We start from the raw sequence: 144,179 nt of genomic DNA on the forward strand, positions 1-144,179 counted from the left end.
TTCTTTTTAGGATAATAAAAATTGATTGTGGTGATAGTTGCAAAACTCTGTGAATAGTCTAAAAACCACTGAATCTGTACAGTTTAATGGAGTGAACTGTATGTTATGTGAATTATTATCTCAATAAAGCTGTTATCAAAAATTTAATGGCAAATATGATTTCACTCATATGTGGAATCTAATGAACAAACTAAACCAACAAGCAAAATAGATACAGATTCATAGATAGAGAGCAGGGTGACAGTCTGGGGTAGGGAGGCTGGAGGGGTGGAGAAAATGAGAAAAAAAAAGAAAAAAAAAGAAAAAAAATATATATATATGAAAGAGAAAGAGGGAAGAAAGAGAGAAAGAACTCATGGACACAGATAATAGTGTGGTGATTGCCACGGGAGGGGGTGGGTGGAGATGTACGAGGGCATAGTGGGGATAAATAGTGATGGAAAAAAATAAAATAAAATAAAAATAAACAAATCATACAATACACGAATATTTTAAAATTTAATGGCAAATAACCAGCTGGGAGAAATATTTGTAACACATTTGGGCAAATATTAATAACCTTGATATATAAGGAACACTTGATAAGTAGAACACTGACACTCTACTGCAAAACTGGGCAAAATCTAAGAAATGACTAAGAAATGACTAATAGTGTTTATCGTATCCAGTTAGCAGAGATTTAAGAAGAAGGTGTCAGACAAGACAGTCTGATCTACTCTGGTCAAGCCTTCATCTGGGGACCTTGGGAATAAACATTGAGATCTGTGACTAAATACACACCCCTTTATTTCACATCTAGGAATCTGTCCCCAAGAAATAGGGACATAGTGCCTAAGGATCTGTTATATGTATGAGAATGTCCATAGCATCATTGTTTATGGATATTTATAATATGCACAAATTAGGATGAGCGTAAGTGCTCAAAAAGTGAAAAATGGTTACATAAATTATGAATCAGCCACAAGAATGAATATTATGCAGCCATTAAAAATGATGTTCTCAAATAAATGTAATGACAGGGAAAATGATCACAATGTAATATTCAATGGTTGAAGGATATAAAATTGCTCACAATATGTTCCCATACACACAAAATGCTAAAATGAAATACACCAAAGGATTGACAAAAATGATCTCTAGATGGTGGCATTCCGGGTGATTCCAATTTTTTTCTTTAAATTCCCCGTATCTTCTATGTTTTCTACAATAGGCATATTTAATTTCTGTAATTGTAAAATCAAAAAATTATTATTTTTGGAATGTTCTTCTACAGACAAGTCTTTGGCCAGAAGAGATGAATAACTGCAATGCAGTTCCTTTAAAAGCTGGTGTCTGCTTTGCACACATAGCCCCCTTTCCTTGCCCCAGAGGACTGGGTTGGAGGCAGTTTTAAAGCCCACCCACCTTCCCCAAGGCAGCCCTGCCCTGTTGGACCAGCCTGGTTATTAAAGTTTGTGCCGGCTGCTATAGCAAAACACCAACACTGGATGGCTTATAAACAACAGAAATTTATTTCTCACTGTTCTGTATAAGAAAAGTCTGATGTCAGGGGGCCAGCATGGTCCGGGAAGGCCCTTTTCTGGACTGCAAACTTCTCATTGTGTCCACACATGACATGACCCAAGGGGCATGGGAGCTCCCTGGACCCTACCTTCTAAGCACACTAATCCCATTTGTGACGGCTCTGCCCTCCTGACTGAATCACTTCCCAAAGGCCCACCCTCTAATGTCATCACCTTAAGGAACAGGATTTCAACATACACATTTTGGGGGTCACAAGTACTTAGACCACAGCACTAAGGGCACTCCACCCCTGTCCTCCAGCTCATTTAGGCTTCTTTCTCTGTGGGGCTGAGTCTCTCAAAGATTAAGCTGACAACATCGGTAAGTCTGAAAGTCTTTTTGTCCAAAGTGGTATTTATTCTATCAAGGAACACATTAAAGTCTAAAGAACTTTTAGAATCCAAGGCAAAGAATGTCTCATGATTAAAGAAAATGTTATATAGATCTACTCATAGTAACAGGGAATGATAATTACCAGAGGCCGGGGCATGGAGAACATGGGGAGAAAAAAGTAGAATCGTGGTTACCAAGAGCTCGGGGAGGGAGTTATGGGGAGTTATACTCTACTGGGTATAGAGTTTCTGTTTTGCAAGATAAAGTGTTCTAGGGGTGGAGGGTGGTTGTACAACAATGTGCATGTACTTAGTACCATTGCACTGTGCACTTAAAAAGTGGTTAAGATAGTTATGTGTATTTTATCACAAAAAAAAATAAAAATAAAAACAAACATCTAACAGTGGAATTTCAGGCCTCTGGGAGAGGTGGAAGGAGTCCCACTCAGCCCCCAAGCCCACTGCTGTGGGTCAGCCCCCTCCCATGCTGGAGCTGAGGGTTGGGGCATAGGGCACACAATATGGGACCTCTAGGTATTCTGCAGCACTACATGCAGAGTTCTGCATCACAGCCTGTGATGGTGACACCTTGGTAGAAAGGCAAGATCACTCTGAACATACAGGTGTTCTGGCCCCTATGCCTCAGTCTTTCCAAAGTAGAGCTCCAGCCTGAAATTTCCATCTCTCAGTCCCTACTAGCTGGTAAGGTTCACTCCTGTCCAGTGTTGAGGAGGAAACAAGATATTCACTTAAAGCCCATGTACCATCCTTGTCACACAGTATGACTCAGAAAGTGTTAGGATATTGGTCTACAAAGGATATAAGCTCTGGATTTATTCAGCAGCTACTAGGCTAGCTGATTGAGATGCTCTTCATGTCCTGTGCAGCTAGCAGACCAGCAGGTCATAGGAAAGAATGAATCAGGTATAACCATGACACAGGGCAGAGAGGTTTCAAGAATATGCTAAGGGGAGGAAGGCAACAACCTGATCATTGAAGAAGGGAGGAAGACCATTACAGAAGGAACTCACAGCATCCATAAGGTGCCCTTGGAAGGTGGAGTGTCAGATAAGCTGTGTAGACTATGCCCCTCAGAAAGGTTCCCTAGGATGTGGTCCTTGCTCAGAACACCCACCCTAGTAGCTAAAAGGCCTTGCTGGCCACTCTCGAGCACTGTCTTCCAGAGGATCTTCATCTCCATGGGTCTAAGTTGGGCAAAGTGTGGGAAGGATGGGGGTAACTGCTGCTCACTTCCAAGGGCAAGTGCCCCTCACAAAGCCCACCCACCTGTCCTGGCCCACTATTCAGAAGGCCTATACCTCAATGCTCTCCTCCCTTCCTTGCCCTCCCTCCAGGTTCCCCTCACATTCCAGACACACAGATGCACCTCACAAAGACGGCAGTGGGATGACTTTACTGTGTCTGAATGCATAAGGGTCCCTCCTGTTGCCATTCAGGTATTTATTCATTTAACCAAAACATATTGAGTGGCCACAGTAGGCCAGGCCTTGTGGTGGAATGCCACAATAAAAGACATAGTCCTTGACCTCAATGTATTCGGCCTTTAGCAGATGAGAGAGCAAAAGAAAGGCCCAGCACTGAGGCCCCTAAGCACGGGCAGGGACGGTCACTTGTGCAGGGAGGTGAGAGTGGAAGGCTGCAAACTGAGAGTGGGTGGTGGTGCGTGCAGCAGCGGCACGGAGGCCCTCTAGATGCCCCTGCCTCCCAAGTGCTGTGGCAGCTGCCGGAAGCTGACAATGGTCTGCACAGGTGCCCGGGACACCTGAGCATTTAGCTGCAGCCACACAAAGCCCACATTTGGCTTCCCTGTCAATTCCACCTCATAGGCACCTGAATTTAAGATTCATCAGAGGGCTCTGGCTGCTGGGAAATAATGATTTATTCTCTGTTTCACTCACACACGCACTATTTGCACTGCTTTGTTCTCGGTTTCCTACACATTTAATTACCTCAGGATAAATCTGATTTCCCCTCTTGGAAAAACCTCTCTTTTGTTTTCTTTTAATTTCCATTTCTTTCACGTTACATTTGACAAAGTTGGGAGAGACAACTAAGACGGATGCGCACGGAGGGTGGGAGAAGCAGGAAGCCAGTGTGGCCGCGCAGGCAGCGCCCGCATGATGCAGGGCACCCAGCTCCCCGACCGGAGCAACAAATTACAAGTGCCTGTACTTATATTTAATTCAATAACAAATACTCACACAAAAATAACTAATTTTTATTCTGGGAGGGTAATGCCTAATTTAAACAATCTTTCCTGGCCTGCCTGAAGAAAAAGTCTGCCAATTCTGCCTCCTCCATCTCCTCTACCTCCTCCTCTAGCTCGAGGCCTCAGAGACGAGGGACAAGAGTCATCAATAACTAAAGCCCAGGCCAGTGGGGAGAATTGTCTGGAAATCTCTGGAGTCAAAATATGCTCCTGGCCAAAGTCCTGAGAAATAAACATAACAAATACTTTTAAGGGAAAGACATCCAATGAATGGGATGGAAGCCCTGCTTATCTAGTGAAATTCCAATTCTGACCTTGAAAGAAGATGGGGGGGCAGGAAAGCTATTGATTTCCCTGGCAAGTGGGAGGAGCCTGAGCCCCAGGAGGGAGGCTGCTGCCAGGATTTTGGGGCCTGGGTCTGAGTGAGGGGGCATTGTCTTGCCTGGCTTGTTGGGCCCTGGGCAGGACAGGACTCTGGCTTTGGTCCTGTCTGTCACTCATGTGCTGAATAGCCACGGGAGGAACAAGATGCCCTCTAGCCTCAGTCCCCTCACAGACTCCCCTTCTATTCTGACTGCACTGCACCCAGCTCTCCAGATACACTGGCCATGATGGGGTTGTCATGGTTATTACATTATTTCACTTAATTCAGATCATTTGTTCCTCTCTGCCAGACTCTCCAAAGGCTTCCTTCATACTTAGAAGGGGGATACACTTCATCTCCAGTTTGTGTCTCTGCAAAGGCTGTTTTATCAGCAAATGGTGAGCCAGGAGAACATCTGAAACCACCAAACCCACTGACTCAGCTCCTTGGGTGAAAAAAGCCACATGTATCCATCATGCCATGTGCTATATGTGCATAGCTGTGCTTTATTAGAAAGCAGGGACTATTGGCTAGAAGTACTTCAGGATGTCCCAAACCTCTCTTCTTCAGTAAACTTTCAAGCCATGACATCATGGTAGATGTGGCAATTGACCATCTCAGAGTAAAGGAGCACCTGGCCCTTGCCTACTTCTCAGACTTCTTCTCAAGGGCATTCCTCTTCACTCTATATTAGAACCCCACACTGCTGGTCCTTGACCTTGACAAGATCTTCTGACCTCAGGGCCTTTGTACTTGTTGGGTTCTCTGCCTGGATTACTCTTCCCACATACTGATGCATGACTGGCTTCTCATTTTTCTGCCCTCAGCCCTCTAAAGCATCCCCAGTCCCAGGCCCTTTCTCTCCCATCTTCCTTTCCAGCCCTTGTCCCAAGCTGAAATCCTTTTGACCTGTTGCTGAGCCTCATACCCCCACCAGAGAAGGGGTGTGCTACAGGGCGATGAGGCTGAGACTAAAAGGGCCTGTTCCCCCTGCTCTTTTCTCCAGGGATATGGCCAAAGGGCAGATCCTAAAAGCAAACAAACAAATAAGAAATGCTTATGTGATTCTTGTGGTAGACATATATTAAGACATATATTAGGCCTGAGAGTGCAGCCCTACTCCTAGGCCCTCAATTTGGCCACAGAAATACCAGCCAAGCCCAATGCCTCACCTTTTTTTGGTTTCCTCTTGATGGGTTATCCCATGAGAAAAGGACCTCAGAACAGCGCTTCTTAACTCTGGCAGCTCATGGGAATCACTTGAGAAGATTCTTAAACTACTACTGTCCACACTCGTGATGGCCGATTCAGACAGCATGGCAGAGGAAGAGGGGGGCTGGCATCAGTGTTTGTTGGAAAGCTCCCCAGACTCTACTCAAGTTCTCCAGGTTAAGAAACCCTGGGTCAGTGCTTTATGCATGTATGCTACCTTTTCATTGGGAAAGGTCCCTGCCGGGTCTCAGGGGAATGCCAAAGGCCGCTGGGTCAGTGTGAGCAGCCAAGGGGTCTAAGGCTCCAGCTGGTGGGCACTAGGATGCGCAGGGACTTTAGGAATGGAGACACAAGCACTGGACGGTGGCAAGAACAGCACAGAGGCTGGAAGGAGGGAGATACAGCCCTGCGCACAAAGGGACACAGTCAGGCTCTGGGTCAAAACGGGATGGCCACACAAAGGAGAAGTCAGGAACAGAGTCTGTGTGCCACTTGGGGGGGTCCTAACAGTCCACACACATTTGCAATCATTTATTTGTAAAGGTTTTGTTTGCAGGACCTGGCAGCCCAATGTCCTTTTTACCCTAAAGACAAGGAGTAAATCTGTGATTGGCTGTGACCAGCAATTCTCTCCCTCTTGAGGTCTATTAAATAAGAAGAAAAGAAAAGAAAACCAGAAAGCAAAAACTAAAAGAAATAGCTATAACAGCCCATGAAAGAGTTCCTCCATGAAAGCTGGGCTCTAGGTGAGTTCCCATTGTTGACCGCCTGGGCCTTGCTCTCCACTCCATAAAGACCTGCTGGGTGCCCGCTCTGTGAATGACAGGCACATGCTCCCACCAGACAGGTGGCTATCTGGAACAGTAATCTGGAAGTTGGACAGGCATGTCCCCTCCACCAGGGCACGAGTTCCATGAAGGCACATGTTTTCTAGTGTGCAGCACAGTGCCTGCCACCAGCACACACTCAACAGCCATTTAGTGGGTTATGAATGGGCATGTCTCAGTCTACTCAATGGGTATAGTCTTCCTGCTAGAAGCAACCTGCCCCTAAGAAACTACCAGCTAACTCAAAACTCAGCACCTTTCTTGTATGAGTGAGGAGCCCTGGCCACAAACAACAGAAATGGATGGTGATTAAATGAAAACAAACAAACCAAACAGAAGAGGAAGGCTGCCTTTTGGAAAGCTATGGGGCAGTGTTCAGAACCACTGGGGCAGGAGGCAAGGTGGGCAGGGCCCCAGAGCCTGAGCTGTATCTCAGGGAGGCTCTGGACATGGCTAGCCATTCCCAAAGGCCCCTCTGCCCTGCCTGTCCTCCAAGCACAGGATGCAGATGTGGTGAAATATCCCAGCTCTCTCAGATCTTTAAGTTGATCCCTCAAAAGTCAAAGCTTCTGTCAGGAGCATCTAGATAGCCAGGCTGAGGTTGGATACCCATGCCCTCATTTCCCGGAGGTGGGCAGAAGCACCACCAGGCCCTTCAGTTCTCCTGGCACTCTCCAGGTGGACACCCTCTCCCCACACTTCAAGCAGAAAAAAGTGTTCAGATCCTGGGTAGTGCCCCCATTCTACCACCAGGCATACATCCACTACAACACAGAATCCCATTTTCATCTTCCAGAATGGCTTTATTCCGTCAGACTTTTTTAAAGTCGCTGAATCTAAGTAGGAAGTGCTCCTGCTTGATGTGTAATTGAGTCGGTTTTATAAGCCAGTGTTTACAATGTGCTAAATCTACAGCCAAGAGGAAATACTCCTGCAGCTGTGACTTTTAGCCTCTGGTTACCAAGGGAGGCTGGGGACTCTGTTTTGGGGTAGATGTTTGTAAATATACGCACCCTTAGAGAGATAGGTTGTTTCCAGATGTGGGCTGGGTGTGAGGGAGGGGTGTTGCAATCTTGGCTGGAGGCAGGGGCCTGGACAAGATGACTGTTCTTTCCTGGTAGAGCTTAGCCCCCTCCATGATTCTCAGTCCAATGGCTGACACCTCCTCCTTTTCCCCTCCTGCTCTTCCCCAGAGTCTGTCTAGTCTGCCGCCAGCTCTCCCAGATGTGTCCTCTGCCATAGGAACGCTGAGGTATGCAGTGGTGATCCAGTGTCGGGCTGCTGCCCTCCAGTGCCTGCAATCTGCTCATCTCCCACCCCCGACAGGCAGGCACTGCGTCCACAGCTGTCCCGATAAGAAAGCAAGCATCGCTGGGTGGGCACCACAGGGACAGAGCACACGTGAGCTTGCAAACGCATGAGTCTGCATCAGGCCAAACCTCCGTGTCTTCCTCAGTCCCCTGATATCTGTTACTAAGGTCTGAGGCAGTGGGGTGCCCATTGTCTATTTCATGCCTTTAGATAAAAACAAGGTGGATCAGTGATTCCCACTTCTGAGCTCTCAACTTTTCTTCCTCACACGTGGAGATGACCCCCTTCTTCTTTGGCACAATCCTAAAGGGGTAAAGGTGAGGACAATTTTGGAGATTGCAGAGCCTTTTCCCTCTGAGATGGTCAAGTGCCTCATCTATGATGCTGTTATGGCTTCAGACTGTACTGAAGAAAGGAGGTTTGGGTCATCATGAAGTACTTCCAGACAACAGTCTCTGTTTTCTATAAAGCATAGCGAGGCAAATACAGCCCATGTCATAATGGGTGCACGTGGCTTTCATTCAGGGAGCTGGGTCAGAGGGTTCAGTGGTTTTAGACTTTCTCCTGGTTTACAACAACCTTTGCAGAAAAACAAGCCGAGAGGCTTGGACTGCAGTTTATGGACTGCAGTTTATGTCCCCACTCCACCCCGCCACCAGAGGAAGTCAGGTTTGGGGAGCCTCCCAGGACTGACCTACAGCTGCAGGAGCTGAGATGTTGGCGACAGAGTGCCAGGCACCTGTTAGTCATGTGTGTCCCCATTAACCATCTTGATTGGGGAGAAGGGAGAAGAAATAAGCCAATAGAATGTGTACCAAGTTGAGCCACATCCTGGCCTCCATCAAGACAGAAAGGTAGAAGAAAGTCACGCTGTTTCTGAGACCCTCTATCTCCTCCCACGAATCTCTAACCAAATGCACAAAGGACAAAGGACATTTCTTACAGGAAGAGAAAAAAGATCAAGTTCATTAAAATAAAGAAACAGCTATGGCTACAAGCCACATGCTAGAAAATGCAGCGGCACTTAGAAGAATATTGAAGGCTGACACAAACCTCCTCAGACCTGGGCCAGATCTAGATTTCCCTAAAGGCAAATATTACATCCTGTTCAGCCCCCCAGGGACACGAGAGTCAAGAGGTGCAGAAGGAGGTGTGAGAACGTATGGACCAACTCAGAGGCTAGTCTTCACTCCACTTCTGCCTCTGCCTCATCCCACTCCCATCTGCAGAGCCCTCGGGGCAAGGGATCCTGGCTGAGAGAACCTTCCAGAAGAGAGTGTGGAAGAGGCAGGGAAACAGCCTCAGGGGATGACAGCCCACAGCACCTGCCACAAAAGGGGGCACCCTGTGCACACACCATACATGCTGCAGTAGTGCTCTATGGAAGAGACCCCAGAGGTGGACCACAAACTGTACAGAGCACATAGGAGAAAGGTTTCCTGAATGGAAGGCTTGAGCCTGCCACTTCAGAATGTTCAAATGCATCAAGTCAAGACACATCCTGGTGAATCACTAAGACTCAGGGATAAGGAAACAATACTCTGGACATCCAGGTGGGAAAAAGCAAATCACTTAAAAAAGGTGAAAATCAGGCTCACCCTAACCTGGCCATAGCAATGTTCGGTACCAGGAGAATATCCACAATTCTAAGCAAAGGAATGTATGTAACTATATATTTTAAACCCAGGGGCATTGCTCCCTACCCTATGCACACAGACAAGAAAATCTGGGCATTCTCAAGAATGCCACATGCAGTGGTGCAGTAGCACCACTGAGCTATGGGAGGATGGAATCGGGAAAACCAGGAAATAAACAAAATAGCTTAAAACTTCTCCATCAAGTGTGGTTCTTGCAGCCGCTGCACCGAGACCATAAGGAAACCTGTTAAAAAAACAAACCCCTGGGCCCCACCTCAGACCTGCTGCACCAGAATCTGCATTTTAACCAAACATCCAAGGAATTCATCTGCACTTTAAGGTTTGAGAATCACTGCCCTGGAATAAAGCAGTCCCAGTGGAAGGACAGGCAGGTGATTGGGGAGAAGCAAGGTGAAGCCCCTGGGCATGGCAGCACCGAACAGAATGCGGAATGCAAAGGTTACAAACCTCATCAGTGTAAAAACAGTAGCATAAGAAATCCAGACTTGGAGGGAGGGGGAGAGGTGGCAGGACATCAATAGACACCATGAAATTTTAAAACTGGGAATAAATCTCATCTTCCCCCTACTGAAGAAATAAGTTTATAGAAAATTCTTTCAGAAACTGAAGGAACTTATAATGGAGAAAAATATTTCTGAACTTCAGTAATTTTCACAGTTCATTTTAATTTTTTTGTCTATTAGATTCAAATCAAACTAAACATATTGCTTTTAATTTTAAAATATGTACAGTAAGAGTCTATTTTTGTAAAAGTGCTTCAATTTACCTAATTAGCTATCTTTCTATCAGTGAGAGAAAAAGAGCTATGATAGTTACCAAATGTTAATGATTTCTCCATGGCGGAATTTGAAGTAATTTTTTTCTTGGTGTTTTTGTACATTACTTGATTTTAAAAAAATAATGAGATTGTATCATTTTCACAAAAGAGATTTTTTAAAAGCATAATCAGAAAGGTCTGTTCTAAATAACAGATTTGAATGATGTTCTAATTAGTGCTTAAATTTTATAAATCTCAAGGAAAAATAATTGCAATGAGGTTAAAAGAAGTCAAACTGAGAGATAAGCTGGTTAAAAACTTAACTGTTTTAGACCCACAAAACACTTTTTCATTATAAGAGTGTTAGTAAGACCTTGCAATATTTTCCCCTAAGAAGTTTCTCTGGTAATTTGCTGACTCTGACTCTCTCCAGGGCTCTGATCCCCTGCCACACTCCCCACCCTAGTCCAGTGCCTACGGCCCTGGGGGTGGCACATCCTCCGTGAAGCCACCCCTGACTGAGCTCACCAAGGCCCCCCTCTGCTTCTCTGTTCTCTGCAGCTCTCTGCACCTGGAACAGCAACGCACAGAAGAGCCAAAGGTTGCATTACCTTAGCTGCACAATATAACACCCCAAGCTTTAAAAAATGACTCTTTAAGCCACACCCCAGACCACTGGTTCTCAAATTTTGATGGTTATCAGAATCACCCTGGGAAAACTTGGTAAAAGTGCCACAGCTCAGACACTGTCCTCCTCCCAGCACCTTGGGGAGCCTGTGTGCTTTAGCATCTCTCCAGATGATCCTAGTCCCCACCAAAGCGGGAGGACCGAGTCAGACTGCAGGAGGGCCAGGGCACGGGCAAACATCCTGCAGCACAGCTGAGTACCACAGCCCTCACGTCTGCTCCTGGATCTAATGAAGGATGTGGGTTTGTGCAGATCTTCTCCCCCCCCCCCCAGGGCTCTGTGATTTCGCAACAGAGAATGGAAGATAGGTAAGTCCATGTCCTTGTTGACCACACCTGTCCAGTGAAGGGCCTGTCCCCATTGACTGCATTTACGTACCTTGCTGACACCCGGAGAGGTGACTTATGTTTCCCAATCTCAAGACACACTGAACTTCTGCCTAAGGAAATAACTACACTGAAGCTGCCTTTTAGATCAGCCTCAGCTTTACACAAATGAAGCAACTGGAGACCAAGGTATCAGATGCTGACAAAGCTCTCCTTCTCCTGCTGGCCCCATGGCACTCCCACCCAGCCAGAAAATGCCACCATGTATCTGGAGCATGAGGAGTCACCTTTTGAGATCAATTATATAAGACCTCCTCATCGCAGTCACTTCGCCTCTCCCACTTTGCTGAGAGAAGATTCCACAAGGGACTGCTGGCTCTGGAGATATTGCCCTGAAGTCTGGAGTGTTAGAGGTCCTCTTTCTAGATACTGAATATGCCTATGCATTCTTTGACATTCATTCAATAATATGATGAAGGCTGACCTTCCCAAGGCCACAGAGTGAAGTGGTTGAGAGCAGACACTCTAGAGCCAATCTCGTAGACTTGAACACTAGAGGAATGACTCACGATAAATTATTAATCCTTCCTCTGTGCCTCAGTATCCTCATATCTAAAATGGGGATAATAATTATGCCTGCCCCATAGGATGCATGAGAATAAATGAGTTCACTTATGTGAGTATGCATAGGATAGTGTCTGGCACATAGACAGCACTATGTATGTATATGTTTGCTATTATTTTTCTCGAATTGTACCTATGAGTCGGAATACAATTGGCCTTTTCTACCCTTTAGTTCCATGTACCAAGCCAATGCTTTGCCTGAGTGCACACCATCTACTTCTTTCTTGATAGTTAGAACTCAGGAACTAATAGCAGCTTTTTAGTTTTACCCTCCACCTCTTCACACAGTCCCAGTCATCCTGACTTCAGCAGAGTGTCTGAGCCCCTCATGGCTTTGCCATGGACCTTAGCCATCTCATTAGTAATAATTCTGCTGAATAATTGTATCCCGTCAGCCTTGAGAAATGGGATATCATCACCTACTGCTGCCCTTAGTCCTGACCTAATCAACACTTTCTCCATAAAGTGAAGGAAAAATGTGTAACTGAATGTATAGCAAATCAAGAAATGACAGAAAGCTGGAAGAAATGGCTAAATTGCTGGGGAGTGAATTAAGATTCACTCAGATTGCTCATGGGGGGTTTGGGATTCTGGACTGAAGCCAAGAGAAGGTGATCTTTAGACAGGACAAGTGTACATTATAAATCAAGGAGCCTGGGCTGTGAAGCACACTATGTGAAGAAGACCTAGGCATGACAAGCGACAACACGCTTCCTACACTGATGCAGGGCAGGGCTGCATGTGATGAATTCAAGGGGTCCCGTCCAAAGGATTCTGTCCTTCTATGGAAGCCATAGGGTTGTAAAAACATTAGTGAAGAAAGTTTGCAGATAATTCATTTATTGATGGATCCACTCACCATCATTTATTTCATTTATCTTTGCAAGTAACTGGCTGCTAAAAGAACTACATTCACTTCATTTGACAGAGCATAACCTTTCTAACCATCAGGAAGGCTGAGCTTCCAGTCACTAGCTGTGTACAGAGGCTCTCAAGCCTGAGTAGGGAGCATATCTAGGACTCCTACTGCCTTAGGAGTCCTCTTCCAAGGTGCCATTCCATTGTTCTATGAATCACATGGTAAAGTTGAAGCAACAAGTAGAGGGAGACAGCAGAAGAGGTAAACTGGGTCAGAAATCCTTCTTTCAAACCCAAGCCAGCCAGCCCTCCCTTGTGCCTCCAGGCTGCTCTTGATCTATTTCTGTCTTGACCTAGGACCAAGGTGACCTCTGATGTCTGGAGTCTCTGACACTGGCACACACATGGCATAAACCCCTAGGAGAAATGCAAATTCAGTCTGCAAGAGGCACCGTATTTCAGCTGTTAGGGTGGCAAAGATTAAAATGTTTGATATCACACTGTGGTTGGCATCAAATCAACCTCATATCTTATGGGTCATATGTGCATTACTTAGCACAATCTTTTGAAACAAAATTTGGCATCATATATCAAAATTTTAAATGCACATACTTTTGCACTCTGTAACCCCATTTCTGGGACTCTATCATGCAGACATCCTTGCATTCCTCCAGAGCTCTCTATGGTACAAGGATGTTCACCGCAGCATCCTTTTTTTATTAAGGCTTCAACAGCAAATTCCTATCTTTCCATTGTTATTTTTTTTCTTATATTAAAATACATGTAACATGATAATTATTGCTTTAAATATTTGCAAGCACATAATTTAGTGATATGAAATGCACTCACAACATTGCCTAACCATCACCACTATCTATACCCAAAATATTTTCATCATCCCCAGCATAAAACTCTGTACCCGTTAAATAATAATGGCCCAGTCCTCTTTCCCCCTTATGCCTAGTATCCTCTGTTCTATTTTTGTCTGTATGAATCTGCCTAATATAAGTATCTCATACAGATGGAAACATAAATACTTGTCCTTCTGTGACTGGCTTCTATCACTTAGCAATGTTTTCACGGCCCATTCATATTGCAGTATGAATCAACATTTCATCCCTTTCTATAGCTGAATAATATTCTATTGTATGTACATACCACATTTTGTTTATGCTTTCACCTCCTGATGGACACTTGGGGTGTTTCTGTCTTTTGGCTATTGTGGATAATGCTGCTGTAAACATTTTTGTTCTAACTCCTGTTTGAGCTCCTGCTTTCAATTCTTTTGTGCAGTATTCCTTTTTTTTTTTATCCTTACCTGAGGATATGTTTATTGATTTTTGAAAGAGAGGAGGGGAAAGAGAGAGAGAGAAACATCAATCTGTTGCCTCCCATATGTGCCCTGATTGGGGATCAAAACTGCAGCCTAGGTATGTGCCCTGTCCAGGTATTGAACCTGCAACAGTTTGGTGTACAGGATAGCACTCCAACCAATTGTGCTACAAGGCCAGGGCTGCATTATTCTTTTTAATGGCAAAAATATTGGAGACAACCAAAAATACTATTAATAGGGGATTAGTTAAATAAGTTACTGTACATCTACACATTAGAATACTACGCAATCCTATAGAGCAAGGCAGGTTTATGAGTCTTAGTATGGAACGATCTATAAGATATTTATTGTGTAAACAAACCAGAAGGAGGAGTAGCAGCAGAGCACAGAGGAGTGTGGAGGCAGGAGGGCTACAGGTAAGCCTGGGGCACAGACTGTCAGGAAGGCTCCACAGGAGCCAGTGCGATCAGATCAGCATAGGGAGGGGCCCAGGGTCAGCCCTGAGGGAAGACCTACTCTTCACTGTATGCCCTTTGTACAGTTGGAAAAATTTTAATGAACATAATGTTTTGCCTTCTAAAAATTAATCGATATGTTTTTTAATTGGCATGTGATTGCTTAAAGATCCTGAGTTTGGTCATGGGTCCAGCAGCAAATGGGGATGCAGAGCAGCCCACGGAAATAGAAGCAAAGGAAAAATGAAACAAACAAAAGTCTGACATTTATCCTTCAAGCCCACAAATATCACCACGGCTGCCCCTGTCTTCAAACACTGAGCTCACTGTCAAAAGCTTCCCCGATGTCTTGTAGCCTCTTAATTCCAAATACCCTGTTTCTTCTTTTCTTCCCCTCCCCCTAGAAAAGTAATTTAGAGAGCTGCAAGGTGATGGGTGTGGACTCACCCTGCCTGGTTGCTCATGCCTCGGACTCCTGGGAAGGGAGGTCGGGAGGGAGGCTTCAACACCACAGGCTATCCTGCTCTGAGGAGGCTCACGCTCCCTCGGGGGAGGCCTCTGTGGTCCTCTTCCAGGCCAGAGATGTTGAAGAGGTACCTGCTCACAGCCAGCGGAACAGACCTCATGGGATGATAATCAAATCATATTTGAAAATGAGATGAGGAGGGGAGTCAGAACAAAAGCCCAAGAAAAGGAAAATAAGGTGGAAGTTGCAGAAATTGGTGCTCTGTATTCTAAGGGCTTCCTGGCTCCTAGCAGGGTTTGAGATTAGTGTTGATAATAGCTTCACCATAGGACCACAGAAAAATCAATGGAACTGGGACTGAGGCAGGATCCATTTATCTTCTTGGGGTGAAATAGAAGGTGTGATTTTAAAAAGACAAATTATACCAAATGCGTGTAATTGATGTGCATACACAGAACCATGCAAGGAAGGCCAACCGCACACAATTGCACAATATCAGGCATTATTCTCATCAAGAGGTCCTGTAATAATGCCAGCCCCAGGGCACAGTTCAAGTACTTAGGAGAATAGTGCTAGGCATTGAGTTCTAGAATATGGTCATTATTTTTTCATGGTTAATTATTTGTTTGAAAGGGCCATGAAGAATACAAAAGAAAAAAGAAAAAAGCCAACTGGTAAGTCCTGCTTTATAATGAAACTACTTGGTTGAGAGACGACTCCAGACATCACTTACTCCATCTCTCTGCCTTTCATTTGAATGGACTTTGTACCCCTCAAATAAATGCTTGCCCTTAGCTTAAAGCTTTTACATATGTGAGTTTCTCTTACTGAGTTATAGATACACTCTCATGGGTAGGGATGCTGGCCTCGTCACCCTTACGGTGTCAGTACCAGACACATAGAAGGGTCTTAATGATGTTTTATTGATTAATTGATTAATTAACTAATTAATTAATTAATTACATCAGATCTTGTTTTTCAATGCAAAGAGGACTTCATAAGCAGAAGTGCAGAGCTGGACATTTCACAGCCAGCTTTCTTCAGCTGACAGTGCTGAACCAGTACGGTTGAGGGGTTCAAGTAGTCCTGGGAGAGGTAAACTACCAGAGAGGGGTAGGCAAGATGCAGAGGGCTGAGGGGAAGTGCTGTTGGGTGTCTGGGGAACAGGGGACCCAGTACAAGGCCCATCTCCACAGAGGTTTATGGCTGATGTACTTCACACCTCTTTGCCCTGGCTGGTTTGGCTCAGTGGATTGAGCGTCGGCCTGCGAGCTAAGTGTCGCTGGTTCGATCTTCCAGTCAGGGTACATCAGAGAAGGAAAACTCTGACTCCAAAAAACCTCCGCTGCCTTGCGGCATACCTCTTCAGGGGAAAGGCTAAGGGAGTAAACCCCGACAGAAAATCCGGAGCCGGAGTCCCTAAGGCGGTTTGACGTTGTAGTCAACACCGGCAACTCCTGCGGCGCACCTGAAGCCAAGCTGTATCGACTCCGTCTTTCCCTTGGACCCTTCAGCTGCGAAGAGAGGGGGGGTCTGCTGCATGGGCAACAGCAGACCCTCCATATTACCCTGCCCAGGCTCTGTAGCTTCAGCGTCATTCCCGAGTCGGACTGCACAGCCATTCTTGGCGGTGCAGATAGACTCTGAAGAAGCTACACCATCGTCTCTCGAGACGGACGGCTGCCGACGACTTCACACCTCTAGAGATAGGTACAGAGCAATACCCCACAATACCTGGAAGGTGAGAAAAAGAGGGTTTTGGTCCAGGAAGAGCCTCCCTCCTGGCTCAATAAAAGCCACCTCCTGAAAGCATTTTTCAAGCCTTCTAGAAAGGGCCAAAGGTCACCTGAGGCAAGGTGCTTTTTCCTGTGGTTCCACCCAACATCATGTCCAGAGGCTTCTTCTGTCCTGAGGCTCTGCCTGAGGGCTATGAGGCTACCCTTCCATTCTTTTCTTTTCTCCACACAAAGCCTGGCTGTGCCTGGCCCCTCCGGTTCTCCTGCCGAGGACCCCTCTTCTTTCCCATGAGGTTGGAGAAAAGTGGGTGCCTCCCCGTCTCTCCTGACCACCTTAAGGTGTCTCTACGGTCATCTTTTCCCCATCCAAAAGTGCTCTGCTCTTCCCTGGCCCAGGAACCTTGCTGGTCACAGAGAGGCAGCCCTTTCCCTCAAGAAGCTCTCAGACAAACCTCTTCTCTCCATCTATCTGATTTCACCCTCTTTGCTCAGACTCAGATGGCTTTTTCAAATATTCCTGCTGTATCTTGCAAATTGCTGTTTCTAGTCACAATCTCCTTCCCTTAGGATATAAAGCTGATCAAATCTCCCTGCTTCCAACAACAGCAACAACAGTAAGCAAAACAAAAAACCTTCTGGCACGCTGATTTCCCCTCAAGCCCTCTTGTCTCTTTTCTTTACTCTTCCTTTAAAATCTGTATTGAACAGCTTCCACTTCCTCAGTCCACTCAGCCTTTCAACTCGGGAAGGGATTGTCTCTATTTTTCTCCTATAACTAAAGGTCACCAGTGACTGGCCAGGCATCCAATCTGCTTTGCTTATCGCCCTTCTCAGCCACGTGGCTGACTCAACCATCACTGACCAGTCTTCCAGTCCGGGTCCAGCCTTCTCTGACCCATCCTACACTTTCCTGTACCTGCACTGCTCTCTCTGCCTCTCTGGCTGTGACTTCTTTATCTTCTTTGCTGGCTTATCTTCTTCTTCCTGCTGCTGCAAGTCCCTCAAAACCCAGTGTTCTGTCCTTCCCTCTCTCTCTCTCTCCCCCTCTCTCTCTTTCCCCTGTTTCTTGGCAGTTATATCCCAGTTTAAATTTTAAAATATCTATTAAACACTATCCACAGATAGAGTATTTGGCACTGCTGATGTAGTGGTGAATTATAATTCTTTCAAAAGGCTGGCAGAAAAATGGGGGAGGGGCAGAAAAAGAAATGATTTTATGCACTATATTAAGATAAGTTACTGCCCCAACATGGGGACAGCAGCCCCAAGGTGGTCACCGTTTTTCAGTAAAAGTATTATGATGTTGAAAAGTCACACAACCTTTCTTCAAATACTGACAGTGTTGGAATGGGAGAACGGAGTATCTGCATCAGAGATGCATGGAAAAAACCCACCCAGGCTTAGAACATGTTCTTCCTGAGTCTACTGCTTGAAATAGGGAATGCCTGAGGGGGGAGGGGGGGTAATAAGAGCTATCCTCTATCTCTGCCTTAGAGACCCATGGCTACTGCTAGTGAAGAACTGAGTTATGTTGTGAGTCAAGGATGTTCCCATTTTTCCCATTTCACCCCTTACATTCTCTGCCATTCCCAGGAAGTGCTAGATAATATATCACTACGCAAGGCCTAGAAGTGGTGTCATGCATTCCGAGAGCTGCTGGTCTCAGCACATGTGGGAAGTGGTGAGGATAGTAGTAAGGCCCAGAAGCAGGGCATTCAGGGAACTGTACTTTTCACATATTGAATCAGACTAGAAGAACCGAAGAACCAGAGGCTGTAGGTCAAAGGCCTATGTCAGCCTGAGCAGAGCAGAGTTACATCAAGGGAAAGCCTTTTAGATACAAGAAACTGGACGGGGACTTGCACACATCGCTTTCCACAGCTGGTGCAGAAACAATTGGAAAATGAAATCAAGCCTGTGGGCAGAAATAGAGTCCCAGGATAAGCCACTCACCCTCCCTGGGGCACCTTACCAAGTCTTACCAACATTCCTCATGCTTTAAAGTAAAAGGGCAAAAGCCACACGGCACAAGAATGAGAACATCATTCTGTTGCATCAGAGAGGAAGAGCACACCTCTAAAAATGAGATACTGCACAATTCAGAAGAAAAATTCAGGAGAGTGTTTGCTTTTTCAGATGTGTGCAAGGAAGCATGGCTTCTCAGGCAGAAGAGCACAGAGAAGGAAAAGGCAGCAGAAGGAGATGGAGAAGAAGGGCTGTGGGGACACCAACAATGCCACAGCAGAAACAAAGCCATGTTCAGAATCTCAGGTCAGTAACACAGGGAACAAATGGGGAAGGAATTAAAATGCAGGGCAGAAGGTGAAAAGTGGGGAAAATTGAGACTGAAGAACCACATGGAGATAATAACGATTCCTAAAACAGCATCCAGAACAAATGAAGCAGACGAGAAATGAAAGATAGAGCAGAGTAAAATGTTACTGAGCTGAAGATAAAGGCCTGTGGGCCCAGACAGTTGGGTGCACCAGGCCAAGTCAGCAAAAGGAAACCCTCAACACATAATGAAAAATAATAAAGATAATGTCAGAGAGAGAGAGAACAGACTGCTCACTGGCTTGAGACATTACTGTGACACGGAACAGACCAGAGAACATGGGCAACAGGGACGAGGACCCTTCCAGTCAAGGGGAAAGAGAATTACGTAGGGAACGGGGCAGAAACCTGAGGTAGCTACTACAAAGCAAGTTAAATCCCTACTTTATACTAAATGTCCCTAATGAATCTCTGCTGGATTAAATATTTAAATGAAAAATTGAGCTATAAATGTAATATGGTAAAATACAGTTGGATATATAACTTCATAATCAGGAAGACCTTTCAAAGAAGGAAGCAAAGGGAAAAGCACATAAGAAAAAGATTAAAGCCTAAACTACATAAAAATTTTAAGGTTAGCTGAAAAAATACAGTTTAAACCAAATGACAAAACTAGAAAAGAATGAAACATGTATGACAAAGGGTCATATCTTCCAAATCAATAGAAAAATGGGTAAAGGATATAAATAGGCAATTCACCATAGGAGAGATACAAATAGTCCAACTGGTAATTAAGTTTAAAAATCTAAATGAACTAAGATTCAGCATTTTTAGCTATAAGACTAACAAAGAATCAAAAGAATTATAATGATCATTGCTGGAAAGAACAGGGGGAAATGGTCACTTTCTTGGGCACCTAGGATATGAAGGGTACTTCAGGACAGCATTTCTGAATGGCAATCAGGAATTTTTATCAAAAGCTTTTATTTTATTTTTTAAAATTATTTACTTATTTGTTTGTTTGTTTGTTTATTTTATTTTTAGAGAGAACGGAAAGGAGAAAGAGAGGGAGAGAAACATAACCGTGTGGTTGCCTCTCACTCGCTCCCCCAGTAACGTACCCTGACTGGGAACCAAACCAGTGACACTTGGCTCGCAGGCCAACGCTCACTCCAATGAGCCACAGCAGCCAGGCATCAAAAGCTTTTAAAATGAGGAAAATGTTCATTAAAAATTTTACTTATTGGAAGTTATCTTGAGAATATAGTCTATTAAGTTAGCAAAAATATGTAAATAAGAAACATGATTAGGTATTGTTGATAACAGCAAGTGAAAAAAATGGAAATGACTTAGATATCTAAGTTTAGTGAAATAAGTTGTTGAATTTGATATCAAGCAAATTTAACACGATAACTGGGACACCAATTGACATGGAGAGGAGAAACAATATAATGTATTATAAAAAAGCCATAAAAGTTATAGGACACCATTTTTTCTTTCTTAGTGAATTTATTGGGGTGACATTGGTTAATAAAATTATATAGGCTTCAGGGGTACAATTCTAAAATACATCATTTGTGTATTGTATTGTGTGTTCACCCAGGACACCATTTTTGATGAAAGAAATACACATACACACACACACACTATACCAAATATTAATGTCTTAAGATTACATGGGATTGTTTCCTTTGTGTTTATTGTATTTCTACTTTTGTTTTACTATGAATGTGAATTATGTATAATCTTTTTAAACCTTGTTTTAAAATACAATTAAAAAGGCCCAAGAGTGCAATTTCTGGGTCATATGATAAACACATGTTTAGTTTCTTAAGAATTTTAATACTTACTTCCAGAATGGCTAAACCATTTTACATTCTCTCTGTCAATGTATGACTGATGTAGTTTCTCTACATCCTTGCCAGCATTTGGTGTTATCACTACTTTTTAAATTTTAGCCATTCTTGCAGGCATGTAGTGATATCTTACCGTGGTTTTAATTAGTATTTCCCTAATGGCTAATGATGTTGAACATCTTTTTATGGGCTTGTTGGCCATCAGTAGAAAAAGGAAAACTATTTTCACACACACAAAAAAAACCTGTATGTGAATGTTCATAGCAGCTTTATTTGTATTTCCAAGAACTGGAAACAACCCAAATGTCTCTCAACAAGTAAATGGTTAAACAAACTATAATAAAGCCACACCATAAAACACTACTCAGCTAGGAATACACAATGACTTGAATGAATCTCGGTGGAATTATGCTAAGTGAAAAAAGACAGGCCCTAAAGGTTGCACACTGTATGATTATAGTTATGCAGCATTCTTGAAAAGACAAAATTATAGACAGAGAACAGATTGGTTGTCACAGATGAGGGAAGAGGAGGAAGTCAGCTAAGGCTATAAAATGGTTTCATTAGGGATGCTTGTGGTAGAGCTGTTTTGTGTCTTTACTGTGGTGGTGGCTGTGTGATTCTACACATGTGATAAAATTGAATAGATCTAAATATACACACAGAGAAGTGAGTGCATGTAAAATGGGGGAAATCTGAATAAGGTTAATCTACAGTATCAATGTTCATTTCCTCATTGTGCTATTGTACTATAGTTATGCAAGATGTTACCCCTGGGAGTAGCTGGATGAAGGGCACAAGATCTTTCTATGTTACTTCTTACCACTGCATTTATTTTGAGAAAATTACAGATAATTATAATTACAGATTATCTCAAAATAAAAAGTTAAAAATGGGATGTAACATATAAAAATACATAATGAAAATGCAACAAGCTACATGTTAAAACATACCTATACAAAGAGCAATGTGAACACTGGAGGTTGGGGATGACACAATAGGCCTTTTGCCCCACAGTGGATTCAGGGAGACCTTCCTGGAGGAGGTAATGACTGAGGAGTCTGGAGGTGCTATGAATAGTAAGAGTGTTCCCAGGCATGGTACAGCAGTGGTGGGGTTCCAGCCTGAGATCCTGTAATGATTTTATCTCTGAAGCCTCAGAAGCCTGCTGAGGAAGAGCAAGAAGGAGGGCTAATATTTCCCTATAATGTTATTTATTTATTTACCACATCATTTATTTATTTATTTATTCATTCACTCATTTGTTCAACAAATTTCCTCTATGTCCCAGACACTGCACCATGCCCTAGGGATAAAATAATAAATAAAAGATCATTACTTCCCACTCCACCCCAGCCAAGGACTTGACGGGGAGACAGACAAGTAAACAGAAAAATTTAAATACATAGTTGTGTAAAAATTGCTATGACAGGGTGTGCACAGACTGTATATGAAAGGGGCACCTAACCCTGGAGAGCTTCTTGGAAGAGGTAGCATCTGGCTAAAACCCGAAACACCTGTGAAAGAAATCTAACTGAGCAAAAAGTGAGGAAGGATGGAGCCATTGAAGTCTTTTCCATGGGAGAGGCTCATGATCAGAATTGGGCCATAACATGACTCTGAGAGCAAGGAGGGAAATAAACTGGGGTGGTACAGGTAACTCCAGCCCCCATCTGTGCTCCAGGTCAACACTACCTACATTCAGAGCTATCACCCAGCTTTCTGGGCTCCCAGTACTATGGTAAGGGTAAAGCTCTGATGGTTTATGGAGTTCTAAGATCCTGGGCCAAGCTCTCTCCCAACCCCGATCAATTGCTCCCTGTCACAAGCTGATCTTGTTCCAGTTCTTTACTTTCTGGATCATAAACTTGTCCTCTGTGTGACTTAGGAGGCTCTCTGGAGCTGGGCATTTATATCCCAGAGATACCTGTGTAGTCAGCAGCCCCCATTAGCGTGCTGCTTGCCAATTTAGCTGTCCCCTGCAAGGCCAAGATTAGATCTATCTGTTTCTCTAGGTCTGTCTTGCCTGGCATTGGGATGAGAGAGACTGGATGGCTTCCTAGGCTGTACTTTGGTGGTCAGAGCAGCCGGCAGTCTGGGCTACTGTAGCTTCAAAAGAGACAGAGCAAAAACTGTAGACAGACAACCTGGCAGTAGGGGACCAGGACAGCACCCCTTCTGGCCAAGCAAGCATTATTCTGGACCTCAAGATGTCTGCCATGAACAAATATAATCTGGGGAGAGGCTTTCAGAAAAAGACATGAGGGTTGTGACTCTTAAGTACAGGGCCAGGGGCTGGTGGAACAGGGGAGTTGGGGAGCAGGGAGTCCATCAGTCAGCCCCTCAAATCCTGGTGAGAAACAAGAAGTAGAAATCTACAGACAGGTCTGGAAGCACAGGCCTTCTCAGTACCATTCAGAGGCCACAACAGCAGGTGGCCAGTGTGGGACAGGTCAGGGGGGATGGGATTTGAGCCATCAGGGAAGAGAGAGAGGGAGGAAGAGGGCCTGTGAGATTCCGTGCAGTCTGCTGCCTCACTGCAGGTGGAGAGCTGAACGAGGCCGGCGCCGCCCTCAGGGAGCTCTCAGCTTGGAGGGTGGCATCATGCTAACAAAGCTGCACCCTGCTACCAGCTGACTCTTGTCCTCTGTTTGCTGTAGGAAGCAACTGCTGGGACTGTGGACCCAAAGGATTTAAGGGCATTTACCATGGCAGTACAAACCCTACAAAGATCCCTCCACGGTGGCAGGATCATTTTGTGCTCAAAAGATCCCAACAGTGCCTGGCACCTAGGAGATACCCAGCCAATACTTGTGGAGTGTTTGTCTTAGTTTAACATCTTTGCCTCAGATTATAAGAACACAAAAAGACTTGCTCTCAGCACATTGACCAGAACCTCAGGTACATGTCATCCTGGCAGGGTTGCCTCTCCATGCTCTCGTAAACTTCCAGCTGAAAATGAGAGATTCCTATAGAGCCAGGCCCTGAGAGCAGGTTCCAGGCCTTCACCTGCATCCCAGGGCAGCCCACTTGCTCCCTGGACCACCCTCTCAGGTGCTGGGCTGGTATCTCAGCACCACGTATTACAGGCTTCTACAACCATGGCGTCTAATTTTAGGTCCCAACACTTGAGCTCATTGACAGTGTGACCTTTACAAAATCTAAAAAGGAAAGGCAGTTTTCCCTTACAGGTGACCTAGGATTAAAGTTTCCAAAATGCAGCCAGGAAAAGTGGAGGCTGAGAGTCACCGGCGAAGGGGGTAATGAAAATAAACAGCCATGAAAACAGGCCTGCTTCTAAGCTTATCCATCAGTGGGAAGTCCTGAAAAAGTTTTACCATGGAGAGCAGAGAGCTGTGCGTGCATACAGATGGCCGGGGCGTGGCCTTGTGTGAGGGTTCTGGGAGGTCTCCTTGAGGATGAGACATCTGAGCTGAGATCTGACTTAGGGAATGAGTGGGGAAGAGAGGGAGGAGGAGGCATCCACACAGAGGATCAATATCAGAAAGGTCTCAGGTTGGAAAAGAAAGTGGGAAGGAACCAAAGGTAGGCCCCTGGCAGGGGTGGCTAGCAAGGGGGAGAGTGGTTTGCAGTGGTTTAGGGGTGAGGCAGACAGACCAGCCCAACTGCTGGTTGGGGTTCTAAGAAATCCCTCTAGATAGCCTCATTTGAAGGGCTGGAAAGGAGCAAGCTGAAAGGGTACTTTTTAAAAATCTTTTTCTTTTCAGGGCTGACACCCTTACAGATAGAGAAGCTACAGGGCTCCACTAAGAAGCAGAAACAATTCCAAGGGCAAGGTTTTACCACCACCACCACCACCACCCCAGACTCAAGGAAGATCAGCCCTGGTCAGAAACATTAACAAAATCCAAAAGAGAGGGCACCCAGTACCTGCATCAAAGATGTGCACAGACACGGCTGCACTGGCCACCTCCCCTAGGTGAGAAGAAATAACCCAGTGCTCAGACTGTAGCTCAGCTGTGAAAACACATTGGCCACAGGCAAAGTGAGCAGAGAGTCAAAGAGAAGTCCCCCATTTGGTGTCAGAGAAAAAGCGGTCTGCACAGAGCTGCCCTTGTTTGGTGGGAACAATATAAAAAGAAATTAACAACAGAGCAAATATGCAAACCTATTACCAATTGCATAAAAAAATAAGAAAGAAATATAGAAACATAGCATTTAAAAAAACAGAAAAGTCTGTATGGAAGAAATTATAATCCAAGAAATAGAAAAAAATTGCCCATAAGGATTTATTTTGAGAAGAATTCAATAATTTAAAAAAAATGCAAAACCAGATAACAAAACAACAGAATAAAATTAGAAAGGAGGATTGCAGAGTTAAAGAAACAAGTTATAGACCAAAATAACAACATTATTAAATAAATAAATAAATAAATAAATAAATAAATAATAAATAAATAGCTATGGAACAGATAGAGTTTAAGGTCGAACCACAGACATGGAGTAAATACATAAGAAATAAATGATTTCAAAAAGAAAAGGCTTAAAATAATCTATGCAGGGCAATTGGTATCCCTATATTGAGAGGCCAAGGCCAAAACAAAAACAAAAAACAAACAAACAAAAAAACATCAAAAGGGTTTTCAGAGCATTAACAGAAAAAACAAATCTTAAAAGGGAGGCAATAATCAGCAAAGGCAAAGGCACAGCCTGGTGAAGTTGCTGAACTTCAAAGATGAAGAAGTATCATTCAGCCAGCAAACATAACTAGCAAGTCACCTCTAACGGGAAGCATAAGCTGCCCGCAGACCTGTCTATAGTGACATTCACAGGCAGATGTTCTCATGGATGCAGAACCACAGGTAACGGAGAAGACTTCTAGGGGGGAAAATTACTTCATAATGAAATTAGATCAACCAAGAGATAAAGCAAAATAATGGCTTCAGTATGGAGAAATTGTCATGAAGTGACTAGGAGTCCTTATGGTCTTTTAAATATAGAAATAAAGCTAAAACATTCTGAAATTACTATAAATCTTAAGATTTTTTAACAATAATTTTTAAAAATTAACAAAAATCAGGAGGCACGGAAATGGAAGGAAATAGAAGAAATAAGAGTATATATCAATTCCTCATCTTTCATAGCAAGGGGTTAATGAATACTATTTAAAATTGAAATATAAAGTTCAGAATAATGATTCCAATCTCATTGTTTTTATAATATTCTTTCTTAAGCAGATCTTTCAGGAAATAATGTGTTTTGCGGTGAAGAAACATTTATCAAATGTAGCGATTTCCTCCATTTTATAGTTGTTTCTTTTTTTTTTCAGTTATATTTAAACAAAATTAAATTAATGTCCTAAAGATTTTCATGATCACATTTTCCTAATATTAGTTCTGACTCTCCATCTATCTTGCTAGTTACAGTGAAGATAAATTATAGAGATGTATTGAAAGTGGTGTTGACCTGAATTTAACCACAACAGTTTCTGGATATTTTTAGTCATTTTTCACTTTCCTCATTAACCTTTTCTGTTTGCTTCTCTGAAATGTTAATAGAAATGTGTGATTTTAATAAAAACAAAAAGTCACTTTTCAAAAAATAAAGATGTCACACACAAAAATATCAATAACATGTTGAGGAAGTTAAAGTAATAATTATGATTTCCATGTTAGTAATGCCCACTTACTAGTCTCTATTTGCTACAACATTTTCAGAATCTCCCTCTCTAGTTTTGAAAAGACATTTGTGATTTTCCCACTCTGGTGCAGTCAATGGACACACTAACTCACATTTTTCCCCCTCACATGTCCTCCAATCAAATATTCAGAGCCCTTTTTATTTATGTCACCTGCTACTTGGACCTTGTCTCATTGCTTCCACTGGGATTCCAGAAACACGATAATCAGAAACTATGATATACTTTCAGGAATCTTTATTTAATTAACACAGAAGAGCTTTGTAGGTGTCTAATTTCTCAACCCCTCTTATGAACATGGCTGGATAGATAGCCAGAGCTTCTAGAACTCTGATTCCAGGTCAGGCACATTTCAGTCACCTTCCCAGAACAGACTTAGACATAGGAAGGCAGCCCAGGTGTCCCTCTCTCCCTCCCTCCCTCCCTCTTTCCCTTCCTTCCCACCACATCCTTCACACTTCCATCACACTGCATTGCGAAGCATCTCCTACCGTTCTGTCTTCCACCCATTCTCTTTTCTCCTACCACCCACCCATTCCTCTAAATCATCCCCAACAGCAGTGACTCAAAACCTGGATATCCTGAAACAGAAATTCTCAAAGTATACATAAATAAATCCAAGGATACCAGAATTTCATAAAAAGAGAATCAGGGTTTGGGAAGGGATTACTATACACACAAATCCCTATAAGTAATAGAAGGAAAAACCACATGGATATGGATACCTGAAGAATTGTACTGCACATCTGCCATGGCCACCCCAGCTAGTATAAATTAGCCATAAGAAGGGGGACTAGGGAACGGGCATCTTCTTGTATTGATAGTTCTGTTTTCGGTCTTACGGTACTTTCACTTACTGTGGTTGCTCTTATTAGGGCAGTTAGCACTTCAAGGTACAATTTATAGAATCTGGCTGTGATTTGTTCTGCTTATGTTTACTCATTCTATTAGGATAACTGCTCCCCTTTGAAAAAAATATAGTTAGGCTGTTCTAGAACTATGATTACACACACTAAGCTGAGAACAAGGAAATGACAATGTCCTATTCATTTATATGCTCATCAAATCTCATTGGCACCTCTTGAGCTCTTGCCTACAATGTGCCCTGCTTGGAGCCCAGGACTTTATATTCATTCTCTTTCTGCCATAACAGACCCCTGGGTTGGCAGGCCTTTCACAACACAGACCCCTGTACTGTGGCGCTGACTGCAGAGCAAGGACTTGGGCCTCCCTCCAATCTCAGGGTAAGGCAGGCTCCTTAATGGATACCAGCTCAGAGCCTGGAACAAGGCCAAGCTCCACAACTTCTATTTGACCTTGGAGAAGCTAGTCACAGCTCCAGGAATCAAAGCTTTCCTGAGCAAAATGGAGCTGAAAAAGTACAAACCCCGAAGTGCTCTTGCATTAGTCTGCTCAGCCTGCTATAACAAAATACCAGACAGGTAGCCTAAAAAACAGGAAATTATTTCTCACAGTTCAGGAGGCTGGAAGTCCAAGATTAAGGTGCCAGCAGGGTTGGCTTCTGGTGAGATCTCTCACCTCGGCTTGCAGATGGCCTTCTCACTGTGTCCTTACATGGCCTTTACTGTGTGTGTGGAGAGAGAGAGAGAGAGAGAGAGAGAGAGCGCTCTGGCGTCTCGACCTCTTATAAGGACATTGATCCTATGGGAATAAAGCCTCACCCTATGACTTCATTGAACCTTAATCACCTTCTTAAAGGCCCTATCTCCAAATATAGTCCCCCCATTGGAGGTTAGAGCTTCTTCAAGAGCTTCTGCATGTGAGTTTAGTGAGAATAAAACTCAGTCCCTAACATTGTGATAATTAAAGTCACTAATACATATAATGTACTCAGGTATGACAGTGCCCATACATACTATATGCTTAGTAAGTGTTAGCAGTAATTATTTGTACTGATATAGTTGTTATCAAAATATTGAGTGTCTAATAGTTCATGATTAAAAGGCTTTGAGGAGCTGTATAAGATAAGAAGAGAAATGTCCTTCATCTTATGATCAGGTTAGACCAAACCTCCCCACAACTGAATCTGCCAGAATTCAGAAAGCTGTATAAACACTAGAGGCACAAATGTGATTAGTGAGATTTTCTCAAAGAAAGACTTTCGGCATCTAAATCCAAAAATGTCCCCAGTTTTTCTTTATCAACAGGTACAGGATACCCTCTCTTTGTCCCAAAAATCATACAAAATATACATAAAAAGGAAAATAAAGAAAATATTACAGCAAAAAAAAAAATTCTCACAAATATTTTTATAAAGATTAAGTTTTTCAATGTATATGTGCTGAGACTATATCATTTTTCCTTTTATTTTTGGAAGCACATAGGTAGGAAGTTCTGGGACTAGGAAGACAAAAGAATCTCTTCCTCTGTCTGATTTTTGGGGTTAAACTGACATTCTAAAAATGATGAACCGATGTTGGAAAGCAGCTCTCTTGTTTTCATTTGGGCTGTGTGTGTGTGTGTGTGTGTGTGTGTGTGTGTGTGTGTGTGTGTGTGTGTGTGTGTTCTTAATGGAAAGCTTATATTAGTAACCTGATTATCTGGGGGATCATTTTTGGTCCAAAGCCCATGGGCTAGACTGCGGCCCAATATGAACGAAAAAAATCAGAGTTCTCTGCCCCAAGCCTCCATTTTCCAGATGGGTAAGTTGGATCATGGCCTCACTTGGGTGTTTCAAAGCACTCTCACAAAAGTCTGGAATTCACTGCATGTAGGCTGGGATGCTCAATGCCATACACAGGGACACATATTAATGCATATGCTTATTTGTGGGGACTGACAATTAAGAAAGCCTCCTCTATGCTATATTGCACTTGACAGGAATGACTTAAAAGAAAGCATCTAAGAGGTAAAGCACCCTGAGTTAGCTGAACTCTGACTAAATTTCCTGAACAGTCTGTCACCACTTTTCCCAAAAGAAAAAGATGGTTTCATGGAATAATCATGAGGGATTCTCCTGGTCTCACATTCTTTAATTACCTGGGAAACAGTCACTGCTCATGATTGTGGAATAAAGCTGAAGGGTTGGCATGTGAATCTTCACATCCTGACCCGATATGTTAAGCCTGAATTAATAATCTAAAGCAATAGGCAAAATACAGACTTCCTTATTTGCATCTCATCCTTGAGTTGTTGGTATTGAAATCTGTGTATAGTGGCCATATTCTGGGCAAACACATTTCCTGCTTGGCTGGAAACAGGTGTGACTCCTGACCAGACTCCCCAGTGGTCCCTAAAGTCATTTGCTGTCATGAATAAGCCAACGATCCAGACTTGAACCACACAAATCTCAAAAGTATGGGATCCTGGCATCCAGAGCCAATGGCTAACACTGACCCTAAGCCATCCTGCATAAGGGCAGGTATTCTTGGAGGAAAGGAGTCTCTGTAAAGTAAAAGTAATAATGACTACAACAACACCAGTAACTTGAATGCTAATATTTAGTGAGGGTTTGCTCCGTTCTAGTTAATATGATGAGCATTTTACTCATTTCACTTAATCCTCCCTACAACCCTATTAAATAGTTCCTTATTATCCCATTTCATAGAGGAGAAACCTGAGGCACAAGCAGCAAGTGGTGAAGTACATATAGGAAAGTCCTTGTTCTTATTTTTCAGAAAACTTTTGAATCTCTAGAGAAATAAGGCATAAAAATCCAGCTTAACTCAATCCCAGCAGGAAGCCATCTTTAATTGCTCTGGTGAACTCCAGTGAACCCCACCCAGGGGCAGACCAAGGGTCTCAGGGGTCAAGTTAAGTCTTGTAGAGTAGTCTACTGAAAGTGACCTAGAGTTGGAGCCCAGGGGTCAGGATGGGAAGGTCAAGTTCATCATGTGACAAAAAAGTACTGAACTGGAAACATGATACCAGAGTGGTGGTCCACAGTGATCCAGCTTCTTTTTGGAGTAAACTTGAGGAATCACAGACTCTATGTCCCTACCAGGTTCCACATCCTCCATTACAGCCAACCAAGGTCCCTCGCCCTGGCCACAAGGTGGAGTGTGATATGACTGTCCTCCCTCTGCCACCTAATTTCTCCTTTGGCCTCAGGCCCCCACCCTCACACCCCACCCCACAGTATACCCTCGCCCCAGGAAATGCATGTCTGGATCTGCTGTGAGACCATGAACTGGCCAAGAGTGGCCCAGCACAGGCCCTGGGCTAGGAGCTCTGAGCTCTATGGAGCTCCTGGCGAGGGCCCTTCCTTCTCTGGGGCCTGAGTGGCTAATTCCCCACAGACCTTCCAAAGATGCTTCTTGGAGAGCAAGTGTTCTATTCTGTGGCCTCTGATGTCACTCCAGGCAATTCTTGGCCCTCATTCTTTCTTTTCACTCTTCCTTCTCTCGTGTCTCCCCTCCCTGAGGCCCCAGCTCCTCTAGCTGTGGAGAGGGGCTCTCTGAAGGCTGCTGTCAGGGTCACTGTCTGTCCACAAGGCTGGGGTGCCTCTGTGGAGGGGGGAAGAAAGCCCCCACTGCAGGGAAGCTCACAGCTGGGGGTCAGTGGGAGAACGGGTCCTTGCCCTCTTGAGGGTCATGTCAGGCTATTTCCAGGCCTTCACTTTCAACTGGCAGTGAGACAGAGACTCAGCCACAGCCAGTCAAGTTCAGCATCAGCAGTTTCGTCCCACTCCTTCTTCATCCCCTTCACCCCTTTTGAAATTTTTAACATGAACACATTGCATGTAAGAAACTCCCTATGGCCACCCAGAGTCACCCACTTCCTTGCAGGACACAGCATTTATTCTTCACCAGGCAGGCCCACAACTGAAATCATAATTACCTGACCCTCAAGACATGATGGGCGTCTACCAGAAATGTGGGGAAGAAGATCACTCTTGCTTTGTGGATGAATTACTGAGGCCAAAGATATAACTGTCACATAGTATGGTAGCAATACTGCAGAGGGATGCAAGATTCCTCATGTCCAGACTTCCATCACTACTTCTGCCTTGGGTTTGGGTCATTGCCTGGGCAAAGGGACCTAGGAGAGGGAGCCACTCACTGCAGGCCCTCCAGAGAAACAAGCACTTCCCAGAGAGCTTCATTAGAGGAGATGCCAGGCCCCTGCTGTGGAGGTTCTGCAGCCCAAAGACTCAAATGCTCTTCTGTTTTGCATGGCCTAGCATGGTGGGGAAGAAACTCACTGTTTAAGCTTCTGACTCCATGCAGAGTCTCCCCAGAATTCTGTCCTGCTCCCCTTCCCCTCCATTTCCCTTCTTGCTGGAACACTTTCCCACCCCTCCCCTCCATGGCCTGTCTCCTGAGGAGATCCTCTGGCCGTAAGATATGTCTGAACCCAGATAGTGAGGGAGAATTAGCTTTGAGCCCCACTGAGCTATGAAGGGAACTGAGGAGGTGAATGTTTTACACCTGCAATTAGTCACACATACAGAACTGTGCTCACAACTAGTTGCACCTGCAAGTGGTTAATTGCTAAATAGCAAATGCAATTAGACACTTACACATTATCTCTAGGATGCAAGTTGCCAGCACAGCCAGCACTAATATGTGAGTGGTCATGTACATACATGTACACACACACACATACAGATGCACATATACATATTATATACAAGGCACACACACATATAGAGGACATACAGATATATACAAGGGCGTGCGCACCCGTGCGTGCACACACACACACACTCCCTGATGAAGGAGTAAATGCTGAACAAAGCAATTTGACCCTCCAGGTTGGAGACTGAAAGACACAAAGGAGAGCCTTTTTATTAAAACGCCGAGAAACTGCATTAAAGGAATCTAGGTTAACCCAAGCCTTATATCGATACACAGGACACAGTCGAAGGCTCCGGCACCAGATAAGAACAGCACAGCACTGCAGATGGCTCTTTTGATAAAAACAGAGCAATTGTGAAAAACAAATTGGGCCTGGCACACAGGACCAGGCTGCAGAAAAGGCCAATGCGTTCAGGGCTCACCGACCATTGTTGATCCCTGATGTAAACCATTATTTAACTGCACAGTCATAATTGTTACAGTCACAGGGTTTTTTATTCCCCTTAATCTCAAAATATCGCTTTAGAAAGTAACACACAAAATCAAAGAGTGACCTTTAAAAATTCTGTTTAATGCCTCCTTTGTAGCCCTTTCTTCCTTCCTCCAGTTTCTCTGAGCTGTGATACTGAGTTGTCATATTTTCAAAAATATTTCCTTTTTGGCAGCCGAGTGAGGAGGAATACATCTGTGTATTTAATTGTCGTCGGTTCAGATGTGGTAAGACTGAAGAAACTTTTCAGCAATAATGAGCTGCACTGGGGCACAGAACTGGTAGACTGAGGGACAGAGCTGATGATTGGGTCATGAGAACAGCTCTGCCCACTCACAGAACACCTTTCTGTAGGATCAGAGCACTTGCCTGCCTTCACACACAGCCACGCCACCGCCTCTCTGTCAATCTTTCATTCTATGTGAAAAGAATCAACTCCCTTCCCCCTCCTGTCCTTTGTTCCTTTCTTCCCTCTTTCCATCTCCCATTTTCTCTTCCATTCTTTTCCTACTTCATTCATTCATCAAAAAGGAATCAATTAGAAATCACTGAAAATGATTCCCTGCCTTCTAAACACTCATAATACAATGCAGAGAATAATTTTTGATGGTTGTTTACAGGTCTCTGATTCAGAGGGGAAAAAATGCATGAGCATTAAAGGTAAGTAATGTACCCACTGAAGAGTAAGGACTTGGATTCAGCCCAGATTTAAACCTCAAGTTTGCCCACTTAGTAACTGTGTGAACTTGGATGAGTGACTAAGCCCCTATAAGGCTAAATTTACACGCTTGTAAATGGGCATAATAGAGCCAACCACTCAAAACTACAGTGAGGGTTAAATCGAACCCTTAGCAAAGTGTCTAGCTTACTGTAAGGGGTCAGTAATGATGAAATAATAGTTATTATTATGTTTAACCATCAATGACATATTGAGGAAGGATCCTATAATACTGTCTGTCTTCACAGAGAGTCTAGCTATATGGCCAGAAAAGGTTGGATACATTTTGAACAACTTTAATAAGATTATGGACTTCTCCAGAGAACCTCTCATCTTCATGGGCTTAGCACCTAGAGTCATACCTGGTACACGACAGGTGCTCAGCAAACATTAGATAGGTGGACTGGTGGATGGTTGCACGCAGGCATGCATGCATCCATGAATGAAAATATAGAGAAGAAAAGGGCATTTGGAAAGGGGGGGGGGGGTTAGAGATACAAATTTAAGGAGAGCATTGTGATAGTCATATAGCAACCAATGCAATTTGTCATTTTTTCCCCCACTGTCTGTGTTCCAGGGATGTGGTGGGATGCATTTCCTGGTCTTTGTGAGGTGGGGTGAGGCCATGAATCTAGTTCTGGCCAATAAGTTGTAAAGAGAAGTGACATGTGTCACTTTCAAACCAGGGCATTTCATTGTCAATGCAAGACCCACCAGTTCCCTCTCTCTCTGACAGATGACTTTCAATGGCATGAAACAGAACACTTGCCAACCTGTGATTATGATGAACATGCATTTGGGGGGGAATAAACCTAGGTTGTTTTAAGCCACTAAGGTTTGGGGAATTTTGTTATTGCAATATAACCTTGTTTATACTGACAGGTACAAGCACAATCTCATGACAAAATCTGGTGGGGCTGGAGTGCTGGTGAGAGGATCACCACGTGGAAAATAAGATAAGAAAGGCCATTTGGGGTCACCTTTGACTGTCAAGAATAAAGAAGTTGCTCACCATGTGTCCTAGGAGACCCTAATGTGTCAGTGATGGTTTAACACAACAAGGATGATCTTGCAAAGTCCAATACCCTGCCTGTCCTGTGCTCATCAACCAGAACTAGCTTTGATGGAGGGGAACCCTTGGAGCTCATGGATAAAGTGTTTTAAATTTCCAAGAAGTTGTCTCTTCATTCTCTTTTCTCTCAGAGACATTCTCAATCCCTATACTCCCAAGGATTATACCAGATAGAATATCTTTCCTCCAAGATGATGCAGTGTTGTGGCTTATGAACAGCAGGCAGAGAATCTTTCAATCATAAAATACTTAAGCCCCTAGCCTAGCATAGTGCCCAATAATCCACCTTCCATACACTGAGTGTTTATCCCCAGAAGAGGATGGCAAGGTACTGGCTCTTCTCTGACCTGGTACTGCCAGGAAAAACCAATTGGACAATCTAGAAGACCGTTTGTCCCATGTAAATGGTATTTTCAAGGATTACCAGAGTCTATAGCTAGCAAGTTTCTCTAGAGGTTATCTTTGTTCATCTCCTTTCTTCCAGATAGCACAGAACTTAGATCAATTTCATCAGAAGGAGAATAGTCTGTTGTAATTTTAAAAACATGGGTGTAAAATCTTGACACCCCTCTCATTAGAGGGGTGGGGCTTTATGTCCCTTCCTCTTGAATCTGGATGGGCTTGTGACTTCTATGACCAGCAAGGTATGGCAGAAATGATGATGTATGACTCCTGAGACTATAAAAGTCATGTGGCTTCTACCTTCTCCACTCAAACAGTCTCCCTTGGATCCTTGAACCACCATGTAAAAAGTCTAGTTGCCCTATGGTCCTCACTCTATGAGGAAACTCAAGCCACATGGAGAATGCACCTGTATGGATCCCCAGTTCCAGAACACTTAGCTGAGTTCTGCCTTCTATCATCCCAGCCCATGAACATGCCAGACAGATGAATGAAGAAGGCTTCAGATGATGCTATCTCCCAGACATTCAAATCTCCCAGCTAAGGCCCCTGACATAACAGAGCAGAGGCAACCCAGCTCTCCTGTGCCCTGTCCGAAGTCCTGATCCAGGGAAGCTGTGAGCATAATGAAAATGGCTGTGATTAAATGAATGAATTCATTCAGAGGAGTAAAATAAGAGTAAAAAGGAGATTTGTTATGCAGCAATGGATAACCAGAACACAAATCTCCCAATGAAAGTCCCGGCAGTGCAATGTGAAGATAAACTTTTTGCACTAAGGCATCAAAGTAATAGTGGGAAAAAAAAAAAAAACATGATTATGGAGAGATCTGGGCTCAAACAACATCTATAACCACGCACTGACTAGATGGTCTTGCGCTGGCCATTCAGCCACTCCTGTGTCCATTTTTTTCTTCTGAAAAATGGAAATAATAATGATCACAAAAAATAATGTCCTCATAAGGTATAAAAATAAATAACAAAAAAACTGTAGCCTACCATGTCCTGTAGAAATGCTCCTTGTTGCTGTCAATAGAGTGAAAGAGGCCCTTCCTAAAAAATTTTTTGAGGCAAAAACATAATCTTAAGCTATTTATGGAGAATAGAGTGAGTTACACACACACATCACTGTTTACCCCTTTCTGAAGGCAGTGGATTCTTTGGAACAAAAGTCTAAAGATACAGGGAAAACTGAAACACATCAATCTGATTTTTCTTTTTCTTTCTTTCTTTAAACATGCGCCTTTATCAAAGTTTTAAAATTACACAATAGCTCCCAAAGATCTAATCACTAGATTTCTTCCTAAGATACTGGGTTAAAAATAGCTTAAATACACTGCTTCTGTCAGTCAAATCATAAGGTAGAAGACACCATACCATTCTAAATATAAACTGAGAATATTTCTTTCCCTAAAGTAAAATTCTCCATCATCTTTGTTTTGTTTCCTTGGGGGCTTTGACAAACTAATATTGAGGGATGCCAGGACCAAGACCCCTGGCCTCACCCTCCACGGGGACAGCATGTTGGGAGAGGAAACCCAAGAAGGCTGGTTCTATGTTACTCCTCTGAAGCCAGATGGCAGCATTGTCCACCACCTCTCACATTATTTTGTAGCTCCCACAGCACTCTCTCATTCATTCACTCATTCATTCATTCATTCATTCATTCAACTGATGTGTAATGAGTTCTTGCAATACCTGCACTGGGCCAGGTGAAGAGCCAGAGCAGTGACCTGGGGGCCGTCCTGCCCTCAGAGAGCTCACAGTCTCACAGGAAGCCCAGGAGAGAAAACACTACACTGGTACAGTGTGACAAATGCCACTACAGTCAATGCTCCCAAAGCATCAGAGACAGGGAAGCAAGGGGAATACGGGGATGGCTAAGGAAGTGGAACCATTTGAGCAGAGCCTCTGTTCCCAGCCCGAATGGTTTCCCATGTGCACTGGGGTCAGGGGTCTACCCTATACCTCCTATGGACAACCCATTTAGAAGGTGGAGGGAAGGGAGAGCAGGGAGAGTCACAGAAAATGAACCTGGTGGGGAGCACCCCCATATAAAACAAAACTGGGCATCTCACCCCAGGAGCAAATTGGGGGCCTCAGGGTTGACTCTAACCCTGGGAAACCTGCATGTGCTTAAGATGATGATGAGAAATGGGTGGGGGACGTGGGAGGGAAGAGGGACAAGAGGGTGTCCTGGTTACTAAAAGGGAGTCTGCCAGAAACATTTTGCTATCTTCCCTGAAAAGAAAGCCTGAAAATGAGGGAACAGGTATTAATACTTGGGGGCAATCACCACGGTGTGGACCCCAGAGGTACTATTAACAGAATGCAGGAGTCCACCCTGCCCAGGATGAATTTCCTGTCAGCACCTCCCACCCCTCCCCAGAGCACGCAGCTTTGCTCTGGGCAATTTCTGAGACATTCTCCTTCACATCCCCACCGCTCACTGCCACAGCACCTTTGACAAGCACAGCTGAACATCTACACAAGTGCTTCCTTTCATGGAAGCTGTGACTGTTAGCAGCTTCAAGCACCTCTCTTCCGCCACTCTGTTAAGCTATGAAGGTGGGATTGCAGATAGAGAAGCTACAAAGGCATTTCTGCCAGTGTTAAAACATCTACCAGGAAGTTGCAGATTTTTAATTTTGATACACTGAGTCTCAACTAGAAGTCAGTGCCCTCCAGAACTCACATTTCCAAGGGGAAGACAGTGCCCCAGGATTCCAGGCTACAAAGTGCCCACCTACTGGGAGGCTGGGTGCAAAGGCTGGAAGAGATTTATTTTTATCAGCGTTGTTGCTTTCTCAGGGCTTTGGCTACAAAGTTCGGCAAGTGTTGAATAGCAAACCCTGCCTTTCTTTCCCTGGAGCACTGTTGTCGTAGAATGCAATTTTGCAGAAAAGGTTGTTTGGGAGGTACCTGCTACATGACAAAAGAAATGCCAGGGTCATCAGGAGTGTTATAAGCACGCAAAGAGGAGACAGGGTGACTTCTGAGAAAGTGACCCATAAGCTGAAATCCAACAAATGAGAAGTTAGCCAGGTGAGAAGGGGGGCAAAATTGTTCTGCAACAAAATCTAGGCCAATACGAGAAAGTGAGCAAGCAGGCCAAAGGTTCCACGTCATCTGATCGCCTTTCAACTTTTCTGTGAATTGGCTCTGCCCAGAGTTGTCTTTGCTGAGCCAGGTAAGGAAGTTGTTCTGCATTTGCCAGGGGCTTGCCAGGCTGCGGTGCTCAGAGAGAAACTGTTGCATTGACCCAGTGGAGCTTTGAACTCGTGTGGGGGAGGGGTGATAACAGTTCATGGCTACAGAAACCAAAGGGGGTGGAGGGCAGTGTACCTGGCAACAACCAACTATCCCATCTAGAGAAGCCACCTCTGACCATGGGCATCAGAAGAGCCAAAGATCATTTTACATCCGGGCTTTTATTTTGCCTTCATCAAATATCCTCATCCATTCACTTGATTCCCAAAAAAGATTTAATGCAGCCTACATATGTGAACATGTATCCTCCAGTGACAACACTTATTTTCCCCCTTCATTCTGTCCTCTTAGATCCTTCTATTATTCCATCTTTAGAGATAGTTGTTTTTTTTAACCCACTTCCCTTTGCTAACTTTAATATATTTCTATAATCTCATTTTACTCATAAAGCAAAATGTAAATATGACCTGCATCCTGAGTTACTGGGAGGATTAAATGAGATGATGTTAACAAAGCCCTCAGCATAGGGCCGGGCACACAGCAAAGGTGTTGGACCCATCTGTGCTGCAGGTGGGAAGAGATGAGACAGTCCAGCAACCTGTCTCTGGCTCCAGAGCAACAGGAGCTGTGGTCTCACCAGCCAATTCCCACCCCTGTTCTCCCCCAGCCTGCCCCTCACTCATACGGCCTACAATATACCTGCTTCATCTTTGCTTTACTCTATATATGCTCTTTAGCCTTGTCCTCAAATCCAGGCCAGTGTGCAAAGCCTCCCCTTGCCAAACACTCTCTACCACAGCGAAAGAGAGGGCAGCCCTGACCCCCAGCTCATCGGACATGGCATCAGAGGTCCCTAAGGTCTCTGCATCTCTGGAAAAGAATTTCCAACATCAATTCCTAAAGCAATAGAACAAAGTTAACAGCTTTTGAAACAGCTTTCCTCCTACATTTAAAAATAAGATCATGAGAAGTCCCTCAGAAAAATCAATGCTGCCTTTTTAAAACTCCAAATCAATATGATCTGTGAAAGTTCTCATTAAGAGAGAGGTGGGGGAGGTCAGAGAAATAAGGAGAATCAAAAAGGAAGAGGGGAGAAGAGGGGAAGACAAAAAAAAAAAAAAACAGAGGGAGACTGGAGAGGGGCAGAGAGAAGAGAGCACAAAAGGGCATAAGGAAGAGGGGCAGAGAGGTAAGAAGTGCAGAAGCAGCCCAACCAGCAAGGACTGGCAGCCTCTCCCCCTGCAAGAAAGAAAATAAAGAAAACGGAACTGCTGACTCTTCAGGGGCCTACAGTTGGCCTCAGGCACTTGGAGGGCAGAGGAGCAGAGGGGAGAGGGAGACCAATAGGCAACAGGCTATAAGACAGGTATGAATAGAAAAGTCAATGATTATGTCCAGTTGTCAGTTCGAGCAAGAAATCAAAACCTCTTTATAGACAAGGCAGAAGTTCAGGTAGGCCTTGAAGGATTAATGAGATTTAAAATTTGAATGGTCGGCACTGAAGGGGGTGGGGTTTCAGCATGCCACGTGTGAAGTGGAGAATAACAGCAATGGCTAGTCCATACCGAATGCTCTCTGAGAGCCAGCAATGTCCTAAGTATTTTTCAAGCATGTATCATTCACTTTTGCAACCACCCTAGGAGGTAGATTATGATTGTACCCATTTTATAGCTGAGGAAGCTGAGGCACAGAGAGGTAAAGTACTTTACTCTAGGTCACATAGCCAGTAAGTACTATGGCAGAGTTCAAACCCAGGCAGTCTGGCCTCAAAGTCTACACGGTTAACCAGGCTGGGTGTGGGGACTGGGATGTCTGTGTGCATCCTGGAACGCTTGCCTGAGACTGTGCTCTTATAGCAACAGGAAGCTAGAAGAGCTGGGGAGCACAGGGATGACTGACCCCATCTCGGGTTTAGGAAAAGGAATCTGGAGACAGAGTGAACCTAGAGTTCTGGGGAAGGGCTTTGCCCAGTCACCAACGTGCCACTGGCCTTTGGATTCTCCCTCCCACAGCATTCTTCCTTATGTTTTTCCCTGTCAGACAGCACTTCCAACGGCCACTCCTAACTCAACAGAACAAAGGCAACACCTATTGAATTAGTTCCCTAACGAGACAGAGCATGCTCTCTCGCTCAGGCCTCGCAGCCTGGATGCAGCATTTTCCTCTAGGATTAAGAATTCCAGAAATGTTTTTTTTTTCCCCTGGTTCTTTGAAAACTACCATCTCAACCCACCTTTGTCACTCTTGGGCATTTTATTTATGCTCAGAGGATTCCTTCTGAAAGACCAGAACACAGGTATGGAGAACTGCTCAGCTCCCCTCCTACTGCCAGACTTAGAGTTGGCTCCCCATAATAAAAAAGCAGGGACCATTTCCATCAGGGTGAGCTGGGGCTTCGTTGGCTGCTTTGGACTTTGCTTTACCCTGCCCTTGACCATCAGGTCCTCTTGCCCTGCTCCCTTGGAAAGGCAATCAACACAGCCAGAGAAAGCAGTCCCTTTGCTGTATGCCTGCCCTTGGAACAAGCTGCAGACGTGGGTGTCAGGCACACTGATGCCCAGGAGCACCTGAGACCACAGGGGGAGCCTTGGGGTAGGCTTCCTGCAGGATGCTGCGTTCCCCATGCCCAAGCAGGGAATCTGACTGCCAGCAGCCCCCAGCTCCATCAGGCAGCAGACTTATGTCTCTTCTGAATCAAGACTCGATATTGCTCTGTCCACGGAGCATCCACCAATCAGTAGAGGGGACAAGAAGGGGATTCAAACCAGGCCCCCAGGGACAGGGGACATGGCTTAGACTGACATGGGATGTACAGGTGCACTAGGGGCCCACCTCAGGCAGAACTGCCCACCTTCCCAGACTCGGGAGCTGAGCAGGTCTGTCGCAGACAAGCTAGGAGGGCCAGCTGTACTCATTGCCATTCAGGAAAGGCCTCAAACTTAGTGAGATATACTCACAGGACTGAAAAAAGAAGTTCACCACGACTTAAAACTTTGTCCCATTATCCAACCAGCCTGCCTCTAGTGCTCTGCACGTGAATACACTTTATAAATCATGCAAGTATCTTCTCATAACATATACTATTGCAATTTTCATGTTCAAAGCATTTATTTGTTGAATGAAAACATTTAAATTATACCATTATTTTTAGAACCTTGTTTTGGCATTCGTCGGCAGCCGTCCGTCTCGAGAGACGATGGTGTAGCTTCTTAAGAGTCTATCTGCACCGCCGAGAATGGCTGTGCAGTCCGACTCGGGAGTGACATGGTATCTGTCTCCTCCCGTGTTGAATCGACATCTTGCGATGACGCTGGAGTGTCCTCTCCAGTGAAGCTGAAGCTACAGAGCCTGGGCAGGGTGATATGGAGGGTCTGCTGTTGCCCATGCAGCAGACCCCCCCTCTCTTCGCAGCTGAAGGATCCAAGGGAAAGACGGAGTCAATACAGCTTGGCTTCAGGTGCGCCGCAGGAGTTGCCGGTGTTGACTACAATGTCAAACCGCCTTAGGGACTCCGGCTCCGGATTTTCTGTCGGGGTTTACTCCCTTAGCCTTTCCCCTGAAGAGGTATGCCACAAGGCAGCGGAGGTTTTTTGGAGTCAGAGTTTTCCTTCTCTGATGTTTTGACATTACCTCTTTAAATATAAATATATTTGGTATTTCTCTGAGAATCAAAGAATATATCTCCCTGAGGAAAACCCAAAGACCCAGGCACTCTCTGTCCAGTTAAGAAGCCATGCACACAATATTGGTTCATAGCAAGGATGCTCTGTAGGGGGCAGCAGGGAGGGGATCCCAGAGAGGAGAGGAAGCCTCTCCTGAGGCAGGTCTTCCCCTAGAAGAGCCATGGGAGGCAGGTGTGACCAAGGACACAGGCAAGAAGTGATTCTCAGACATTGCTAATCCCTGTTTCTGAGCTGTAATTAAGACCTCCATTTAAGGTGATAACACTTAAAAAAAAAAAAAAAAAGACAAAGTAAGATATTTCAAACAGCTCTGCTTGGGCTTCTTTTCTGTGAATTATTACAGGTGTTAATAGACATCTTCATTAAAGTATAATTTAAGAAATATTACAAGTTGAGTTTCCCTGCCTCATAGTTCTGATGACTCAGAATCAGCAGCTCCTCCTAATGAACTGAAGCAAATTTATCAAAACAGGAAATTAGCTGACTTGGTCCATCCAGTGGTGGAAACAAGACAGAAATAGGAGACAATGTAGGTTTGCTTTTCTGAGAACACAATATGTGACCAGATTCCAAACAAGCCAGGAGTCTTAGCAGTTGAGAGATCATCAAAGAGAATGGCTAGTTGAGCCGAAGGCAAACTGCCGGGATCCACTGGACCTGCAAGGTGCACTTAGAACTGAAGGTGGAGTGGTGTCTAGGGGGCCAGTGCCTGGGCAGCACAGAAGGGGAAGGTCAACTCTATCTGAAGACGCCGGCTACCAGCCCTCACCAGCCAGGCCCGACAGACACAGTGGCAGCCCTCCCATCCTATCCCATCAGTGCCCCTGAACTTCAAATTAACATTCACGTTAAGAACAGTGCGACTGCTGTGCAAATGCAACCTTCAAGTGCCTGGCCAGCCCCTCCCCACCCAGCCAACCACACAGTAGCCCAAGCCCCTCCTGCACAGAAATTCCAGAGGACACCCCAGGGAGACACCACGTCCTGTACTCACTCCAAAGGATACTCCAGAGACCCAGAGCAGAGGGGTGTTGGAACTCGGGGTAGCGACAGAATGAAGAGGGGTTCCATTGCAGGGAATCTACTAAGCCGCTCACCCCACCTTATTTAATCTGCCATCTTCTCTTCTGGTCGCTCCATATCTTTGCACTGTTTGCTTCTCGGATTCCCAGGGCCTCCTGCTTGAGGAGTTAAGCCTCCTCGCTAGAACTGACTCACTATTAGCCCGTTGAAAGCCTCCATTCTAGCTGACTTTGCCTTCTCCAATGCCCTCCTGCCCCGCCAACCACCTCATCTTGGAGTCGTGTCAAACACCCAGGATTGAGGGCTGATTCGAATTTAAGATAATTTTCCCAAGGCATTAGAGCACTTTCTGTCTTTCAAGGGGTAGAAGGGTGAAAAGGGGATACAGCTTAAGTTTCAAGAAACAAATACTTTAAGACTGAGAGGGAAAACGGTTTAATTGCTTAAGTTCTTAGGAATCTCAAACAATAAGGTAGGCGGGTACGGAAAAGAACAGCCCAGGCTTGCGGTGCTAACTCTACGAAACCTGTTTAGCCTGATGACCTTGTGAGGCAAGGAGGCCACTGGCTCAGGACCCCTCACTTCGGATCTGATTGCAGTTGCCTGCTTGGGAGCTTCCCGGGATGCAGTCGCCTGCCCCAGGGGACCCCAGGGGAAGAGTCGTAGGTACACCCAATGCTGATCATTCACTCAGGACACATCAGTTAACAAGCAGACCCCACACCACGTACACACGCATATGTATTGTGCAAGTAAATTGTGCAGTATGTTAGAGATGATAAGGGCTGTGGAGAAAATTAAATCTACGTGGGGGAAATGGGAGGGCTATTGAGGATGGTATCCACTGTGAGGAGAGTGGTCAGGGTAGGGGCCACCGAGAAGGTAATATTCAAGTAAAGGTTCGCAGGAGGTAAAATCATCCACTCAACTCCCTGGTGCTAGAACAAGTGTATATCATAGGCAAAGTCATAATATAATGAACTTCAGCCTGAACCTCTTCCCTTCAACAAACACTAACTCAAAATGGATCATAGACCTGAATGTAGTAAAACATAAATCTATAAAACTTTCAGAAGCTAACATTAGGAGAAAACCTTGGTGACTGGGGATTGGGCAAAGAATGGCTGGAAATGACACCAAAAGTATCCATAACTTGGATAAATTGAAAAAGAAAAAAAAAAGGAAAAATTCTCCAAACAATGGAGGATAATTCAGCTCTAAAGAGAAATTAGCTGTCCAGCCAGGAAAAGACATAAGAGAAACCTTAAATATGTGTTACTAAGTGAAAGAAGCCAGTCTGAAAAGGCTACAATACATACTACAGAATTGCAGCTGTTGGACGTTCTGGAAAAGGCAATATTATGGAGGCAGTAAAAAGAGCAGTGGTAGCCAGGGGATGAGGGGCAAGAAAGATTAAGGAGTAGACAGAGCACAGGAGATTTTTAGGGCAGTGCAAATATTCTGTATGATGCTGTAATGGTGGATACATGTCATTATACATTTGTCCAAATCCACAGAAAGTACAACACCAAGAGTGAACCCTAATATAAACTATGGACTTGGGGTGATAATGATCTGTCAGTATAGGTTCATCAGTTGTAGCAAATGTGTCACTCTGGTGGGGGATGTTGGTGATGGGGGTAAATGGAAAATCTCTGTACCTTCCTTTTAATTTTGCTGTGAACCTAAAACTGCTCTAAAATATTGTTTTTAATTTTTAAAAAAACAGTGGATAAATTAGATTCTATCAAAATTTAAAGTGTTGAGAATAGTACAGGAAAGAGTAAAGTCAAAGAGCTTATATGCACGACCCATGGACATGGACTAAGGGGGGTGAGACCGCTGGAAGGATTGGGGTTGCTGGACGGAGTGGAGCAAAGGGAAAAGAAATTGGGACAACTGTAACAGCATAATCATAAAACATATAAAAATTAGTTTAACTGTTTGTTTTGTAAAAGACATCAATAAGAGAAAGAAGGCTCAAGTTACAGACTGGAAGAAAATACCTGCAAATCATATAGTAACAAAAAGACTTGTATCCAAAAAATACATAGAAACTTTAATACTCAATGGTAAGAGAACAGCCTAATTTAAACTTGGGCAAAAAATGTTGAATAAACACTTCACCAGAGAATATATACAGATGGCCAATAAGCACATGAAAGATATTCAGCATCATTATTCACTGGAGAAATGCAAATTAAAACCACCATGACATACTAAGATACACCAATTAGAATGGCTACAGTTAAAAATACTGACAATACCAAGTGCTGACACCTGTGTGCTAGAGACAGGGCTACTGTGCTGTATGGACCCCCAGAAAGTTCACTTTGAGACCTAATCCCAGAATCAGGGGATTTTCCCAGTAGATTCCAGTGGGGTCACTCTCTCTTCTCATGTGCCGCTATCACCTTAAACTGCTACCAGTGGAAGAAAGTGAACTAATTATAGTCTTCTCTTTCCAGATTCTACTTTTGTTTCCTTTCTTCCTCCCTGACTAATAAGTACCCACATGTACCACTGTTTTCATCTTCATTTATTTACATCCACAAGAAATCAGAAAATTACCTCATTTTTTCAATGCCCAGGGCACTGACACCAAAATCTCTGTGTAGGTACCACACCAGTCTGTTTACCTCGTGCCTGGAGACCTTGCATCTCTCAAAAGAGACTGAGTCACCAAGTAACCTTCCCTCACCAAGACTGACAGCTCTTCAAAGTGGGTCCACCTGGGCGCCTCCAGTCCTGCAGCGCGAGCCCGGCCGAATGCATAGTGCCGCTTCTGCTCCATTCTAAGCCATGGCAGAACTGCAGGGTGGGTGCCCCCCAGCCCTGGCTGCAGCAGTATTGGGAACCCTCTGGGACTGTGAAGTGGGTCTGTAAAGTACAGGGCCTGAGCAGGGTCCTGTCCTAACACTGGATGCTATTTTCCCCACCACGCACACCACAGTATCATGTGTCAGGATGGCTCCTGGAAAACTTAGCGACACGGGGTCAGCAGAAGACATTGCCGGCTGAACCAAGACTAGGGCTGAGCGAAAACACAGAGCCCTGAAAGAAAAATCTTGATTTGGTGGAGGATATTTTCCAAGCTGGGGCTTCCTGATGACTCATTGCTCCTACGTGGGGAAGCTCCCTTCTCCCACCAGCCCTGCCTGGGAAGAGCAGCCAATGATTTGCCACTCTCCATCAGGCATAACAAAAATTACCAATAAAAGGATACATTTAAATGTCCCCAAAGCAGAGACCATTGTTTACCGGGCTATTGAGAGACTGAAAAAGATAAGAAGAGGTAGGATAAGTGGACAGCCAGCGGTGGGAGCTGACAAGAAACTCTGTCGTTTCTTGTTCCCTCCCCTTCTGTGATGGGAGGTTAAGACAAAGCCCCTCATTCCCATTTTGAAGAAGAAGCTTTGTTGCTTATTTTGTCAAAACATTCCTCCCAAGCCCCTCCAGGGCCCCCTTGTCCTTCCCTCCCTGGCTCTTAAAAGCTGCCTGATTTGCACAAGAGCGGCAGGCCTCTCTGCTGTATCCCTCATCCAGGCTCACTCTCATTCTCTTGCTCTAATTAGCAACCACTTTTTTTTTCTTCTTATTTTTGTATGCATGTTCAAAGACAGAGAATGAGGGGGAGACTGAAAGGGAGAAAGCAAAGGTCTGTGTGAAAGGAGAGAGCAGATGGCTTCTCCCTCGCCTCCTCTGTGTACTCGGCCCCTGTGTTGGCAAACAACATACAATGTCTGTCTACAGAGCCCTTTGTGGCCCAGAAGGCAGGGCCAGCACATGGCTACAGGCAGTAAAGAGGACCATGGGGGAGAGGCCTGGAGAGACCTAGCCTCTGGGGGAAGCCAGGGCAGGGACAGGACGGAGGCCATCATCCCCTGGGATATCTGGAGACAGCCACCTCTGCCTCCTCCACCTCCTGGGTCAAGAAGAAGTGGGTGTATGGATGGCCAGTTGGCTTATGTACTGACGCTATAAGCTCTCTGGGCTACAGAAAGTCCTCAGAGCAGAAGGGATCTGCTGTTCCTTTGCACTGTTAGTTCACATTTAGGCTCTCCAGATGGACTAGGCAGAGGCAGTAAGTGCACCTTGACAAGGTTCAGAGAAAAGGGGGGTGGAATAGCCAATCCTCAAAGGTCAAACACTCTCCCAAATAACTGAGATTTTATTAGAGGAAATTCTCATGAAAGTGGACAGGGTTGTTGGGCAGAGATCCTCACAAAGGGGTAAGGGTGTGGTCGACCTGAAAGGCTGAATCAGTCACTCTGCTTGGGCATGTTAAATTCAGCAAGGAACAGCTTTGGTCACTGGTCCTTAACTAGGAGCTGGGTGGAAAGATTTAAAAGATATTAGAAAAAAAGAAACCTTGAAAGAGTTTTCATAAGGCAGGAATAATCAAGAATGGGGTTGAAGAAGCTGAAAGAAGCAGAGAATGCTCCAGAAAAATAAATAAATGAGTACGAGAAACAGGGCAATCTACAAAGATACTTAAAAAAAAAAAAAAAAGCTATTGCTCTTTTTAATGAATGATATAATCAACATGTGTGATTATATATTAATTTTTATGACAAAAATCACTTTTGTAATATTTGCAATTGATTTCGATGATAAATAATGATTTCCTGTATTTTATACCACATGAAAGACTTCATTTTTTATCGCAATTCCATCAGAACAGTTTCCTATGGAAAAATAAAATAAAAACAATGAATGGCAATAGCGATCCATTCATTAAAATCCTCCCCTGGAATGTGTTTTCTCTTTTTTTCTCTTTTCAAAGCAAGTCCAGAGAGAAGACAGACAAGAGGGAGAAGGGTGGAAGGAAGGGGAAGGGACTAGTCAAAGAACATGTGTGAAGGACTCATAGACATGGAAACAGAGAGGGGATTGATTCTGGGTTAGAGCGGTGGGCTGGGTAAAGGGAGGGCAAAAGGAAAAAAAATGGGACAACTAACAGAATAAACAACAAAAAAATAAAATAAAATAAAATAATTTTTTTTAAAGAATAAACGGAGGAAAAGAAAACAGGGGAGACAAATTTGGCCAAAGATGCAGAGGGGAAGACAAACAAGCCAGTGAGGAAAGAAAAGCCCTAAGTGACAAGGGTCTCCACATTCAAGTGAATGTAGCCATGGGTGTGACAGACTCAGAAACCAAATAGAAATCTTCAAATCACCTAATTCCCAGAATAGGCAAAATTTTGCCAAGTTCATGATTTGGCAGAGTTCATGCATATTCCATACAATTTCAATGAGAAGCTCTATCCATCTTCTGCAAAGAGCAGATTGTCATTTTCCACTTGAAATATACACGTTGCACTGACCTTATGTCCTCTGTCAAACTGAGACATTATCACCAACTTTTAGTGAAAGGGTTTCACGATGTATGGGCTTGCCATTATTCTGTTGATTTTGTACTATGTGTGTGTGCACAATGTGTCACTATATTGGACAACAGACAGACAAGGCCTCTGCCATCACTGGTTACTTCCTCCATCTGGTCCTGCTATCATCACCTCTGTGAGTATATGCCTTGTCAGCGGACTCGCACCTGGTTCCTGGCTGGTTCCTTTGGAGTTTACGCTACTCATTGCTAGTGGGATGTCTTTTTTTTTTTTTTTTTTTTTTTTTTTTACACATCCTAATGCAAAGCTTTTCTTCCTCCCCAACTCACATCCTGCTTCAACAAATTTTGTTTTCAATGTGTTTTGTTTTGTTCTCATTTAACAGATGGCACAGAGCAGGCATTTGGGATACAGAGAAGCATCAGGCGTGGCCCTGCCTGTGAGGAGCTAGGGAGGAGACGAATAAGACTGAAAGCTGGGCAGACTATAGAGGTGGATGTGGGGGTGGTTCAACTGTGCCTTCAATTCACTCTTGCCAGTGAGCATGGCCCCTCCATGAACTCTGTGGCTAGTTCATCCCTAGCCAATGGGAAATGCAGATCAAACTCTGATGGCTTTTCTTTGAGTAACCTAGTGAAGGTTTATATCTCGGCCCAAATGTGACACTGAAGCCTCAGCTCCCACCACAAATCACAAATGTGCCCCTAAGTAAATCTTGCTCTTCTCCAGGTGGGGAAGAGTAGAGAAAGGTAGTTATCAGCCATCAGTAGGACCTCTGCGTTCTCTGTTGTATGACCTTGGCAATGTTACTTAGCTTCTATGTGTCTCAGTATTGTGAACTAAATTAAGATGATAATCATGTGTACCTCCTGGGACTACTGTGAGGATTTAAAAGAGAATGCAGGAAAAGAATCTGGCAGAGCACCTGGGAGGTAATGAGCATTCTATAAATGATAGCCACACTGGATTAGCTCTTTTAGGCAAGCTGGAAGCCAGTCCAGGAAAGTTTGCTCCATACTCAAATTATAACCATCCACATGATCTGACAGCAAAATATGGGACTACCTTGAAGAGTATATAAGCTGCTTCCTTAGCCCAGGGAATCAGGATAAGTCAGCATTCTTTTCAAACATCAGTCACTTGCATGTTATCTTTATTGCTTTTTTGCCATACCTACATGCCAGATTTTTAATTTATCATTTATTTTTCTTTAAGTTGACTCCTTCTCAAACCCGAATGTTTTTACTTTAATGACAGAAGGATGGAAGGAAGGGAGGGAGGGAAGAAAGAATGGGAAGGGAGGGGAGATGAGAGAAGAGGAGCAGAGAAGAGGGGAGAAGGAGAGTAAGGTAAGTAAGAGAGGTAGGAAGCTCATAGCCCCAGAGGGAGAACACTATTGCAGAGTTGGAAGACAGAAACAAAAAGAGATGGAAGTGGTGGGCAGCAAGTCAGGGCTAAGACAATGCTCACTGGCAGAAGCAGGGCCTGGGGCTTCAGCAGGGCTGTGGGAAGGGTGTGCTCCATCCTGGGGCATAGACACCTGGTCAAGAATGGGGCTGACACTGATTCAAGGAGTCTGGGGAAGGGATGAAAGGTCTGGTGAGAGTGCGTTGGTGTCGAAGAAATGAAGAGGAGAATGAAAGGGGCGAGGACTAAGGTCTGATCATGGGAATGGGTGGCTGAAGGGGAGTCACCAGGGTGAGCTGAGGCCCAAGGCCCCAGGGGTAAGCTGATGAACCATGAGAATAGCATGGCCTTTCAGCATCAGCTCCTGCTCTTGTCCTGTCCTACCTGCAGACCTTTCACCTACCATAGTCTGGAAAATGTCAAAATAGGTGCATGGCATATACCAAAATGCCCTATGATATGATGGATAAAGAACATATACATGATGGGATGCAGGGCAGGAGGGAATGGAAAAGAAGCAAGTGAAGGGTAGACTATACTATGCACTGAGCAAACTCCAAACTGCCTGCAACACGCAAATCACCTAATTTAATGATGCGTTATATAGGAAAGCTTGCGTCTCAACTCATGAGCAGGGCAACTCTGCCATGGAACCCTGCCATGTTTAAATGGTCCTCATAGTAAGACAAAGGCAAATTGAAGCCACAGTGGGATGCTGGTTTTCACCTATCAGATTGGCAAAGATAAAAATGATTGGTATTTTATTATCTTGGCAAAGGTATAGGAAATAGGAACTCATACATTGTTGGTGGGAGCAAAAATTGGTAGAAAAATGCCTTTTTTGGAGGACTGTTTGGGGAATATCTATCAAAATTAAACATTTATACACTCTGATTCAGCAATTTCACTTCTAAAAATTTATTCATCCTTAGCTGTTAGAAAAGCAGTTGGCACATAGAAAGTCTCCAACACATATTCATTGAATAAATTAATAAATTTGTCTCACACATATGCTCGTTCACACTTAAGCACAAAGATGAATGCAAAAGGATGTTTGATGAAACATTGTTTAGAAATAACAAAAAACAGGGAGCAACCTAAATATATATAAATGAAAGACCAATCAAATAGAAGTACAATACTACACAATCACTGTAAAGAATGAGGCAGATTTCTATGTAATAAAATCAAACCACTGTAAACCTTCATTGTTAAGAAGAAAAGGTGTGGGGGAACTAGGTGAAAGCTCTGCACTTTGTCCCTATGTAGAAGGAGAAAGTATGTCCATATTCTGGGCATGCAAGTGCATGGACCCTCTCTGCAAGCAAATATCAGAAACTATAACAGTGAGGGACCCTGGTGAGGACCACAGTGGAAGAAAAGCTTACTTTTCACATGTATTACCTGTTCAAAACATTTTAAAAATAATAACAACAACAAAAGGTAACTCGGGATAAGAGAGATTTGTATGAAAGTTTCACCTCAGCGACTAAAGCAGTAGGCCCCTGGATTCATTTCAATACTAGGAGGTAGAGTTGCCTCAAGATCTGAATGTCCCATCCTTGGAGGTGTCTAAAAGCTGTGGGAAAGCAAAGTCAGTGTCATCCAGTGGGCTAGACTCACTGTCCTTAGAGGTCTCATCTAGCTGGGAGAAGCCATCCTCCATGAGGTCCTCCACGGCAGCAGAGCCACCGTGGCCCCCATGTCCTCTGGACATGGCAAGCACTTTCTATGAGCTAAGAATGTAGCAAATTCTTAGAAATAAAAGTGTTCAATCTGAGCCCATAGTATAAAGGGCCTGGCATGAGTAGGTGCCCAGTAAGTACCTGAAGAAAGAATGAGAACAGGGACTGCTCACTCCACATGAACTCATAAGGGGAACCCAACCTGACTGGAGAATTGGAGGCCAGAACTGCTCAGGCATGCAAGGACGTGACTAGAGCAGACTCCCAAGGGTCATACCCAGTGACCAGGTAGCTCCAGCCCCTCCTACAAATGTGTGTCCATAGGGTTGAGGGGCCATTCCAGACAAAGACTAGGAACAAGTCAGAAACCAAAGTGCCTGCATCCTTGTCCAGCCCTTCTTCTATCCTCAATGAAAACCCTTAACAGAGCTGGGCTTGGCCTTCCCTGGCCCTGCATTTCTATCCTGTGATTCCAAGAGGCTCCACACAGTGCCTCCATCTCAACAGCATCTGCAGGGCCTGATGGGGCTGAGTTGATTTCCTCCTGACCTCCCTGGCCATGAGAATGCACACACACATGCATACATACACTTGTACACACTGGAGGATGAGTACTGCATACCTGCAATGCACAGACTCACCCTGCGGTAGACTGCATAGGAACCCAGGAAGGCAGGATGCTCTCTGTCATATGGGTTAGTTCCTAGAGAAGACCCAGACATACTCCTCTGTACGAAGCCACATCTCCCCAGGATTTTCCTGCTCTGCCTTATTAATTGGCCCTCGAAACAAAAGTGGAGGGTCCAGTTACTTTCCCAGGTAACTGGTACTCAAGCTCTTAGCTCAGCTAGCAAGGAAAATATAGGTAGGACATCTATAGACAAAGACCCACCCCCGCCCCACCCTAAGGAAAGGCCAAGACTGCCCCTTTCTCAATGTCCCTGTCCAAGCCCTGTTGGAAAAATAAGGCTTGTCCCTGGCATTTTGGCCAAGTTTGGGGTATTTTCCTTCTCTATCTGCAAAAGTCCTGGGTGGACTCTTCTAGGCCTTCTTTGCCCCGTTGCCTTGAGAGAGAACTGAGACCCAGAAGCCCTGGGCACTGTCAACACAGCTTGTCAATGGCCACAAAGCAGTGGAAATAGCACTCAGACCCTCAGAGCTCCCCAGGGTCCAGAACTAAAGGATCCCACTCCAGACAGGCTCCAATTCAGTATGACTTTTCACAACCATGCCTCAAACTCAAAAGTGGTGGTTCCCCTTCCAGGAGAGGAAGTCTGTGCAGATAGATGCTTGTGCTCAAGTTCTGCAGAAAGAAACTGTCCGGCTCCAGAAAGTGACAGGAACAAGAAAGCAGAGAGGGAAGTCTGACCACAGCTCTGTCTAAGTGGATTCAGCCCTACGAGCCCATGCTGGTCCTCAATGTGGATTAGAGAGCCACAACCAGGCCTCCAGCCTGTAGTCTGGCCACCTTCCCTCTGTCCTTTTCTGTAAGCACAAAGTTTCACCCACTGAGAAGCTGTGCACCCTCTTCCAGACAGGTTCAAAGGAAGATGGTAACAGTCAACACAAGTTCTGTGCTATGGCTATATGCTTCTACAGTGCAGAAACATACAACCACAGAACAGGACTCCAGGGCATACCCAAAACCCAAGAAAAACAAGGGGCAATAGAGACATAAGACAGAGTATTCATAGAGAACAGCTGAAAGAAGTTAGACATGTTGTGCCTCTAAGGCCAGTTAATTTCAACAAGATCCAGTCTCAGAAGCAGAGGCAGATGGTGACCTCTCTAGACCTGGGTTCCAATCCTGGCTATGACATCAACTAGCGGGGGCTCTTTAGATAATGCTTCCTGGCATTATCTCTGGATAACGAAGAGGTGAGAATCAATGGTATCTCAGCATCTCCTACACTCTCACCCCACCTTGGGCAGTTTCAGACTATAATTCTTCATCAGTCAATGATAGTGCAGGAAGTGGTGGCATCAGGGCCCTAGCTAGACAGCTAGCCTGTTTTCTACTAACCACGCCACCTCAGTAATAACCAGATGGTGCCTTCATTGGCATCTTTGATAACACGCATTTATTAAGTCATGGACTCCCACCCAGGACAGCTCTCGTGCACAGAACTTGCCAAATCACTCTCAGTAACTCTAGCTAGCAATGACCTGGGAGAATCATGATTGTTTGGTCAACACCAATGGGATTTGGGTGCTTCCACCCATGTCTTTCAAAGGCAGAATGGGCAGTTCTGAACTTCCCCTTCCTTCTGCGCCCTTGCCATCCTCTGCTACCACCAGAGCCTGGGACTGAGTCCCCACGTCCTTCATGCAGGAGTCAGTGTGGCAGAGGGGCATCCATCCAGCTCTGCTTGCTGTGGCTCCTGCTGGTGTCACAGCCCATTACATCCAGCCAATTACATTGGCTTCCTCTCTGGAGAGAGCTGGGTACACCACCATGGGAAGCAGAGGAGGCCCTAGAGGTTTGTAAATGAAATAACCTGTTGGGAAATCCTATTCTGAAGCTCATCTTACAGTGCTGTGGTGTTAATGACCTTGGCCTCCCTGGGCCCTGAAGAGAGCTGATCTCCCTGGGGTTTGAGAGGAGGCTGTTTGGGCTATGGTCTTCCTCTCACTCACCAGCCAACCGCTGATGGGCCAGAGAGAGCAAGAAGAATTCTTCAGTGCCCTTGAATGCATCTGCTAGCACAGGGGACACACACACACACACACACACACACACACACACACACACACATTTCCTACTCCCACTAGACTCCACCTTCTCTTTCAGCATTCAGGATAAGGACGCAGGTGGAGACCCAGAGCTGGGGCCAACAACCCTAAGGAAAATGAAAATAGGCCCCAGAAACTTTTTTTTTGCCGAGAGAAACTAAATTAGACACATTTTTCTCTACCTTCGTATCCTGCAGATTTTTCGTCTCAACTCCCCTAGGCTTATAAATTGGCTCATCTCAGCTGCTCAAGTTGACAAAGGCACTGAAACTGTTGAAAGGTGCAAAATGTCCCTTGGGTTTCCAGGCATGAAAGAATTTACATGTAGGTGGAAAATTACCAAGGAAAAAAGTCCCCATTTGGAGAGAGGAGAGAAGTGAAGAAGAAGCCGCAGAAGGAGGAAAGACCTTGGAGGAGAAGACAGGGAGGTATCTGGCCTGAGGAGTGCCAAGGGAGGGCTATACCAGGCAGTGTCCATGACCATAACCATGACTGAGAGGATTCAGGCCCAACTCACGGTTTTGACAGATACATGAGAGCATGAGAGACACTAAATGGGGAGACAGATGAACCAGGAACTGCTTAGTTCTTTAGGAGTTGTCAAGGCCTTACTGTCAACATCCAGAGTTGAACTGGTCTTAGCTGACCTGAGAGCCCCTGAGAAATCCATGTGGCTTCCCAGTTACAGAGCCTAAATCCTCAGCCTTGACTCTGACTGGCCGGCCATGAGCAGGTATGGGAATCCTGAGGGTTTGATGTGCCCTCGAGCACAGAGGCAGCACCCCTGCTGTTCAGAGGGCAGTCCTGAGTGAACAGCTGGTGCTGACCAGCTGCAGGCAAGGCTGCTCTTTCCTGACAGTCCACTCTCAGCTTTCTGTCCCCGTCTGCTCTGCCCAGAGCCCTTCTCAGGCTCCCTAGCAGCAGAGGTGCCACATTTATCCCGTCTGCCCTCAGCAGGGTCCTGCATGGCCTCCCCACAGCCCCAGCCCCTACTCAAGGAGCGATGATGTGCTCAGCATCTCCTCCGTATCAGCCTCATGTTCAGTCCACTGAGCCTCCAGCCTGTCCCTGCACCGCCTGCTCCCAGACTCCTTCTATGTCCCCTGAGAAACTCAGGTCCCTAGGAGTTTCTACTAATCCCACAAGCCCAAGGATGCCTATAGTGACCTCCCTTGGAGCCCCCTTCTTCTCAACTCCAGCTACAGAAATGGTCCTGGTGTGGAGCTTACAGAACTTATACTTGGGGTTATCAGCCTAAGCCCCAAACAGACCCATCTATTACAGTCTCAGAATGGAGCACCTGAGATGTCAATTTATAAGATCTGCCCTGTGGGTTCTCACATCCACCCTGGGATCAAGAATCACTACTTCCAGATGGCCATCATTCTCTCTTGGGCTTAGGGAGTCTTCTTCCCCCGTCTCAGACCTCCAGCTCACAAAGACCACCTGCTGAGACCACCTGCCTTGAAGCAGGACTCATGAGCCACACCTTTCAAACGTGTGTTAACTTGACCCATTGATGTGCTGAGAGACAGTGGATCACACCTGTGTGCTGATTTCACTGGCCACTGCTTGACAGTCATGGAGCTGGAACTGGGCAGGTGCAGGCAGGTAATGACTGAGGTTCAGGACTCCTGCTGACCTATCTCTCTGGGTGGGAATATCACCTGCCAACTTCATTCCAGAATCTTATCCCTTAGTCACCAGAGTCAGAAAATGTACTTTAGGGCTTAAGGGCAATGGCAACTGGCAATATATGGCATTGCCTGGAGAACAGAGCATTCTCATATCCATTATCCTACTTGATTTGCATACACGCTGAGAAGTAGGCAGAGAAGACAGGACTGTGAATAGTAAAGGACTTAACTAAAAACCACCCAGAATTTCATGGCGGAGCCAGGACTAAGACCAGCTCCTCTTTAGGTTAGGCCTCTTCCACCTGGACACACTTGCTTCCCCTTTTCATCTACCTGCAGCCACCCTGCAGGTGACAGCACCAAGAATGAAAGCCTAGGCACCATAGGTCAGTGGTGAGCCAGGGCTGGCCTGGACACCCTCAGGGGCAAGAGCAAGGGAGGATGGCACGGAAGTTTATGTAGAGCATTGTCATTTCCTGACTCCTGACAGTGGCTAGAGGAAGGTTCATGAGGCAGCTCCTTCTGGAAGCTCCAGAGACCTTCTGTGCCTGGGAAGGAAAGCTATCCTCTCAGGGAGCACTCAGGGGCAGAAGCAGATCCAAGCCCCAAATGGGTACACTGCCCAGCTAGGACCTGGCTGCCAGAGGCTATCCCAACACCTGGGGCCCCTCCATGGGTACCCATATGAGATACTGTAGCCCCCAAGTTTCTAACAGACAGGTAAGGGGCCTGCTCATGCCAGGTTCCCCCTAGCAACTGTCAATATCAGCCCTTGTCCTCTCCCACCCTGAGACCAAATTCAGCCTGCAATATTTTAGGCTTCATGGCACAGAGAGAGCTTGCAGAGCACCCAATCGTGGCTTCCCTGGCCCAGAGACAAGAAGGCTACAGGGACCTACACAGAGAACTGACTTAGCCATCAACCTGAGCAGGGAAGGTATGGGGGCAGGTAAAGACAAAGTTATGATTTCTCATTAATCCACAGTGCCATGAGCATGAAAGTTGAAGTAAAGGCAGATGGGCCATTTTCCTAGTAATTAACAATTTCACAGAGACAAATGCATGATGGGGTCAGAGTCACTGGCAGGGTCAGCTGGCTGCTGTGCTTCTGCCTGATGAGCCCAACCTGTGTGTGCAGAAAGAATGAGTTGGGAACAGGCCTTGGGCCATGGAGCCCTCAGGAAAATGTGTGAGCTGCTTGTCACACATCCTGATTGCAACCTCTCCACACAGCTTCCTCTTCTTGTCCCCAACTCCTGTTCCCATCCTCCCTCCTCACAACAGAAACAGCTCTAGGTCAGGACCACTCTTTACTGGCTGGGCGGCCTAATTGGTCTCCAGGTGCTTCTGCACAACAAGCAACTGGTCACCATGACTTTGACAGGAGAGAGTTTAGCAGATACAAAATGAAAGTCAGGAGAAGAAGGTTCCTGTCCATCATGAAAGTCTGTCATGCCAGAAAAATAATATAAAGGATATTCTTTCTACCATTCTGTAGATTGAACCCAGGCAAAGGCTCAGATTTAATATCCATAAAAAAAAATTTTACCAGGCCTACATGACTGTGTGAATCACAGAATCATCCAGGCTTTACCATTCTGGCTCCAGGGCATCAAGTCTCAGGGCTGTGTTGGGAGAGAGTAACTTGCCTTCCTTCTCCTTCCTTCTCCAGGACAGCTAATGGAGGCTTGCTGTTTCTCACTCACAATTCCCTGGCATTCACTCTGCTCTGTGCTCCTGGCCTCATGAGGATTGGCTGTAACACCCCAGAACTGCTGTGAATGGCCACAGTGCCCATGTGACAGCTTGAGCACCCAAAATGGGTAGGCACCTCCCCTTGGAGACACACCATGGCCCCAGGCGCAAATCCATCCACACACACTGCCCATCCCAAACCAAAGGATGCGGAGCTCTCCCAAGATAACCATCTATGCCCCTTGCCCCCTCTCCTCCTGGGGGAAACCTGTTGTAAGCCCTGGGAAGGGAGGTCTGGCTCAGCTATCAGCAAAGCCAAGGGCAAAGAATTTGGAAGACATAGCTTCAAGTTCTTGAGACAGGAAAGAAGGGGTGTTCTCTTCTCATCCTGGGCACTGAGCTCAGCCAGGCTAATGGGCAGCAGGACCCCTGATGCCACCTGATTGCTGCTTACCACTCTCAGAAATGCCACCAAAATGTGGCTGCCTCTGCTTCTGAAATAGCAAAGGGATGGTACCCTGGGCTCCCATTTCCTCCACACTCCAATGAGTTTGCTCTAAGAAGCAGTTTGTAAATTCAAGCCAGGTTCACAATAGCTTTGGATTAGAGATGTCCCCTAAAAATCCAGAGGAGGTGGGGCTGAAGAGGGAGAATGGAATGAAACCACTTGGATTTAAATATTTGTCCCCATAGGCCCTCGCAGGACAATCACAGGAGGTGGTGACTGGCAAGCAGCACAGACAGCAGAACCCCCCAAAAGAGAAAAGTTCCAATTAACCCAAAGAAATGAGCCTGTTCCCAGAGTCCCAATTAAATCAGAACCAATCAATGCTTGCACAGGTTCCTGCCGTTCTGCTCACGAAATAATGAGAATAAACAAGAGGGCCCAGCCAGCAAGTATGGCATGGCCACCCGCCCTCTGAGGCCTGGAGAAATTACCCGTGCCGTCACAAGCATGCCTGGAAGCTGCTGCACCTGTCCCTTTAAAACTCAGCCCGGTGCCTGGGTCCCCACTCAGACCCTGACAAATGCCAAAGAGGGTGCCTCCCACCCCTCCTCCAACCAATGGGACAAAGAGGAATACTCTGGGACCAGGCCTGGCTGGTTTTAAAACTGTCTGCATTGATTCATTGCCTGATCTGGCACTCTCTCCCCTCCGCTTCCACACCATCCATTATGGGTACATAACCAAGAAATCCGATAAAGACACAAAGGCATAGCTCTCTTGTCTCAGCAGGCCTCAGAAAGTCTGTGTGAGGCCCCAGCCCAGCCAATTAGCTGAGTCCAAAGGATCGCAGAGCTGATGGGCATTAACAATCCTATCTGTGCCTGGCGCTTTGCCTGCAGGTGTTTGGGGAGCAACTTGAGTGAAGAAGGAGACATGCAGGGAATAGTTAGGTGCTCAGATGGGATGAGGATGATGGCAAGGAGGACAGATGGCATGAGGCTTATGTTGAAGAAAGAGGAGCTAATATAGCCCCCCCAACTCCAAGTTGTCCCCAAAAGACCGAGATCACTTGAGTGATGGGTTAGGGTCAAGATGGTCACCGCTGAGATGCATATAGGAAGACTTGCTTTTGAAAGTCTGAAACTTTAAAGGCCACCAACAAAATTTAATAAAGGAAAGCAGTTTTCTCTTCCCCAACCCTGTCCCCATGTTCAGTTTCTATGCACCTAGGCAACAGATGAGCTTATATTCACTCCCAGAGAAGACTGAATGTAGAGCCAGATCAGCATACTGATTGCCACTTATTAGACTTTTGCTCCTTTGGACGGAGCAAGAGCCTATGTGAGCACACAGCACCCTGACCTCCACCAACTGCAAAGTCTGCATCACTCTGTATCATTCAGAAGCAAATGTATTACAACTCATGATACCATCTGGCCTCCATTCCAATAGCTTCAGCTCTTTTCAGGGCACACCAAAGCTATGCCCCTCCCTGCCCCAGAGCCTGGCATTGAGCCTCTGGAGGAAGACAGCCAAGCCAGAGGGCTTTCAGTTAATGAGCTACATGGGTTTAGTACCAAGATGAGTGTTGTGGGAGCTGGACTGAAATGAACTAAAATATTTTCCAAATTCAGTCACTTCTCAATTACCCTTGAGTGAACTGTCCATGACAACCCAAATCCCAAATTCTCTATGCCTCAGAGCACAAAGCTGGACAAGATGCAGTTGTGTGTGTGTGTTTGTGTGTGTGTGTGTGTGTGTGTGTAAAAAGACACAGAGAGAGAATATGTTAATATCCCAAAACTAGATATAACTGAGTGGTTAAGTTATCATCCATCATTTAGAATTCTTCACATCTCTTTCCCAACCACAAATATGGACATTCTGGTTGTACACAATTGGAAAATAATCAGGCCTAGCATGGGGAATAAAGATTCCCCAGAGCTTTATAATATAAGACCCACTGGACTCTTCCATTCCTATATGATCCAGAGCTAGAGGTGGGAAACCTTGCAGACTTGGCCATACCCCAGGTGGGCAAGAAGCAGAGGTCTCAAGGGGTCCCAGAGCTTACCCTTGCAGGTCACACTGTTCTCAGCCTCGTAGCCAGGCTTGCATGTGCAGCGTCCAATGGGCACCATCCACTCCCCATCTCCGTTGCAGTAGAGTTTGATGGGTACGTCCACCTCCTCTGCATTGGGAATGCATGTGCCCCGAGCAATCACCAGAGATGTGCTCTCTGCCCCTGTCATGGTCTCTGGGAACACTGCAAAGTTTTGCACAATGCTGGGACACTTTTTGAAGAAGACACGGACAGAAAGGAGAGACATACAGGCTCCATAATCCTGAAAAGCGAGGTAAAAACCATTCCGAGTAAGAGGCCCAAAGCTCCTGACTTCTGTGTTGACTTTCATTAACCTTCCCCCGAAGTCCACCTGGGAGAAGCTCTCATCGGCAGCAATGGTGTCTACTTTGAGGTAGGGGGCCTCAGACCAGAAGGCTGACTTCTTGGTGGCAATAACAGAGTCAGTCTCATAGTAATACAAGTTGAAGGTCTCTTTGCAGGAGCCTGGGACGTTGGGGAGGCTGCTGCAATCTCTCACAGTGAAACGCATTTCCGTGTAGATGCGGTGGGCCCCCCGCCGGTTGATGAAGGTGGTCAGCAGCCAGTTGTTCTGGTTTGGCTCAAAGACGTTGCACACCTGGTAGGTACGGATGGTGTTCAGGTTTTCATCATAGCCGCTGACTTCTTCCCACTGTACCAAGCAGTCCACAGGCACACACATGTAAACATAGAAAACAGAGAGTGAGAAGACAAAGAGAGCAGAGCAGAGGAGACTGGCACTGGAAGGGGGTCTTAAGAGCTCACCAGTCTACCTGTTTCACTTGAGAAATGAACGCATCTACTGTGATCCTAAACCTGCTTTTTCTTAAAGTATATTTTATTGATTATGTTGTTACACTAGTTCCAATTTTTCCCCCTTTGTTCCCCTCTACCCAGCACCCCCTTCCCTCCAGCAATCCCACCCCCCATAGTTCATGTCCATAGGTCATGCATATAAGTTCTTTGGCTTCACCCTTTCCTATCTTATTCTTAACTTTCCCTGTCTATTTTGTAGCAACCAATTATGCTTCTTCATCCCTGCACCATTTCCCCATTTCTCTCCCTTCCCCCTCCCAGCTGATAACCCTCCAAATGATCCCCATACCTATGATTCTGTTCCTATTCTGGTTTGCTTAGTTAGATTTTGCTTTTATTTTTTAGATTCAGTTGTTGATATTTGTGAGTTTGTTGTCAATTTGGCGTTCATAGTTTTGATCTTCTTTTTCTTAAGTAAGTCCCTTTGACATATCATATAATAAGGGCTTGGTGATGATGAACTCCTTTAGCTTCACCTTGTCTGGGAAGCACTTCATCTGCCCGTCCATTCTAAATGATAGCTTTGCTGGATAGAGTAATCCTGGTTGCAGGTTGTGTTTCATCACATTGAATACTGCTTGCCAGTCCCTTCCTGCCTGCAAAGCACCCTCTGAGAAATCAGCTGATAGTCCTATAGGCACCTAAACCTGCTTTTAAAAATTTCCTATAAGTGGACTTCAGAATACTTCTCTGCAGCCCACCCCCAACTATAACAGACTTTACTCTAGAAAGCTTCCGTTCATCTAACACATAACTCATGCTGTGACTATGGTTTGTCACATCCATGGGAACAACCTGCAGCTTTAGCCTCACATGATGGCAAGGACATTCTTCCGAGACACAGCCTCCACTCTCAGCAGCCTAGTACACTCTCTGTGTGTTAGGGGTACAACAGCATGACAGCCCCGCCTTGGAAATCCTAATTTCTGAACCTAATTAATTTATTGTGGTGAAGCTCCTTTATTGTCTCTGAAAAGGGTCTGAATGTAAAGCTTTCCAGAATTTCTCAACAAACTTAGATTCTCATAAACTTTTGTTTTTATAACATCAACTCTTTGAAAGAGCTAGATAGACTATAAAACTGGTGAAAGGAGGGGCCGCTAAGAGAGATCCTTAATGGAGGAAATTAAGCTTCATTTTGTGCAAATTTCAAGCAAAGATGTGATGGAAGAGAATGTGTTACTTAGGGATTAAGGAAAGCATCTTTAAAGGGGAGAGATGATCAGTCTTTGTGTTGAAAAAGAGAGCTCTCCTTTTTAGCAGCCCTGTAAGTTAAAAGAAGAGGAGAAACAATGCATTTATTAAGTGACATCTCTCAATCTTCCCAACAGTTCCCAATAGAACTAGATACTATTATCCTCAGTTTAGAGGCAAAAAAAAAAAAAACATTATTCAATTCATCCATGGTCATGTGGCCCTAAGAGAAGGTGGGGAGGAGAAGACATAGAAAGAAATGCTTTGAATGGCCAAAGAAATTCTCTGAATAACTTATTTCAGTAACAAGCAATATGAAAGGGGAGGGGTCCATAAGGGCTGGCTTCATGAACTGAGCCACTCTGGGCCAGGGGCCAAAGAAGAGTTGCTGGGTCATTCTTTCTTCCTGTGCAGGGAAAGGAAGCAGCTGGGAGCTCTCAGGACCCTAATCTCAAGAATTGGAGGTATTCCCAGGAAGTTTCAGTGTGTTTTCTAAGTAAAGAAATAAGGGATAGAAGAAATTCAACTTCTTAAAGTGAAAAGAGAAAATAGGTTAAGATCCTTCACTGTTTAGCACTGGTGACAAAAGAAACCAAAGAGTACCCATTTCTTTAAATATCGTGCTAATTGTTTATTATATTATTGAAATATATAAACTAGTATTCTTCTTAAAAGAGCTAAAAGCCAACTATGTGTGCATGGGAAATACACTATAGTAGCTTCTCACACAGAATTAACCCCTTGTAGGAGGAGGAGGGCAAAGGCAAAGCTGTCTTTCAAATATGCACCAGTTATCCCAAGGCCAGGCATGGTACAGAGGCACATGGAGAGCTGGCCCTGAACACCCAGGCCTGTAAAGTGGCCTTGCAGCCACTCCTGCTGCCTGGCCCCTGCCACTGAGTCACCTGAAATGCAGTCTTTCCAGGGCCCTTCTTCTCAGGCCCTTGTTTCCCAGTCCCTCCCAGCATTCTCAGGTGCCCAGGTCCCCCCCACCCCCCTCCAGCCTCGAGTCCTTGGTGAGCTCCATCTGGGACCCTTGCACACTGCCAGACCTCACTTGGGATTTAATTTCTCAATGACGCTTTAGATATCGAGGAACAAGTTTTTGTTCCTTAAGACTGTGTGTTATGTTCTATTTAAATATGTTTGTTAAACTTGCATTCTGCCTGCCTGGTTTTTTGCAACCAGAAAGCGAATACATTTGGGAGAAGACGTAGCTCTGCCAGTGATTTTTGTTCAGATTTTCAGACCTCTCTCCCTTTCCATGGCAGTTTTGAAATTATTTTCTCCCAGTTGACCCTGCATGACTTTTGAGGAAAGGATGGGTTTATTTTGCTGTTCTGTAATTGTTTAAGAACAGCAGATCTCATGAACCATATTTCACTCATGCTATATAAGGTCTCAGCAGGAATGTGGGGCCACTCTGTCAGTGTGCAGATGAGGCCTGTGGCCCCCATTTATGCAGGGGCCTGATCCCAGCCAGAGTCCTTGACCCACAGAAGACTAATGCAGTGCTGCTGTGTGGGAGCAAGACCGCCTTTCAGGGCTCACCTTGGTGCTGAGACAGTCACCACCAGTAGGTCTTTAAATAGAATGAGGATTTATACTTTTGTGGAGCTGGGATATTGAGAACATTTATCTTAGAAAATGACACTGATTGTTATTATAAGACCCAACAGAGGTAATTGTTTCAACCATTAACCTCTCTGGGCCTCAGTTTTCTCATCTGTAAAATGAGGAATCACACTGGGTGACCTCAAGTCATATAATTCTACTGATCTAATTGATTCCATGACAGCTCCTAAGGGAGCAATCAAAGCAAATTAGGGGGAATACAGCTGTATATTCACAGGGAAAGAGTAGAGAGACATTGAAAGAAAGGAAATCACTCCCTGTTGTTTGGGGAAAGGCTATCACAGAGTCTTACATTCATTTCCTTCCCTATTTCATTCTTCTTCTACCAGTAGCTGCTATAGGGGTGGAAAAGATCAGTGAACAGACTGGGCTAGAGGAGGTATAAATGCTTTCCAAGCAAGTGGCACTTAGGATTGGGCACACTAGAGAAAGAGAAGATTTGATAAATCAAGATGAGGGTGGAATGGCACGCCCAGCAGGAAGGGACAAACATTGTTATTTGTTTACGATACTTGGCATCAGTTCATTGCTTTGTAGCTATACCTTGTTCATTCATCAATGAAAAAATATTTACTGAATGCCAACTTTATGCCAGGCATTCCATTAGCCACTGGGGATACAACAACATGAAGCTTATAATCTAGTTAGAGAAACAGAAATTAGACAAATGGTTATTAAAATAACTAAATAATTACAATTGTGCTAACTGCTGTGAGTGAAAATTACAGGGTGCCAAGAGAGGAAGTGTACCTGATACTGAGAGGCATGTCAGGGAAGATCCTCCAAGTGGAGAGGGAATGGATGGATAGAAGAAGTTAGCCAGAAGTGTGTGTCTACTGGGGGCAATGAGGGACAGTGCAGCCAGGCCTGGGAACAGCAAGTGCAAAGCCTCTGTGATGGGGAAAGTGGCCTGGTGCCAATGAGGCATGAAGCCTGTGTGACAAAAGAGTCATAGAAAGCTGCAGGGGGCAGGAATGAGACCAAGGGGAGGGGAGGTCTGATGGAGAACTTGGAATTTCATCTTGAGGGTAACTAGAAATCATGGGTGAGGTCTTTTAAAAAAAAATTTATTGATTAATTTAAGAGGGAGAGAAAGAGAGAGATTTGTTGTTCCACTTATTTATGCATTCATTGGTTGATTGTTGTACGTGCCCTGACCAGATAACAAACCCGCAACCTTGATGCATTGCTATGACGCTCTTATCAACTGAGTTACGTTGGTGGCTTAAGGTGGAGGATGAGGAACAGAGAGAAACTGGGTTGATCAGACCCAAGGAGCCAGGTGTCCCCTTAACATTCTTCCTTGCATCCTGCTTCCCCAACCAGGCTTTGAGCTATGTTGTGTCCCCAGGCACACCACTTCCAAGATTCTTTAAAAAAAAGGGAAATTTTAGCACTCTTGGTCTACTACCCATAGATGCTTAATTTCCTATTCAGGACCCAGTTTTTTTTACCCAAGGTCTGTGCTAGCCCAGTGCCCTCAGCACACTCACTGCCTGTCCCAAAGCCGATGTCCTAAAGGTTTCCATTCACAGGCAGTTTCTTAGCCTCCACTTCTGAGCATTTGACATATTGCCTCCTGTGTTCTTTCCTGTAATTATCTCCTCCCATTAAAACAACAGAATACCATGACTTGCTTATCAGATTGGCAAAAACTTAAAAAGATAAAATATCAAGTCTTGGTAAGAATGTGGAGTACAAAGTTACTACTCAAAGCTGCTGCCACCTCCAGAACTTTGTGCATGTCCAGGGCACCTGCATGTGGCTGGCCTCAGAGGGTCAGGGGCTAAGGACAATACAGTAGCTTTGCTCTGAGTGGGGCTTCTGAGAGCTTTGCATAGTCATCATGGAAAGAAGATCCATTAATTGAGACTGAAACCCTCATCTACCAGTGTGATGGGAAGCACAGAGTCTGAAATAATTTGACTAAAAGAATATAAGGTCCAGGGCATTTCTTGAACATCTTTGTTTGTGGAGTAAGACTGGCAATGCTGCATGCCAATCTCACTGTGGTCCTCCTTCTTGGAGCTCCCAACTAGACTAATATGGCACCTAAGGCCCTTTGTTAATATCCATCGACTAGTGAATTCATGAGCAAAATATAATGTAGCCATACAATGGAATACTTTTCATAAATAAAAAAGGAATGAAGTATTGGCACATGGAACAACATGGATAAACCTCTAAAATATGCTAAATGAAAGAATCTGGACTCAAGAGACCACATATTGTATAAGTTCATGTATATGAAATACACAGAAAAGGCAAATAGATGGAAAAGTATTAGTGTTCCCCTAGCACTGGCGATGGGAGTGGGGAGTAACTGCAAATGGGCATGAAGAATCTTTGGGAGTGGAGTGATGAGATTATGGTAATAATTATACAACTCTGGAAACTTACTGAAAAGCATTGAGCTGTACACTTACAACGAGTAAATATTATAGCATGTAACTAATATCTCAATATACCTGTTATCTGAGTTCCTTTCAGCGTATACCTTGACACCTGAAAATGTTTGTGTGGTCTCTGTCATCCACAGAAAGCCTGCTCACAGCAACTCCATGGCCCTGCTCGTCCTAGCCACTGAGCCAGGGATGCCCTTCTCACCCCTTTTCCCCTGTATCCCAGGTGACAAATATTGGCTCAGTCAAGTTTGTCTGTGGATGAGCAACTGATACCTAAGCTGGGGCAAAGGTGGCATCAAGAGCAGGCACAGGTAACCAAGAAAGCACCCTTGTCACTGATACTGAGGGTCTGGGTAGAATCAAGAGGGTGGTTCAAAGACAGGATCAGAATCTTGGGCTCAGGGCCCCACTCAAAAACCATTCGATCATCCAACCTGGAGTCAGGCGGGTATCAGGCCAAAGGTGCCTTCCATGTCCAACACACCTGATGTGTCACCACAATTTTCCATGTCTTCCAGAACAATATTCCTCCCGTCTGGCCTCTCTCTTGCATTCCCATGGCCATGTGCTAGGGCTGGCATTACTTCCTGCCTGGACTGATGCCCGGGGCCCACTGCTTGGTCAAAAATTAATGATAACAAACCAGGCAAGGAGATGGCAAGGGCTCAAAAGGGGCCATATCCACTCACACCTGAACATTGACACTGTCCATTTTTGCCCCTCGATGTTGTCACTGATGTTCTAACTGGCCCCAACACTTTTCTTCTATGCCACCCTCATTCGGACTCAACTCTTTCAAGACACAGAAGCAGGGAATAACAGATGGGCTAGGAGCCACCATAGATCATGTTGACCAGGACCTTTTGTTGACAAATGGACACATTGAGGCCCAGAGACATTCAATCACTGGCCCGAAGTCATGCAGCTGATAGGGGGGTGGGGGGAAAGAGCCAAGCTCTCTTCCCAACTTCCTCCTTTGAGGGGGCTCCAGTCTCACTTCCATCCTGATGCCTTCCCAGCTTATATTCCGCAACCATTTTTCCAAATGCCTGAAGCATGATTCAACTTATTCCATGAAATTTAGCATTTGATAATAACACTGTTTTGAACTATTCTTTAATTGCTTCATGTGTGTGACTTTGGGTTGTGATACCTGGCTGTGAGCTCCTTGAAGACAAGGAATTATGTTTTGACTAATTTATTCATTTCAACAAGGGAAACAATTCCACACATTTATCTCTGCAACACTGGTATTACACAGTGGCCTTTTACTCAGTAATGTAGGGGACCAGTGAAATTCACAGGTTTCTTAGGACACCACCCTCACTCCTTTCTCCTCTCTTTTTATCCTGCATGACCTCACTCATACACAAGGTTGCAGCCACCATGGGGTGCATCACTGACCTCTCCCCAAAGTCCAGACTTGTTTATCCAGCTGCCTGTTGGACACCTTCTGATGAGACAGGCTGGGAAACTGAGACAGAGAGTTAAACAGCCAAGCAGTTTACAGCCATCTAGTAAATTGCAAAATCCTATCTTCTGTAACCAAGTACACTTAAGAGTAAAATGATTTGCACTTCTCCCCAACCAGAGGGGGTAAATAGCTTAAATCAGCCTACTCAGGGAGACAGATAGCAAAAATCCAATTAATGCCATTTGCCAACCATACCCAAGGACAGATGAAGTCAAGAGAATAAATCTCATGTTGGTTGGTACATCAGCATAAAACTGATGAATATTCTATTGAGATCTTCCCCTAAGGCCTCCCTAAACTGCCAGCCTTTAAAGCCCTCAAAACGAAAGTCCCAGCTTGTGCTCTCCCTCCTAGGAACACACAGGCCTGCATGTCTCCCTTCCTTCTCTTCTTCTCCCACAGGCCTGCACCTCCTAAACTCTGAGGGATCCCACAAGGTTTGCAACCAGGGAGCAATGGGCGGAGGGGCTCATCCCGGACTAACTCTCTGAACCTGTTTCCAAGGCTCCCTTTTCTCTGACCTCTTAGTGAGCCAAAGCAGCCCAGCCTAGGTTCATTTCCCCACCTAGTCCCTCTCCTGTTGCTTCTTCTATCCTAGGCCCTTCCTTGTTTCACTGTGTCCAGCTTTAATAAATGTCCTCTAAAAATCATCTGGACTTATGTTGTGAAATCTCTCCTGCATGAAGTCAAGAACCCTCACACTACCGGCAAGCCCTAGGCAGACCCGCTCAGGGCAAGGTTCCCTTTCCAGTAACACTGATAAACACCTGATCCTCACCCCCTTGCTCTCTGCAGAATTGCTGCAGTCTCACAAATCCATCCCCCTAAGTGGACTTGCCCCTAGAGAGCAAAACTGTTGGGGCCTCTCCATATCCCCACACCTAGCCCTCCATAAATAGTGGCAGATTGAGGCGATGAACAAGACCCTGGTCTGTTCCTCAGCTCAGCCTCCTCAACTGCTGGTTCTTTCCTGGGGACTTACTGCAGGTGCTACCAGGTTCACTTGTCCCTGGAAGAAGAAGAAACAACGCAGCCTTGCACAACCAACAGAATATTAAGAGCCTTTGAAAGGACATTGTTATTGATACAAATGGACCACCTGTCCTTGAGATAAGCATAATAAAGAAAACAATGACACCCATTAGAAAGTACTTGTTCAGGCTTTCAGACCAGGACTTTGACGTATGAGAAAGCACCTCTAGGTTTCTCTAGATCTAGGTTTGTGTGACTTGCTTGTTGGAAGTCAGAGCTTGCAGGGCTGTTGCTCAGGAGTGGCCCAGATCGCCTGCTGATATTTGGACAGTGCTACTGATTAACTACAGTCTGCCTGATTGTGTGTGCATGTGTGTGTTTGTGTGCACATGTGTGAAACATGCTGTTCCCCTTCGAAACCACTGCCATAAACTCCATCTACACTGTCTTCTAGAATAATCTTCAGAGACTTCACACATCTCTATCCTCCAAGGGTGGATCTGGATTTGGGAAACAGGCAAAGGTCATTTGGAGGCAAATCCATTAAGTCAGGCAAATAAGCAAGCTAATAAATAACATCTCTTGGTCAAAAATGAAAAACCACAATAAAATGAGAGTAAAAGATGTGGGCTGATTTCACTTTATGCCTCCGAACAGTTCCAAGCATGGCTTCTGAAAAGATTTGTGATAAGTGGTCCCTCCCTGCATGTCTACAACCTCCCCGGGCTAACCCTGCCTCCCAGAATGCCCAATGGCTACCATGATGTGGTATCAGGATAACCACCAGGAATAAGCCTTTTCTACAAGACCTGGCCAGCAAGGGGCTTTTTGGCCTCTATTATCTTAACAAGATTCCACTCTTCTGTTTTGTTTCAAACCCAGCTCATTTAATTCACTTTTCTTAAATCAAGAATTAAGCATCTACTTATATCCCCATATAGTGTTCTAGGTGTTGGTGGCACAGCTCTAACTAAGAGACAATGCCCCCCACCCCCCTCCATGGGCTTTCTATTCTAATAGAGTGAACCAGAGAATGAGCACACAAACAAATGAATAATATAGGGTCAGATAGTGTTTACTACTGTGAGGAGCAGGTAAGGAGATGGAGTGAGTGACAGCCAGCAGTGGGGTCATCAGGGAAGGTCTCTCTTGGAGCAGAGATCTGAATGACATGCAGGAGCCATCCAGACTAGTAAGTACAAGAGGGAAGAATATTCCAGGCTCAGAGAACAACAAAAACAAACTCTCCTGAGCAGGAATGTGCCTGACACTTTAACAAGAAAGCCAGGAGGCCAGCATGGCTGCCAACTTGCACAGGGCAAGGGGAACATGGGTGGAGGTGAGATGAGAGTTTTCTGACCAGGCCGACCCCCACCTCTGCCAGCTTTGTCACCACAACAACTTTCTGAGCTTCATTTTCCTCATCTGCAAAATACTATTTACCTTGCAGGTAATGGATCATTTATCTAGTGCTGTGCCTGCAAGTAAGTACTATTCACTAAGTACCAATTATAATATTACCATTACTGTCAACATCGGCATTGTTATGTTAACCTCAGGACCCACCTCTGGCTGAGGCACCAGGGTGTGGAAATCATCACCTTTATCTTAGATCAATAATTCCACCCTTTGGTCAGCAGAACCCTTGAGTAAAGAGCCAGACTCATCTCCTTATGGACACAGAGGTGTTACTGTAGGTGTTGAGCTAAATATTGAGAAGGGGAGCAACAGAGAGTAGACATTGAGCTTAATAAACTGGGAAGTGAGAGCCTATTTGCTTCACCGGGAAGCTACAGCTTTTCACACTCCAGGGGATCACAGCACTGCTCTGTCAAGAGGATTAACACTCCTTCCTCCCCCCTCCTGTACTGGATTGTTGAGGGATACAGAGGGAGGTGCTGGATCATAGAGAACTGTCAGTCTAACTGAGAGATGGACCCTATCCAAAGCCTGCAAAAACCTGAGAAGTTGATTGGTCATTTTGAGAAAGCACCTGGTCTATCCCAAATCCAAGCTCCTGGTTATAACTCCAGGGGAACAAAGAAATTTTCTCTCTCTCTTCCTTGTGACGCATACTTGCGAGGTACACTCCCCTGTTCTCTCCATGGCCTCCAGGAGGGAGCCTGAATACTGAAACACAGCAATGGACAACATCAAGAAAGCTAGATGCTGGGCTGGACAAATACTTCAATAGTGCACATAAACTCTGGGCAGTGGCCTTCACCCCGGCCCAGCTGAAGACAAGACTGGACTTTTTCCATGGCAAGATGGATGGGGATGGGACATTGGGAAGTCAGGAAGGGAACCTCCTTAATTATACATTATCAATAAACCATACCATAGAGCGCCATCCTCCCATGTGAGTCTCAGGACTCACAATCCCTTTTTTCTTGCCACACCACAAGAACCAGCAGCCTCCTCCCAGCTCCTCTTGGAACCCCAGAACTTCCTCTGGGTGGATTTCAGTACGGGCTCTTCTCCCTCAACCAGGCAGTTTCTGGGCCACTGTCAGCCACCAGCTCAGGCCACAGGAGACCAAACTGGACACAGCTCCAGAGTTTTGGTGTCCTCAGCAGTCTGTGTGAGGGAATCTGCTGTTTCGCAAACAGCTTTGCTCTGCGGAAGCATAATGGAACCTCCCTGGCATTTCCCCATCAAGGAAAACCCAAACACTCAGGTTCAGGCTCCAAGCTAGAGATGGCTGCCTCTCTGAACAAGGTTCTCACTGAGGCCCGAGCAGCATGTAACTTCACGGAGCCTGCAGGAGGCCTAGGAATCTTCAGGTCAACAGATCACTTGGACTGGGCTGATCAGCCTGGCCCCCGAGGACATGGCTGCTGTGCATTAAGTTGACTAAGTCTGAGAGAACTTGGATATTAGACAACTAGAGGGCTAATTAAAATGTGAAATGTGGTCTGTAGGACATAAATTCCTACAAGTCCAGAGGGATCTACCATTTAGTACACCAACCAACCAAGGCAGTTTTATTCAATGCCTCCCCTGAGGGCTCTGAGTGCCAGCTCACCTCACAGATGTTCTAGGCTGGGAGGATATGAATGGCCCCTCATTCATTATCATGGCCCCATGTATTATACTGGGCAGCTGACTTGGGGCAGGACACTGCTTTTGAAAGCCTAGAGCCTTGAAAGGGCAACCATAATGCAGAGGCACAAAGCAATGATTCCCTATTTCCTCACTTACTCCCTGGAAAGGGGGTTGGGACACACTAACATATGAAAATAATTAGAACATGGAAAACATATATTCCGTGTTTCCCAGTGCAATCTCCAAGAGACTCCATAAAATCCTTTTGGGGACTGAGATGGTGAGAAAATGCAAGAAATACTGTATTGCGGGGGAGTGGGAGAAATGGCCCCAAGTAGAATATATCTGGATTGCTGGGAAAGAGGTTCTAAAATGTTCGGGATTAAAAAGCATTGCTGTCACCCTGCCTAACCCCGAACACTAGAGGTCATGGTGGCCCCTGGCTTAGTACAGGAGTCTAGTTCATAGACCCTAGAGTCAGTCAGACCCAGCTACATGACCATGGGTAAGTTTTTAAACCTTTCTGAGCCTCAGTTTCCTCCTCTAACACAGGGATGCTACTATTACCTACCTACCTCATGAGGTGGATGTGAGGATTTCATGTGGTGATACATGTAAAGTACTTGAACCTGAGCAATAAGACCCTGTGAGTCAGTCATGGATCTCAGCCTTCCAGAAACACAAGCTTGGCATCACTCTGAACACAGATCATTTTCCCTTGGTTTGCCTTCCATGATGTGTATGGTCTATGACTCTTTCTTGTCTGTCTGGCTGTCTATACTTGTGCATCATTTTCAGTGTGTGCACACGTGCATGTGTGTTCATGTATTTGTGTGTGCACATGCATGTGTGCACATGTTTGTGTGTGTGTGTGTGTGTGTCTCTCTCTGTGTGTGTATAGTTGGAAGTGCTGACTGTGGCTGAGGTGGGGCCTCTGTGCCCACCTATCAAATGCTGTATGAATCTGGCCAGCTTTGCCCACTCCTGGCCAGGGTAAGCACCCCTTACTGCTCAGAGATCCCAGGGCTCTAGGCTGTGGGGGCCACATTAAGAGAGGGTGAGGTCAGCCAGGCCCAGAGTCAAGATGGCATGCATCTCTTTGCATCCTGGAACATTTCATACCCAAGTCTCTGTCAGCATGGCAGGAAAAACACTGCAAACTTGTGCATCAGGATGGGGCTCCTTGTCCACAGCCCCAAGGCCACTGTAACTTCCACCAGGCAGCAGGCAGTAGCATTTCGTACCAGGCCCTGCCTGGAGTGAGGTCTTCAGCCTTTATGACAGCTGCTGCTGCTGTTGACACTGCAACAGTGACAAATCCATCCTTCTGACACGATCCCTTTAAATAATTCACAGGGAGCTGGGGATTAAGACACTGTTTCTCTCAGTCTCTGTTGAGATTTGAAACACCTCCAGCTGGGATATTTGAGGAGAATATAATGGGCTACTCCCCCCTTGGGTGTCCCCTCCCCCTTTTCTCCTCTTTCCCATTTCCCAAATTCATCCCCCACCCTACCAGCCAGCCCTATAACAAGGAAGCCCAGAAAATAAGAAAGAAAAAATAAAAAGGAGGGAATCATTGCTTGGCTGGTCACTATGGCAACAGTGGCAGGGTATTCAGCTGTCATTATCCCAGTGCCTCACACATGTGATTATCTTAAGCCGTCGATTGAATGTGCTCCTCACTGCTGCCCAACAAGGCCTTGTCATACACGGCAGGGGCGGGAGCTGTAGGCCCCAGGCCCCGGGCGACTGATACTGTTCTGCCCAGGCCTGGGCTCCAGTGACTAGCAGCAAAGTTTCCCCTGGGAGAGACTGATGACATTTTCCTTCAGCTTGGAGATATCTGCCCTGAACACTGAGCTGGGGCTGGCTGAGGCTAAGCCACCATACTGGATTAGAGGCTGGGGAAACGGGCTCCTCATTCATGAGCGCAGAGAGTTGCTTTAACTACGTGTGGGCCAGGTTGGCTGTGGCCATCTGGGGAGGTCATGGAGACAAGAGAGTGGGCTGTGGTGGGAGAAAGAATCTGGTTCTTGGCTTTATTCCATTCTCAGGTTGGGGAGAATCCCATTATCAGGGTGCAAAGCAATCAAATCTGGACTAGAAAGAAAACATACTTCCCTTCATCCTGTCTACCCCCTCCCTCCCCATTTGTGGCAATGTGGCCACTACATATGACCCAGTCAGGGGACTTTTTCCTGGCACTGTGGCTCCTGGAGCTTGTTTGGCCCTGGGAAGCCTGAGGAGAACTTTGATCTCACTCCTTTGCCTCCTGGACTTTGCTTCAGGTTGTCTCTGGACTGAGATTCCCAAGTCCACAGACATTCTTTGAATGACATAATCTCTGGTCACCCCCCAACGAGGCACACTTCAGGTTTTTCAGTGTCCCTTTTAAAATTCAGATCCCTGAATAAGCCCATCATGGCAGATGTGCTTAACCCAGAAGAGCACACAATGGGGCCACCATTGCCTGCCACTTGTACCTGGATTGCTCTCCAAATACCACCAGCTCAGTCTGGCCTTCCCTACACCTGCAATCCCTGTAAGTATGTGACTAGCCACACAAAAGTCCCCATGACTTTAGGCACTGCTCACATGAGTCCACCCTGGATCCCTGCTGCACAGTGAACTGTTTGCACCTAAATGCAAATGTAGATCCTTACCACTGACCATGTTAGTTTAAAGGCAGAGCTCTCAATCAGCAGGATAAGTTTGAATCTTGACTCCAACATCTTTCCTGTCCTTTGTGATGTGGCAAAATGTATTGGGCATGACTGTCTCCCCCAGAAAGAGTGGAGAATGGGACAGTGCACATGGAGAATAGCATGTGTCATGACTGAAACCCCCATTTTATTAACAGAGGAGCACCTCAAATGTAGGACAGGCTGGCTCAGCAGAACTGATGCTGAGGCCACTGGATGAGACAAAGCAGTTCACTGAGGCCACTTCATGTTTCTCCCTTCCCAGGAACCTTCACTTCCTAAATAGTTGCCAAGACCTGGCGATGGGAGCCAACCACAGGCTCCTCCATCACTGCCTGGAGCCAGCCATCCCCAGGTGCCCTCTGAGCCACTCTGTGGATCCCTGGCCAGGCCTCACTTGCTCTGGGAGTGGGGCCTCCCTCTCTAAGCTCCTCCCAGACCTGTTCTTCTCTGCCCTCAAACTCCACACAACACAAAGCACCCACTCCACCTCTTCCCATACAGCTTACTTCAACAAACAATTCATGGGGTGCTTAACATGTGTATTACTCACTGGCACATGGCTTCAAACCTACCCTTTCCCTTTCGAGAAATGGAAATGTGCTTCTCTTTGCCCCTGGTCTCCGGCTTCTGAACGCTGTATACGGTGTGCCTTCCTTACACTTCTTCGGGGGCAGAGGTGCGAGAGTGAGCTTTGTGGTCAGACAGGCCTGGAGTCAGTCTCAGTGAAACCCCGAGCAGTCTCATGATTTTGGATAATCATCCCACATCTCAGTGTCTGTCTGGTCTATAAAATGGGAGAAGTACCACCTGGCTGGTAGGGGCCTGGTAGGAATTCAGGGAGTTAATACAAGTAATGTTCAGTGCCTGGTACACAGTTGGCACTTAATTATTGGTAACTAGTAGTAGCAGTAACTAACACTACTATTAACAATAACACTGTTATTAATCACAGGGTGTACCCTCTGAAGGTATTCATGCAAGAGCCATAACCTAACAGAATCACTGGAATGCTGACCTTATATCTCAGGGTCCCTCTCAATCAGTTCCTATCCTCATCCCATGCAAGTTAAGTCCCCCAAACAACAGTCATTACAACCCCTAGTACTAGTCAGAACAAGCAGTATTGACTGAACTTTTGAGTTTACACAGAAGGTGAACACATTTTGAGTCTGTCAACCACTCTTAAAATAAGATCTTACGGTACCCTTCTGAAAGATACAGAAAATGGACTCAGAGGAGTTAAAGAACTTAAAGGAAAATGGAACTATATCCAGGAGTTAGATTCTAAACCCTGGGCTTGCTCGTTTATACTACCAAAGTACAGTGAGGGACAGGCCAAATCATTCCCCTACTTTGGCTGTAACTGGTGGTCTGGCCAAAGGCATCATCCAAAGCCCAGCTCGTCCCTGTGCCCAGTATGTCTTCTGTCCATTTTGACATCTCCTTCTTCATCTGTTTTCCTCCTGTCTGTCTTCTCTAGGCCTCTTAACTCTGCCTTATCTTCCTTCTAATGCTTTGTCTTTCCCAGTAATATATTTCTTTCTTTCACCAAGGCAACCAGTGTGAGGGAACTATGAGTTCAGGCCATCAGGGCAATGAGCCCCTGCTGACCCATCTGGCTCCACCCTAGTTCCAGTGTCAGGAGCCCTGTTTTCTTCCCTGGCCCTGGGACCCTTTCCCATCTTCAACTTGAGAAGAGCTGTCACCAGGCAGTTGGTCTGCAGACTCACATCCTAGTGGGAGAACGGTTTCCAGGGTTGGGATAAGGGACGTGGTAGGGGAACTGCCTTCCTGAGGAAAGTTTTAGAGAAAAGGAAAGACACCTGTCTATGCAGGCAAATGAGGGCCGCTGGGTGACCTCTAGGGTTCTCTCCCAGATTCTACAGACAGAACTATCTTCTGTTCTGCTGATGCATCAGTCCGTGAGCCATTTCTAAGAGCAAGAAAATAAATCTGCCAGACAGTAAGATTCTGGTGAACCATCACAACTTCCAAAATTCTTTAATACAGCAAGTGGGAGAAGCACCCTCCCTCCATCAGTCACTCTCCCTTCCACCCATACCTCCCCCAACCACACATACACACATGGACATAGTCATACCCAATGTATTTCTGCAACCAGTGTAATAATTAACATGTTGCTCAATGACACTGGTCATCTGTAACATTCTATTCACCTCTCTATGAAAGGCACACAGATGGCTTCAAAAAGATGTCACATAAAAGCAACCACAAACGATGAGTCCGGGCACAACAGTGCCCTAGCTGCTGGCTTTGCCCACCTCTCCACCCCCAGGATCCACCCAATCCCAGCCAACCAACCGAAGGCCATCACAGTCTCCCCAGAGCACCATCTGCATCTCAGTGACCACCTTCCTTCTCACAGGTCCCCACCTCCATGACTCTCATCCTGAATCCCCCATGCCTTTGTCTGTCACTGTCTCTGTCAGGCAGGTGATTTTAAACTTCCATTCCTCAAAGACGCAGATTATATAAAAAATGTTTTAAGTGCCTTGGGGTGTTTTGTTCCTCATTGTTTCGTAAAAGTGACATTAATAGCCAGGGAAGAGCACTGCTGAGTGCAATTACAGAGGACGTTTCAGGTATGAAAGCTGTTTTGAGCCTGCTAATGTTTCCTAATTACAGGCCTTTTGGTAGTGAGAGAAAAAGATAAAGAGTGGGTGGGAGGCCCAGGGTGGGGAGCTCTGACTGATCTCAGTGGTTTACCTGAAGGGGGCAGGGGACCAGGGGGGAAGGGGAGGAGGGAGGGGCAGGGAGGTCAGAGGCTCACTGGCTCTGTCTCAGTTGAGACAGCTCAGGAAAATGATACCACCGCCGTCTTGTACCGTGAGAACACACCTTTTACAGACTGAGCCTGAATTCGAGGAGCCCAACGCAACTCAACCTGGGGGCTCCTTCTGGAGCCGCCCTCTGAAGACACTGTGGTGAGCAGGACATCACTGGGAACGACGATAGAGCATGGTTGTCAGCAGGAGAGCAGCCTGCAGGGGATTAAATGTCACCACTGCCACTTTCTAGCCGTGTGATTGTGGATAATTTAACAATAGCTGCTCTGTGCCTTAGTTTCCTCATCTGTACAGTAGGCCTGTTGTAAGGACTAATGCATGCGTGGCACTTAGGGCCTGTGACACAGTGAGAGATTTCCATTTTCCCTGCCTACCACCTATTCATTTTTTCTGGCACCTGTACCCTGATTCCTTCTGGAAACTGCCCCTTTCCACCCTTCAGTCCCAAGGATTCTAGTAGGCTCTGCTCAGCAAGGGACCTGGGAGCATCAGCCAGCACTTCATTTTTCCTGGCTGCAGGGAATGGTTCAGAGCAGGGACAGGATTCCAGCCCAGCAGGTCAGGTCCCCTCAGAGCTAATTCCAGGGTTTCTGCTGGGGGCACCAGGAGGATGTGTTTGTTCGTTCCCCAAATATGAATGAAGGAGGTTGTCAGGGCTGGAGTGGGGTGCAGATTTCTTATGACCAAGAGGAGGCTCAGCAACAATTCAACATCATGGGAGTAGGGAGAAGAGAAAGGGGATGGGAAAAGACAGAGAGGGAAAAAAGAGTGGGATGGAGAGAGAGATGGATCCTAAGGATCTAGACCAGCCAATACCTGCAGCCCATCAGCCCCTGTGCCACTCAGTTACAGAAGCCAAGGTACTTCCTGGAAGACTGAGTTGTGCTTTTCTGTCACTGGCCACCAGGAAGCCCTGACTGACATTCAAGTGTAGCTTCCAGCAACCAGAGACCAAGACAAAGGCTCCCACGTCCCTGGAGGTAGTGCCAGTCTGAGGAAGGATGACCAACACTCTCCCTTTGCCCGCCCGCCGCTGTCATGGCTTGAAATTCAAATACGGGAAAACTCCATTCACAAAATCATTTTTGCTCAGACCTAAATTTCTCTTGGATTTGCCTAGTTTAGCTCAGGCTTTGGTGTCTTAATTAGCATGATTGAGTCATCGAAGAAGAAAAAAGAAAATTCAGTCCTCAGGAGGGTTAGTACTATGCTGATGATTTCCAAGTGTTTTCCAAGGAAAACTTTTTGCTCATGTTGTTTCATATATGAAACAGTGGTCACCCTCACTGCACTGAGCAGAGGAGGAAACTGGGCTGAAAGAGTCTAGATGGTAGGCCCACAACCACACAGCCAGGGAGCTACAGAGCTGGAATGGGCTCTGGTTTAGCTGACACAAGGCCTGGAGCCTTCACTGCTCCTCCATCAACTTCTCACCCATCAGAAAAGATAAATTCCAATTGATTTTGCTTGGACATAGAATGAATGGGGTGTTACTAGAGTGGATTTCTCTCCTAAATGTGCTTTCCTTATTCCCATGGTGTGGGCAGCCACTGAGGGTACCTGGAGAATCTGACAGACAGGGAGAGAGGAGACAGCTAGGAATGATGGCTGATGGCCAGGAGGGTCCACACACGGCCAGCAGCTGGTGGCTGTACCATAAGGCCCCGGTGTGCCCGCTCTCACAGGCATGTGTGCATCTTGTGTTGGAAGTAATTTCCCACACAGACATTCAAATGGGCTTGTTCCCTTCACAGTGGCCTCCTCTGGAAGCTCTCCACTTAGTCCAAGAATCTTTCCATCATTTAAGATACTTCTAGAACTCTAGGAACTGCCTACTCAAGGCATAAATTAAAAATCAGCTCACTTAACTTCACACACACACATACACACATATACACACATACACACACCCAGATATGCACACACACCTATACACATATACACACATACACACACCCAGATATGCACACACACCTATACACATATATACAAAAACACACACACCCAGATACACACACACCCAGCTTGCTCATCCTGAAGGATCCTCAGGCCTGGCTCTGGATTCCTTTTTTGCTTTTCCTTGATCAACTCCCACTTCCCATGAGGAAGACTTGCCAGTAATAAAGTGGTGAACAAACTCTGTCACAGGCCGTGGAGGTGGTTCCAAAGGGCAGCACAGGTGGCACTGGAGTCTGGAAGCCAGCGGACCACTCTTTGAAGATGACTCAGGTAGATGTTTGCACTTAAGGCGCATGTCCCACAGACACAGAAACCTACACACATAGACCATCAGTGGCCCAGAGGGCAAAAGCCTATGAGCCTGGGAAAAAATTCTTGGAAAGTAAAAGAGCTTTGGGTTTGGATTTCCAATAAGCAAGTTGAAAAAACCTCACTCTTAGAAGAACCTAGGCTTGCCTTTCTAATCCATCACAGCCAGTGTCAGAAAGTAACTGCAACGCTCTGGTGGTTGTCCTGGTCTCAGACCTTCATATCAAGCTTTTTAAAAAGATGATCACTCTGGTGTTGAGAGGTCTACAACGAACATTTTACTGGGCTATGATAAACCTAAATTGAGCATCTCCTAAGTTTAGAATCCTGGATTGAAAATACAAAGAAGGCTCAAGAATTCTCTGGTCTTCCCTCATTTATTTGGCCAACAAACTTTTGCCGGAGCCTGTCCCTTACTGGGCCAGTGCTGAGCACTGGGGACATAGGGATGCTGCTGCTCCATTCTCTGGCCAGTGGCAGAGACCATACGTCAACCCGTGAGAGATGAACAGTATGTTAGAAGTAGGCACCAAGCCCTCTGGACTTCAGGAAGAGGGCACCTACCAGAGTCCTGGTGGGGCAGAGCATCTAGAAGGGCTCCCCAGGAGATGAGAACAGAGCTGACACTTGAGGGACAGAAGGTGATGCAGGGGAGGGTCAGGGAAAAGGAAGAGTTGGAGAGGGCCAGACAGCATCTAGAAACTGGGGCAGACTATTGAGAGGGGACCGTGCAACCCTAAAGACTATCAGCTTGCAGGGTGCTGCCCATGCCTGGGCCCTGCACTGTTTATCATGGATCCTCACTAAACTTGCCTACTGCCTGGAACTCCTGCACCATGAAGGTCAGGTCACCTTTTAGAGCAGGGCTGAAAGCAAAGGTTTGGGAGAAGTAACTGAAGCCAGCCCAAGAGAGGAGTCCCTGGGGCCACCAGGAAGGGTCCCCAAGGTGCCTTTTGGTGAGAGCTCAGCCCCTTCCTGGCATTTGCTACTTTCTATGTGTTTGTGACTTTCTCTCTCTGCTCACCACGTGGTCTCTGATTCAGATTAAATCAAAAGGCTTTCAATTAAAACTGCAATTAGATTATAAAGCAACATTTTGCATATGAGTATAAATACTTTGTTTTTCCCATGTAATGTTATGATCCACTTCCCAGCAATATAACTGAAAACAGTTTGTGGGTTATGTGTGGGTGGGCAGCCAACCCCTCTTCTCATAGCTGAGAGTTTTAAAGTACTGCGCTGAAGACACCCAATGAGCTGCATGAAAGGAAGAGCCCTTGGGCCTCTCCCTGGGGAGCCCACCTCCCAGGCCCTGAACTGTGTGTAGGCTTCACTGCACTGTCAGCTGACCCCCTGGCAGAATTAGGGGTGAGGCAAACCCAGTTTCCTGGGAATCCCCAGGCTACCAGAACACTGCATACCTACCCTTCTGCATCTTAAGCATGCACACATGGGATCCTGACTATAGAGGACAATTGGAAGCCCCCTTTCTAGGATGGGGAGTCACATATCCTCTCCACTGGATCCAAGAAGATATGGATCACCCACCTAGCCTTCTGGTGTCTCAAATGCCCAACCTGGCCCCATGGCCCAGACCTCCTCATCACCCAGAAGTACTCTGTGTGTCTTAAATCCAAGCCCTGACTCGAAGTCACAGCCTCTGTCCTCCAGTCTCACTGAGACCTCAGTCTGGGCCCTGTCTTTAGTCACAATGGTCCATCCCTCCTGGCTTCACTCTTCTTGCTGAGTAGATTCCATGATACAATATGCCAACCTCCTGTCACTAACATCCCCAGCCCATTACCCATCCATGTCCACCATTCTTGCACAACTGAGGATGATCCCACTGCCCACACATGCTCCAGGAAGGGCCACTCTGAGCCCTTCCTCCTGGCCACAGTCCTTCTAATCACACCAGCCTCTCTCCACCTCTCCAACAGCAGCAGTTACTGCAAACCACATTCATCCTCCTAAAACTCTCCCTGAGAGACTGCAATCTCAGCCCCCCTGCCCTTTGTTGTGGGGCTACCTGCTCATCCCACTCCCATAAGTCATGTGCTGACAGAACTCTATGCGGGTGCCCCAAAGGCACTTCAAACTCAATAGGTCCAACCGAACTCAGCATCTTCCTGCCCAAGTGTGTTTCTCCTCCTAGATTCCCCATCTTCAAGAATGGCACCATCAGCCACTCGCTTGCCCAAGTCAGAAACTTTGAACAAATACACATTGTCATGTAATGAAGTAGGTGCCAGTTTTCAATGGTGAGCAAAAAGGCAGAGCCTCAGACACCTAGGAGGCTACCGCACAGCCAAAGGGGCGGGGGGAGGAGGGAAAGAAACAAATCCAATACAAACACATAGAGATGTAGACTTGCAACTATGGAAAGCGCTATGAGAAAAGCTCCCCAGCCCCCAGGGGACCTGTGATGGGAACCCAATGTGGTCAGGGATGCAGTAGAGGTATTCTGCAGGATGGGCTAAGTGAGAGGAGGCCTGAAGGTCATAAAGGAGGAGTCAAGAATGGATCTGGTATCTGGCCTTAACAATGTGTTCAGATGGAGCCCACACCAGGGGAAAGGGAGAAGGAGAGGAGGGTGCATTCTGCTTGAGCCATGTTGAGAGTGGTCTGCCTATGAGCATCCACTGAGAGATGTGGCAGCTGGATATGTGAGCCTGGGCTAGGGACATGAAATTGAGAGCCACCAGTGTGTTCACAGAATCTAAGGCGACTGCCCAGGATGAGAACAGGGAGATGGGGAGGGGGACAACCTGACTCTCCTGCTGCTCACTATGTGCCAGAAAGGCTCTGAAGCTGATCAGGACACTAGGAGAAAAACTGTCTGGCTGTATGGCCCTGAGAGAAGAGCGAAAAGGTCAGGGAAGGGCTGCTGCACAGTGACTGCTTACGGGTGGTGGGGGTGGGGGTGGGTGGAGGGGGGTAAGCAGAGAGCAAACTATCCAGCTGCTGTCTGTACAGGGCATCGCTTAACTTCGAGTGTTTTCCTAAAGGACAATCTTCCTTGGGAAAGAAGATCAAAAGTTTAAAGAAGACAGGTGGTGTGTACAAAATTCAAGGGAAAAATTAAAGATCATAAATCATGCCAATGCCTGTGAAAACATATCAGCCTTCACACAATAAAATAATTTGAAGAAGAATGGCAAGTTCTTAATATCCAAGCAACCTGAAAAGTTGTCAACTGATCAGCTTTGCATAAAGTCCCCAGCAGAAGTGGGAAGGGCTCCCTAGCTGCCCCTGTTCCCAGCAGGGTTTCCTTTGCCCTGCCCCACCCCATCTCTTCGGGAAACAGCAGCTCATCCTAGTGCATGCCCTCCCACCCCAAGGCATGAAGCTTGCAGCTGGGGCAGGATGTTTCTGTGAATGTTGGGATGGGGTAAAGGCCCCAGGAGAGGGTTCACAGGTGAGATCGGGGCTGCCCTGCGACCTGAATGGCCCAGTGAGAATTGTCCCCACAGCAGAACTAGACCTGTTGGGATAGGATGTGCACCCCAGGGTGCAAAGCAAACCTTGGCCCTGGGCAGCAGTTACCAAAGGCAAGGAAAGAGAGAGGAGATGTGGCATAGATGACAGCTTGGGCCACCCTGTCCCAGCCAAGTTCACCCTTTTGCTGGGATGAAGAGCCCACTCACCCTTCCTGCCTCCTCCCTTTGTGAGGAAGCTGTGCAGCTAGCCAGTCACTCATGCCAGGCACTTGAACTTCATCTCCACCTCCTTCCTCTCCCCTGCAAGTCTATCTATTGCCAAATGCTTCCACTGTTTCCTCCTCAGCTTCACTGCCACTGCCATCTGAGTATTCTGTTTTAGTTCAACTCTTCTGACCCACACAAGACAGCTGAAGGAGCCTCTTAAGTGCTTTTATCTCAACTGTTCTCCACAGTCTTATCAGCAAGTCTGACTATTTTATCCTCCTGCCCAGGATCTCTTCATTACCTACAGGACAAAGTCCAATGGCAGTCACAATCCTTCTCTACCATGTCACCTTTCAGTCTGCACTCAGCCTTCTCAGCACTGTCCACACTCTGCCACGTCCCGGTCACACAGAGTCTTCTCTTTTGTCTTTTCATGACTCCAATCAACTGCTCCTCCTACTTCTAATATCTCTGCAGACTCCCTACTCACCACCATCAGACTACTTACTATTCATTTTCCAAAACCCAGCTTGCAAAGGCTCCTCGTCTTCCTCTGAAGTTTCTCCCTCCCAGCTTTGTGCCCACACCTGCCTCTTAATCTCTCCACTGCCACAAAGGAGAGATGTGCTTCAGCTCATTCGTGAACTTGGTGGTCCCCACAGAAGGGCATAAGTTCTTCAAGGCTGTCCCATTTTTGTAGCTATGGGGTCTGGCCAGGCACACGAACATGGAGCAAATGGATCAAGAACATCTCTCTAAGGCAAGCTCTGGGTGAAGAAAACCTCAGCCTTTCTGAACCCCAGCTTCTCCTCATGCTCTTGCCCTCTCAGCAGCCCCATGGGCATCTCAGAGCTTGATCTGCCCCAGCGTCACTGGCCTATGTGCCCAAATATAGGCAGCCACTGCCCACACTCCCACAAGGGCATGGCCTTAGTCACCCAGGAGCCAGCTCTCTGAAGGACTTTGTCAAGAGACCGTTTGCATCACCTCATCAGGGAACAGCTTGGGCCTGAGGGCCCTGGTGCGGCCTCTCTGGATGGGCAGAGGACCCAGCCATTCACACCTACATTCCACCCCACAAAGGGGCAGTTTTAGGCCAGAGCTGCTCCCAAGCCATCCTAGTGGCCCAGGACTACCCAGCAGGATTGAAGCGAGGAGGGTCTGACACTCACCCCTGATGCAGGATTAGCTGTCCAGCCCAGCTCTGCGGTAGCCGTCCTGGTGTCCATTAAAGTTTCTGCGGATCAAAAAGAGAAAATCTGGTGAGTCAGAAGGACTGCTGGACAGTGGCTTTTATGTTCATAAATGGTCATTTATTATGACCATTAATGTCTGGGCGAAGAGCCGTGGGTTCCTCTGTGAAGCAGAGGAGGGGAGGGGTCTGCCAGGATGAGGCAGCTCACAGCAGAGTTGGATGCAGACCTCAGGGCTCCTGGTGCTAAGTCTCCTGCCCCAAATGACTCCAAGCCACCTATGTGGGATGTACTCCTCTATCTACCCACCACTTTACCCCTAGACACGGCTTTTCCCCCACCAATTTCTCTACAGGCTCTTCCAGGGCCATGTAGACCCAGTAGGCAAATTTCATTCCTTCCACAGGCCTTCCTGGGCCACCTCTTTCTGCACTGTTCCTCCCCATTAGGCCAGTCCTCAACCTCACCTGTCAGTCCTGCCCTCCTCTACTCTGCCCCCACTTCAGGAATCTGTGTTGACCCCTTAAGTGATTTCCCTCATCTGGCCCCAACCACTTTCCCAACACTGGGCCTCCCTGCAGGTCCTTTTGTCCCCTGGGCCCAAATGCAGGCTGACCCCCTTCCCCAAGGCTCTGCTGTGGTCTCATACAGCTTTGGCAAAGTCCTCACCCAGAACACAAATGCACATGTCAGACCCTAGTGGCCTGCTTCCTGGTTACCAGTCCCCCTGGCCACTAAGTGAAAGACAGACACCCTGCATCCTGGGAGCATCAGGGTGGCTACAGTACACACACCAAGATCACAGGCACCACATAGTGCTCAAAGTTGCCGTTTATGACACCAGCTTTCTGGGAGATAGCAGTAACATGTCCTAAGAACAGGGCACTTTCTTCATTCTTTTCAGTCTATCATTGACCACCCCCACCTCTCAACAGAAACTGCTCCCCAAAGATTGCTCCTCAGCTCCTGATCAGCAAACCCAACAGCCTCTTTGTCTTTTTAACAGCTTTGTTGAGGTAGAAATGACATACAACAAACTGCACATAATTAAGGCATACAATTCAGTAAGTTCTCACATATACTGTATTCACACCAGTGAAGCTATCATGAAAATCAAGATGGTAAATATATCCATCATTTCCAGAAGTTTCCTTGTCCCATTGTAACCCATCCTTCCCTCCTGTCCCTGCCTCACCCTCTCACTGTCCCCAGGCAATGACAGAGCTCCTTTCTGTCACTATAGATTAATTGGCATTTTCTAGAATTTTATATAAATAGAATCATGTAGTATATACTGCTTTTTCTGGTTTCTTTCACTCAGCATAATTATTTTAGATTTATCATGTCCTGTGTGTCAATAGTTCATTCGTTTTATTGCTGAGTAGTATTCCATTGTATAGACATACTGCAGTTTGTCTACCCATTTACCTGTTTTTGGCTAATACATGAGGGTGCATGAGAGTCTAGCTCCTCCACATCCTTCCCACAGTTGGCATGGTCAGTCGTTTTTAATTTTGGCCATTTTAACAGGTATGTGGCGGTACCTCATTGTGGCATTAATTTTTATGTCCTTAACAGTGAATAATATTAAACATCTTTTCATGTACTTACTTGCCAAATTTTAATGAAGCCCAATTGATCCATTTTTTCTTTTATGGTTTGGTGTCATATCTGAGGAATCTTTGTCTAACCCAAGGTGACAAAGATCTTTCTCTTACATAGGTCTGTGATCTATTTTGAGTTAATTTTTGCACAAGGTGAAAGGTATAAATCAAATACACAATTTTTGTTTTCCTGTGGGTATCCAATTGTTCCAAAGAGGCACCTTTGTAAATTCGCACAGTGGTACGGCATAGGCTGGTAGGGAGATACGAATGCAGAATGCAAGGTTCTGAAATCTTGGCCCCTTAGGACTTCTGGTATAAATCAAAGGTTTGGGAACAGACCCACCTGATGGGCAGGACCAAGGGAATGAAAGTAGAAGTGATGAATGAGGAGCTGTGTTAAGAAAGGGATTCCCTTTGCTCTCGTCTCCCGGTGCTCAGTCCGAGAGCAGAGATGATAGTAGGAATCTATGGAGGTGACAGGGGCTTGGACATCCAGCATCCCAGTGTGGTGACACAGCAGAAAGTGACCCCACCAGGCTGACATGACACAGATGGAGATGTAGGGCTTGAATGAGGTCTAATGAAGGGGGTGCAGAACCACCAAGTGCTGAACTCATTAACAGTAAGCAAGGATCAGATGGGATCCAGGGTATCTCAAGAGGTGCCCATGTGGGCAGCAGCCAGCAGGGCCATTGAGTCTCCCTCTTCCACAACTTGACATGATATACCCTGCCTATGACCTAGATTATATTTCTGCCACCCCAGTGGAATGGGGTTTCAAACTGCCAGCCGAAGGGAGTAAAGTAAATAAAGCTAGCTGCATTTTCTTGCTCACTTGAGTTTAGGTTTTGATTGAGAGTCATACCGCATGCACATCTGAAGGAATGCAAGCAGTGGAACAGACTTCTCAAGTTTGTTTTCTCCTCTGATTCTTCTGACAGCTGGGGAGGCAGATCCCCGCATGGAGCAACCCTCCTTCTCCCCTCATCACCACTTCACAGCACTAATAATGATCATAATGACACACCAAATTTACATAATACACTTCTCAGAAGACACTCCATGAGGCTCTGAAGAAATTCATCTTCATGATTAAAATGCCTCTGCCAGGTGGGCCTGAGGCAGGAGCCACTGAATCCATGTGGCGGCATTAGGGACCGGGACTCAGAAAGGCGCAGTGCTTCCTACAGGGTCACAGACTCTCCCACCCTAGCCTCAAATCTCAGCACGCTGCCCGCCAGGCAAACCTGGGTTTCCAGGACCTCTGCTATGATGCTGGGGTCCAGTGAGGTCCTTGCCTATAAAGCCAAAAAGCCACAAAAGCCCCCAGGATAATGCATCCCCCCTCTTCCTCAGGATCATCATGAAGTAGCAGTGAACAGGTAGAGGACACAGGCAGTGAGAAAAATAGAATCTGAAATTAAAAATAAACATCAGTCTTTACTCCTAAATCTTCCAAAGACTGCTCTGTCCTGTTAATTCCATTAATACAATCTAAGACTTCATTATATGCATGGTCACCTGCTCAAGAGCTGTAATTGAATCTGTTTCTAAATAATGTTTTCCAACCATGCTAGTGGACAGAAGTTGCGTCAAGAGGAATCTGTTTCTCCGCATCCTGTCCGCATGGAGACAGACCACAAAACTGTAAACCATGCACTCGATATGATTAAGGGCAGTTTCTTTTCTGGCACTGAGAGCTACTGATGATGGCATTACACTCTGGTGGGGGCTGCATAAAAGTGATTTGAGGAGGTTTACATCTCCCCAGAGAGGAAGGGAGTGCTCATTTGCATTTATAAAGCATATTGAGAGTTCTGGCAGAAAGTTATGGTGGACGCACAATTAAATATTTACCATCACTGCTGCTCTCAAACAGTGGCATGGGGACCAAACCAGCTGGAGGTGCATGTGTTGCTGTCAGATCTGATGTCTACAGGGGACAGGACTCTGGGAGCATGTAGTTACTGTCCACAGGAGGGGGGCTGGCAGGGCACACACACACACACACACACACACACACACACGGAGTGGAGAGAAGTCACTGATATGGGCGGACTGGGTGCAGGTCCCACTTCCACTACTTCAGGACAATCCCTCCCCTCTTCTCCCCTCCCCTGCTCTTCCCTCCCCTCCCCTCTCCTTCCCTCCTCTCCTATCCTCCTCTTACCTCTCTCTCTCTCTCTCTGCATATGCATGTGTGTGTCCTCCTCCCCTTTCCTCCCTCTTCATCTTCAGAATGGGGCTAGAGCATCCAGTACACAGGACTGGGTGGGGGACTGCCTGAGACAAAGTTCTGCAAGAACTATGCTGTTCTTATTATAACTCAGTCACTCCAAGCTTCAGTTTCCTTAACTATGAAACAAATCTAACAATGGTCCTGTAAGCTACTTATAAGACATCTACAAGAATCAATGATATTAGATTTCTAATGATATCTCATCTGCCTTTTTCCTTGCATTGTCGTAGAGACCCAGGAATAACACACGTTGAAGAGACAGCAGTGATTCAGAGCGCTGGGTGCCGGAGAGGGACTCGCCATGGAGTCCTGGGGGAAGCAAGAAGCAAAGTCACACTTGGCATCCTATGCTGGCTGAGCCCTTAAGAAGGGGACTGAAAAACCCAAGGGAAGGGACATGGTTCTTCTGCATGAGGGGAATAATTGGGCTCATACCAAGAGAAAGAATCACGTGGTATGCAGGCAAAGAGAGAGACACCTGTGGTCTCCTGGACAGGGGTGGGCAGTGGTGGGGAAGGTAGAATGAAGAGCTCCACCTGGCTCTTGGGAAAGAGACAATAGAGATCACGGAGGTAACAAAGGAAGGGGCAGAGATGGGTTGACAGGAATGAAGTCGAAGCCAGTGAACAGCAGAGGATGGAAGGCCACAGGGAAGACAGAAGGGGGCTTCTGGCAAGAGCTGACTGGACTGGCAAGAATTTGAGAAATATAGGGTGCATAAGAAGCCTGGCAGAGAGACCCCATTTTCCCAGAGCACAGTTTCCCTGCAGTGGGTTTGATATGGAAACCCTCAGGATATCCCCTCCAGCCACAGGGGGACACCACCGGGGGTCCGGGTGGTGGTGCTAGGTCTGAGCCCCCTGAGAGGAGGAAGAGGCAGCTGCCACCTGGCCCTGCAGGGGCTTCCTGTTTCTGTCAGGATTGGCACCTTAGGATGTATTGACATTTGGGATGAAGTAGATACCCATCACAGTGCTCAATCCCGGAGAACAGATAATAGCAGGAATTCCATCACAGTGGAAGAGAGATAAATAAGCCCTCTCCTTACAGCTCTGCCATTCTCTTGGAAGTGGTATTATTCAGACAGTCAGCTGAAAATATTTACAACATCCTTTCATTGTGGTAACAATGTACAACAACACACACAGATGGAAGAGGGGCCCCCAGGGCTCTCTGAGCAGTCCCTCATGAGCATTTGACAAAATGAGTCCAAGGACCTTCCAAGCAGGGAAGGACCCATGCAGCCATGCCCTCATCCCCCTGTGCTGCCCTCGTGGCCTCAGAACTTCTGAAGCCTAGAAGCAATACCAGCCTCCACAAGGGGTTGGGCTCAACAAATGGCATGAAGGGGCTCTGAGTCACTCCCGCAGGCAGAGTGAACACTGTGCAGGCACAAAGACAGAGCAGAGAACAGACAGACAACCAGCCCTCAGGGAGCTTGCAGGCAAGCAGGGAAGCAGAGATAAATCATATAACCATGCAGATAAATCTACACTCACAGCCTCAGAGAATGGCAGGAAGTGGGGATCCCAGGGGCAGCCGGGAACACTGAGTAGAATGACAGGTGTACGGAGCCTGGCACACAGCTGGTACTTCTTCCTTTCCCAGCTAATGGCTGATGAAAGCACAGAGACCACCCCTTTCACACTCACACACATGTACACACACAGATACACAAACACCCACCTGCCCTAAAACTGAGTCCATACTAGCAGGAATGAAATATATATAAGGTAATTTCCCCACTTCCAAATTCAGAGTGCTGGGCTGCTCTGGGCAACGTGAGGGCCTCCACCTTTCTGGGGAACCCTGAGTACCTCCTGGAGCAGACATCCTCTAGCCACCCTCCCAGGCTCCAGTGGCATCCCCCAACTCCCTGGCCCTGCTCTGTCCCTCACCGCAGTCTGCCAAATACTCCAGCCCAGCCTCACTGCAGAGGCCTCGTGGAATTCTTTCTGCTGACCTTCCTGGAGTCTGTGTCTTGTCTCCACATGCCCTGCTCACTGGGAAACCCCTGAATGATACCCACATGATTCCTCAGGTAGTCTGCAGCCCTGCCCATCCTCAGCCCCTCAGACAGGGCCCCACAACCAAGGACTTCTAAGCCCCAACTTCACACCAGGCCCAGATCTCCTACTGCCATTACAGGCCAAGCTCCCTGTAATCTCATCCCTGCCCTTCTGGGACCATGAAAGGGAGAGGCTTTGCCAGCTCTGGGTTTGGGGATGGCACTGGTTGAGTGTGAACTGTTAAGGGCACCAGCCAGCTTCAGGGGTCCATGTTCTGACATGGCTGGGGCCTGGGCCCAGAACAGCTACAAAATGTGGAAATGAGAAAGTATTGCACATGAGCCTTTCACATCCTACCCCATGTGTCCACTCTACCTAAATCTTCTCTCTATACCAGCTCTTCCTACTGCCCTTCCCTGGAGCCCAGTGTGGAACTCAGAGGCATTTAGCTTTGATTCCTTGTTCTCCTTAGTCTCTTATCAGATCATTCTCCAGACCACTGTGACTCTGTTTATGCATATTCTGTTACATTCTGGACACCCTATCTGAGTCCAGGGCTTCAATTCTGCACATGGGGACCACAATGACTCACTCCTAACTGGTGTCTCAGCTGAAGTCCCCATCTGAACCATTCTCCATGCAGCTGCCACATTTCTGGTGACAGTGGAAATGTTTCAAAAGCAATGTGGCCACACTAAGCAAAGCCCTCTGGCCGCTCAGGGACTTCACTCCCAAGAACTTGTCCAAAAGAAATAATTCCAAAGGAGAAAGAAAACAAAACATTCTATTGCATGAAGATGTTCATTTCAGCATTATCTAGAATATGAGACAAGCAGACTCCTCCATGCCCCTGAAGTGTTATGAAGACAATATAACAGCATTTGGAATGTCAGCAATAAAACATAAAGCAAGAAACAACCCTGAGAGGGACCCACCGATGCAACTCTACAAACAGCGCTTCTTCTGCCAAGGAAAATGCCAACATAAGCACACAGACTAGAAGGCAAGGGGCAAGCAGGGTTAGGGAGAACAGGTTACAGATGAGCTTCCTGATGATCACTATGCTGTTTTAGAAGACACAAGTTCAGAAACAGAAATGTGACCAGTCTTCTAAAACACCTCTTCCTTCATGTCTCACTCCCCTAATGTATAATTCTCCAAGTCACTCCACTAATGCCACAATATGCTATAAACTGCTAGCCTTCGTGAACCTTCTGACCAAGCCCACCTTTTCAAAATCGATCTTCAGGTCCCAAAGGAAACCCATCTCCCACGGCCCCATGTGTGCTTGGGCAGATCCTCCTGCCCAGAATGTCTTTCTCCTCTCTACCTGAAATTTTGTTTTCAATTTTTCCTCCTCACATACATTGTAAGTACCTTGAGAGGCCTAGCTGTGACTTCTATCCCTTAAAGCTTGACCAGATGCCTCGCACAGTGTAATTGCTCAATCAGCTCTGTGTTTAAGTCCCAGCTCCACACCTGATGAGCGGATCAAATTATTATATCTGAGTGTCAAAGCCTGATCTTCTTCACAGGTAGAGGCATTCCTTCCTGCATCCATGAGCCAGTGAGACCATGCCCAGAAAGATGCTCTGTATATTCTTACTGTATATTCTCACTGGACTAGCATTTATTTACTATCTTTGCCAAGTGTAAAATGCTAGGAGAAGAGAGCTATATTATATGTCTCCACTGATTGATGTGTAATAGTGGCCGGTGGGGAAGAGAAACAAGCCTGAGTAAACTGAATGAGCCAGTCCAACCCATCTGCTGAACGACGGACTGACTGGATGAGTCGCAACAGGCATTTAGATTACAAACTGTGAAATTTGCTCTTTTAAAGAATACACAGATCAACGCAGTCCTCCCCACCACATCCTTCTCCTTCTGTTTCTTTTATTTTCCAAGGTGTGATTAATTATCGTAAATAGAAAGAGGTTACAGCTTAGATGGATCTTAGCATAGATATGTGCCATAAGGACTTGGGATGACTCTAGCTCTGGACTTGGTGGCACAGCCCATGAACAAGCAGGAAGGCCCAGAAGCACATTTCTGATGTCCCTCCCTCCCAGGGCTCTGCCAAGCAAGGCTCCCAGGGAAGCTGACCAGAGCATGGGGATAGGGCATGACCTGTTCATCTGAGAAGCTGGAAAGGGCAGGGAATCAGCCTCAGAAGTACTGCTTTCTCTGTGTGGCTCAGCCTCAGACTTGGTATATGGCCTGTGAGGGTCTCTCTCCTCTCTGGCCTCAAAGGGTCACTCTGGCTCCTGTTCTTAGAGTAGTCTCTAAGAAACATGGCAAGAAACCAAAGGGAACCTCTGCAGCTAGGGTAGACCCTCTGCCTGCTGAATCCCCAGGTCAGACTTGGTCCTATGATAACTTCACAATCTATATACTTGTACCCTGAAAATGCTTTTCACTAATAAAAGATGGAAATTGCTTTAGGAGATGTATTAGTTTCCTAGGGCTGCTATAACAAGAAACTGTTACCATAGACAGTCAGGGAGCAACAAGTAGTCTCCCCCATTGGCCAAGATGGTGCAGGGAGATGTTCTTACACTGAGCAAGCCAGAGGCTAGAAAGATGAATGGACAGGGATTGAGTGCTTCAAAAGCTAGCAAGCTAATAAAACAGAAAAGAGACTCTCCCCTTCCTGTCCCTATAAGAACCGCAAGCTTGAGCAGGAAGATGAGATGCTCTTTGAGACGGGAGCCCACCATTCTCCCAGGTCACAGACATGAATAAATATCTTTCCCTTTGCACCAGCACCCGTATCACAAGTTTGGTTTTTGTTGTGGCAGGGAGCCAAACCTGCATTTTCGGTTATAGAACCACAATCTAGGTGGCTTAAAACAAAGAAATGTATTGTCTCACAGTTCTGGAGGTTAAAAGTCCCAATTCAAGGTGTAAGCAGGGCCATGTTCCCTCTGTAACTGTAGGGGAGAATCCTCCCCGGCATCTTCCTAGAGTCTGGTGGTTTGCCGACAATCCTAGACGTTCCCTGGTTTGCAGCTGCGTCACTCCAGTCCCTGCCACTCTCACCACACAGCATTCTCTCTGTGTGTCTCTGTCTTCACATCTTGCAGAGACACTAGTCACATTGGATTAGGGGCCCACCTTATTTTAGTATGACCTTGTCTTAACTAATTATATTCACAATGACCCTATTTCCAAAGTAGGTCACGTTGTGAGGTACTGGGGATTAGGACTTCAGTGTATCCTTTTGGGGGATGGACATAATTCAACCCATAGCAGGAGGATGGAATGCCAAGAAAAAGGCTATTCTCCAACACATACTCAGGCCCCGTGCTGGACACTTGGGAATTACGGTCACAAAGGAGGCCTGGTGCCTCCTTCAAAGACACCTTCTAGCAGGTAAAGGGCAGTCTTCATTTGCTCCTCCAGATCCAATTGCCACCCTTTTCCATTCTATTCTGTCCCGGGAGGCAGGCCTTTATATACCACAATGACTGGGCCCCTCACCATGGGAACCTCAAGGGTGTAGGTAGTGAGAAGCTAGGAGCATATCGCAGTTCCTCCCCATCAAGCTGCAGAGGGTGGTGGTCCTTTCCCACAGCCCATTTCCGGTAACATGGCCCCTTCCCTTGTCCTTCAGGCCTAGGGTGGTAGAAGCCTCTCACTGTGTCTTGCCACCCTTGTTGCCTTTTTAAAAACCTCTGTGCAAGGAGGCAACCACCTGCCAGAATAGCTAAGTCCTGATCATACAAGACTTCAATCAGGCAGACCTGAGTATTCTGAGTCCCAGCTCTGTTGCTCTCCAGTTGTATGACCTTGAGCAAGTCACTTAGACCGCTAAGGTTCATGTCCAGCCATCCATGAAATAAGGCTAGTAGCATCAATGTCCCAAGACGTTTGTGGGGAACCAATGAAATATTATTCACCAAGCACTTCCTGCAGCCTCTGCCAAACCATAGTTGGTACTCACATAGTAGTCATTGTCACATTCCATGTTTGGACCTGGCAGAGTCTCCCATGGACTTGAGGTCCTTCGCTGGAACCTGTGTGTCTCCAGACCTAGGCCCACTTTAAAAGATGAGTTTTGGCTCCACCCGGCCCTGGTAGCCTCAGTTGATGAAGAAGCCACACTTAGTCCTCCAGCCACACCCCAATTTCTCCTCAGCCACCTCTGCCCAACCACAGACAGAGGTACTTGTTGTAGCTTCCTTCTCCCCACTGTGGTGGGGGGTCTGGGATGGGGCTGCAGCCTCAGCAAGAGCACTAAATTCCTGTCCTGGCAGCTGCTCCTGAAGCCCAGCTGGACCTTATATGGATGGCTCCAGCTGGGCCTGAAGCAGTAGGGAAGGCCCATAAGAAGGATCCCAGAGAGCCACGTGCCTCCCCTGCCCCCAGCACCGGCTCCGGCCCAAGAAGCAGCGCTGCAGTTTTCTTGGGTTCAGCACTCTTCTCAGTGTCCTGGAGCTCAGGAAGAGACACAAGGCTGGAGTTTAATGGGCGCCAGTCACTGGCTCTGCTCTGAATGAACGGCCACATCCCAAAGCCAGTGCTCCCAGTACCGCCCTGCTCTGAGCCCCTCCCCATGGTGGCACTGAGCAGTGGGGTTCTCTACTATCTACTGTCTCATGTGCCACCAGAGAGTTCTCTCTGGTGAGGCCACCAAGAACTTCAGACAAGTCTCTCCTTGCAAGTAGCTCCCCTACCCTTTGGATTTTCCCAGGAGCCAAGGTAGCACATCAGAATGAAGGGAGGGTGACCACAGTGTCTGTCCTGTTACCCTTCTAGATGGCATGCCACTAATCGTCCTGATGGACCAGGCCTGATGGGTTTATTCTTTACAGTGAAAGGATTTCAATAGTAGCCCAGCACTGGGCTCTGCCCTCAGGAAATCGTTCTTCCTGCACTCCTTCCATGTGCTCCCTGCCTCTGAGGGTGGCCTGGGGCCGCCGCACCTCCGCCCACATACTTAGTGCAACTTCTCATCTCCATATGTCCACTGATGGAGAAGGGGCCAGGTGACGCAAGGGATGGTAGCTGCTCTCCAACAAAGGGGAAACCCTGAGCAAGAGAGACTAAACACAGGAACAGGGAGAGGGGGAGGCAGAAAGCCTTCCACTCGGGGTGCAGGTCCCAAACAGCTACAGTTTGTTTTTCCAGATTTCTTCTCCTTCAATCTCAGTTCCCTTTCCGATCCTGATATCTGCAATCTCTCATCCTATAAGATGGCCAGACACCCCCTCAGGCCCATGTGTATCCCTCCTAAGTCTGAAAATATGCCACAGCCAGAGAACCAACAAGAAAATCATCTCACCAACCCTGGTTGGGGATCTCCAGATCACTCCAGCACCAAACATCTACAGGCAGAGGCCAAACTAGCCAGATCATGTTAGCGGGCACAGGCAGAGCAGACCACTGAGGCTACACTCTGGCCCAGGTGTGGCTGCTGCCAGCCCCACCCACTCCCGGGCCTTTAACCAGACCTGCAGCCAAGCTCCTTCCCAGGCCCTCACCTCCTCCTGATCCAGGTGCCTCTTGACAATGACATGGGCATACTTTTCTGCCCAAACCAGCAGAAGAGAAAGAGAGAGAGAGAGAGAGAGAGAGAGAGAGAGAGAGAGAGAGAGAGAGAGAGAGAGAGAGAGAGAGAGAGAGAGAGAGAGAGAGAAGCAAGGGACAGCAAGAGAAAAGAGAACCAACCAGGGATGCAGTGGTTCAGGGACATCATTTAAATCAACACCCCAACACTGACGGTGCAGGCCCGGCCAGGAGCCCGCTGCTGCTCAGTGGTTCACCTATTTGCATTTTTGTGGGGAGAGGCAAGGACCTATTAAAATTGACGACCCCGGTATTTTCCAGTCCTCCAGGGCCATAAATACTAAGGAAGATCACATCTGTTCACCCCAGCCACTGTTACAGAGCCATGAGTTGGTGCCAGTGGCACATGGGTAAGAACCATGCATAACAAGCTGCTGTCTTCTGCTCCTCATGGGCACAAGAGGAGCTATCACTTTCTGAGAGATGTGGGCACCCAGGGGGGCATCGATCACCCTGGAGAAGAGCAGAGAGGAGAGCCCACACGCCCATGCAAAATGCCTGTCTGCAGCCCTAATGAAGGCTGGCGATGGATAGTAGCCCGAGCTCGTTAATCAGAGCATGCTGCCGTCTGCTTCCCCTTCCAGGCCCTCCTGCACCCTCAACCCAATTGATCTGTGGCTCAGTAACTCTCAGATGTCACGGGCACTGGGCTGTATCCCGAGGGCGCCTGCATGCACTGGCAGCAGCCAGAGAAAGCCAGCACCCCCTGAGGGAATGGCTGTGGTAGGGGTTTGGGGGATATGCCAGGTGAGGAGCAACAAGTCAGAAAAGGAAGGGGCAGGGTATGGCCAGGCAGGCTGTCATGTTCACCTGGACACATCCTGGACCAAACTAGGGATGCTGGGTCCCCAGGGGCCACCAGAGCACAAGTGACACCTTAGAGTTGCTCCGCAATGCACTTCCCACCAGGTGCCAACACTCTGAGCTGCTGTCCTCTTCCAAGTGTCTGTCATCCTCAGCACTGCCACGCCGTGGCTACCACCACCCCTTGGCACTACTCTCCTTGCATAAGATTTCCGTGCCCTGCCTCACTGCTCACCACACCACCCCCTCACTTAGAAGCCCACCCTTCCCTCTCCAGAGAGCCAGGCTGGCCTACTGCAGCCCCTAAGACTCACCCCCAGGCACACCCCCCCCCCATAGAACCTGTCCTCATCCCACCATGAGTCTCCACCCAACTCAAGCCCTCCAGTTCTCCCTGGCCCAGCGTGGTCCCTCTTGCCTCTTCTGAAAGCCTGCCTGACCACCCAGCCTTGCTCTCCTCCTGCCCCTGAAGATGTAGCCCTTCCCCTCTGGCACCCCAGCTCTGGAGCCTGCATTCTGTGTCCTCCTCTCCAGTTTCCTGGCCCAGCGGCCTGTGAGCTTTGCAAGAGCATGCCAATGGCATCACTCTCCTCCATGAGCACCCCACATGTAGCAATGCACAACCACTGCTGGGGGACGGGCAATGGGGCCAGCCTTGCTGTGAGAATCAAGTCTGGGGGCTCAAAGACTGCAGGTTGCAAGGTGGAGACCCAGTCACTCTTCCTCCAGGAGGCCTCTCTCGTAACTCAAGTCCCCACTCAGTGCAGGTCTCAATCCCTCTGCTTTTTATCACTCTACCCCTGTTCTGTGGGGTTGATTTTGAACTCCTCACAGTGTGGCCTGTCTGTCCTGGAGTCCTAACCCTGTCCTGTCTCACTGCACAGCCACTGTTAACTGTACAGAGGGTTGAAGGGAGGCAGGTGGTGATGGGGTCAATGGACTACCAGGAGCAGACCCATGAGAAGAGCCTATCAGGGAAACCGCTCACTCTTGGCTGTGAGATCATAGTTCTGGCCTCCCCTAGCTGTGAGGCTGTGGGTAGGGGGTCGATGGGGTGATGCCTGCCACTTGCCTCCAGGAATGGGACTTCTGTCACCCTCATTTCCTTGTCAGGGAATGCCTGTCCAGCCCTGCTTGTTACTCACACTCCTGAAGCCACTCTGTCATCACCAAGACATCTGGGGACAGCCTGGGAACACTTTTATTTGCGTTTCCCAGTCAATAGCATTGACCACCTCCTGGCATGCAGCGTTTCCTGAGATCCCAAACAGTCTCGATGCCATCACTATCTTCCCCGAGCCTTGTAAAACTTGCAATGCACGCCTTTGTGCAGAAACGTCTGCAGAGGGATTTGAAGGTCCAGGCAAGGCTCCCTTTTTGGCCTGAGAAGGGTTCTGCTGGGGTCCCCTAGCTAGGGCCAAGCAGGCCTGGTGGCCGGAGTCCCACTGCCCTCCTCTGGCCGTGAGCATCTGATCTGGGGCCTAAAGCCTCCCAGCGCAGGAGCTGTCACAGCCAGAGCTTTGACTTGGCAGCTTGGGTGACTAGATAAGTTCTCCATCACAAAATGGATGCTCCAGGCCTTAGGACAGTACTCTTAGCTACAGAGGACACATTTTATAGAATTGTTCTTACTTGACAAGCAGCTAAAGTAATATGTGGAGAAGGGAGGCCAACGGATCATTCTAGGCCTTTCTGGACTGAGATTATTGCCTGGGTGGAAGCTGAAATGCAGCTCCTGGTCTCCTAACAATGGGCATTTGGGGACACTTTGAAGTCACCTCCTCCTTTTCAATGCTGGAAGCTCAAGGAGAGAGTTATTTATCAACTTGGCCTTATGTTCTCCCTGCTGGGTTGGGCCAAAGAGTTCCTTGAGGGGTTGGAGCCTCTTTACTCCCTATCTTGGTTTTCTGGCCAAAAGAATAGGTTTCAGGGGGAAAAAAAGACACCTGCAGCTCTCTTCCTTCTGAATTGAGAAAAGATCAAGTTCACTGGCTTCAAGATCTAGAGCTCTGTTCCATGTCTTCCAGGCTGAACATGATGACTGGTTCAGACTTCATCTGCCCACTCTCATCACTTCCTATCAAAATGCAGCTGGGTATTAGGCCCCAAATCCAAGCACTATCCTCAATTCAAAATCTCTCAAGGTTTGATTTAAAAAGCTCCAGAGATTTCTTACATTCCTCCACCCCAAGTTTGGGCCCCGGATATAGCACCCTCACCAATTATCATTCAGTTTCTGCTTGCATACCACCAAAGATGAGGCACTCACCACCTTTCCCAGCTGGCCATTTTTTTATCAGATAGTCCCAACAGTTAGAAGCTTGGCTTCTTGGGATTTCTTCTCTTTGGCCCTGTACTCCTGAAAGGGGCCCCACAAAACCAACTGTTCCCCTTTCTCTGTGGCAGCCCTTCAGATTGTGAGGAGGGCAGGCCCTTCTGAGTTTTTTCTACCCCAGTCACCACAGCCCTGGTTCCAGCAGCTCTCCTTCCAGCCCCCACCACCTTACCTGTGCTGCTTTCTGACCAGGAAGCATTTACTGCTGAGCTCATGTGCTCTGCATGGTCTGAGCAGCACTGGTGAGGGAAGAGAGCTGTCACCTCCCTGGTGGGAACATTCTACTTCTCTCTTGATCTTCCTATCAATTCCCTTTATGAATCCAACTGAGCATGTCAGGGTCTCCTTAGGAGAAACATGTCTCCTTAGAGCTCTGGCTCCATCCCCAGGACCTGAAGTTTCCTGACAAGCATTTCCCCTTACCTGCAGTGGGTATTCTTCCTCCTGGCCCTCACCTACCTCCTCCTGGCACTCCTCACTCCTCTCCCCTCCTTCCTCACCCCTCATGCCTCTCCCTCTGTCTCCTCCTTCCTTATTCTCACTGTCTCCTCCTCCTCCCTCTTTGTGCTCTTGTTGCTGCTTAACAGGGTGTTTCTGGGATGAATAATGTTTTCGGCCCTGGCTGGGAATACATCCGGCCTTTCCCAGGCCGCCCCATCCTCATTGCACTGGTGGAGTTCTGTGGAGAGCTGGGCCCAGACAATGGGCCAGTGGATTCACTTGAGAGCTCACAAAAGCCCCATTTCCCTTCATACAGTGCAGACTGACAGGCCCAGGGAGCAAATCGCCTTCCCTGCACGCTGCCCACATGGGATATTGTGTGGGTACAGGCCTTGTGCAGTGTGGTTGTAACAAATAAGAAGTACAGTCAGAGCTTACAGAGCCAAAGAGTCCCAGAGGCCCAGCAAGGCCCCTACTCCACACACTCATGGGAAATACAAGCACCTCCATCCCTGATACACTGAAGCCTCTAGATGCATATGCAGAAGGCCCCACATCTTGTGTTTGGAATCCAAGAGATGACAGCTTGCAACAGGGAAGATGTGCCACTCACTGAGCTATGGGCCTTCTAAGAGCAGGAACTGTGCCCGGGTAAGGGTCAGAAACACAGCACTGGCCCATACATGTCTACTGCAAGGATAGGTGAATGTGTCAATGACCGAATCAGTGAGGAAATGAGACCCTAGCAAAGCCACCGGCTCTGGCCTGCAGTGTCTCAGGGAAGAAGCTTACCTGGAATGCACTGGTCCCTAACACTGTACCAGGAGACCCTGAATTTAAGAGCAATAACATGATGGAGGCCTGGAGAGGGGAGGGAGGCCAAGTTCTGGCATACGGGAGGGGAGAGAGCATGTGAGACGAGCGTGTGAGGCATGCATGTGTGTGGACAGTTATTCTTTGCTTCCCAGGTAGACTCAACTGGTGATATCTAAATATGATGTGCTCTAAGACTTCTATTAATTTTTAAAGTGAGTAATACAACAAAGTGTACACTCTTTCTTGTAGGATGTCTATTCTCTTCATTTCCATCACTAGTACTACTAGCTGGCTTTCTTGGGAAAAATGGGGTCACCTTTTCCCCTACTTTGTATTACAATATATGAAACATATTGTAATGATGATAAATATAATAGCAAATAGCAAAGCAACTGTGTCCCTCCTGAAAGGTCCCTTGGTGCTGTGATTCAAGTTTGCATCTCAGTAAAATAACACAGAATTGTCAGAAACAACTGAACTGTTTTATTTATGTTTCACCAAGCTCCTTGGCCCACCTGCCCTTCCTTTAAAAAAATGATGCAAAGCTTTATCTTTACATCCTGGAAGAAGAAAATACAAAATACACACCTTCTTCTTTTAGGACTCCTACCTAGTCGGCCATGATCCAGCTAAAAGAGCATTAGAATTGAAATAAAAAAGATATGAGTTCTAATACAGACTGTGTGGACAATAGCAATGTGGCCCTAGGCAGCCCACATAACATACCTGAGCCCCAGATTCCTCAGCAGTAAGACGTGTGCAATACAGGTTTCTCAAGGTAACAAAGATCAAATGCAATGCTGTTTACAAAGTGTCTCTTACTATACCTGGCACATAGTAGCCACTCATCAATGTTATCTATTATTATTTCTTACTATTTGGATGAAAATTTAAGACATGAACCCTGACTGGTGGGGCTTATGGTTGGGCATCATCCTGCAGGGCAAGAGGTCACCAGCTTGATTTCCAACCAGGACACGTGCCTGGGTTGCAGGCTTGGTCTCCAGTTGGGGCACATGCGAGAGGTGGCTGATCAGTGTTTCTCTCTCACATCTATGTTTCTCTCCTTCTCTTTCTCCCTCCTTTCCCCTCTCTCTAAAAATAAATAAAAAAAATATTTTTCAAAAGTTCAGACATATGCTTTTTATGAAGAGTGTAAGGTCTGTGTCTAGATTCATTTTTGACATGTGGATATCCAGTCGTTCCAAAACCATTTGTTGAAGAGACTGTCTTTGCTTCACTGCATTGCCTTTGCTCCTTTGTCAAAGGTCAGTCGAGTATATTGATGTGGGCCTATTACTGATCTCTCTCTTCTACTCCATTGATCTGTTTTTCTATTCTTTTGCCAACACGACACTGTCATGATTACTGTAGTTTTATAGTAAGTTTCAAAGTCAGGTAGTTTCAGTCTTCCAAGTTTATTCTTTGTATTCAATACTGTGTTGGCTATTCAGGGTCTTTTGCCTATTCAATACTGTGTTGGCTATTCGGGGTCTTTTGCCTCTCTATATAAACTTTAGAATCAGTTTGTTTACATCCATAAAATAACTTGCTGGGATTTTGATTAGGATTTTATTAAATCCATAGATCAATTTGGGAGGAACTGATGTCTTGACAATATTGAATCTTCCTATCCACAAATAATGGAATATCTCCATGTATTTAGTTTTCCTTTAACTTCATTAATCAGAGTTTTGTAGTTTTCTTTCTGTAGATCTTGTACATATTTTGTTAGATTTATACTGAAGTATTTCATTTATGGGGGCTGGTGTTAACATATGCTTTTTATAAATAGCCCTTAAAAGTTTATAAAATGTTTTCATAGACATTATCACATATTCAGAAGACTATTAAGAGACAGACATATGCCCTACTGCTTGAGATCTCATACAACGGGACATAATACCATCAATTGAATGGGTCTTGGCTTGCATTTTATTGATGTCTACAGGTGATACACCATCTTGGCTGGGAAAGAACATCACTCTAGGGAAGTCCTCCAGCCTGGCATCCCTCCAGGTGGCCTTAATTTACCACTGGCCCTCCTAAGTAGTTGGGCTGCTACATTGTGCATTACAATAGTTGATAATGGTGGTTGGCAAACTTTCTGTCAAGGGTCAGAGAGTAAATATTTTAGGTTTTATGGGCTATAAGGTCTCTGTTGCAGCTATTCAAGTCTCCCATTGTCATTGCAGCATGATAACAGCCTGCAGGCTGGACCCCTAGTATAGACAGGCAAGAGCTCTGGCCTGGATGAATGTGTTTACAGAATTTGTCCAGTGATATTTAAAATGTTCCTTGTAATTTTTGAGCAACTAATTCATTATTTTAGCATACAATAGTAAAACACCCTTTCAGCTATCATACCTACTAACTTCTGCAGAAGCCTGTGTGACCTTCACAACACTAGGAAGACACCAGCTGGGACCCGAAGGATAGTGAGTGAACAAAAACAAAATTAAGGTTTATATTCACAGGCAATCTAGGCAAAGTGCACTATGGAAGGTGACTGGCCAGATTCTAGTCTACGATGTGGTCTTCTTGGGCTAGCTGGTTTCTTTCTACCGTATTTGGGAAGGAATTTGCATCTTTCTTAGAGGACCTGAGGGGAAACAGAAGAAACATGCCTGGGGAGCACAAGTTTCATTTACTGCTAATAAACTTGCAGAGGAGCACGCATAGTGTTTGTCAGCTGGAGGTCTGTAGACTTGGCACATGGAAGAACATGTGTTGCCATGGGAGCACTCAGAGGACCATAGGCCCTGGGCTCAAGGAACAGTCCCCTCTAATCTGATGGGATCACAATTAGAGACATAAAGGAGATCAGTTGAGAGAAACTATAGCACAACAAAGCCAGGTGGCAGAGGAGAGAAGCTGGCAGATGGGCAAAGAGAGCTTCAAAAAGGAAGCCAACAGCAAGATGCTCAATCGCAACAGGCCAAGGCATGTCCAGGAACCTTGGAGAAATAGCAAGGCTCTGCCTGCCTTCCAAAGTGTGGAGGGAAGTTGGGGGGAAATGGACACAGCAAGGCCCCTCTCCCCACTGAAAACAACAACAATAAGCAGAGGGTCTGTCCAGGCTGGTCCAGACCTCAGAAGGGAGCTGGGATCAACACGGTCACTCCACAGAGCTTCCAGCATGAGGAGCAACTCTAACCGGCATGGTGACCAGCATTTTCGCAGAGCCATCGCCAAAACCCCTCCTGCAGTGCAAGGGAAACTTGCAGATCTACAAAGGTCAGACAACAGCCAGAGAGAAGGTAGGATCCAAGGATGAGTTCTGTCCATGCCTGGACTGCACTACAGTGAATGGCTGAGAGTATGGGCCATAATGGGTGACAGTTGGGATTCCTGGGTGAGAAAGCAGGAACCCTCATCACACCTCCAATGAGGAGAAGCAAGGGCCAGTGTAGTGGATTGAATTGCCTCCCCCAACACACACACACACACACACACCGCCAAAGAAATGTCCAAGTCTTAGTCCCCAGGACCTATGAATGTTACCTTATTTGGAAATAGGGTGTTTGGTGATATAATTATATTAAGCTTCTCAAAATGATATCACCCTGGATCTAAGGTAGGTCCTAAATCCAATGACTGGTGTTCTTATAAAAGAAAGATTTGACACACAGAGACACACACAGAGAGAGCCATGTAAAGACAGAGGCAGAGATTGAATCTATGTAGCTACCACCAAAGAATATCAAGGATTGCCTCAAGTACCAAAAGCTAGGAAACAGTCACTGAATGGATTCTCCTCCAGAGTTTCCAGAAGGAAGCAACTATGCCAATAGACTGATTTCAGATTTCCAGCCTCTAGAATGGTGAGGGAATAGACAGATGTCTGTGTTTCAAGTCCCCAGCTAGTGGTGATTATTTACAGCAGTTGCTGCAAGCTAATCCAGCAGGGAATGGCATACCCCCTTCCTGATATCAAGGGCATGGTCTATCTTGTCCTATGTCCTCAGCCCCAGGCACATCATAAAAACTTACCTGCTTGGTGCATAGATGGCCAGGGCTGCTGAGGCCCTGAGCTGGTGATGGGTGATCCATGGGCCTGAGGGTGGGTAAGAGGTGAGTAGTCAGCTGGCCAAGGCTCGAGCCTAAAAGCTATGGAGTTCTCTGGCTTGGCTTGGGAAGTCCTGACGTCAGGTACACTGGGGCAGTGGAGTGAGGAAATATGGAAAATGACAGCAGAGATTGGAGGGTCAACTGGGAATGGTGCCTAGGTTCTTGGAAAGCCATGACCCTGGGGCTTGCGGCTATCCTGGGAAATGCCCTTCATCACCTCAATCTCCAAAAGAATCCTTGGAACTAACTGATACAGACCACCAGGGCCCTAGAGAGGAGAGAGGAACAGGTGCCAAGAGTGGTCAGGAAGACTTCCTATGGGAGTCAGACTAGAGGAACAGCTTGGATTATGCAAAGAATTTGGGTGGGAGGAGAAATGAAAGGACTGAAGGTTTAGAGCTGTTTCCCAAAGGGTAACCTGTGCAATTGAGGAAAGGATAGATGTTTCAAGGGAAAAAGAAGTCATGCAGTCATATTCGTTAGGAAACTTAGTTAAACCAGTGTGCTTACTGCAAGATTCTTCAGAGGGACGGTGAAGGGGTGCACTGAGAAGTGGGGTCCAGGAACTAGTGTAATTCTTAGTAGCTGCCACTGGACAAGTACTCTGGCTGTCAAGGTGAGGGACATAAAAAGGACAGTGAAAAGTGTGGCCAGGGCAGAGCTAGGTTGGTGTTGGCTGGCAGAACACAGGGCCAGCCCTCACCATTTCTCAGCCTTCCACCCACATGGCTCAGGAGCTGCGCGTGAAGCGTGAAAGCACGTAGGTCTGCGGTGGAGTCACATCTGATTAAATGCCAGGGGGCAAAGGACCCTCCCACATGAACACAAGTACTGCTGTGTCTTTTCTGGTGAGGTGGAAAATTTCCTAATGAGAAAAGAAGGCAAGATGACAGGGTACAGGCTGTGTTTACCTACATTTTATATCCTTTAAAGTGAGCTTACTGACAATGTTCTACTTTGGTACAACTATAGTGCCCTAAACATCTCATCGATCCTGATTTGGTTCATTCTCAGCTCATTCCTTGGTGGAAAGCCCTGCCCAGATCCCCAACCTGCGGCCATTTCAAGAGGAGGCAGCAGAAAATAGAACAGGTGGGAGGCAACCCCATGCCTGGGGGAGCCTCTTCACCAGTCTGAGCTCAGCCCAGCTCAACCCAGCTCACCCCCATCCTCAGAGCAGCATCTACTTCAAAGATTCCTGATTCCTAGCATCCTGGGTCTCCGGAATTATCTCCTCACCCCTGGCCAGGGCAGTTCCCCAGGTGGTACAGAGTGTGCTATGCCCACAGGTCATATGACTGGCTCTATAACCACCCACTGCCTCTCCTCTTCTCCCTGTCCTTTGCACCCACTTAAGCATCTTCTCCCAGAAGGTGTTCTCTACAGATGTGCTGAATCAATGGATAAAGTGCATGTGTTCCCCAAAGCAGAGCTCTGCCCTCCAAACTAGACTGTCATTGGCTGGGCAATCAAGGATGCCTAGAGTGACAACAGGAGTGCTTGTCACATGGAGGTCAACTGGGGAGGGCAAGGTGAGGCTGTGGCTGCAGTGGGCAGAATGCACCATCAGTCTGATCAACCAGCAGATTCTGCAAATTCACAGATCTAAAAAGAGTTGGCTCCCCAGAAAGGCTCCTAGTGCTCCCTCATCCCGCACTTTTGATAGCTCCAGAGAGGAAAATTGAGGGAAGCTCCTCCCCTCTGGCTTCTCAACCTTCTCCCTCTGCAACTTACAGAGCATTAGAAACAGAATCCTCCCTGAGGGATGGGAACTTTCTGCAGTTGTTGAAGGATAAGGCCCACAGCGGGTCTCACCCACCCAGCAGGTTCCACCTCTGTGTGGCTGGAGGGACTGCCCCTGGTGACCAGTACTTGGTATCACTACTTTTGTTGGGCAGATTTGGCTCCTATGGAGATTGTTTTCCCTCACCATGTGGTCCTGAGACCAAGGTTTGGTCATCTGCCACCCAGTGCAAAGCCCAGATCCCTGAAGGGCTGCGTTAAGACAGAGAGGTGGACAAGCTAGGCATAGGGACCAAAGCAAGCACCTTTTTGTCAAACATAAATTGCTCTCAGACCAGATAACCCTGAGCAAACTGTACAAATACTATATTTAGATGCTTTAAAGCAATCTTTGAAGTTTGTGTTCTCTAAATTCCATGAGGTATCTTCCCTGACTACCTGACAATGGAGATCAGGCATAGAATTCACTTCCTCACCCCCACACTTGGGATCCACAGAGCCTAGCTTCCAGTGTGCAACCTCGGATCTCCACCACAGGCCCTCCTTTGGGAGGTATTTCTCCCAACCATGAACTTTTCCCCAAGAAGAGAATCCAAACTGATCCCTAGCTCTGCAAATGAGAAAGCCCGACACCATGGACCCGCCTCCCAGCAGGCTCTGGGGATGTCTCACCCCTCCCTGTGGTATCGCCTGTGTCCTGAAGAGCTGCCTTCAGGTCCTGGGCCCCGTCTTGCCCTCACCATCCCCTCCACACCCCAGCAGCTGCCTTCTTTCACAAATGGCCTCATCAGAAAGACAAAGGGACTGTGTCCCTTAAGCAGAAGAGAGCATTTTGAACGGAGAATTAACAGCAAATTAAACTGGTTTCATTGTACTCATTCATGCACAAAATGAGTGTGGGAGTTAAGTGGAGAAAAAAACCAAACAGGCGATACTTGGTGATAATCAGAGGGCAGAATCCAGCCACAGAAGAAAATGATCACTCAGGGGAGGAAGGCGCCACGCGGTTTGGGCTCCTAATTGGTCAGAAACACTCACTCTTGATCTATCATACCCAGGCTGGGAGCCCCCAAGGGGCTGGGAGGTCTCTCCAGCTCCTTTCAGCTGCATCCAGGAGGACACACCCTCCTAAAACTGCCCTGCTGACTGTCCCTCTCTTAAGAACAGTGCTGGTTTCTGAAACAGGAGCAGCTGTTTGTCTGCCTCTGCACACTTAAGCAAAAACATTATAGCAACAACCAATTAGGGCCCATAATCCTCCAGTCTTCTCCCTTCATGGGCATATTTGGCTACAGTGGGGTCATGATGGAGTAGCTCAGCACAGGAGTACCATATGAGCCCATCAGTCTCCTGTGGGCTCATCAGGACCCAGAAATTTCTTTTTAATACATAAAAAAGACAAAAGAAAAAAACTGAGCTTTAGTCATACCAAATATACCAACAGACCCCAGTGCCATTGCTTGGCTGCGGGTGGGGGTCATATGTCACGTATAGCTTCCAAGGTGTCCTGAGAGACCCATGAGAGGCCAGCTTGCAGAAGAGTAGCCAGAGTGCCCTCATCTTGTTCATTTTCAATGTAATATATTGCGGTTTATAGATAGCAGGTGAAGAGCTGTTATAGGTTATACCATCTGGCTCATACCAAACTAACCCTTACAAAAATGAATGAGTGGCTTTAAAAGGTCCCTGAAAAGAATGCACAAGATGAACTGTTCCAATACTGCACGTGTAAACAAAGCCCATGGGCCAGAGGTTGCTGACACCTGCCCTGTCCCTAGTGACAGCTCTTCATCAGCCACACAAAGAGCTAAGAGCCACGTGAATCTAATCAGATCTAACAAGAAATTGTCCAAAAGCATCAAATACTCAAGAAGACTATTTGAAATATGAATATATAACCCCTATCATTAATGATGAACCTCTCTAGGTGTATATTTTGCCTTGCTATACCAACTTAAAAAGCCACTTTAATCACAGCAAGATATTTTAAAATATTGTTTATTTCATCTTTATCTGATTTTCAATAATTATATTTTATGCCATATATTAAAATGCACAGACTATATTAGTACAGTAGCACACACATATTCACTAAATACATAAATATGTTAAGTACTGAGGTGCGTGCTCGGTTTAAGATTCCTACCCTCACCCCATCTCAATGGGCAGCACCAGACTCATGCCAGAGACTCAAGTCAAAACTCTGGACTCCTGGCTCCCTTCTCTCACCTGCTTTGTCTATAGCCTCCTCTCCGTGTCTACTCTTTCAAGACCTCCCAGTAAGACCTTCTCCACTGCCTTCACTCTAGCCAGGCCAGCCCCCTCTCTTCTGGAAGACTGTATCAGCCCCTCGCTGCTGTCCCATCCCTTTCTTGTACCTCTCCAAACCAATCTCCAGCCACGGACAGGCCTGGCTTACTGAAGTGCCAATCTGATCATATCTCTCTCTGACCCAAAAGTTTCAATACCTTCCAATAGATCTCAGGAAAAGCCCAAGCTCCCTCCCCCTTCTCCTCCCCATTGTCATGGTTGTCATCATCACCATTGTCATCACTAATTACAGCTATTGAACCCTTTCTATGCCAGGCACTGGTACTAAAAGCTCTGCATCCACTGTTTCTTTTGATTTCTGCAATCCCTCTGAGAGTAATCACAGGCATCACCCACTCTACAGATAAGGGCTAAAGGAGTGATGGGAGCATCCAAGTTCCTGCAGCTGCTCTGCCTCTGCTTCCCACCCCAGCCCTCTTTCATGTGGTGCCAGCCTTGACACCAACCTTCCAGCACATCAGAATGTTCTCAGGGCTGACATGCCTTCTCCTACTCCCAAGCTTTTTTTTAAACAGTTAAAAAAAAAAAATTAATCCTTACTCAAGGATATGTTTACTGACTTCTAGAGAGAAAGGGAGAGAAAGAGAAACATCAATCAGTTGCCTCCCATGTGCACCCCAATGGGGCATTAGATCTGCAACCTAGGTACGTACCCTGACCAGGAATTGAACCCACAACCTTTTGGTGTACAGGATGAGCCACCCAGCCAGAGCTTACTCCCAAGTTTAATTCATGGTTCCCCTTCCTCTCCTCCCCTCCCTTTCCTTCTCCTAAATGACTCGCCCAGCTGGCTTTCACTTAGAAGCTGCAGTGAGTGAGATGTCTAGGCCATAGCCGCCAGTGACTGCCAAACCAGAGAGGCAAAAGCCTGTGGAGAAACCAAGTCAAACCAAATCTATTCAGGTCTCTCATTCTAACTCTCAGTTAGCAGGGCGTCCAGGGGCCAGAGAAGAACACTGACACCATGGGGTTATGATCAGCCAAATCCAGACTGTGAAACTGTACAGACATATAACCCAGTTTATTCAACAAATAAATTACATGAAAAAGTAAGGGGAGCAAAGTAACCCATGGATTAGAAGAGACTGGAGAGACAAGCCAGCCAAATGTAATGTGTGGATCTTGTTACATATGGGGAAATCTGAACACTGGATATTTGATGATACTAAGGAGTGTGTTTAATTTTTTAGATGTGATAATGGTATTATGGTTATGTGAAAGAATGAAAATATGGACATATTTATCTATGTAAAAAGTTTAAATTATGTTTATGAAAATTATGATAAATAAAAACAAAAGATAAAAGCATTTTTATAAACAAGTTGTTTTCCCCAAGCCCCCAAGTATGAATAAGGTACTTGTATGAATTCTCAAGGAATCCCTGAAATTTCTCATCAAACCAGTCACCATACTTTCAAGTAACAATTTCATTAATATCATTCTTCTGTGTGCAATTATAAAAACTGTAAGAAGCTGTGTAAGGCTGGAAATGTGTCTCTTGGTCAGTGTGGGGTCTTTCAGATATACATGTATGCACACACACATACACACATACACACACCTATCCCCCCAACACCTACACATACTTGGAAGCACCTATAACCTCATACAAATACAGTCCACATACACACTTGCCCACATGTTCCCACCTGATCTTCTTACCTCTCTGCCCAAGTCTACTTCCCACTGGGCTCCATGAGCCTAAGCAGGAGGAAGAAGCTGCAAGACATCTCAGAGGCCCCTCAGTACAAGTCATTTCTGAGTGTGCTTGAAATGTCCTGATTCTCAGCATTAAGGCTCTCCTTCGTCCCTCTAAAACCCTACTCTCTAAAACCCACCCTCTTCACATGCCACTGGGAGAGTCTCCTTTCTTAGCTGCCACTTTCATACTCGTTCTGGCTCAGAATTCTTCTTGGATTAACATCTCTAATCAACTATTTATAAATAAATGAACCAGAAAATACATGTGTTGTACCGGGCCCACTGGAAGATCTAAAGGTGTTATTGGCAAGATCCCTGCTACCAAAGGCCTTGGCTTCTCAGCCAGAATGGTCTCAATTACAGCCACCATGTCAGACCACCTACTATGTGCCTTACCTGCATCACTTCACGTGATTCTTACAACAGCCTATGGGGATGGGCTCTACTATCACATTTCTAGAGAAAGAGAACTAAGGATCAAAGATGAATCCTCAGAACATACTGCACCCAGAGCCCAACGAAGGTCTCCCTCCTCTAACCCCAAAGTCCATTCTCCTAGGAGAGCTTTAGCAGCTTAGACACCAGTGACCATCATGACCTACCCAGACTATGTCCTGCACTCCTGGCCTGCAACAAAGCTCTGGGTCCACCAGTCTCCCCATCACTTTGCAAACTCAGCAGGGGTAGTCAGGACCCCTAGCCATTGCCTCTGCTGTACCTCTCCTTAGAAAATCCTTCTCCTCAATAAGCTTAAAGTCTAGCATGTGTTTGGGTGATTAAAAACAGAAAAGAGATCAACTTTATGATGATACACACTACCCTTGGAAAGATATTTGTCTGTAATGGAAGAGGTATTCAAGCTGGGGCTTAGCACACAAGGAGGAGTGTGTTAGTCAAAGATGCGTGGACCAGCATTCTAGACAGAGGAAACAGCAAGGACAAAGGCACTGAAGCATGCAGAGTGGGTTGCTGCCCAGTGTAAGACCTAGGAGGCACTAACAAGAGTCAATACATATGCCAGGCAAGCCTCAGGAGAAGTCTCACTCTCTGCTTAGAACACCCAGCAAAAATGTTCCATAATCCCTGGGCCCTCAAGGCTGAGGAAGAAGGAGTAGCAGGAGGAGGAGGAGAAGAAGGAGAAAAGAGCAAGAGGAGAAGGAGGAGGAAATGAACTTCCTGTATCAGGAGCCCAAGCATCTCAAATGGTTTGAAGAGCCCACGGCCCTCCTCTTGTCCTCTGTCCCATTGACCAGCACACTAGGAAATTAAGAAAATGGGACTGCTTTATATATCTCCATTGGGAGTTAATCAAGAACAAACACATGATATCCTCCAGACCATGCCACCTTACACAGTGCCCTCCACCCCCACTCCCTTGGGGAACTGACCAGAATCAGAATTCTGTGCACTGCTGGGCTGAGCCCCCAGCTTGTACCTGGCATAACCAGCACTGCACACACTGCCTACCGACAATGAAGGGGAACATCATGGTGCTCCCAGGCCTAGAGGCCAAGCTCCCACCACCTGAGAAGCCCTGGGACTTCTCAGCTTGGAAATGAAATGACACACACAAGAGGGCAGACATTTCCACTCCTGAGCAGTAGTTGTTTCCTCAATAAGCACGCAGAGCCCACACAGACACTGTTCTGCTCCACAGATGGTGCCTAGAAAACACAAAATCGCTTCCAAACTCCAGATTGTGCTGAAGCCCTGTATCACCTGCTAGCATGCAGCCTCTGCCGTCACTTGCCTGGAGTCTCCTGGGACCCAGGGCTGACCTGCCACCAACTATAGAGAGAAACTGAATCAGGACCATTAAGTGGAGGTCAATTTTTAGATGATGGGGTCAGCAGGGAGGAGGGGCCAGCAGTCTGGGCTGGAAATCCTCCTGCGCTGGCTTCTTGCCCCAGTCCTGCCATCAGCCCACATGCCACCAACATCAACTCATTTTTCCACACGAAAATGGGGCTGTTAATGAAGTCCCTGCACAGGGATGATACTTGGAGGCATGAGATCATGACGGCAAAGGTGTAACTTACAGGAGGCTGGGCAAGAAGCAGATAAGCTGGGATGACAACATGCCTGGCCCATGGGCAGCCACACCTCTGCTCCCCTACAAACATTGGCAGTAGACCCCGGCACACTCACCCACCAAGTCACCATCCTCACCGAAGCCCACCCTAAGGGCACTCCAATCAATGCCAGCTGGCACAGGAGAGAATATCAATTTGCCTTCCCAGGATTAATCAGTGAGGCCCTGAATCCTTGACGAATGTTTAATGGTGAAACGCAGGGCGTGTCATGGCCTTGGACCATGATCCACATGCAGTTTGGGCTTTAGGAGAAGAGACACTGCCTCTGAAAGGAGCACTAGATCCCCTCCCTTCATCAGGACGCTGAGACCCAGCTGTGGAGCAGAAAGAAGGCTCCCCCCTTGGAAGAAAAGTAGACGCAAGCCCATTCTGGCTGGTGCCCCAAACCCACTCCAGTCTTTCACAGCCAATCCCAAGGCTTCTAAGCCAAGATGGAAAATGGTCTGTGGTGAGTAATAAAGTGAGAAGTGATCATTCATCCATCATCCCTTCCATGTGTCAGCCAACAGCGCAAAGGAAGCATGGGAGCTGACTCCTTCTGAGCCGGTGGTCAGGGGAGAACGCCCAGGGGAAATGCCTCTCTGAGTTCTGGACAAGTTGTGTTTTTGAAGAGACCAGCAGGAAAGACAGTCTGGGGAGAAGAAGCCAATGGTACTGAAGGTGGGACACACCTGTGGTTGAGGACCACTTTAGAGGACCTGTGTGATGCCACCTCCCTGCTCTGTGGGTCTGCACTTGCAGCTGCAGCCCCTCTCTCCTGCTGGGCTGCTGGGGCTCTGGCCCTCCCTCTTTGTCCTCGGCCTGACACCTGGGGGGTTAGGGAGCGGCTGCAATTGGTGTGACCCCCCCTGAATGCTGCTGTGGCCCCTCATGGCTCTGCAGGCCAAAGCTGGAATCTTCCCGACTCCTAAGGATGATGAGCTGACCGAGAAGAAAATTGCTCTTTAGGAATAAACATGGTGAGGGGGCTAGGGTGTGCCCTGGGTGTCTCAACTTAAATCTGGCTGTGAGAAAGAATCAGAGTATCTCTGTGCTCACCTTTCCAGAAAGGGCTGAAGTCCCCTTCCTACCACTGTGTGTCCTGGTGCCCCCACTCTTGCACAGCTCTGCTGGTGACGAGAGAGAGGTCATGTGAGGAGAGTGACATTCACCAGGAAGGAACTGCCCATCAAGTTTCTTCCACCCCATTATGAGGCTGAGCCACCTGCTGACCCTTCATCAACCTCCACTCCTCTGAATCTCAAACAGCACAGGGCTGTGGTGGGGCCTGAGTACTGGCCACGGCAGCTGCCAGCTCTGCCTTCAGATCACCACCTTTGTCAATACCCAGCCCCTGCTGCTATCTAGCCTGTCTGCATGTATGGGGCTGCCCTCGGAGCCTGTCACCCCAGAGAACAACTCCTGGGTGCTTTGCACCCAGGAGACTTCAGGGCAGAGGGCTGGGCTGGAGGAGGCTGACTCCATGAAGATTTACCCGGGGACCAGCCTGTACAGGAGCAGGCATTTGACAGAAGGAAACCATCAAGCCATTCAGCAAGAAAACAGGTGAGCAGTGACACGCCAGCAAGGTGGAAATGATGATTGTCACAGTAATAATAGCAATACCCACCACCACAACATCAACTACCATCGGGTGCTGATGACGAGCCAGGCATGGGCTGTTGGTTCTCAATAACCCTATGAGGCAGGTTCTGTGATCGTCCCCCTTTACTGATGAGATAACTCACATCCAGGGTACCAGGTTATGCGGGGGCGGGCACCAAGGCTGAAGAAAACTTGTTGGTGATGCTTAGCCTCCAGCAGATGCAAAGCAAACGCAGACTCGGCATCTTGGGACCTTTGGGGACTGTGAGCAGCCTGAAGGTCTGCATGGTCTGCATGACATTTCCAAGCTGTTTTTCTTGGTGTCAGCATGCCCTGTATTTGACCTGGTAAGCCATGAAAATTCTTCTATTTCCATATCCACCCAGTGATCCCAGGAAAGCTACAGCTTTCTGCTATGAGGTACATGGGAAACTCCAGAGGAGTTAGTCCCCAACCCCTACCTCATCCTCAAGCCTTGTTTGTCTCTTCCAAAGGTATTTTGTAAAGGTTGCAGAAATTGGGACTAAAAGAGAAAGTCAGAGGCTGGCCTTAGGGAGGGACCCATGAGTCTTTCATTTTGGACTTGAATTGTACCCACTTCCCCTCCCCTGCCCAAAGGTTTAAAATACAGAAGATAAACCTGACAGGCTTTTCTATTATCAGTCCACCTTCTCTAGCAGTTTGCACTTGAATAGGCACTTAAGCTGCCCTTCTTAACATTCTGTTGGCTTTTCCTCTTAGGGCTTATAAACGAATTCACTTTTGCTTACATGAGTACTAGAAAGATAGCGTGTTTAATGGGAAAAGTGCATGTTTTCAGATTCTGCATCTGCACCTTATTTTACTTTTCAGCTTCTCCCGAGCCTAAACAATTTCCACTTCAAAGCTGGGACTTTCTTAGTTTCTCTGTGGAAAAAATGCATTGGTAACAGTTGGAGATTATTCTCTCTGAGCTCACCCTCTCCCTGTGTGTGTGATGACAGAAGAACAGGCACTCACTCTCCAACACACCCTTTCTGCACTGGGCACCAAGACCACTCCTGGGTCTATCAGGACCCTCCTGATTCTCTGTCACTAGGAAAAATGTTTAATTCACTGGGCTTCCAGCAAGCCAGCAACTACAGAGTGAGAAGACAAGAGAGAGGTGATTTTGGACCTCTGTGGGTGTCAGCTCCTAGGCCATGCCTGGCTGGGAAAAGCAAGGCAGCCCCAAGGCCACAGGGAAGGAGCAGAGGCAAGCAGGGGGCATTGGGGCATCTTCCACTGCAGACTCCTATTTTGCAATAATTTCTTTTAAATAACACCTTTTAAACTGCAAATCTCTGGAAGAGGGAAATGATTATTAAAGCAGAAGATCTGGCCACACATTAAGGAGGGAAAAGCCTATGTCTGCACAGAAGCCCAAGGCTGGAGGCTGTCACTCCTTTCAGATGCTGGAGATTTACTGAACTCAAACAAGGAGATGTCCTAGCATGACAGCCACAGTTCCTTGTTCCCAGAGACAGAGAAAATGAGAAACTAGAGAGAAAACTACCAGTTAGGGAAATAAAACCATCATAAGGATACATTTTCTAGAAACAAAGCACTTGGCTCTTCAACATACACCTGTGGATCTAAGGTGGCCATAGGAGGATACAGGGGAAATGTATCTTCCATGACTGGTGTACTCATGAAATGTTGAACTAAGAGCGAATCTTAAAAAGCCCACAACAGAGAGTTTAGGGACAGAGGCTGGCTTGTCTGCCACGTCAGAGCCCTTGCTCTGAATTGAACTCCCCATCATTATTCCAGAACCTTATTTCATTTGCCAGAACCCCAAGGAAAGAAAAAAAAAAAAAGCAATCCTTGGCTTCATAGGCACAGCTAGACTGGAAGAAGGACGATACAGAAAATACAGACTTTCAGAGAAGAAATAGATGGACCTGGTGCTACCTGTTCTGGAGGCTAAGGGTGGCTTAGATGACCTCTCAGAAGGCTTCTAGGCTGGGGAGATTCAAAGGTTCTAACTGTATCATTAAAAGGGGCCTCTGATGAGAAAACAGAGTCCTGAGAGAGGAAAAGTGAGACCGGGAGTAGTGGCCTTGCAATAGCACAAGGTCCACCCAAAACTGAGACCTTGCCACCAGTCCACTCCTCCTTCCACAAGCCATGCCATGCTGAACTTGAATGTGGTAACAAGGGGAGACCCAGGAATACCTTGGGGTGAAGTCACCAACTCAGTTCAACAAATACAAAGTGAGCCCACATGCAATGGGTCATCTCAAGCTGGAAGAGAAGCTCAGCCCCTCTTCTCTAAGACTTCACTCTAGTGGGGAGAAACCAGCCAGAGCTCAGCTCAGAAAGAACAGCCACAGTGCACAGGAATAAAGGAGGTGGAATGAGTGCGAAAACAGAGGAAGCAAATAAAAGAGAAATTTCATACATCAATGCAAGTATCTTCCAACAACTGAGTGAGGAAAGACCTTTTGCTCTTCTGCATGCCTTTCTTCACTCACAGGTATTCAGGGTGCACCTGCTCTTCAGATATTTCCCAAAACATAACAGGAAGGAGCCTAACCTCCAAGCAGCATTCAGTCTGAAGGGACAGACAGACATCCTGTTTGGAGTGGTCCAAATACTCATGTCATGACCACTGCACTCAGTGACACAGGAGGATGGCAGTGGGTGTTGGAGTCAGTAAGAGGAGCTAGCTTGATGTAGAGGATGGAATGTTTCCCAGAAGAAGTAGGTTTGAAGCTGAGACTAGAGGGATGAGCAGAAGGGGCCCGATGAAAGAGAAGGGCTGGTGCTGGTTAGGGCTTATCAGGCACAGGCAAAGGTGGGTCCAAAGCCTGGCACTTCTGAGCAAGTGAAAGGCTCGTGTGTGTGTGTGTGTGTGTGTGTGTGTGTGTGTGTGTGTGTGTGTGCGCGCGCGCGCGCGCGCGTTTGTGTAGAGAGGTAGTGTGCTCTTGCACTGGAGACAGTGGGGGAGGGAGGAGACTCAGCAGGCTGGGCCTCATAGGCCACATTAAGATGTTCTTTGCTTGGATTTATGGTTTGTTTGCTTGTTTTTCTACTTTATTCTCAGTGCAAAGGGAAACCACTGAAGTGTTTGAGGCAGAGCTGCCCATGAACGGATTTGTTATTCCTCATTTCAGTTAACGCAGTTGAGATTTATACTCTTCGTGTGTATTCTGGATGCAAACAACAAAGATTTTATAGGCCTACACTGGCTAATTATACAACTAATTGTCTGGAATCAGGACACTCTCGAAGCCCCCTGAGAGCATCAGCACCCAGGACCACACTATGGGGAGGTGGACCATTTGGGGAACATCTTTGGCTATGTTCTTGTAACTTAACTGGTTCCCAAGTGGATGACTTGAGATTTTTCATTATATCTGGCTAGAAAAAGATAGAGCTGATAGTGTGTGTGTGTGTGTGTCTGTGTGTGTGTGTGTGTGTGAGAGAGAGAGAGAGAGAGAGAGAGAGAGAGAGAGAGAGAGAGAGATTGAGAGAAGAGAGGGAGAGCAGGTGCCTCTGTACAGGTTGTATGCATTCTTTTTGCAAGGGGCTTGACCCGGGCTGAGCAAGTGGTGTTGAACTAGCTGGGGCTCTGCAAAGCAATCCATTTATTATAATTCTGTTGAGAAGAGGCCCAGTAAATCAAAGAGACAACCTGACTGCAAACAAATTACACACCAAGAGATAGGATGGAAGGAGGGAGGGGAGAGCAGAGAGGTGGCCAGTTGGGAAAAGTGAGAATAAAAAGGCAGGGGGTGGTGAAAGGCAGAGAACAGAGACCGACAGAGATGCCTGGAATAAGAAAGAAAGAAGAATGCAGGCTAATTTGTACAACAGGAAGAAAAAGAAAAAGAAAAGCATCCTACCAAGAGAGACCTCATTTACTGGTAACCCCTAATTTGGAAGAAACCCTTGACTTAAAAAACCAACTACCCTTTGTTCTCCAGAGGGGTCACCCAGGGAGTGATTGATAGGCAGTTACTTTCTCCTGTGCAGATGTACAGAGTCCTCTTTTCTCATGCAAATAGAGAGAGAGACTTCTTCTAAAATACTGAGTTAACCTGTTCCTGGAACCCCTGGTGCAAGTAAGCGGCCCAGCATTAGAATCCTCCAAAAGCAACTTCCCTTTTGGAGGCGAAGTCAGAAAGATGGGCTTCTGTGGAGGCTCCCTGCATGGAACCCAGTCCACATTCCTATCACAAGTATGTGACAACTGGTCAGTAGCCATGGTTGAAATTGCCACACCCACATACCCCTGGTAGGGACCTTTAGCAGTAAATGGACATCAAGGCCAGGATGAGGACATCATTCAAGTACCAGTTAAAATATCCTTTCTCTGGAAAACTACACTCCTAAATTCAAACATCTCCCTTACAATCAACTCTGAATAAAAAACCTGCTTGTAACTCTGGGAAGTATTTCTATCGAAGGACACAGACGGGAACAGGGGTGGGAGAGGATCTGCTTAGACAAGAGTTACACCACAGTTCTCCAAAACCCACTTATAAGGAAAAAAGCTTGACTAAAGAGAGAATAATCTGAGCTATAACAGGTGACTGTGGTCCATGGTCAGTCCCAAAGAATCTGACCAGACCCCTCCTATCTGAGGTGCCATGCTGCTCTGTGACAAGATTAGGGAGAAGATAATCTCTTGAAGACTGAAGGTCTGTAGGACATTTGGAAACCCCCAGAAATCATGAGGACTGGTTTTTAGCGTAAATGTTAAAGCTGAAAGGAGAACTCTAACACCCAGACCCTACCAGAGCGCTTCACATAGCTCCCAACACTCAAGCCTTTACAATCAATCTTGCTTATAAGGATCAATCCAAAAGTCCTAAATTAATTATTAAGTGAATCCAGCGGTATGATGAAGTAGCAAGTGGGGTTTATTATAAGGTAAGGTGGTCCAATATTAGAGAATCCGTAATGTATTTAACCATATTAATATGTCCAAAGCATTATCTAAGCATCTCATATGACATTGAAAAGGCAATAATAATATACAACACTCGTTCTTGATTTTTGAAAAACTCATAATGAAATAGGAAAATATGGATATTTTCTAACATGATGATATAAGTATAGCTTTCTCAACACAAAAATGCTTAATGGAAAAACACCAGAATTTTTCCCATAAAAATTAGGAATGAGGCAAAATGCCCACATTGACCCCTATTATTTAGCAGTATTGTGGGACAGTAGGCAAAACAATTAGTCTAGGAAAATAGATGTATAAATTGGAAGGAGGAGACAACCATAGTCCATATTCATAGATAATATGATTGTAGAACTGGCAAATCCAAGACAATCAAATGGTAATCTGCTCTAAATGATAAAGGGGCAGGTTGTCAAAGTAACATATAGAAAGCAATTATTTTTTGTAATTACAAACAACCGATTGGAAGATACAATGGAAGAGAAAAAACTTCATTTATAATAGCAACAAAATAGGTGGAGATATAATTTAAAAAGATAAGTTTCATATTCTTGGGTAAGATTTCTAAGCATCCTAAAGATGTTAAATATTCCTAAATTAATATATAAATTTAATCTCATCAAACTGTTATTTATTTATATACTCATTTGGAAATAGGTGAGATAATTCTAAAGTTAGAACTGAAAAACAAACAGGTACACTGAGTTCGGGAAGGCTGAAGGAGTGTGTATCCTAGGACCAAGCAATTCCACTTCTAGGTATACATTTCTAGAAATATATAAGAATATCAGCAGAAGTTTGCTTTTAATGGCAGAAAATCATATACAAGCTAAATGCTCATCAACAAGAAGAGAATAAATTATGGTATTTTCATACAACAAAATACCACATAGCTGTAGCAATAATAAACCAGAGTGAGTTGTCTCAACATGGATGAATCTCTCAAACATAATGTTGAGTTGGGGGGCAGGGCAAAATTCAGAAGGACACCAAGTACAATGCCATTTATATAACATTTAGAAAAATCCAGATTACTGTTTCGTTTAGGCCCACATACACAGACACTAAAAGTGAATAAAATGCATGGAAATAAAAAGCACCAAATTCAGTTGCACCCCAGTGGAAGGAGCGACAGGGACTGAGGTGAGATGGATGGGGTTCCTCTGCATTTGTAAATTGAAAATATTTCAGAAGTTGGGTGGTAGGTAGATCAGGGTTTCAGGGTTGACAACAATGCTGCACTACTCCCTATACTTTTTATAGATTTGAAACATTTTAAAAAACATTTAGAGTAAGATACATATGCAAGAATAGCCAGAAAAACTTCCATAAAAGAACAATAAGAAGCAACTATTCCCACCAGATACTAAAACCTATTATCATGCCATAGCTAGTAGCACTGGCATCCAAAGAGGCCAGTAAAATATAAAGTTTAGAACTATCCCTGCCTTTCTTTTTCCAGAGGGCTACCTCCTTGTCCTAACTCACTGGTCTCTCTATGGTAGTGCTTCTCACAGGTTTTCACACAAGTATTTCTCATGATAAGGTGGTGGTGAACAAGGGGTTTTGAAGCCACAGCCCAAAGTGGTCCACCAGGGGGGTAAAACCTCTTTCAATCAAGTTTTATTGTTGTAATGAATGCAGAATTTGCAATCTACTAAAAAATGCATTGTTGTTCATAATCCCCCCAGCCCAGGCCACCACCTCCTCAGGTCTGGCCCCAGCACCAAGTCCCTCATTGGTCCCCTCCCCCCAGTTTTTTCTTGCCTACCTATCAAGAGCTAGAGGGATATTTTAAATATGTAAATCATATCCACTCTCCTGCTTAAAACTCTTCAGTAGCACCCCATAGCACTCAGTGAAAATCTAAATTCCTCACCAGGACCTATGAATGGTTCCTAAGGGGTCTTCTTGGGCCCACTCCTGAGCCCTCAGGCTCTGTACTCAGTCCCCACCAACAGACCCTCTCTCTGCTACTGGAATCTTTCAAACTTCGCCCCCTTGACCTTCGTGCTGCCTGCCTTTCCTTTCTAGAACATTCTTCAAAGCTTCAGAAGAGCAGAGATTTTGTCTGTCTCCTTCATTGCTGTGTCTTCATTCCTAGCACAGTGTCCAGTGCCACTCAAAATATCTGATGATAAGCAAATTACATGTGGGTGGGACTGACACTCCAGGAAGATATGCTTTATTTCCAGAAAGGAAAGGGTGTCTTTCCCTAGAAGGAGCCAGGAATATAGGCTACAGCACAACATAAAATACTTTTATCTCAGGTCCTAAGATGCCCTAATGTACCTCCTGCCCTCCGGATGTGGAGCTCACTGAGGAGAACCTTCCAGGTGGTATGGAACAGACATCATCCTACTTTCTGTGTCAGTGAAATGTACATTAGGCCAAATCTGGCCCAGGCCTGGGAAGGCCCCAGTGCTCTGGCTGGCTGGCCCTACACGAAACCACAGAGGTGGCTTGTAAAGGGGATGGAAGCAAGGCTCAGTGCCCCTGGGAGCTGTCCTCAGGGAAGGGATGGAGATGCACCAGACATGAAGCCCTCTGTACTGCCCGTCCCCTGGCGCTCCCTAGCAAGAGGGGTTCAAGTTCTGCTGGCACAAAATTCACTCTATCCTTTGTCAAGAGGAGTGGATGAGACAACCAACACAAATCCAGGCTGGGGGGCCCCTGAAAATCAGAATTGAATTCTTCCAGGTAAAAAATATGACCTGTCCTCTCTTAAGTGGCATTTTGATAGTTGTTTGATGATTCCTCTAACATTGGCAGAGTTCTTTTCTCCTTACACAGGCTCTAGGTACTTCGTGGATATAGTCTCATAAATCTTCAGCTTTATATTAACTTATAAAATAGATCATCCTGTAAAGTTAAGACAACAAAAACTTGAGTTTCCATGATCATGAGTCCCCACTGTCTTTTCATCATTCATTTTTATAATGAGTTGTTCTGGTAATCTTTGTACTAATATCAAAAGACATAAATGAAAATAAATACTTATTATTTCCCATGCACATATCATTCTCTTTCTGATTGCCCTTTGTCCCAAACCTAATGTGGTGGACGATTATAATAACGGACTGACAGCCTCCGCACTTGTCTTCTGACCCGAAGCCCACCGTGCCGTGAAGAAGCCCAGCTGAGCCTACCAGAAGCTGAGAGGCCATATGGGGAAGAACAAGGCCTCTAGCCAATAACCAGCACCAACTGCCAGACACAAGAGTGAGGCCATGTTGCAGTCTCCAACCCTCCAGCTAAATGCAGCTGCAGGAGTGGGTCTAGGTGAAACCAGAGAGGAGCAACCCAGCCAATCTACAGAGTTATGAGAAATAATAAACTGTTAGTGTTTTAAGCCATTATAACTTGGGGTGGTTTGCTATGTAGCAATGGATAACCATTGCCCTATGTCTGTAGCCGCATGATTATGCATCTCTGATTTTCCCCCCTATGTTCCAATTTCCTCTCAGATGAACTCACTCTTGGGAAAGGAGCATCACTCCAGTTTTTAAGCACTTTATAATAGCCTCTGGTCTTAGATAAGCCATGACGCCTCCTCAGACTCTACCAATCTCTAACCATGTGACAGGGTAAGTAACTTAAACCCACTCTCTGCCTCAATTTTCTCACCTATAAAATAAGAGTTAATTACAGAGCCAACCCAGCGTTGTTGGGAGTGTAAGATAACACAAGCAAGTGGCTTGCACAGTTCCCAGCACCTAAAGAGCGCACGAGAAAGATCAGCTTAGCTGCTATCATGTGTACAAAATATTTATTCAAGAAATACTATTATTGAATGTTCCACCAAGTTGTTAGTTGAAGGAAGGAAAGGGCTAACATTTTGTGGAGCGTTTTCTTTGTGCCATAGATCCTTGTTTCTTTTTATATTTGCAATGCTGTGCCACATGGGCATGGCAAAAATAACGCCAAGGTTTAATTCTCATCTCTGCCACTTGCAAGTCGTATGACCATGGATAAATGACTTAACTTCTCTGTGCCTCAGTCTTCGCCTCTGTAAAGTCCCAGATAAAAATGTACTTACCTTCCAGAGCTGTTGTGAGAGCAAACTCAGTTATTTCTTGTCAAGCATACAGAGAGTTGTCCACAATCCGTGTGCAATAAATATTAGCAACAAGTTATAATCCCTCTGGGTCTGATGATGATACGAGGCCTCAGAAAACATGAATAATAGGAACAGGACCACAGAAGTAATAAGCAGAAAAGCCATCTGACTCTGCACTCTGCTCTTGTCATTATCACACTTGTGAAAATAGGCCCCCCAACCCTCTAGCTTCTGCTGAACTCGAGGAGCGGAGTCTGCCTCTCCACACTTCAAATTTTATTTTTCTGTAAGTGAATTCACCTGCTGAATCATCTCCTTCTTCCAGGAAAGCTTTTTCTTTCTTCTTCTTTTTTTTTTTTTCCAGTTATTTAACTCAGCCACCAACCCCGAGCTCCATGTGGCACCACTTTAGTGCATGCGATGAGCCTCTAGTCCTGCCCAACCCCATCCTCAGCTGCGCAGAATAGATGTGCTCTCTCTCACACCTCCCGTCTTCAGGCTCACATGCCACTGCCCTGTAGGTCCCATTCAGTTTCCAGTCCAGCTGCCATCTTCCTTTGGATGGCAGAGTGGTATCTCCCAAAGAACTCGCCTGAAGCAACCCTGCAGAGATAGCACACACCCTTCCTTGAAAGAGTCCCCGACCAAAGACTGGGGAAGGCGGCTTGCTCTCTCTTTCACCAGCGGTCTGAAGCTCTGCCCACTCAGCCTTTGCTAAGCCCACTCGCTTGCCTTTATTGTCCCCAAGGTTTCTCAAACTTTCTGAGCCATGGAACCCTTCTTCCTCACAGTATCAATTATGTTTCACAAAATTCCTTGAAGGTCACGTAAGGAAATTTGGTTAGGGAGTCCTAGGCTTAAAGAACTGGAGAAGATGATCTGACTGTTGCCTGCTGGTTATCTGCCCTCAAATCTGGGATTGTCTCTCAGATATATACATACAAATAGGTGCATATCCATACATTTATTTTTCTGAAAGGAATCACAAGAAACTGTTAGCAATGTTTATCACTGGGGAAAGAAACGGGGGTACAGATTGGAGTAAGGGGCTATTACTTTTCATTCTGCACTCACATCTGCTATTTGAATTTTCTAATATTATATACATACTATTTTGTGGTTGTTTTTAATGCCCATAGTTCACTGAGGCTATGTCCATTTTCTTCAACCTTTTATCCTTCTCTGTTTTTTGTTGGATTGTTTTTATTACTATGTTTTTGAGTTTTGTAATGCCTCATCTCCCTTTAATCCAATCCAGTGTATTTCTCATCTCAGATGTTTATCTCTAAATGTTTGATTTAGGTCTTTTTTTTTTTACATCTTCTGTGTCTCTCCTTATCATGCCCATACATTTCTCTACCTTCTCAAAAAGCAGAGATAACTCTCTGCACTATTAGAATCCAAAACTTTTTGTTTCAATTACTCAGGTAATTCAGAAAAAGCCACTCTTTCAGACCTGCAGTATGGCAATCACTGCATGTACTCTTCATCAAGGGCTGACGTCAGTTCCAGCATGCCTTTATTTATATAAGGGTTTGATAAATGCTTGATGGTGGATTGACTGCAGTTCCTGAGACCAGGTCTAAATAGATGGGTTGCTCAATTCCTGTCCCTTGATCCAGCACCGCCCAGGTGTCCACACATGTCAAGTGTGGATACAGCACAGCTCAGCTACACAGTGGAGGAAACTGAGAAGCTTTCTTGTCAATATCCTGTACCTAGTACCTTGGCCTCTTAAAATGCAAAGACTCAAATTAGCCAAAGGAAAAATGGTCTGGGTCATTCAGGTCTTTTAAAAGAAAATAGCATTACAAATTCATATCCTATTGCTTATTTATGCTGATTTTTGATATCTGGTTTAACTAACAGAACCTTGGCCAACACTCACTCAGTCTTTGAACCCCAACTAATTAGAATCTACTATACTCTCCAGCAAGAACAGACCAGTTTCTGATCAAATGAACTTTGAAACCCCAGGAACAACATCTGAGCAGTTTTGGCTTCAAGCATATATTTTCAAAGAGTTAAAAGAAAGCTTATGCTTATTTATTTATAATAAGCATATGTACACAAAAAGGCTTTTTTGAGACTTCATGAAGTAATAAAATTGTGATCACTCATGGACTCAGAAGTCTTTTAGCTATGCACTTCCCGACAAGGAGCATTCAAATCCCACCTCTCCACACCATTATTGTTCTCTGATATACCATAGCCTCTACCACATGGGACTCAGTCAATGGCGACTCACACTGGAACACTGCTTGGACATTTAGACATCATTGGTCCAACAGTAGGACCACAGACACAGGGCCTGATGCATAGAGGCCAGAGTGGTAGACAGCACAGAACAGTGCACCCAGCCCTGAAACAGAGGGACCTGGGTTCAAATCCCATCTCTCTACCACCTACCAGCAATGTGGCCTTGCGCAAATTATTTAAATTCATGCTGGCTACATATCTTCATCTCCTAAACCAGGGAAAATGATTTTGGACTCATGATGTATAAAATGCACTTAGCACAATGCCCAGCACCAGGGAGGTACCCAAGGGCTACTCTCTAACCACTCCCCACTCCCCACCTCCCAGGCAGGACACCTGTCCCCTGAGCAACTCAGCTCTGCTGGGAGCTGCTACAAAGGCTCCAAGGTGACCAGAGGTTACTCAGGAATGTCCAAACTCAGAATAGTCAGCTATTTTCTTGTTTGGCTCCCCATCCTAATGCCTCTTTCTGAATGAAACAATTCCCTTAACTTTCTGATGGGGATCATAATCAGTTTTTAAAGCTGGCTAAGGCATCCTCTCCTCCTCCAGAAATCTTAAATACATCACTTGATCTTTCTGGGAGTGTTTAAAGTTGGTCTGGCTTGCTATCTCAGAATTAGAAAACACAGGATTAAATAGGACCTTTCAAATTCAGTACTTGAATCCCCTCAGCATTTCTGCCAAGAGGTTGTACAACCTCTGCTTGGGACGGAACACTCACCGTTTCCATGGCAGGACATTTCTGTTTAAGACAGCTGGGGCCCAAATCAGACGCTGGGTGTAAAGTCTGCATTAGAGCCCTCTTCCTTTCAGAGACTCTCGTGTCTGCCTCTCCAGCTGGCCCCCACTTCTTCAATGGTTCTTCTTAGGACACGTTTACAGTTTCTGCTCCTTGGAACAGACTAGCCTTGTCTCTCCTTTTTCAAAATGGAGTGCCAGCATGTTGGGATGAGCAAATTAGGGGATCTTTTAAATTCCTTGCCAGGCCTAAGAAATCCGAATTACAGGAGAAAAGAAATGTTCTTGTAGCATATCCTTCTCCAGAGCTCCAACTCCATCATTTTAGAGTAGATACCCCTGCCACCCCACAACACACACTCAAACACACACACACTCACACAGACACACATACACACACACATCGGTTTTTCATGACAAATCTGTGTTATAGCCATCTGGACTCTGATGCTTCGTAATTGGGAATTTTTTTTATAGCTTTAATTATTTCCTCTGTTCTCTTTTCTTTTTTATATACAATGAATCATTCTGTTCCTGAGAGAGGAAAAATAAAAAGATTTTTGAAAGTTATGGCTGTAATTTCAATTGAAGGAGATTGGGCTTTGAGGAATAGAAGCATTTGTTGTATTTTTCTGAGTCCATATTTTATCTGTACTGGATAATGAAGATGTTAGTTCTCTCTTACATTTTATCTGTTAATTTCTTACAAGTGGTTTTTTTTAGTTATGGCTGATTATATGCCTCACGGTTCATATTTCTTTTATATATTTGATGAAATATTCAGTCTTATTGATAGGATTAGGTTTGATTCACCGCTGGCTGTGATTAATTGTGTTAGCATTTTGGGACCTAATTTATGTTTATATGATTCCTCTAGTGTTTCCATTTTCTTTTCTAATTATCCATTTTTTCCCCCATCTTTTTTCCTGAAATTAGTACTGAATTAGCTTGCCTCTGATTACAGTCTTGGATGCATCCCAAAGAATATTGTTGGACAGAGCCCCATTATCATTTCATTCCATGAATTCTTTGTTTGGCTTTTGCAGTAAAGCTTTATTAACCCTCTGTGAATCCTTATTTTCATTTGCTCAGTCATCTTTGGTTGGAAGCTGTACCAAGCTATGGTCAGACGTTGCAGCAGTCATGCCCACATTTTCTTGTACTGCCTGCCAAGTTGAGCTCTTTTTAACAAGTCAGAATTCCAGGGATTAAAAATAAGATCTATGTCTGTGTTGCGGGGCCGATTTGTCTAAGAGGTTCTTCCTCCCTTTCAATAATTCACTTATTTACCATTCTGGTGTGGATGTCTGTGGAGACAGCTCTGTTGATAAACATAAGCCAATTGGAGTCCCTTGTCAGGCCTCTTTCCACTATAGGTCTTGCCTGGCATCTGAAGAGGTCTCCTCAGAACAGCATCCCTTCTGACCTGGCCCCACAGACAGTCAGCACTCAGCCTCTGGCAGCAGGTCTCTCCGCAGCCTTGTCCATCTGAGGCAGTTGGGGTCCCAGGTCACGCTGCTCTGGAATGGTTTTTATCTCAAGGCACCTTTATTTCAAGTCAGCCTGGGGTCTGCATTACACTTCTTAGTAGGTTTTCCTTTCTGATAATTGCCTACCCCATCTGCCTGGGACACACGTACATGCCCCATCCCACCATATACATATCTGCATACAACATGCGCTACATACATACCACACACCCAATACACCCATCCACATGTGAAATACACACACCTCTTCTCATGGAGCCTCTGGGGTCTCTGCCTCTCTGAGAGATGCTATTTTCTGCTTTAGGGATAATGGTACAAGGTTCTGGGCCACTGTCAACAAAAGGTCCTCCCACAACCAGCAGAGGCTCAGCTACCCAGAATCCCCTGGCAGAGCAGAGTATTCAAATTGTTTTGACCTTGACTCCTCTGCTACCCTTATCTGCCAAGGTGAGTTTGAAAATGGCATTGTTCCAATGAGGAACAACTTTATTTCGCTTAATTGCATCCCAAATCCCAGAATCCTTGGCCATGTAATCCTCACACAGATAAAGCAATAACACCTTTTCCCTCTTAAAAGAAAAACTGAGGGCCTAATTCCAAGTTGTCTAACCTTCCCATGAGGACATACCTGGGACCCTCATCCACGTTGAGAGGTGCAGCTAGAGGGGCTGCAGGCCCTCACCCTCATGTCTGGGCTTTACAGCCAAGCTGCACGTACATGGCAGTCTCACTTGACCCAAGCCCTGGCTGTGTGGCCTGAGTATGGCCCAGGAAGATGAATCTTGGCTCAGTAGTGATATGGGCTTAGCTGCCGGGCCTTTGGTTCCTGATGATGAGTCCTCAATGTCATGCCTTCCAAAATAATTGGGGCCACCTCTTGGCCACGTGTAGAGCTAGGAAGTGACTCCTGGTTGGCTGTACAACATGCAGCCACCCCCAGCAGCCCTGTCCTGGGACTCTTTCAGGCCAGCGGCCAGGAGGATGCACAAAAGGGAAAGAGCAGAAGCAACCTTCCACGGGCAGCACCCAGCAGGTGCCCTCTGCAGGGTGGACAAACCAGCCCTGAAGGGAGCCTCACCAAAGCCCCTTGTTGGCCCAGGAGTCTGCTCACAATCTTAAAATATCACCGAAGTGTCTTGAAGGAACAAAATTCCACAGAAGTCCCTAAGCAAAGCAGCCAGCCCACTGTCATCATCGCACCCTTATATTTTCTAATCAGTCCTTCAACAGCGGAAGAACAGCAATGTCCTCATCATCTTTGGTTCTATGTTTACTGCTTGGTGCCAGACCCCATAGTAAGTTGTTCTGAGTGACTTAGAGAGAAAGGCACACCCCTCTCAAGGTCCTTTTGATCCTTCTAATTACCTTAAGGGAGAAAATCTTGGTTTGGATGTGGTATTTCTTTAACACCTCTTGAACTTAATACTCAAAATCAAGAAAACAGGCTTTAGATTTTGGCAAAAGCTTAATATTGTTTTTATTTGATTCATTTTGACCATTGTCTTCTATTCCTGCATTTGTCCAATTTTCCATGTACTAGATGAATTGAAACTTTCTTTTACAAAGGAATATACTTAATTTTTTTTAAGCGAGTCACCATTGGCACAGATAGGTAACCCATATGGCAAAAATTCACCCAGTGGTTGGTATATGAACAACAGAAGTTCAGAAAATGCTGGGCTATGTGGCACTGGAAGTCCCTTCTGGCCTCAGCATTGGACTCCTGAGCAAGAACACTGCCTGTTCCTATAGTCATGATTGTCATGAAGAGGCTGAATCCTTTCTTCCCACCAGCTGTCTGGAAGTTAGAAGAAGTAACAGCAGAGAGAACTGTATCCCACCAGCCCTGCTTGCTCACCTGGTGCTCGGTAAGGTGCTCACCCCTTTGGTGGCTAATGATGATGTGACCCCTTGGGTCAGCTCTCTCCATCAGCGCAATGGTTTTTAATTCAGAGGTTTCCCAGCCTCTCTTTGTTCCTTAATAATTTAAATAAGAGCTGCCAACCATTCCTGCCCCACATCTGGCTGATTCTCCATTATGGGAATAGCAAATTTAAGTTTGGAAGAAGGAAAATGAATTATTCAGACTAGCTAATTTCACCTGAGCTATTTCTTAAGAAATTGCTTGAGGAACAGCCTGAAGTTAGTTCTTAATTCATAGTGTACAAATATCCCTCAGAAAGGTCAGTGGAGACAGGGCTAGAAGTTTCTCCAGATGGTCCCAGCTTCAGCACCCAAGATCATCCTCAGCTGAGTCATGAGGAACTCATTTGTGCAGTGCCACCATTGCCATTGCTGGAAGGGCTGGTGGCAACCTGTACTGGTGTGTGGCCACTTTGCCACCACTTGGGGGACTTGCCTAAGGATGAATCTGGCAGAGAAGATAGCGGAGCCACAAGATGGAAAAAACCAGGTATTGGTGTGCCTGAGCACCTGGATCCAGAAAGCATGTTACTTCTCAGTTTTATGAATCAATACATTCTATTTTCCTTTAAGCTGTTTTGAATTGGAGTCCCATCACTTGCAACCCTACAAAGGCTGAGTCATGTGGCAGGGGAAGAAATTAGCAAATAAGGAGGGATGGAACAAGAAGAAAGGGCATCTTAGAGATGTGCAGCCAAAGAGACAGAGCCCAGAACCAGTCTGGGTGGGGTCTGAGATCAGCACTGACCAGTCAGGACTGGGAGTTTATCCTGGAGGTTGGTGAGGAGGGAGCAGAGGAGGTTGGGCTGGAGAGGTGAACAGAATATGGCCCCAGAGGACTTGGGGGCCTGACTCCTCTCCTGTGGGGACTGAGGATCCCTAATCCATATGCCTGAGGAAGTACTGTGACCCATCCATCATCTCAGTCCCAGCTGCCTGCCTAGCACAGAGCTTAGTGCACATCTCTTATGTGGAAGCCTGGATTGTGAAATGAAGGTTTTGCAGCAGGAAGATGGCAGGACCAGGTGTGCAGTTTTCGAGAGGTCCCTCTACAGGCCATGTGGAGAACAGCACAGAGGAGGCCAGGCTGGGTGCTGGGAGGTTAGGTAGTGGGTGGAGGCAAGTCTCTGTTCCAGCAGGAAATGACAAGGCTAAAAGAGTCCCTGTGGCCACTCCCGTGACCTGTTCCATTTTGGATGTCTTAAATTTTCTACTTTAAAGATCTGGATGAAAAATAATACTTGAGAAGTAGAATAAAACTAGGTAAACATAATAATCATCTCACTTAGGTATCACAATCTACGGTGTTTTGAGTCTGTTCACAAACATTAGCTCATCACCATGTCGAGAGGTAGTCATTATCTACATTTTATAGATGGGGAATCAAAAGCTCAGAAGTGCTGAGTAACTTCCTGTGACTGGCAGCATCAATGGGGAAAAACAGGTCTGTAGTGTCATGCTGCCTGGGCCTCCCTGGGGTTCCCTGAAGGCCATCAGCCCCTCACACCCTGTATTTCCATACAGACTCTTGACTTCCATAGGAGTCCTCTCCCTGCTGCCCACATGCACCCATCTCCATTGCCGGAAGTGCCTCCATCTGCCCAACTCCCCCTCCCAGCTGGCCTTCTGCTCCCCTCTGCCAGGCAACACAAAGCCCTGGTGAGGTACCAGGTGGGCAGGTCAGCTGTTCCTGGCTGATTCAAATGGAAAAGGATCAGGGACAACACTCAACTTCTCCCCAGGAGCCAGCAGAACCACATGCCAGAGTCTGAGCCAAGCTGCCCTGCTTCCTTGCCTTGCATAACCCAAGACTGTCCAGGTGCCAGTAAGCACCATGGGAGAACAAACATTTGGGAGATGAGTCTTTAAGGATGCCAGGAGCCACGCTCTGGGCAGGATCCCAGAACTGATGCAAAAGCCTTGCCCACTGCCCCCACCCCTGAGTCAGAGAAAGATGAGGAAAAGAAAGCAAGTGGACTATCTTCTTCAGACAGGATCAGAGACCCTGAGCTTGGGGAGGGCACCGCCATGCAAGCTCAGTCTGCTACACAGGCAAGCAGAGGAAGGGGCTTGGCAATGACTGCAGAGTGGGAGCCCACGCTCTATAAATAGGCTGTCGGTAACTACTATAATGAGCACAGCTCATATGTTGATTGGGGTTGCTCCTTCTGAAAAATTCTCCAGTAAGAAGAAAGCAGAAGGTGTCTCCACATCAGGCGTGATTTCTGTGCTTTCAGGTGAGGAGTGGAGAGTCACAGGGGCCCACAAGGTACACATGGTACTCAACACAGAAGTCTCACCAGGCCATCCAGGCCAGCCTGCTGCCTTGAGGAGCCAAAGGACCCACGATTCCAATGCTGCCCACAGACACTGGGTAGCGTCTGTTGCTAATATTTAAAGAGTGAAGATTTCACATAAAATATTCAAATTTCTGGATTACATTCAAGAATATCATAAGCCCTGGCCAGGCTCACTCCTTTTGGAGGTGAGGGGCAGGGCTTGAAGCATAGCCTACCCAGCTCTGCGGATGTGAGCTTCCGCCTGAACCAACCTGCAGAGGCAGCTGACTTTCTGCTTCTAGCAAAGGTTTTGTGGCCAGGAAAGCTCCCCATCTCTTTCCTCAGTCTCTCCTTGAACTTCTCCAGTCAACCTGAGTGACAAACCACTGTCCGGTGACTTCCTAGTAGTACCTACTCTGTCAAACTTGAATCTGAGCTTGAATGGCGAGATACCATCTCCTGGTTCATGTTTTTTCTGTTTTTCAACCCACACTAGAGGGCTCCTCATTGCCCTTAAACCCATCCCAACAACCCCTCCTCAGAACTGTGACAGAAGACAGTCTGCTGGCCCAGAATATATGGCAGGGCCACGGGTAATGGGCAACATTGTGATAATCGGGCTTCTCCAGAAGGGCAGCAGGCAGGGGTGGGGTTCAATTGAATGATGGCGGAAAACCATCTTCTGGCTACATGACAGACAACACCAAGCAGAACTTTGTGAATTGGCAACAGCATGTAATGAGTCCCCACTGCCAGATTTCCTCAATAACTGTATATATACTATTATTGTTGAGATGCAGACAGATAAAAAGACAATTACTGTGGTCGGCTTTTAGAATCCAGATCAATTCAGAATGAATACCCAAACCATCTGGGTGGCTCAGAGGTAGAAAATACACCCCAGAGAAATTGTCCCTTACTTGGGGTGAGCCTGGGGTAAATTAGGTTTTAAGGGCAGTCTAAATTACAAGTCCTTTATCACTCTCAGAGCAGTGAGGGGCTTGGGCCACAAGCAGCATGAGGGAACCAGAACAGAAGAGAAATCATTGTAGGCCCCCATTCACTCTGGAACATGCTCTCATACAGCTCATCCTCCCTCCCTCCCTCCTTTTTTGTCCCTTGTGAATGAGTTTGTTCATATTCTCAATCTCTGTCCCAGCATGGGTAGTTACGTTGGCACAATTCCAACGCAATGGCTCAAGTTTAAGGGTGTATACCGAGATAGAAAATTTCAGGTGATATGTCAAATATCTACAATTGTCTCTTTGTGAATTTTGGCTCAACCATGAGCCATGTTAGTTCCATATTTTCCAGTTCATCCCTGTCCCTGCCCACAGTATTCTGAGTTGAAAATTCAGTTATTCATTCACACCGCAAACCTCTGCTAGGTTCTCTCAGGATGCTGGGCCCTGTGCTAGACAAGGGATACCAAGAAAAATAGTGCAGTCCCTGCCTCAAGGGCCACCTGGTCAGGTGAGGAAGGCACACAGGGATATTCTCTCAGTGCTGTGTCACAGGTGCCACGATGGAGTAGAGCACTGATGTATTCACCTGTCATTTTAACTTATGGAAAGGCATTGAAGGGGCCTAAGCAGGGAATGGCATGATCACTCACATAATTCAGTAAATTAGATGTCAAGAAAGCACTGTTCTGTCCACAATATTGTTAGTTGGATTGTTATATACAACTGGCAGCCCCCATTCTAGCTTTGCTTTATTTATTGGAAATCTGTGGTGTGTAATGTGATAGGCTGGTCATAAAATTGTCTAATCACTCCATGTGAAATAGCCGTGTCTTTCAGCTTTGCATGAAAATGGCAAATTCTATTTAATGCTCCTGGACTCCTTTACAGATTGATTAATTGTACCAGATCCAAATTACAAGGAATAGAAGAGGCAATGGGAGAGAGAACTAATAAAACACTGGTAGCAAAAGGCCTCTCCCTGAATGCTTACAAGGGCCAGGGTAAACCCTGTCAAGGCTACTTTATGAGGCATTCCAGAGCCCTCTGAATAGGTGGGACCATTGACCCTAGGGTGGCCAACCTATATGCTAAATCTCACCATCCTGTGTCGATGTGTTGTGAGAGGTCATCCTTTTTTCTAAGGTGTTAGGTGAGGTTTAGAACAAAAAGAATCTACCCAAGGAAAAACAGAGGGATAAAACAGGACCAGGAAGGTAAGGATTTTACAGCATACTGGTTCCCCTGCACATGGGGAACAAGAGCAAATGCAGGTCTCAGAGGTGAATGAAAGGCAATTGAGCAGCCCCTGTGTCCCCACATGGTAACACAGCATCCAGCTCTTGCTACCAAATAGCTACCCACCTGGCTCCATTCTAGTGTCTCTGCACTTCTCTTTTCTCAGACATTGCCCTTGGTTGCTTGGTACAATCAACTGTATTAACTCCCCTCTCAGCAGGCTGGCCACTAGCCATCACCGGGTCATACTGAGAGGGTCACGGTGAGGATAACCCAGAGCTTTATGGCAGCCACTGCTCATTCCACCCCCCAAAACCCTCTCTCCCTCACAGTCACACTTGCTGGGATGATGATGATGGTCATTGCAAAGACTCCAGGGTCCAGGCACAGTAAACCCCCTGGAGGAAGTCCATGAGCCAGGAACACTTCCCCAGAGAATCCCAACACTCTGTCTTTTGGAGTCATCACTGAGGGAGGTTTGTCTGGGAAAGGTAACATGGTTTTGGAGAAGAGTGTTGGAGCAAGACAAAACTGAGATTGAACTTCATTTCTGCCACTTACAAGCTCAGATGACCTTAAGCAAGATCTGTGCCATTTCTGAACTTCAACTTCTTGTAAAACTGAGCAAACGAAACCTACCTTGCTAGGTCATTATTAAAATTAGAAAAACATTTGTTCATAAATTCACTCAATAAATATTTATGGAGAGCCTACTATGTCCCTGGCACTGTGAATAGCCCTGTTCAGAGCCAAACCCACACACCAAATGTTTCCTGCTCCAGTAAAGTCTATACCCCAGTGAGTATAAACAAATAAGATAATTTCAGAAATTCGCAACTGCTATATATGGCAAAACATGATGTCATGATAAGGACCAGCAAGGGGAGTTATTTAACTAAGGTGGGCTCTCTTGGAAGATGACATATAGTCATTTAGTGGACCCTGACTGATGAGAAGGAGCCAGTCCCTGGAAGCCCAGAGGGAAACCATTCCAAGCAGAGGGAACAGCAACTTCAGAGGCCTTGAACTGAGAACAAGTGTGTGCTCAGTAAAAGCACCGGGGTGGTGGGTACAGCCTGGAGAGGACTGGGGAGGAGCTGGGGTTGCAGAGGTGGACAAGAGTCAGAGCACATGGGGTCCTGAGGGCCACGGCACTAAGTGGGTGGCTTTATGTTCAAGTGTAATGAAAAGGCTTTGGACTGGAAAAGGTGATTATCTGACTTAGAGTTAGGATGCCTAGAAGCAGAAGAAACCTAGAAGCAGGGATGCCTGTTGGTTAGGAGGCAAAAGATGATTGAGAGGTAGGACCAGGTGGTGGAGGGAAGTGGACAGATCCAGGAGGAGCTTTGGAAGAAGAGCCAGCATCATCTCGGGGTAGACTGGATGAGGGCCATGAGGGAATGGAAGAGATTAAAGATGAACCAGGTAGATCATAACGCCATTCACTGTGGTACGAGGACTAACAGAGGAGTGGCTCTGTTTGGACATGCAGTCACTATGGAGCCTTCCAGTCATCCCAATGGAGAGATCCAGGGACAAAGGAAGATGATGTGTTTGCACGAAGTAAAGGGATTGGGCTGAAAATAAATTAGGGGGTTGTCAGTGTCTAGAAATTTAAAGTTCCAAAATTGGTGGAGATCACCCAGGGAGCCCTGGACTACAAAGTGCAATGTCCTCGATAAATAAAAAACAGTGATAATAATGCTCTTAAATAATAAGTAATGAATAAGGTGAGATGGCAGACCAACACCTGCATGATCTGTCCCTGGCAACTGAATCCACTTTGAACAAAGGGCTGAGAATTCCGAAGGTTAGCCCCTTGCCACTCCCCAGTTAGTGCCAGTGTCTGCGGTCCTCAACTCCTGAATTCCTCACTCTCTCATCCCAGCCAATCCTCCAACCCAGAGAACTGGCCAAATAGACTCATTTGCTGCTCAGATTATGAAAGGAACCCACCTGCCTAGACCCAGGGGCACGTGTGCAGTGGCAGCAAGTAAGCGGCGGTATATAAATAAGTGATGGCCGCCTTGTTAGGCCCTGAGCTGTAGTCATTGCACAGATCTGCTCATTCCCTGAGCTACATCTGGTTTAAAAAGTCATTATCCGATATTGTTTAGGTAAGTGGGTATTCCTGTGGACTCTGCTTTTCTCGTCTCTGCTTCATTATTAAGCTGAGGCCTTTCTCACCATGCAGTAACCCACACGGTGAAGGACCATAGGACGCCCATCCCAGGGCCACACTCAGGCTGGGAGAACAAGATGGAGCTCCAGGACCCTGCTCTGCACTCTTGTGCCATACAAATGAGGCAAACTGCTAACTTCTAAGTATCAGTTTCCAGAGTTGAAACCAGGGAGACGCGGCTGAGGGAGCTGATACTTACCGAGTACGCACTCTGTACAGGGAACTTGGGGATTCTCACTTCCTTTAACACTCACAACAGTCTGTCGGGTAAGTACCTTGTTTCCATTTTACCAACGAGGCTCCTGAGACCTGCTCTGCTAGGGCTGGCATTTTCTGAGGCTGGGTTGTCCCAGGACATTGCAGCTGATGTCAGGCGGTCCCTGCAGCATTAGATGGTGCCAGTCTCTGCCTGAAATTTTTAAACCCAATGGGGTTCAAATTTTTCATGCCTACCTTGGGCAAAGGTCAGTATCCTCCTGGCTTTCCTGGATAGGCAGCCCCTTCTGAATATACTCTCCAGATGACCCAAGGGGAATATTCCTGCATGTGAGCTAGAGCTACCCCCTACTTTGCTTTGCCACCTGGGGGCAGGGGATGGCATCCTCCTCTCTTTGCTACACATACCCTGATTGAAATACATGAGAGTGGGCAGCCAGGGGCTATGCTTTCCCGACTTCCCCACTCTGTGCCCATGAACTCTGCCTGGGTATCTTCCTGACTCAGGTCAGATGCCCACAGATTCTGGCCATCAATCTGGATGTGGACCTCAGTCATTATGTTTCTCTCTGGACTGCTGGCTCTCCTCAGGGAGGCCAGAGCTCTCCTTCTCTCTTGCCCCTCCATGCTAATCATTGGAGAGCAAACTCGGGTGGTAGAATGCTCTTCAATGATCTTATCTGATTTGTCTGCTTTACCTACTTTTTCTAGTCACTCTGTCAAATGCCCACGTGCCTATGACAACTCAGGGAGACCCTTGCACTTGTGCCCTGTGAGTTCAATACAGTGCTTACCCAGAGCCTGCTATGTTTGTCCCCACACCTGTTTGCCAGCTATATCTGTTATGATACATACTCAATTTAATTAAATGTTCATAAACTAATGAAGAATGTGAAGTAAAAGAACTGTTGCTTCTATAACACTAAGCTGAATGTTTTGAAAAGACACAACAAATGCAAGTTGCTAAAAAATATTGCTCCTTTTTTGGATAGGGTAGGGCAAAGCTAAAAGATCAGAAACAAAATATCACTAAAAACCTAGCAGATTTCATACTCAAACTGCTTTAGCATTTTAAAGTTCTTGCTCAATTAAAAGAGGCCAGAGGCAGACATTGGAGAGAACACCTTTCAGCCAACGGGAGGGGAGTAGCCTCCAAGGGCCCAGACAATCTCAGAGAGTGGTCCAGGGTCAGGCACAGACTCCACCCTTCCAGAGTCGACTTAGGGGCTCTTCCTAGGAGTCTGGAAACAAAGACTTTTGTTATTATTTCCCAGTGAATTCATCCCCAAAGGCTGTAGTCCCAGGAGCCCTGTTGATGAGGTCATGCTCTCAGCACTGAAAGACTGTGAGAATGGCATTAACCCAGAGGGAGTAGCCAACAAGGGGGAGAGAGACCAGATCCAGGGTGCTGTGTGGCCCCTCTGGTCCACTAGGAGAGTCAGTAAATTCCCTGACTGCTTCCGCCAAGTTGGGTTGGGCTTCATTTCACTTGCCTAGCTTTTCCTCCCCTCAGAACTCCCTTCCGGCCTGCTTTCTAGATGGCTTCTCCTTCTCCACCATTAAAGCTAACACTGTATAATACATCTTACCCTTCCAACAGCCCTGTGAAGTAAGTACCACTGTAAAGAAACTGAGGCATGGAGATGTTAAGTGACTTACTCAAAGCTATGCAACTTGTAAGAGGCAGAGGCGGGATTTGAACCTACTTATCCCTCTAGTGAAAGTTCATTAAACCCCAGAGGCCCATGGCTTCAAATGGAGAGTGGCTGCTCAGTGGTACATGACAGTGGTTGGCACAGTATGACAGGAGGCCTTCTCTATGGATTCGTTATTTTCCCATCAGGAGATCCCATTCTGTGCATTATCCAAGCCTCTGTTATTGAATAGGCCACAGGTATATCACATCCAGCTGTTTACCAGTCCATTTTCTCCACTATTCGGTAAACAACATGAAGACAAGAATATGTTTTATTTCTATGTGTATCCCCAAAACCTGACACACAGGTGCTCAAAAATGTCTACTGAACTCAATGGTGCAATTCAGGCACATACTCTGCATTTCACTTTTCAAATCCTCCAAGATACCTTCTCCCTTCAAAACCCAGCTTTTCCATGGACTCTTCCCCTGCTGTGTCTGGAGGTTAAGACTAGCCCTCCAGTGGCATCAGCATGGCACTTCCTCTCCCCCACCTCCGTTCTACATCCATTTCCCTTCTGGGTAAAATATAAGAACCTCCGTGTTCCTTGTAACCCACATGGTACATTACAGCTGCCACACTCGGGAGGCCGTTTATTTTCTCTGTCAGTAATGAGGGTAAATTACCAGCCAGTGGGCAGTGGTGCCTTTGTGTATGGCCTTAGGAGCCAAACAGCTGAGCTTCACGCACAGGTGAGTAATTGATGAAAAATGGTCAGCGTCTCCTCTTAGTTACGCTTTTTAAGTTAAAATAGAACTCCTTGTTAAAACAGCCAAGCTGGAGAGCCTAAGTAGCATTAATCATGTCTATATGTTAAAATCTGATACATAATTTAAGATCAAGAGGCAAAGAAAGATAAGCACTTAAGTACAATTTGGTATCTTTGCATTAAACCTTAACTCATCGATCAGTGACTCATCATCTAACCCTAGGCTTCTCCCCTGGCTGCAGTGGAATCCTTCCGTCAAATCTCCCTGAACTTCATCCTTAGAAATGAAGGCTTGACCTGCTGTCCACAGGGTACACCCTCTGCTGGTTCCAATTCTCCTCCAGTTCCCCAGCTCTTTTTCTACTGCAGATGGGAGGGATCGTTGGAACCAGAGCCCAAGGCAAGGGGACACCTAACACGCATGCTCAGAAGCCCTGGGAGACCAGCCTACTCTCCACTCAACCTCATCTTGTCATTCTCAGCATAAGACCCAATGAGAAGTGACATCGTACTACACTGCCCAATAGAGCAGTCCCCAAGACTGCTTTGGCCTTTGATTATCTGCTTCTTCTGTGCTCTCTGTTACATGATTTCATTCATTCCTTCATGTGAGTGACTCACTCCCATCTTTGCTCCTATGAAATTTAGGCCAAAATCTTGAACTCAGTCACAACCTTGAGATTAACTACCAAGAGAATTGGGGCCGAGGCAGATGGTGAGCAGAATTCTCCATCCCCAACACCACGCCCAATTTGAATGTCCAATCCTGAACTAATGAAGCATCTTTTTCCCAAGACTTCCCACCACCAGGTATGAGCCGTATGAGCCAGAGTCATGTCTGTCTTCTTACCTTTGATATCGAGTCAGCTTCTGAAGCCTGTTGCATCCTCCTTCCCAAGGCCACTTGCACCTCTCACTCTCTCCTGCTCCTTCCAGCCCAGGCCTTAGACTGTTCACTGGAGCTGCTACAGCAGCTTCCTACCTGGCCCGTGACCAGCTCCTGCTCACTCCACCCCATCTGCCCAGCACTGCCTGATTAATTTTACAGAGCCCCACTGAGATCACACAATTCTCTTTACTGACCACTATCCAGTGCTGATTCTGTTATCTGAGCAATGGGGTGCTGGGTAAAACAGTCAGAAAATGAAAGGGAGAGTAAGATCCTCACCTGCCAAAAATAACTAAATAAATATACATTTGGAAAGACATCAACACATGGTGTTTTCAGAGGGAGACAAAAGATCTCTGTCCAGCTAGAATCAACTGTAACTGGAATAAAGATATTCATAAGGCAAATAAAGGAAGGTGCCCCGCAGAGGGGCTGCTCACACCCAGAGAATTAAAAGAAATTTCTCAGAGGCAATTAAGCAGTGGTCCTCCCAGCATTGCCCCTCTCCCCAATACAAACATACAGTGTAAGAGATCAGCCCCGAGGTAACCAGCAACACAATAGGGCTCATGCTCCACAGCCCCAGGCTGGTTGCATAGCTCAGATTCCTCCCTGCCAAAGGCCTCTGAGGCTGCATTTCTGCCCCTTTGGAGTTGCCATAGGGAGAGGGTGTACTGTCCAGAGGGCCTGGATCTGCTCACCTTGGCAGTTCTGTTCCCGGGGTGAGAAATACATGGGGCCCAGTCCACATATCAGTGTCCTGGAAACTGGAGTGCATACCTCTGCCCTGGAGAGATGGGTCTGTCCTCAACGTGCTAATGAAAACTAATTCACAAGTCTGCAGAGCTAGCATCAAGCTCCCCATGGTGATGAAGTGTCTGGGCAAATGTTGCCCTTTGATGACCTGGCTGAATACCCTGCCAGCTACCCAGGAATCCTCATTAGCACTGAAAACCTGAAATCAAATTAGCATGGGCTTTGGAGCGACAGACCAGGCCAAATCTGTATATACAGCTCTACCCCCACCCCCACCTAGCAGGAGCCAACTCCTCCAGACATCTGCCCAGATGACCCTAGGATCTTAGAAACCTCACAGAGCTTGGCCATCAGGCTGGGCAGCAGGCAGCAGGTCCTGGGCATGAGAGGTGGTTCTGGCCTGTGGGCAGCTTTCCTGAGTCCTGGGCCCTCAGGGTCCTTATGTGAAATTACCAGTATTCAACCACTTTGACCTATAAAATGGTAATGTCATATGGTTCAATCCAATATAAGCATATATAAATATAGAGTCTAATTTCTCCCTTCTTTATTCAAAAGGGCTGTAATCCAGCTCTAAGAAGTAAAAAGACCCACTTGGTCCAACCTTAAGCCATTGACACTCCTTGGGTGATGCTTTCTTTACCACACGCAATTGCATTCAAAATTCAAAAGTTCAATTTCTAATTTGTTCCCACCATTCCATGCACACATGGTATCTAGACAGAGGAAAGGAAAAAGGAGGGCGACAGAGGCACTCCCCAGCTGCTGGTACTCTCTGTCCCAGCATCTTGTCCACTGTCTGGGGTTGGTGTTGACTGGAACTCACGTGTGAAGATGGGCAGGTGGCCACTGCTCACCCTCCACTCAGGTGCAGGGCTGCCCTTGGTTCTGCCTTAGCTCAGAGTGACCCCACTCCTTTCCCATTAACTACCTCAGAGTCCTTATTCTTAACAGGTCCTGGTGAGAAGTCTCCTCCCAGCCTCCTCCAGGTAACTTTGTTTCTTGCTTTATCCTTCCTTTATGCATGTTGTGTTGGACCATGTGAAACTGCCAACATTCAACCATTTTGACCTATCAAATGGTAATTTCATATGGTTCAATCCAATGTAAGCATATATAAATATAGAGTCTAATTTTGCCCTTCTTTATTCAAAAGGTAACATATTAAACACTCTTTTACATCTTGCTTATTAGGCTTAATATATCTTGACAATCTTTCCAACTCAGGTTATTGAGACCTTCACCCACCCCTTTTCTTAACAGCTGCAGAGTATTCTTCCACTGTCTGGATTTCCCATTAGATATGCATCTAATCCCCAAATGACAGACATCTGGGTTGTTTCCAATCTTTTACTAGTATAAACAATAGAGCAAAGAATTATCTTGAACATCATTTTGCACAAATATATCTGTGTGATAAATTCCTACAAATGGAATGTCAGGGTCACTGGGTATATGCATTTGTAAGTTTGACAGGTATTGCCAAAAGGCCCTCATTAAGAATGTGCTAATTTACACTCCCACTAGGAATGTATGCCAGTTCCCGGATCAGTGATTCTTAACACTTTCCTTAGGTCAGTGTTTTCCAAGGCGCAGGTTGTAACTCATTACTAGGCCATGAAATTAGCTTTGTGGGTAGCAATCAGTATTTTTTAATGAAATAGAACAGGATAGCTTCTAATAGAATCGAGAAAAATAAAATAGAAAACATCACATTGATATGCATATGGAAAGGGGAAGTAAGTATTGTTTGGGGAACTTTGGTTTCAGAGAAAGAGATATAAATAGATATAAATATATGTAGATAAGACATAGATATAGATATGCATATATATATACACACACACACATATACCCAGCAAACACACACATACAATAGACGTGTGAGACAAGGTCAAGATATATATTTTTTACTACAAGTCATGGTCAAAACTTTCTGAAAGCCAGCCTTAGATCTTAAACCCTTTCCAGAATCTGATGAAAACTAGAAACTTCTCAGAAGGTGCACCAACAGACAGAGCAGCTCATTTCTCTGACTCTCAGAGGCCCATCCATGCAACGACCTCAGGTCTGCAGCCTGCCCGGGGAATGGCTGTGAACACTGGAAGACAGGCCTGCGGGTTGTCTTCCTTCCCCCTCTGGCCAGCCTGGCGGGCAGGGAGTGGGCATTCCAAAGACATCTGCTGTGTGGAAGGAAGGCACACACCGGTTTCCTCCCTGACGCATTACTTCCACATGCCCTCTACTGCTCCCTCTTTTTCTCAGCCATGGTGAGACTGCCCCCCACCTGCTGCTTTGGTTCTTATGAAAACCCAACAGAAAGAGTGGGAAAAGGTTTCAGAGAGATAAAAGAATTAATTTCTCTCCATGGAGTCACTGACTTCTTTTTTATTCTGAGCCTGGGGCTTCTCGGAGAAATATTGTAGAACTGATTACGAAAGAGAGAGGTAAGGAGGAGGAGGGAGGGAGAAAGGGCAAACTAGAATGAGAGGGACAGGAACATCAGCCTGGGCCTGAGCCAAGGTTCAGAAAAGGCCAAGGAAGGAAGGAGGGCAGCAGGCACATTCCCGACCAGGAGCCTGTGTGGGCGCAGGGATCCCGGCAAACAGAGAAAAGTTGAACTCAAGCAAGGAAACACCAGCCTGGTTTCTGAAGTACAGAATCCTTCCAAGCAGCTGGGAGTGGGGCCCAGGTCTCTGGGAGCCCTCTACTGTGGATGGGGTTCTGAACCCACAGGAAAAAGGGGATTAGAGGAAAGGAGATGAGGGGAACTTCACACAAAAGCAACTAAATGCGAGGGGCCTGGAAGAGGGACAGGTGGAGGTGAATAAACATGAAAAGGCCCAGAGTTGGGGTTCTGGGTTGTAGCCATCCTCTTTGCTGTTCTTGAGCAAAACAAAGGACAGAAGGTGCGCACACTTTCCTGAAAGCAGTTTTCCAATGAGATCGCCTTCACCCTGACATCAGAGAAGACTCTGTGACTTCTCACCAAGTCCTGCTTCCCTGTCACCTGCCTCCTAGATGAAACCAATGTGGCAGGGACGTACAATGCAGTCACATCATCCACTTTTCTTGTCTGGTGTCACTCCCTGGGATCAAGGGTAGAAACACAGACTGGGATGTAGGACACTGTCACTCAGGACCCAAGCCTGGCCACTCTACTTACTGTTCCTGGTCTCTGCTTTAAATGTGAAACTGGGTACACAGCTACAACATTAGAAAAAAGTAACAATGCTTTTTAGGGAAGGCCATACCTAGTTCTTCTATTTCTGGGCTCTAAGGTGAAAGAGCACATTCAAAATGTAGTTTCTTTCCCAAGGCTGGGTCCAGCAGCCTGGAATAAGATCTACTATTCCCTGGAACCAAGTCTAGTAAAAGAGTGTTAAGTCTTTAAAAACCCAGCACCGACATTGATTCTCCTTTTACCTAATTTCTTCCTTCTTTTGTTCCTGGTAGAGCTTGCTGCCACTTACAAAGCATTGGGTTTAAAAGACAAGCACACATGAGTTTATTGATTTTCTCCTAAGAACTGGCTTGCTCTTGAAGTGAGTTCATGCCATGTAGGCGGGGGTCTGGGTTGTGGCCTGGTGGCCCCAGCTTCTGCAGGTGGGGAGTGCTGGACAGGGACTGGAGGGCCTCTCTCACACACTGGCACTTTGTTATGTCAAACAGGAGCTCTTCCCTTGAAAAGTGAAATATAAAATTCCTAACATTTAAGAGTTGATGAGTAATTATAAAAATTAGTGGATGATATGAAGAAAAGTAAAGGTCAATTGCTACCCTTAAAAAACATGCAGTCTAGCCCTGGCTGTTGTGGCTCAGTGGATTGAGCGTCGGCCTGCAAGCCAAGTGTCGCTGGTTCGATTCCCAGTCAGGGCACATGACTAGGTTGCACGTCAGGTCCCCAGTTGGGGGCGCAAGTGAGAGGCAACCACACAGTGATGTTTCTCTCCCTCTCCTTCTCCTTTCCTCTCTCCCTAAAAATAAAATAAATAAACAAACAAATAAATTATTTTAAAAAAATATATCTTTAAAAAAAAAGGGAAAAAAAAGAAACATGCAGTCTACTACACAGGAAAGATGTAACTTGATGCTATTTATTAACATATATACCTTGACTTCTACAATTACTTCTAGTAATTACAATAAGACGGGGCTGATCAAGGCCAACAGACAGACTTAGAGGAGCAGCAAGAAGACACGTCTAACTGGGCTGTGGGGAGGGGGTGACCACGGACAGCTTTAGAGAAACATCTTATTACTTCCAGTAATTGCCATTAGCTGGGAGACTAAAGTGGCTGAAGAGAGGGCCTTCGTACACACAGGCATGGTGGGAGACAAGGGAAGACAGGTAGGAGGGCCCATATGACACGAGGCCATGAATATCAGGTCAGCCAGGTCAGAGGGAGTCTAGGACCCACCCCAGCTGTTGTCCAGGGAACCCTGGAACAAAGTCACACACAGAGAGTGGTTCTTGAAGCCACACCACCAAGGGCAGCCCCAAGTACCATCCCAAGGGCAAGGAAAAGAGCACCCACAAATGCACCTGTGGCTTTGAGTCACAGTAACTGTCAGGTGTGGTGTGTGTAAAGCCCCATGTGTGA

The 144,179-nt window shown here is 46.2% G+C and overlaps 1 protein-coding gene across 1 annotated transcript; it reads right to left on the minus strand.

Moving 5' to 3' along the window:
* Positions 1 to 3,603: 3,603 nt before the first annotated feature.
* LOC150005075 (ephrin type-B receptor 1-like) lies at positions 3,604 to 86,359 on the minus strand. Its single transcript, XM_090284939.1, has 4 exons — positions 86,332 to 86,359; positions 83,869 to 83,933; positions 59,696 to 60,377; positions 3,604 to 3,746 (listed from the first exon to the last, which is right to left on the minus strand). Exons 1-4 carry the CDS (start codon positions 86,357 to 86,359, stop codon positions 3,604 to 3,606), a joined length of 918 nt encoding a protein of 305 aa, XP_090141065.1.
* Positions 86,360 to 144,179: the final 57,820 nt, after the last annotated feature.

This window comes from Furipterus horrens, unplaced genomic scaffold (genome assembly GCF_987537825.1).
Source record: "Furipterus horrens unplaced genomic scaffold, mFurHor1.1.pri manual_scaffold_7, whole genome shotgun sequence".
Lineage (NCBI taxonomy): Eukaryota > Metazoa > Chordata > Mammalia > Chiroptera > Furipteridae > Furipterus > Furipterus horrens.

Bases quoted from the DNA above. Each gene is read 5' to 3' on its own strand.
- LOC150005075 (XM_090284939.1), bottom strand. From the start codon at position 86,359: ATGACTCTCAATCAAAACCTAAACTCAA. The intron at 83,934-86,331 runs GTGAGCAAGAAA...TTTGATCCGCAG, and splicing joins CAATCAAAACCTAAACTCAA to AAACTTTAATGGACACCAGG. The intron at 60,378-83,868 runs GTGAGTGTCAGA...TGCTTGGTACAG, and splicing joins CAGCTAATCCTGCATCAGGG to TGGGAAGAAGTCAGCGGCTA.